Source organism: Coregonus clupeaformis, chromosome 2 (assembly GCF_020615455.1).
Source record: "Coregonus clupeaformis isolate EN_2021a chromosome 2, ASM2061545v1, whole genome shotgun sequence".
NCBI lineage: Eukaryota > Metazoa > Chordata > Actinopteri > Salmoniformes > Salmonidae > Coregonus > Coregonus clupeaformis.
In genome coordinates, this window is record NC_059193.1 from 24648625 (window position 1) to 24792803 (window position 144179).

Below are 144179 nucleotides of genomic sequence, written 5' to 3' on the forward strand. Positions count from 1 at the left end.
AGAAATGTGTGCAGTGGTTGAAAAACGAGTTTTAATGACTCCAACCTAACTTACGACTTCAACTGTATTTGGTTAACTATTTAGCAGTCTTATGGCTTGGGGGTAGAAGCTGTTCAGGGTCCTGTTGGTTCCAGACGTGCATCGGTACCGCTTGCCGTGTACTGTGTGTTCTGGTGTGGTTCATCATAGAGCTTTATAATAGCAACAAAACAGATGAATTCATTTGAGAAAAATAAGATTTACATTTAGTCATCATAACAACTTGCAGTCATGCAGTAACTTGTGCATAACAACTTGCATTCTTGCAGAAACTTGTGGAAATGTATAACACCTTAAAAAAGACAGAAAAATACACACAATTTCAAAAAATATATATCCTTTAGAGAGGTACCCTTACTTGGGTCAGTGTGAAACAGCAACACTTGGTCATTAAAGGTAGGCTCAGCGAAATGACGTTGCCACGAGCAGCCTCTCAGATATTGAGATGAGTGAGATGAAAGACTGCTCTCACACAGTCACACAGTAACTGTGCACGGGTCGCTTCATGCTGTTCACAAGCGCGGTAGCCAGAGCAACAAAACAGCGGAGAAGTTGAGCCTTGTGCTTCAACGCTCTTAGTTCTTGAGGGAATTGACCCACTATGCTGTTTACTTTCCGCGTCTACGTCATAACGCTGAGTCTATTTTTAACTTGTGTTAGTCATGCTACAATTGACCACATGGTGTCACTCTTACTCACCAAGGCTCATTAGCTTCAAGCAATGTGACGTGTCAACAAGAGGCTCCTCATTCCTCTGTTCAATTCAAGTGGTCTACAGTAATTCACAATTTAATACGTGCTGGATATTGCAATTGTACCCTATAACATCAATCTTTAGATCTCTTCCATTGGATCTGTTGCTGGGAAGAAACAAGAATTGGTCTACACTACAGTTAATAACAGTGTTCTAGATGTTTTTCTGAAGAGTGGGCTGTGATGTTATCACAAAACTGTTTAGAAATACATAATAATGATCATGACAGTTAATTGAGGTTTGAGAGAAGTAGGACACTACAATTATTTTGATAAAAGTGTTATTACACAAAACTACTTCATCCAGTGAACACAACATGTCAACAAATGTCAGTCTTTGGATGTAGCTTTAACAGGCCTTAACAGAGAGGTTTTATGATGCAGAGACTTCCCTTCCATCCTGCAGGGGGTATGAAGCTAACACTGTTCATGTGTCAAATGCCTTTTAACTGGCAGGGTCCCAAAGCAAGTATTATTACTTTATTGGGCACCATTCAGACGGCTCCTTTTCATTCAACGTGATTCTTCTTACCCATAAATCAGGGTTTGGGAGACACTGAAGGGAAAACATATCTTACAAACACTGTACTGTGTGTCACTTTTCTCACGCTCTAATGCAAGGAGAGTTGAGAGAAACTGGGAATGTTATTACAATTGAAATTATCACAGTTACAATTTGCTCTCATAAAACTGTTATGGTCACAAAACTTTGGAATCTCAATTGATCCTCAATTTATCATTCATCCTCAATTGGTCATTACATTGTAGGCTACTAGCAGAAAATGTGTCTTCAGCAGTAGAAACAATAAAAAAGGGTTCTCCCTGCCCCTGTTTTGGTAAAAAGCTGAGGGATGGGGCTGGGAAAATGTAACCACTCATAGACAGAGCTATTGATGCAAGGACTTACCCTCCATGATATCAAAATGATGTAAATGATAATAACCATGTTTTGAGGCTATAAAGCGTTTGTTTACATTCAATTTGTTTATGAACATTGGAGTAAAATAAGCTTATATTTGGGTTCTGATGGGGTACGACAGTTGAACTAAGCTCATGAGACATTTCTAAATGATATTCCTCAAGAATCAATGGGTAGGAACTGCTGAATTACCTTTAGCATAAATGGTCTTCAAAAATGGTCTTCAACATAAAGTGTTTATTTAGCTAATTCAAATCTACATTTTCCCTAAATCTGTTTTATCAATTCCTAGGCTACAGTATAGGCTGCTACTATGTCTAAACTGAATCTGAACAAGGGACTGCCCATTGTAAAATGCAGATGATAACACATACAGGCCAGGTGCCGGCGCCGACGGAGAAGGGCGAATTCTACGAGTTCACTTCCAACCCAACTTTGCTATATATTGACTTTAATCATCTGCATCGTTAGGAAGGGCTCGTAAGCAAGCATTTCACGGTAAAGTCTACACCAGTTGTAGTCGGCGCATGTGACAAATACAATGTCATTTGGTGTTCAATAATTAATGCTAAAAGCATACGTATGCAGTGAATGGTTTATGGCAATGGTTTATCACGCAATCCACGTGATACTTAGAAAGATCCATTAGAAAGTAACCTAACGTAGCAGGCCTAAGATAAACAATTTAAAAGTAACCTGCCTAATTTGAATATCACTTTCTACGTCAGATCCTACTTGTTTGTTGTTCGAAACTAGAAATATTGCCTGTACCAAAGATGGTGGATAAATAAAGATAGTTCACTCAGTCCGATTACCATTGAATACAATTGTCAGTTCCTGTCTACTTAAGAGGGTGTCTCTCCCATAGACACGAATGCGATAGCAGCTACGTCTGGTCTACTTGGTTCATTGACTGCCATTGAAACATATAAAATGAGGGAGTGGGATGTCTCGCTGACTTTTCCATCTCTGGTCTGTACAACCTATTACACCTGAGGCGGCGCCCTGTGAAGAATGAGCTGTATTATTCACTCAGAAATGTAACGTGTAGGATTATATTAATCGTTTCTCGCTTTATTATCGGAGTTTCTCGAGGCTATAGGCTACTTTAGTCATAGCACGATTTCACGACTGTCTTTGTTTTATTACTTCCGGGAATAAAAGCCCTTCACACAGGTAAGAAGACGAGTTTCGGTCTAGGCCATCTTTATGGTCTCGGCTCCCGCAAATTCTATTCTCTCATCAAACATGATTGTTTTACATTTTTCAAATGTATTCTCACACATTCCATACAGCCTACCTATAACATAAGTGTATGAGAATATAGCCTAGCCTAACACATTCCAACTAATTAAAGGTAGCCCATATCTCTGGTTGTGTTGTTGAAGGAGACAGAATTGTAATGTGGCCAGTAAGTTTCTGTTTTTAGAGTGCGTAATGTTCGGTATTCTTTTCCAGTGACTTGGGTAGACAAAGTAATAGCCTATGCCATAAAATGTATAGGAGGGTTAACACGTAATGGATTTGCCACACGTGTGCAATGCATAAATGAAGGAAGGGGAAAGTTTGCTCGGTTGTTAACCTCGTCATCAGCTGTCAGTGTCAGTGGGGACAGTGAATTATTTATGGTTTCTGACCAAGGAATAGACCAGCCCCAATGATGGCCTCTTTTCTACAGTAACACCATAGTGCTAAAGCCTGTGTCAGCATTAAAAGTGGGCACTTTCTGGTGAATTATGTAAAATTATAGAATATAACTAGGCTTTATCATATAATACCAAGGCTGTGTCATTTACAGTGAATATTGAAATAATACAGAATATTGAAATGGCACATCATTTGACTTAAGGCATTTAAATAGAGGTTACAGAAGATTTGCTCATACAACCAGGATATGCATAGCAATTTCAGACAGTCCTATTTGATCTTGAGGTGGTAGTGGCTACTGGTTAATTAATTTTTTTTCATTAATTGTGAGCTCCTCCCCATGGGAAACTGGTGTAATTTTCCCAAGAGCCTAAATCAAGAGGTTCTTTGTATCAATTGAACTATCAACTTCACATGATTATGGGCAATTCCACAGTAATGGAATTATGCTTTGACAGTTTTTTCACTTTAAAATGTATGCCAAACAAAAACCAAGTTTAACACACCATACAACTCTATGCACAAGGACTACGTTTAATTATTTAAACTGAAAAAATGTACAAAAGCTAATTTAGTGGAAGAACTGTGCAGATGCAAACTTTGATTTTTATGCGACCACGTTTACCAAACACTCTTGTTAAATATCTATAGTTGGTGACTACTATGATTTCCTATTGTAGCCAATTAATAATAATATGCCATTTAGCAGACGCTTTTATCCAAAGCGACTTACAGTCATGCGTGCATACATTTTTCGTGTATGGGTGGTCCCGGGGATCGAACCCACTACCTTGGCGTTACAAGCGCCGTGCTCTACCAGCTGAGCTACAGAGGACCACAATTAAATTGCAGTAATTCCGTTACAAATATTTTGGTAATTCCGTTAACGTTTTGGTTACTGAATTACGAGTTTTAATCACTTAATAATTCATAAACAAAATTGATATCATTAAAATAAATCAATATAACTAATTGGTAGGTCTACCGTTACTTGTTACTTCTGTGAACTTTCATTATCCTCCCTCCTCATAAGGGAGATAAATTATAAAATATCTTAAAGATATGTGGGTTTTTGGTAACAGAATTACAAGGCACAAGGCAATATTTCTTAAACTTACAGAAGGTTAACAATTTCTCCAAAACTAAATCTGAAGGTGTTGATATTAGTTGGCAGGGTTCTTTATGTCTGCATTATTGTGTTTTGATGTATTTCTGATATCGTTTAAGACTTTTTCTGGTAGATGTTTTCTAAGATCTCTTTTCCATCTGTTTGACCAGAAATCAAAGCCTTTACTTATGCCTAGTTTTTAAGATGGAAATGGTTGAAAAATGTATCTATGCCTTTATTTCCCCAAAATATAGCTTTCATTTGGAAGAGGTACTTTCCTTTGAATAATGGATAGAACCACATTGATTAATTAATGTTTTTGTTTTTCATTCTCTCTGTATTGAATAGCAGACCTAAGTATCTTTATGTGACCTATTCTCTAGTTATGGATGGATATTCATGGTCAGAAGTTGATGTCTTGTTTCTGGAGCCCAGTGTCGAGTGTGTTCTTCAGACAGTGGTCTACTGCTGAACAGTGGGATGATTAGATCCTGTGACTGTGCACTTTAGCCTGGATGGGTCTCTGTAGCAGAGACTGTGGTACCAATGGGCAATCATGCAACTGTCTGGTAGAAAGGGAGTGGGTAGATTATGAAGTAATGTGAATTTTAGGGGGTAAGGTTTTCTGTTTTGGCATTGCTTGTATTTTCACTTTCAGTCAATCAGAGTCAAATCCTTCAGGACACACCCCTTTTAGATGATTGAATACCGTCTCAGCCAAGGGAGTTGTTCTGTTTGCCTCATGGCTTCACCTGGGTTCACTTTATGAGGGTGTGGCGGAACATGTGACTCGCCTCTGCTGTTGTGGAGACACAATGGAAACATTGGTGAGGTGAGTTTTATTGTGAGCCAAGACATTTTTCCTAGAAAGCTTTGAATATCACATGATTATTCATTGTTCTTGAGGCATTATCCCCCATCAAGGTGACTTTGTCAGCTTCAGAACATACCTTTCAACAGGATTCAACTTCACATGAAAAGTTCAGTACTTAACAATGCAACATCACATTGCCAACGTGAGAATGTATAGCACTGCATACCACTGCTGTCAAAGCATGTTTAGCCCTAGATAACAATTAACAAAAATTATGAAAACATCAATACTACTGAAGATTTTACTCCTAGCAATTGCCTCCTAGCATTAGAAACCATTGATTAAAATATATGATTCATGTCTTTTTAATATGATATTAAACATTAAAGCTCAATGGAACTTTAGATCGGTTATACGTGACAACATGCCCTTTTAGGAGATGAGTAGTTGAACAGACTTAATAAAGTTATTACGTGAAAGAAGAATCAAAGAAAGGATGATGTACAACCAGGGGATGTGTATAAAGGCAGTAGTAATAACCAGGGGATGTGTAAAGCAGTAGTAATAACCAGGGGATGTGTAAAGGCAGTAGTATTAACCAGGGGACGTGTAAAGGCAGTAGTAATAACCAGGGGACGTATAAAGGCAGTAGTATTAACCAGGGGATGTGTAAAGGCAGTAGTATTAACCAGGGGACGTGTAAAGGCAGTAGTAATAACCAGGGGACGTATAAAGGCAGTAGTATTAACCAGGGGACATGTAAAGGCAGTAGTAATAACCAGGGGACGTATAAAGGCAGTAGTAATAACCAGGGGACGTGTAAAGGCAGTAGTAATAACCAGGGGACGTATAAAGGCAGTAGTAATAACCAGGGGACGTGTAAAGGCAGTAGTAATAACCAGGGGACGTATAAAGGCAGTAGTATTAACCAGGGGACATGTAAAGGCAGTAGTAATAACCAGGGGACGTATAAAGGCAGTAGTATTAACCAGGGGACGTGTAAAGGCAGTAGGAATAACCAGGGGACGTGTAAAGGCAGTAGTATTAACCAGGGGACGTGTAAAGGCAGTAGTAATAACCAGGGGACATATAAATGCAGTAGTATGAACCAGGGGATGTGTAAAGGCAGTAGTAATAACCAGGGGATGTGTAAAGGCAGTAGTATGAACCAGGGGATGTGTAAAGGCAGTAGTAATAACCAGGGGACATGTAAAGGCAGTAGACTAAAATGTAAATGTAGTAATAACCAAGGGACATGTAAAGGCAGTAGTAATAACCAGGAAATGTGTAAAGGCTGTAGTATTAACCAGGGGATGTAGTATTAACCAGGGGATGTGTAAAGGCAGTAGTAATAACCAGGGGATGTAGTATTAATCAGGGGATGTGTAAAAGCAGTAGTATTAACCAGGGGATTTAGTATTAACCAGGGGATGTGTAAAGGCAGTAGTAATAACCAGGGAATGTGTAAAGGCAGTAGTATGTACTCCTGAGTGGCGCAGTGGTCTAAGGCACTGCATCGCAGTGCTAACTGTGCCACTAGAGATCCTGGTTCGAATCCAGGCTCTGTCGCAGCCGGCCGCGACTGGGAGACTCATGGGCGGCACACAATTGGCCCAGCGTCGTCCAGGGTAGGGGAGGGAATGGCCGGCAGGGATGTAGCTCAGTTGATAGAGCATGGCGTTTGCAACGCCAGGGTTGTGGGTTCGATTCCCACGGGGGGCCAGTACAAAAAAAACATGTATTCACTAACTGTAAGTTGCTCTGGATAAGAGCGTCTGCTAAATGACTAAAATGTAAATGTAATAACCAGGGGATTCTGTATGGTAGCTAGGCTTGGGGCGATATACCGTATATACCGGGGTATACAGACATACCGACGGTATGATTTTCAATACCGTAAAAACAAAATGGGTGCCACACCACTGCTTATAAATACAAGTAAACTATCTAAGATGTGTCAAATAAATGATATCCAGCTCAGGGCTCCAGCTATGCATTTGGTTTGATATTTGCTAGCTAGGTGGCAAGATCAAGCTTCTTGGTTACAGCAGAGACATTCAATCCCTTCCTGGATCAAGATCCATGTTGCCTAAATTGTTTTGTGCGTCAAAAAATACAAATAATAATAGTACTTCTTGTGTGCACATTCGGTAATACCGTATACCCCGGTATGGTACAAAAACTGTACGACGGTATGAACATCTGGATACCGCCCCAACCCTAATGGTAGCTAGTCTCACCCCTGCCATGAGCAGTGTGCATCCTTGAGGAACAGCCACAACCTCGTAAACCACTGCAGTAGTGTGTGTGTGGGGGGGAAGTGGACGTTGACACATGGCTTCCCAGCCGTCCCTACTTGGTATATGAGAGGGCCTGCACCATCCAGAGAGAGATGGAGTGGAGGGGCTAAGGGGCTGAGCAGGCCATCCATCACATCCTGCCTGCCTGGCTCCTCAGCGGCATACTGCCTTTAATAACCACAAGTGCTGCCTCCTCAATGAAACTCAATGGATCCTTCCACTCCCTATCTCTAAGCCACATTCTCTGTCCAGCTCTCTCCTATTAAACATTTATAGATGATGTGCTTTTATGCTATGGCAAATATGCATATCTAAGATCATGAGGAATTTTATTTAGGCTAATCTCTGTCTCGGTCAGGCAAGTCTAAACATGCATGTGCTGAAAAGGAGGCATTCCACTCAAGTAGGTAGTGTTTGTTTTGTTTTGTAGAGAATTCCAATATAGGACACCCTTGACCTTCATCTGAAGTAATCTCAGGTCAGATTGAATATTTGTAGAACCATGGTGCCTGCTCATGTGAATTCCCCAAAACTGTAAGTGGGGCAGAACCCTGTGCCACAGGATCCATGCCCCTTATCCATTACAAGACGAGGGATCACTTGAGTAACGAGAAAGAAAGGCGGTGAGAGAGTAGGCCATCCTGTTTGACCTCAGGCTGTGTGTGTGTGTGTGTACACCAGCCTCGGTGTAATTGCTCAGCCCTCGGTTTGGCCTCTGAGTGTTTTGCCTGCGCTAGTGCGATATCAGCCGTCTGAGTCCCCCTCCCCTCCTCTAATCCTCCTCTCCCCCCTCTTCAGGAATCGACGGAGGCAGGCTGAACACTCCTCCTCTCCGCCGAGCTCCCCTGTGCCTAGTCACACCACTCCCCCTCAGTTTGTCACACACACACCGCAAGCACACACAGATCCACTGACTGTGTGCCGGGGATGTGGAGCTCTGGTTTCAGTCAGGCTGCAGGCAGCCAGCACAGCTATTGGGTTTGAGGTTCTCGTTTGCATGCAGTGGCTGCCGACTGGCCGGGGTTCTTAACAACGCTGATATCAGCTTCTCAGGTAGGTGGAACAAAGTTAATGAGGAAGAAGATAAAGAATCCGTCTGGTCTTTTACCTTGCTGACCTCTCAACGGGGCCAGAGAGGAGTGCTGGGATCGGTGAATGAAGGGAATCTGATCTTAACCATGTGACAAAGGGGAACGAGAAATGGTGGCATGTAAACACATCTCAGTATTTGCATAAGTGATGTTGGAGGGGCACTCCTACTCAGTGTACTTTGTAAGCACAGGAGGCTGATGAGGGGAGGACGGCTCATAATAATGGCCGGAACGGAGCAAATGGAATGGCATCAATGTGAAACCATGTGTTTGATTTATGTGATACCATTCCACAATTCCGCTCCAGCCGTTACCACGAGCCCGTCCTCCCCAATTAAGGTGCCACCAGCCTCCTGTAAGATATTCATATATGCTTTTTAGTTTTTGTTGCAGTTTGTGGGTTTTACGATTCATTTCACAAGAGTGTTGATTGGAGCTTACAAATCAGCTCCTTTTCTTTGCACATGTGTAGAGTAAGTTGCCAAAAGACTCAGCGAAGAATGAGAGAGGGAATTCATGGAGAGATTAGAAGCCTCACAGAGGGTTGGAGACCTCTGCTGATTGGGCACGAGGGGGTCATTAGTGATGTGGATTGCATTTTTGCCCAGTTCATTCAGAGTTCTCATTCTCTCCCAGTGCCATGCCTTTGTTCCTTTCCATTAGCACGGTTTTCACATTTAGTCCTTTTTCTCCCTTTCTCACCTCATTTCATGGAGGTTTACCCCTTTAATGAAGCGCACAGTGACATGTAGTCGAAAGGAGAATTCCTTTAGTTCCTCAGGAATCTGGCTGAGAGGAAACAGCTGCAGCTGGCCTCCATATTGTTGCCGCTCTGTGGATTTGTTATTTCCTGTTGAGCTGGTCAGTACGAGTAGAAAAAGTAACAACTCTAACGGCAGACCTCTTTGTGCTCCCCTCAACAGAAATCCAGGATGAAGACATGAGGAGGAGAGGACGCACAGTGGATCAGGGTTTCAACCTCACCCCTTTCAATGGATTCAGTCTGGGATGTTTGCCCCCTAATGAAATAAAATAAACTAAGCAGATCCTTTCTGGGATCAAGAGTGAGTGCAGGAACAGGCACAGAGAAAGTTGGATAGTGGAACAAAGGAAGTTGGACTTGCTAGATAGGTATCCCAGCCAGTGTGCCATGACGGAGCCCAACGTCCCCAGCTGTAGCAGCAGCATCAGCAGTGCTGGCCTGGCATGGGCAAAGATGTGTAAGGAGTGTGGCCAGCAGCACGAGGGGGGCCAGGAGAACCACCTGTACGAATACCAGGATGAGGTAGATGACGAGCTGGTGTGCCACATCTGTCTGCAGCCCCTGCTGCGGCCCATGGACACGCCGTGCGGACACACCTACTGCTTCCAGTGCCTCAGCAGCTTCCTGAAGGAGCAGGACTTCTGTCCTGTGGACCGCCAGCGGCTGCAGCTGCACCAGTGCCGGCCCTCCAGCCTGCTGGTCAGGAACCTGCTGGACAAGCTGACCGTGCTCTGCCCACACCAAGCTGAGTGCCAGCAGCAGATGCAGCGCTGCGAGCTGCAGCCCCACCTGCACAACAGGTAAATGGGGTTATGTCCGGGGCACAGGGAAGAGGGAGTTGGAGATGGGAAAGTTATTTAGTTTAGAGTTAAGCTTAAAATGTCTGCTTTGCAACAACAGTAAGTTAGCCAAAATAGGAACTGTCTTTTACTCTAGTTTAAATGTGGCAATTATGTCTATGTCTGAAATGTATTTTCCTACGCAATTCATTTGGAGTTAATGGGTACACAGGCCTGTCAAAGGTCAAAATCAAATCAAATCAAAATGTATTTGTCACATGCACTGAATACAACAGGAAATGCTTACTTAAAATAATAATAATAATATGCCATTTAGCAGACGCTTTTATCCAAAGCGACTTACAGTCATGTGTGCATACATTTTTACGTATGGGTGGTCCCGGGGATCGAACCCACTACCCTGGCATTACAAGCGCCATGCTCTACCAATTGAGCTAAATCCCTTAACCAACAATGCAGTTCAATTGAGTTAAAAAAATAAAATAAAAAGTTACACAATAACAATACCGAGGCTATATAGAGGGGTTACCGGTAACGAGTCAATGTGCGAGGGTACAGGTTAGCCGAGGTAATTTGTACAGGTAGGTAGGGGTAAAGTGACTATGCATAGATAATAAACAGCGAGTAGTAGCAGTGTAAAAACAATGGGGGTATTTAGCTTGTCTGGTAGGCTCGCGTCACTGGGCAGCTCGCGGCTGGGTTTCCCTTTGTAGTCCTTAATAGTTTGCAAGCCCTGCCACATCTGACGAGCGCCAGAGCCGGTATAGTAGGATTCAGTCTTAGTCCTGTATCAGTCTTAGTCCTGTATGGACGCTTTGCCTGTTTGATGGTTCGTCTGAGGGCATAGCAGGATTTCTTATAAGTGTCCGGATTAGTGTCCCGCTCCTTGAAAGTGGCAGCTCTAGCCTTTAGCTCGGTGTGGATGTTGCCTGTAATCCATGACTTCTGGTTGGGATATGTGCGTACGGTCACTGTGGGGAAGACGTCATCGATGCACTTATTGATGAAGCCGGTAACTGAGGTGGTATAATCCTCAATGCCGTTAGATGAATCCCGGAACATATTCCAGTCTGTGCTAGCAAAACAGTCCTGTAGCGTAGCATCTGCGTCATCTGACCACTTTTGCTTGTAAGCAGGAATCAGGGGGATAGAATTATGGTCAGATTTGCCACATGGAGGGCGAGGGAGAGCTTTGTATGCATCTCTATTTGTGGAGTAAAGGTGGTCTAGAGTTTTTTTTCCTCTGGTTGCACGTGATATGCTGGTAGAAATTAGGTTAAACTGATTTAAGTTTGCCTGCATTAAAGTTCCCGGCCACTAGCAGCGCCGCTTCTGGATGAGCATTTTCTTGTTTGCTTATGGCCGTATACAGCTCGTTGAGTGCGTTCTTAGTACCAGCATCGGTTTGTGGTGGTAAATAGACGGCTACAAAAATTTTGATGAAAACTCTCTTGGTAGATAGTGTGGTCTGCAGTTTATCATGAGGTACTCTACCTCAGGCGAGCAATACCTCAAGACATCTTTAATATTAGACATTGTGCACCAGCTGTTATTGACAAATAGACAACCACCACCACCCCTCGTCTTACCAGACGTAGCTGTTCTGTCCTGCCGATGCACGGAAAACCCAGCCAAATGTATATTATCTGTGACGTCGTTCAGCCCGACTCTGTGAAACATAAGATATTACAGTTTTTAATGTCCCTTTGGTAGGATAGTCTCGAGCGGAGATCATCCTGTTTATTTTCCAGTGATTGCACGTTGGCCAAAAGAATGGATGGTAGAGGCGGGTTACCCACTCCCGACAAATTCTCACAAGGCACCCCGATCTCCGCCCCCTGTATTTCCGTATTTTCTTCACGCGAATGACGGGGATTTGGGCCTGGTCTCGGAGAAGCAGTATATCCAAAATAAGTTATGAACAGTGGGGAAAAACACACAAAATACCACAGTTGGTTAGGAGCCCGTAAAACGGCAGCCATCCCTTCCGGCGCCCCGACCATAAGTCAGTCAGGTTTAAACTTCAATGAAATAGCTTTAATTACATAGTACCTGGACTCAAAGGAGAAGTTCAGTCTCAAGTATGAAAATGTATGCACTCACTAACTGTAAGTCGCTCTGGATAAGAGCGTCTGCTAAATGACGTAAATGTAAATGTAAATATCATACCCTCCAAGAGGAGTTTAATTTGTAGATTAGTTTTCCCATTCCTCACGTGGCCAGTGGGGTGCTTATCATCTTAGTGGTTAGCGAGCAACAATGACGCAGTCAGTAGTGGGTAAAGGTTGTATTGTGATAGCTGGTCATGCTGCAGCCATCCGCCCAGTGCAAACAGAGATGAGGCAAAGTTCAGACAGCGGGACCAGCAGCAGTAGCTCTCTCTCTGTCTTAATCACACTCGACCTGTCCCCCCCTCAGACTCCCTGCAATGCAGTAAAATAGGCTCCTCATCTGCATAGCTCCTCTCCTCTTCTCATAGTCTCTCTCTCTCTGACTCCCTCAACAGTCACACAATCTATTCATTTCCACACCTCTAGCTTGAGCCCCATTTAGCGTTTTAGAATTGTCCTCCTCACTGAAACAAATGAATAAACATCGATTGTACTCTCTTTTTTGCTGGTCACACAGAATCTAAAGGAAGTCTGGTCACTCAGGATATTTTAGGTTACCTTCATTGACAGTTTTGGACAAATGTAATGAGGGTTAATTAAAAGAAGGACTGTTGAATGTTGACCTCTCTTTTTCTCTACCTCTCTTTTTCTTTCCCTTTCTCCCACTCCTCCCTCAGATGTCCTGTTTTCAGAAGGCTGAAGGAGGAAGCAGCGAGGAGGAAGAGACCCCCCTGGAAAGAGCTTAAGGGGAACAGGGGCGAGGGGGAGTCAGGTGCTGATGCCAAACACACCCCTACGATGACCCGCACCCCCACCCGGGGTGTCCTGCCCGAGCCTGGCCTTATCAACCCCGCCTTCGAAGAGAGCGAGGAGGGTAAGATGTCACACGTAACTCACTTCCTACTCCGCCCACAACGCAAACAGTTAGACGTCACACTGACGTCACTATGTCTGAAGTCTGATTATAGGAGGATGATAATGATAGTCTGTCAGTCTAAGTGAATAGCAGTGAGCTCCCATTGAAAAAAATTATGCTTTTTAAGAATGGAAAAATCTATATCAGTGTTTAGGGCTGTGCCGGTCACGAAATTTCGTCAGCCGGTGATTGTCAAGCAAATAACTGCTGGTCTCACGGTAATTGACCGTTAATTAACATGAACACATTTAACATCTCCTGGCTTCCACACATAGCCTACAAGCCACTGATGCAGACCTTTGGAACATCTACATTAATCCATGTAATATAGCCTACACCTTCACAATAAACCCATTATTTATTTTAGACAGGTCTAAAGAAACATGATGTGAAGAAAATGTAGTCTATTTCAGAAGAACAGAATAGCATACTCTGAGTTGTCCTTATGTTAGGTCCTGATCTGGCTATGCCATATGGCTGTGGGCTACACTAGTTCATTTAGCAGGCAAGTATGAAGAATACAATTGAACAAAGCTGAATAAAATAGAAAGGATATTCCCCCTAAAAAAATCCATGCCTTTTGCGGCCAGTGGCCGTTGTGCCCTTGGGCTAAATATAACAATTATAATTCCCTTCTCCCTGAGAGCTACGTTCTCTGAAGCACCTCTCACTCACATGGCTCTCCATCATGTGATCGGGTCTTTCTCACAGGCTGTAAGTAAAGACAGACACAACTGCGCGCGACCTTATCCAATTCCGAGGTGCATATTGAAGATATTGGAAGAACTGTCCACATTTACTTTTCACCAGCCAACAAGATAAGTAGGCCTAATGAACAGCAAAAGCACTAGCCTATGTCAAGCTACTATCCCCCATAGTACAAAAACTGACCTATTCTATGCGATAAATAAATATTCCAAACATAGTATGGGGCAGTTGTGGGATGGACTAGATCCCAAATTAGTACAACCACTAGCATCAAAAAAACTTTTTTACGCAATGTTGATAAACTATTAGGCTATTTCTTCACATTATAAGCGCAGCAATGCTAGGCTATAAGCGCGAATGTTCCATTATTGGGAAAACACCATTATCAAAAGTGACCTCAAATGCGATTATGCATGTAATGCTTTTATTATGAAGGTGCATTTCTATGGTGAAAGTATCTTCCCCAAGCTTGAAACTCAGGTGCTGCTTATGTATGCCAGTTAGGCTCTATACCCCTTGTAAAGCGGCTTCATCTGCTCAATTTTAAGAAGTTATATGATCACTTTAGTTGTGATATAAACCTTATCAAAACATGTAGGCCTATGAGCTAGGCTACATGAGGTGTGCGACTATGATTTCAAAAAGTAGCAAAAAAAATAGGTATTGTTTCTTGCCTTACGCTGGGCATCATTCACAAGTGATACGCTAATATTGTCACCCATCAGACTATTCTTGATTGAATCTTGTCTTTGCATATATTATTTAGTAGATGTGTGAAATTTGTTTTGATTTAGAATGGACCATTATCATGCACCTGTCTCGGAACAAGGGCAGGGGAAAAAATACATATCATCTATGCACTTAAAAAGCGAATGGAGGACGCTTTTCCCGTGGGTCATTTTCATGCCAGCCAGGTAGGCTATACTCCTGTTGTAAAGAAAAGCAATGTACTTAATATTAGGAAAGTTGAGAAATAAATATAGTATTCCTAGCCAATAGAAAGCTGATGGGATCCACCTCTTTTTAATAGAGGCCAGCACTCTGTTTTTTTCACGCAATTGCATAGCCTATAGAAATGTTGTGCAACATGAGCTCATGGGCTCTCGTTAAGTGTTTGATTAGATTTTAGATTACGTTTGCATTGATGTCAGAGTGGTTAGAGGGAAAATAGAGTGCTGAGGACCAGGTAGTTAGCAAGTTTGGTAGGCTACTAATGACCATCAGCAGCATCAGTGTATGGAGAAGCCTAGCTACCGTGACTAAACGGTCACGTGGAATTTGACTGCCTTCATGACTCGTGACCGTCGGTGTGGCGGTAATACAGTCACCGTAACAGCCCTATCAGTGTTAATTGGGTCAACGAAGGTGTAAGGAGTTTATGAAAGCACCCAGGGAAAGGAAGTGAGCGGAAACAGTTTAGCAGCTGTGTTGACTTTAGGGAAAACCCAAAACCCCTTTGATGTGGCCATTCTTGGCAAGAGAGCTGTCAAAGATGGAGAGGAGGAGTATTGCTGACATCGTTAATTTTGCCCCTGGATTTCAGACACTCGGGCCAAATCATCGTCTGAACCTTCAGAACGTGTATCAACCAGTCCTCCTATAGCTCCTCCCACTAGCCTCCTCTGGTATCAATCTAACCTCTGTCTGGTAGAACCCCTTGAGGCATTTTGTAATCCAGTACCGTGGAACGAAGTCCATCAAACAAAGTTACCTGGCAACTGCCGATTGATATCACAGAAATGATTACCTCATTGTGAGTGTTTCTTGGGGAATAAGTTGCCACTCGCCCTACTTGATTGAAAACTAGGGTTGTGTGTTGGAATCGGACACACAATGAAAGTGTCACGAGTTGCTAAGCCAGAACCCAGAAGCAGACCAGGACAAGGTAAGTTGAAACGAAGGTGAGTGTTTATTTACAAGTTCAAGAGTGATGCTGAATAATCCAGGGAACAGAGCGGGCGGCGTTGATTAGTTGTTGGGGGTGCAGTGGTTGATCCCATCCTGGGTCGGCAGCCGCCACCACCAGGCAGAGGTTGGATGAAGGTTCGGACGGGTGACTGCAGATGGAACAAAACGGGGGTAAGTAAGCAACAAACCAACAAGGTGCAAAAACAACAAAACTAACGCTAGGCTCTAAGACTGATACTCTGGTAAACCTACTGTTCATGGCTAACGATCCGGCAGGGAATGGATGTTAGGCCAGAGCCTAAGAAGGGTGATGATCAGGACCAGGTGCGCAGATTGCTGATGGGATGCAGGTGCGGAAATCAAGAGAGCTCCCCGGAGCGTTCCAGAACCCTCGGGAAACTGGAGATCACGAACATAACAACTAGTCCACAGACAGGACCCGACTCAGACTGCCGGGATCGTTACAGTACCCCCTCCGACCGAACGCCACCGGGCGGACTCCCCCGGAGCGCCAGGATGGAGGCGGTAGAAGTCACTGATGAGGTCAGCATCTAGGACCTGTCGCCGCGGAATCCAACTCCTCTCTTCAGGACCATACCCCTCCCAGTCCACGAGATACTGGAAACCCCGGCCCCGCCGTCTGGAATCCATGATGCGACGCACCGTGTAGGCAGGACCACCTCCGATCATCCGAGGAGGAGGAGGAGGAGGCGGAGGAGGCAACAGAGGACTGAGGAAAACAGGCTTGAGGCAGGAGACATGAAAGGTGGGATGGACTCTGAGCGTCCTCGGGAGTTTGAGTCGAACTGCCACCGGATTGATCACCTTCTCCACCACAAACGGACCAATGAACTTCGGTAACAACTTCCTAGACTCAGTCCGTAAAGGAAGATCCCGTGTGGCCAACCAGACCCCTATCTCCGATGGTGTAGGTGGGAGCGGGGATCCGGCGACGATTCGCCTGGAGCTGATACGGTCCGAAACTCTAAGGAGTGCTTTTCTGGCCCGATGCCAGGTCCGGTGGCAACGACGAATATGGACCTGAACAGAAGGCACTGAGAGCTCCTTCTCCTGAGAAGGGAACAAGGGAGGTTGGTAGCCATACAGGCACTGGAAGGGGAGACATCCCAGTGGCAGATGTAGGGAGAGTATTGTGGGCATACTCAACCCAAGGCAACTGAGAGACCCAGGAGGTGGGGTTGGAAGAGGCCAGACAGCGTAGCGTGGATTCCATCTTCTGGTTGGCTCTCTCCGCCTGACCATTAGATTGGGGGTGAAAACCAGATGTGAGACTGACTGTAGCTCCAATGGCCAAACAGAAGGACTTCCAGACAGCAGAGGTAAACTGAGGGCCACGGTCGGAAACGATATCACTGGGCAACCCGTGGACCCTGAAAACCTCCCCTAACCAGGATCTCGGACGTCTCCGAGGCAGAGGGAAGCTTGGCAATAGGCACAAAGTGGGCGAACTTGCTGAATCTGTCCACGATAGTCAGAACGACCGTGTTCCCCTCAGAAGCGGGCAACCCAGTGACAAAGTCCAGGGCCAGATGCGACCATGGTCGCCGGGGAATAGGAAGGGGGTGAAGTAGTCCAGAGCTGGGCCGATTGGTACTCTTATTCTGCGCACACACTGGACAGGCAGCAACATAACCCCGAGTATCCTCGGCCATGGCAGGCCACCAAAACGTCTGCGAAGAAACGCCATTGTCCGAGCCACGCCAGGGTGACAAGCCATCTTGCTGGCGTGGGACCATTTGAGGACAGCAGGACGAATCCGACTCAGGCACAAACAACCGACCGGGTGGACCGTTACCGGGACCGGGCTGAGTCCGAAGGGCCGCCAGCACCTCCTCCTCAATCTTCCACATAACTGCTCCCACGACGCAGTTCCGGGGGAGAATTGTCTCGGTCTTGGACCCACTCTCCTCCGTCTTGGAGAACATCCGGGACAAGGCGTCCGCCTTGCCGTTCTTAGATCCAGGTCGGAACGTCAGGGAAAACTTGAATCGTCCGAAAAACAACGCCCACCTGGCCTGACGGGAGTTGAGACGTTTAGCCGATTGTACGTAAGCAAGATTCTTGTGGTCAGTCCAGACAATAAACGGTTGCTCCGCCCCCCTCCAACCAGTGGCGCCACTCCTCCAAGGCAAGTTTCACCGCGAGAAGCTCCCGGTTACCCACATCGTAATTCCTCTCCGCAGGCGAAAGGCGACGAGAGTAGTAGGCGCAGGGATGGAGTTTACTGTCCGTGGAGCATCGCTGCGACAGGATGGCGCCAACTCCCCACATCAGACGCGTCCACTTCAACGACGAACTGACGGGCCGTGTCCGGTTGAGAGAGAATCGGTGCGTTGGTGAATCGCCTCTTCAAATCCAGAAACGCTCGATCCGCCTCCGGATTCCACTTGAAGGTCCTGATACTGGAAGTCAAGGCAGTTAACGGAGCGGCCACACGGCTGTAATCCCGGATGAATCTGCGGTAGAAATTCGCAAACCCCAAAAAATCTCTGGAGCTGCAATCTCGTACCGGGCTGGGCCCATTCCAGAACCGCTCTAACCTTCTCCTGGTCCATCCTAATCTCTCCCCTGGAGATGATGTACCCGAGAAAGGATGTCGTGTGGGCGTGAAACTCGCACTTCTCGGCCTTCACGAACAGGCGATTCTCCAACAATCGCTGCAGAACCTGCCGGACATGCTGGACGTGGTCGGAAGGTTCCTTCGAGAAGATCAGAATGTCATCCAGGTAAACAAACACAAAGAGACCGATCATATCTCTCAGGGACGTCGTTCACCATACTCTGGAATACCGCTGGAGCATTGGTCAGTCCAAACGGCATCACCTGATACTCGAAGTGACCCATCGGTGTATTGAAACCCGTCAACCACTCGTCCCCCTCTCTGATCCGGACCATGTGATACGCATTGCGTAGGTCTAGCTTGGTGAACACCGTAGCACCCTGTAAGGAGTCGAAGGCAGAACTCATCAAGGGCAGGGGATACTTGTTCTTGACCGTGATGTCATTCAACCCCCGATAATCAATACACGGTCGAAGAGAGCCATCCTTCTTACCCACAAAGAAGAATCCTGCCCCCAGGGGTGATGACGAGGGGACGAACGAGACCAGCAGCTAGGGACTCCTTGATGTAGGTCTCCAAAGCCTCACGTTCAGGTCGGGAGATACTGTATAACCTTCCCTTGGGGTAGACAGCTCCAGGGAACAGGTTGATGGCACAATCATATGGTCGGTGGGGAGGGAGTGACAGAGCCTTCTGCTTACTGAAAACTTCCCCCAAATCGTGATATGTCTCGGGAACCAGGGACAAATCTGGGGGTTTAGCCTCAATCACCTGACTGGGAACCGAATGGGGGCAGGCAGTCTTGAGACAGTTAGCATGACAATCAAGGCTCCAACTCGTTACCTTGCCCGTCACCCAATCGAACGTGGGATTGTGTTCCTTCAGCCAGGGGTATCCAAGGACCAGAGGAACCTGGGAAGACGGCAGAATGAAGAATGAAATCATCTCAGAATGATTCCCCGACAACCGCATCTTAACCGGTTCAGTCCTCATCGTGATACGTGCCAGACTACTGCCGTCCAGAGTGGTAGCTTCAATGGCTTCCGGCAATTGCTCCTTGGAAAGCCCCAGCTGTTCCACCAACTCGGCATCTAGAAAGCTTCCATCGGCACCTGAATCGATAAAAGCGTTAATCGCTAAGCTCTGATTCCTGTTCATAAGGGTAGCCGGGAAACGGGGTCTGACAGAGGTATTGAGAGGTCGAAACTGGCTCGCTAAAAGTCCTCCCAACTTTAGCGAGCCGCGCAGTTTGACGACCCGACTGGAACCTGAGAAGCTGATCGGTTGGGACGGAGCCCATTGCTTCTCCCTCCTTCGCTCTCGGACTCGATTATCCACCCGAATAGACAAGGCTACCAAGCTGTCCAGGTCACTAGACTCCGGATAGGAGATCAACTCATCCTTGAGCTGCTCCGACAGACCCTGGTAAAAGGCCGCTTGCAGAGCCTCCTCATTCCACCCACTCTCCACAGCCAACGTCTTGAACTCGATCACGAAGTCGGCCACGCTAGCAGTTCCTTGGCGAAGCGAAAACAGGCGCCTAGCTGCGTCCCTCCCTCGGACGGAATGGTCGAAGAGCTTCCTCATCTCGGCCGTGAACCCCTGGTATGAAGCCATGCAGGGATCCTGTCGTTCCCAAACGGCTGAAGCCCACTCCAGCGCTCGACCACGCAGCAACTCAATCACAAAGGCTATCCCTAGCCTTGTCTGTGGCATAAGAGTAGGGCTGTAGATCGAACACTAATCCACACTGCATAAGGAAGGAACGGCATCTTCCCAGCTCCCCCTCATATTTATCCGGTGTCGGAACCTTGGGCTCACGGGAAGGACACAGCTTCAGAAGCGGCAGGCGAGATGGGTGAAACCGGTAGTGGATCTTCCACCGGACACTTGCGTTGGTTCTGGACCTCCGTCAGACCGGTAGAAAGGTTCCGAACTGACAACGCGATCTCCTGTAGTACCGTGCTATGATGGCCCAACATCTTCTCCTGCTGGGTAATGGCATGGCGAACAGAGTCCAGGTCCGCTGGGTTCATTACTGGCCGGATCGTTCTGTCACGAGTTGCTAAGCCAGAACCCAGAAGCAGACCAGGACAAGGTAAGTTGAAACGAAGGTGAGTGTTTATTTACAAGTTCAAGAGTGATGCTGAATAATCCAGGGAACAGAGCGGGCGGCGTTGATTAGTTGTTGGGGGTGCAGTGGTTGATCCCATCCTGGGTCGGCAGCCGCCGACCACCAGGCAGAGGTTGGATGAAGGTTCCGGACGGGTGACTGCAGATGGAACAAAACGGGGGTAAGTAAGCAACAAACCAACAAGGTGCAAAAACAACAAAACTAACGCTAGGCTCTAAGACTGATACTCTGGTAAACCTACTGTTCATGGCTAACGATCCGGCAGGAATGGATGTTAGGCCAGAGCCTAAGAAGGGTGATGATCAGGACCAGGTGCGCAGATTGCTGATGGGATGCAGGTGCGGAAATCAAGAGAGCTCCCCGGAGCGTTCCAGAACCCTCGGGAAACTGGAGATCACGAACATAACAACTAGTCCACAGACAGGACCCGACTCAGACTGCCGGGATCGTTACAGAAAGGCAACCATGGACCATTGATGATGTGTTTGAGCATATATGAATCTGTGTGTGTGTGTCAGGTTGTATGTCTCAGGTTGTTTGTAAACATGTGTACCTCCACGACCATGTCCATCCCCTCCTCTCTCCACAGAGACCCCCCTGCGGTCCAGCCTGGTGGCCGAAACCAACGTGGTGGAGATGTTTCGGGAGGAGCAGGAAGAGGAGTTGGGCCTGCGTATCGTGGGAGGAAAGGACACGCCCCTGGGGAACATAGTGATCCAGGAGATCATCCGTGACTCACTGGCAGCCCGCGACGGCAGACTGGCCCCAGGGGACCACATTCTGGAGGTGAGCCAGGTTCCTCACTGTAAATAAGAGGGATAATAGGTCCCCTGGAAAATATGTTCAGTCCTCTCCCCTCCATCCCATCCTGTTATGTAGCTTTAGTGCTGTAGCCGTATACTTTGAAATGATCACCTTAACGATGGTAATGGCTGTACTTTGTGTAGATTGTGCTTGTTGGGAAGCTTTGACCTATACAGTCAGGATATTCCACAAAAAAAAAACTATTCCCTTGGGTTTCCATGATCCTCAGTCAATAGAGGCATTTGTTGGTGGGAAGGCAGATATTCAGGAGGAACGGCCCTGGTCTCTGGCTCCATGGAAACAGGTGTGGCAGAGATGTGTTGTCCAAGTATGCCCCATGAAACGGTCATTGGTGAACTGTCACCGTTTCAGGCAGAGTCCCTTCTTCTGGAAGGCCAAAGTGCACATGATTGCAGACAGGCTCTGTCTGTTTTTTTTTAATGTTTTCTTTTCTTGGACAGAAAGGGCTGATTATGACACGTAGTCTAGTGACCTTTTCTCTACGGTACTGGTTGTAAATGGGCCAAAAGGCTATTGAAGATTACATGCTAGTGGTGATGGTGTCTGATGGTGGTGGTGTCTGGAGATGGTGGTGTCTGGTGGGGGTGGTGGTGGTGGTGGTGTCTGGTGGTGATGGTGTCTGTTAGTGATGGTGTCTGGTGGTGATGGTGTCTGGTGGTGGTGGTGATGGTGTCTGGTGGTGATGGTGTCTGGTGGTGATGATGTATGGTGGTGATGGTGTATGGTGGTGATGGTGTCTGGTGGTGATGGTGTCTGGTGGTGGTCTCTACTTACAGTTGAAGTTGGAAGTTTACATACACTTAGGTTGGAGTCATTAAAACTTGTTTTTCAACCACTCCACACATTTCTTGTTAACAAACTATAGTTTTGGCAAGTCGGTTAGGATATCTACATTGTGCATGACACAAGTAATTTTTCCAACAATTGTTTACAGACAGATTATTTCACTTATAATTCACTGTATCACAATTCCAGTGGATCAGAAGTTTACATACACTAAGTTGACTGTGCCTTTAAACAGCTTGGAAAATTCCAGAAAATGATGTCATGGCTTTAGAAGCTTCTGATAGGCTAATTGACATCATTTGAGTCAATTGGAGGTGTACCTGTGGATGTATTTCAAGGCCTACCTTCAAACTCAGTGCCTCTTTGCTTGACATCATGGGAAAATCAAAATAAATCAGACAAATTGTAGACCACAAGTCAGGTTCATCCTTGGGAGCAATTTCCAAACGCTTGAAGGTACCACGTTCATCTGTACAAACAATAGTATGCAAGTATAAACACCATGGGACCACGCAGCCGTCATACCGCTCAGGAAGGAGACGCGTTCTGTCTCCTAGAGATGAACGTACTTTGGTGCGAAAAGTGCAAATCAATCCCAGAACAACAGCAAAGGACCTTGTGAAGATGCTGGAGGAAACAGGTACAAAAGTATCTATATCCACAGTAAAACGAGTCCTATATCGACATAACCTGAAAGGCCGCTCAGCAAGGAAGAAGCCACTGCTCCAAAACCGCCATAAAAAAAACTGACTACGGTTTGCAACTGCACATGGGGACAAAGATTGTACTTTTTGGAGAAATGTCCTCTGGTCTGATGAAACAAAAATAGAACTGTTTGGCCATAATGACCATTGTTATGTTTGGAAGAAAAAGGGGGTGGCTTGCAAGCCGAAGAACACCATCCCAACTGTGAAGCACGGGGGTGGCAGCATCATGCTGTGGGGGTGCTTTGCTGCAGGAGGGACTGGTGCACTTCACAAAATAGATGGCATCATGAGGAAGGAAAATTATGTGGATATATTGAAGCAACATCTCAAGACATCAGTCAGGAAGTTAAAGCTTGGTCGCAAATGGGTCTTCCAAATGGACAATGACCCCAAGCATACTTCTAAAGTTGTGGCAAAATGGCTTAAGGACAATAAAGTCAAGGTATTGGAGTGGCCATCACAAAGCCCTGACCTCCAACCTATAGAAAATGTGTGGGCAGAATTGAAAAAGCGTGTGCGAGCAAGGAGGACAACAAACCTGACTCAGTTACACCAGCTCTGTCAGGAGGAATGGGCCAAAATTCACCCACTTATTGTGGGAAGCTTGTGGAAGGCTTCCCAAAACGTTTGACCTAAGTTAAACAATTTAAAGACAATGCTACCAAATACTAATTGAGTGTATGTAAACTTCTGACCCACTGGAAATGTGATGAAATAAATAAAAGCTGAAATAAATAATTATCTCTACTATTATTCTGACATTTCACATTCTTAAAATAAAATGGGGGTCCTAACTGACCTAAAACTGACTTTTTACTAGGATTAAATGTCAGGAATTGTGAAAAACTGAGTTTAAATGTATTTGGCTAAGGTGTATGTAAACGTCCGACTTCAACTGTACAGTCTTCAAACCCCTTGAATTATTTCACATTTTGTAGTGGTACAGCCTGAATTCTCACCAATCTACACAAAATACCCCATAATGACAAAGTGAAAACATTTGTTTTATTTAATTTGGGCAAATTTATTGAAAAGGAAATTCAGAAATATCTAATTTACATACAGTACCAGTCAAACGTTTGGACACACCTACTCATTCAAGGTTCTTTCTTTCTTTTTACTATTTTTTACATTGTAGAATAATAGTGAAGACATCAAAACTATGAAATAACACATATGGAATCATGTAGTAACCAAAGAAGTGTTAAACAAATCAAAATATATTTTATATTTGAGATTCTTAAAATAGCCACCCTTTGTCTTGATGACAGCTTTGCACACTCTTGGCATTCTCTCAACCAGCTTCACCTGGAATGCTTTTCCAACAGTCTTGAAGGAGTTCCCACATATGCTGAGCACTTGTTGGCTGCTTTTCCTTCACTCTGCCGTCCGACTCATCCCAAACCATCTCAATTGGGTTGAGGTCGGGGGATTGTGTAGGCCAGGTCATCTGATGCAGCACTCCATCAAATCAATTTAATTTGCCACATGCACCAAATACAGTGAAATGCTTACTTACAATCCCTTAAACAACAATGCAGTTTTAAGTAAAAAATAGGTAAGTTAAAAATAAAAAATAATTAAAGAGCAGCGGTAAAATAAAATAACAGTAGGGAGACTATATACAGGGGGTACCGGTACAGAGTCAATGTGCGGGGGCACCGGTTAGTCAAGGTAATTGAGGTAATATGTACATAGAGTAGAGTTAAAGTGACTATGCATAGATAATAAACAGAGCAGCAGCAGCGTAAAAGAGGGGGTGGGGTGGGGGGGACAATGCAAATAGTCCGGGTAGCCATGATTAGCTGTTCAGGAGTCTTATGGCTTGGGGGTAAAAGCTGTTAAGAGGCTATCTTCTGTATACCCCCCCCCCGCACACCTTGTCACAACACAACTGATTGGCTCAAACGCATTAAGAAGGAAAGAAATTCCACAAATTAACTTCTAAGAAGGCATGCCTGTTAATTGAAATGCATTCCAGGTGACTACTTCATGAAGCTGGTTGAGAGAATGCCAAGAGTGTGCAAAGCTGTCATCAAGGCAAAGGGTGGCTATTTGAAGAATCTCAAATATAAAATATATTTTGATTTATTTAGCACTTGTTTGGTTACTACATGATTCCATATGTGTTATTTCATAGTTTTGATGTTTTCTGTATTATTCTGTAAGAAAAACCCTTGAATGAGTAGGTGTGTCCAAACCTTTGACTGGTAGTGTAAGTATTCACAACCCTGGGTCAATACTTTTTAAAAGCACCTTTGGCAGTGATTACAGCTGTGAGTCTTTCTGGGTAAGTCTCTAAGAGCTTTACACCCCTGGATTGTACAACATTTGCCCATTATTCTTTTCGAAATTCTTCAAGATCTGTTGCTAGACAACCATTTTTAGGTATTGCCATAGATTTTCAAGTAGATTTAGGTCAGCCACTCAGGAACATTCACTGTCTTCTTGGTATGCAACTCCAGTGTAGATTTGGCCTTGTGTTTTAGGTTATTGTCCTGCTGAAAGGTGAATTCATTTCCCAGTGTCTGGTGGAAAGCAGACTGAACCAGATTTGTCCTCTAGGATTTCCGTTAGGTTTCTTTCTTATCCTGAAAAACTCCCCAGTCCTTAACGATTAATAGCTTTATACAGTATTACTTTAGTGCCTCGTTGCAAACAGGATGCTTGTTTTAGAATATTTATTCTGTGCAGGCTTCCTTCTTTTCACTGTCAATTAGGTTAGTACTGTGGAGTAACTACATACAATGTTGTTGATCCATCCTCAGTTTTTCATTAAACTCTGTAACTGTTTTAAAGTCACCATTGGCCTTGTGGTTAAAGGATGCCTGTATCTTTGTAGTGACTGGGTATATTGATACACCATCTAAAGTGTAATTATTAACTTCACCATGCTCAAAGGGATATTCAGTGTCTGCTTTTAAAATGTTTACCCATCTACCAATAGGTGCCCTTCTTTGCGAGGCATTGGAAAACCTCCCTGGTCTTTGTGGTTGAATCTGTGTTTGAAATTCTTTGCTCGACTGTGGGACCTTACAGATAATTGTATGTGTGGGGTACAGAGATGAGATAATCATTCAGAAATCTTGTTAAACACTATTATTGCACACAGAGTGAGTCCATGTAACCTAATATGTGACTTGTTAAGAACATTTTTACTCCTGAACTTATTTAGCCCTGCCATAATAAAGGGGTTGAATAATTATTGACTCAAGACATTTCAGCTTTTCATTGTTTATTAACTTGTAGAAATTTCGAAAAATGTAATTCCACGTTGACATTACGGCGTATTGTGTGTAGGCCAGTGACAAAACATCTCAATTTAATCCATTTTAAATTCAGGTTGTAACACAACAAAATGTGGAAAAAGTAAAGGGGTGTGAATACTTTCTGATGACACTGTAACTCCACTCTCTTGATAGTATGGTTCTCGTTTGGTTCCATTTTGCCTTTTGTTTGTGTCAACAAATGACGGTGGACACTAGTTGGTAGAGTAATGTGACCTATCAAAATGTTAAGGGTTTATTCAAAGTGATACATTGTGGAGAGTAGATCCTGAACTATTTCAAAACAGATGTAAACAATATACAATGCATTCACCTGGTTTCCATCCAGAGGGTAGATCTAGGGAACAGAGATAGTATGTCTAAGGGGGTTTCACAAAGATGCAGCTTCCTTTCTTCCCACGATCTTGCTCCCTCTCTCCTCCTTGGATTTCTCCTCCCACGGCTGTCCTGGAATGTGACGGTGCCACAGTAAACTGAGCTGACGGACCAGTTCACTCTCTACTCTGGCAGGGGTGCAGGACAATGCCTGAGCCCATCTCTTCCTCGGGGCTGACCAATCAAAAATGTGGAATTTGGAATGAAAACACCTCTCATCTAACCTCACTGGCTGCCTCGGGAGCAGTAATATAACCCCCCACTTTTTGGCTCTTTTGTGGACGGCTAGTGGCTATAAAGAGATACTGTATGTGTGAAGGAGCAGAGATTGCGTTCCTAATTTGTTGCAATTGAATCTCTCGCTTCCCCTTGAGTTGATCCATTGATTTTAAGAAGGGCTCAGTTGGTAGACCATGGCGCTTGCAACGCCAGGGTTGTGGGTTCGATTCCCACGGGGGGCCAGTATGAAAATGTATGCACTCACTAACTGTAAGTTGCTCTGGATAAGAGCGTCTGCTAAATGACTAAAATGTTTGTAAAGCTGGAATTGCTCTAAAATTATTTTGTACGTCTATTCTACCGGAGGTCGGTACAATGCCTCAATACAATGCATCAACCAACATGAATCGAGGTACCTGCGGTTTTTGACTAGACATGCCAAAGATAAGTGTTTCCCCTATATGCATTTAGCAGCGGCGCACATCCACTGCTAAATCATGGCCGCCACTGCAAAACATTTTTACAAACTAAAATACATGTTTTTTTAGTTTAATTTTAATAATAATTTTCGGGATGGTAAAACGTTTTCAGTGTAAACTTAAATGACTAAAACCAGATATAAAGTATGTAGAAAATATAATAGAGCAATATAGTTTTTACAAGAACATATTGGAGACCTTACAATCGCCTAAATAAAAACTAGACAGGGATAATCTAAAGTTCTAAAAATGGCATGGCATGGGGTCCCCATTGATTTTGTTATAATGTTTGAGTGTCTCAGATAGCATAAGCCATGGCAAAATGTGGAAAATTGCTGAAAATTAGCTTTGAAACAGACATTTTTATCTCAGCCCCAAGTGTAGAATTGCAAGAAACTAGCATTAAAACTGTTAAATGTTCTCTCTGCCCCATGGCAAAATGTGTAGAATTGCAGATAATTAGCTTTAAAACAGCAAAAATTGTCTCTGTGGCCAAGAGGAAGTCCTCTAAAAGAATGCTGTTCATTGACTACAGCTCAGCATTCAACACCATAGTGCCCTCCAAGCTCATCACTAAGCTATGGACCCTGGGATTAAACACCTCCCTCTGCAACTGGATCCTGGACGTCCTGACAGGCCGCCCCCAGATGGTGAGGGTAGGCAACAACACATCTGCCACGCTGATCCTTAACATGGGGCCCCTCAGGGGTGCGTGCTGTGTCCCCTCCTGTATGGCAACTGCTTGGTATCCGACCATAAGGCGCTACAGAGGGTAGTGTGTATGGCCCAGTACATCACTGGGGCCGAGCTCCCTGCCATCCAGGACCTCTATACCAGGCGGTGTAAGAGGAAGGCCCTAAAAATGGTCAAAGACTCCAGCCACCGAAGTCATAGATTGTTCTCTCTGCTACTGCACAGCAAGCAGTAACGATGCACCAAGTCTGGAACCAACAGGACCCTGAACAGCTTCTACCCCCAAACCATAAGACTGCTAAATAGTTAACCAAATAGCTACCCGGACTATCTGCATTGACCCTTTTTGCACTAACGCTTTTGACTCATCACATACGCTGCTGCTACTGTTTATTATCTATCCTGTTGCCTAGTCACTTTATCCCTACTTATATGTACATATCTACCTCAATTACCTCGTACCCCTGCACATCGACGCGGTACTGGTACCCCGTGTATATAGCCAAGTCATCATTACTCATTGTGTATTTTTTCCTTGTGTTATTATTTGTATACATTTTTTTTCTCTCTCTCTGCATTGTTGGGAAGGGCCCGTAAGTAAGCATTTCACTCATAGTATACACCTGTTGTTTTTACAAAGCATGTGACAAATAACATTTGATTGGATTTGAATTATATCTTGAAGAGGAAAAAAGTATTTTATTTCCACTATACATCAGCGCAGGGACCAGTCACTTCCCACAGCTGTTGATACTTTGTATATTTAGTCCACCTGCAGTGTTTCAGAGGGCTGCTGTATCAGTGACAGTGTTACTGACCATGTGGTGTTGTGTTTTCTAGGTGAATGGCATCAGCCTAGCCTCTATCCCACACGGCTGGGCCATCTCCATGCTGCGGCGGCCATGTCCCTTGCTCAGACTCATCGTCACGCAGGAGAAGGGCTTCAACCCCCGTCACCCACAACGCCCTGGTCTCGAGCACCACCCGCCCCCCTCCCCCATCACACCCACCACCTCCCCTCCCTCTCACAGTCCCCACAGCACTGCCCACAGCCAGGGCACGGTGATCCAGGTGACGCTGGTGAAGAGGGACCGCTCGGACCCGCTAGGTATCAAACTGATCCGCAAGTCGGACGAGACAGGGATCTTCATTCTGGACCTGCTGGCGGGGGGGCTGGCGGCCAAGGACGGGAAACTATGCAACAATGACAAGGTGCTGGCCATCAACGGGCAAGACCTGAGACACGGCACCCCAGAGAGCGCTGCACAGATCATACAGGTATGTCTTATGTTGACAAGTTACAGCACGGCTATTTGATGGAGACCAAAGAATGGAAATAGGATTCATTATAATCCCTTAAGGAAACATTGACTTTCATGTTAGCAGAGGTTCCCAGGATTGATTTGCTGGCTGTGTAATGAATGTGAGGCCTGATCTATATGTGTATATAATGTGTGTGTCTGCAGGCCAGTGAGGTGCGGGTGAACTTTGTGGTGATGAGGCAGCCGCAGCCCCAGGAGGAGGGGGGCAGCGGGGGAGAGGGGCAGGGCCGAGTGGCCAGGAGGGCTCCAGAACCCCAGTACTTCAGACGCCCCTCCACCTACATGAAGGTAAACAGTCTCCTCCCCCGATGTTTAGAACTTACAAATCACTGTACTACAAACTGCTGTATATCTCGGTTAGTATTGTGTATGCTAGTGTCAGTTAGTGTGTACACACATGATCCTAAGAGCCTGTCATGTTTACATAATGTAAAGGTAATCATGGCACCACAGTCCCATCCCAGCCCTCTGTCACCAGTCCAGACTACCTAGCACTTCCACAGAAGCCCTCCTCACTCAGACAGAGGTGAAAGGGGCCTTGGGAGCAGACAGACGCCTGTGTCCCTGGTCCAGAGATGAAAGCCCTTCTCTGGGGCCTGCTCACTCCTGATCAAAAGGCCCAGGGTGCTGCCTCACTCTGCCGCTGTGGGGCCACTACCACGTTTTGTTTGTTTGTTGCTTTGGGTGGCAGAGGATCAAAGCTGTTGACAGTTAGCTTTCACCTGCAGAGCCCAGGCTTTGAGTGTTGTTGGGGGGGACGGTTCCCTGCTGGGGGGAGGAAGAGGGAGGGCTCTCCTCCTCCCCTCCCCTCCTCCCCTCCCCCAGTCCCCTCTGAAGGTTTACAGACTCCAGAGAGAGAGAGAGAGAGAGAGAACAAGGAAGCTGGCAGGAGCCGTGGATTTTGACACGTGTGCTCCGCAACGAGAGCCAATTGTCGATCCTTGCACATTACCTCTGGGTTTGAGTCCGCAGCTGCATCTGAAATGCTGCCTCACATTGGTTTGGACAAGCGGTTTCACAAGGTCAATTAAGTCAAAAGACCCATCTCACTTGTAGGAAATGGAGAGGGGAAGATGATGGGCGGCACAGCCCAGAAGGGATGCAGAGTCAGGAAAATTGTGCATGTTTTCTTTGACGCCAGTCTTCTCTGTTGGCCAGAAATAATTATTATGAAGTAGTATTGATCTTAAGAACAGGAAGTCAATCTGAATGGACTACTGTATGCACCTCATGAATGTAAAGCAAATGAAGGGTTCTTCCTGTTGTTTCCCAGGATCCTCCAGGGGGCTTCTCCAGCCAGGAGAAGACGGTGAGTCTGAAGAAGGAACCGAGGCTCTCCCTGGGTATCACCATCGCTGGTGGGAGGGACTGCCGCAGCCGCCTGCCCATCTACATCACCAGTGTCCAGCCTGTCGGCTGCCTGCACCGAGACGGCACTATCAAAACGGGTACACCTGTGATCTATGCTTTCCTACAACCACATGACAGTTTTCATTCCATACCTTGACCCCATGTAGCATGGCTCATGTTCAGATTTAAATGCCTACGGGGATAATTCTGTTAGTGATGAGGTAGACAATATGCATACCTCTTGCACATTTAATCGGAAGACCTTTTGATGTAAGGTCAGCTTTGCATGCAGAGGCTACATCTCTTGACATGGTTCTGGTTTCGGTTGCCTAGGGGATGTCCTGATGAGCATCAACGGCGTGGATCTGACCCAGCTGACCTACAATGAGGCGGTGTCGGTGCTGAAGGCCCAGACGGCCCACGCCCAGGTAGTCCTCAGGGTCATCCAGACCATCTCAGAGGAGCCCGAGGGGGAGGGGGAGGCCGCCAAAGAGGAAATGGAGTCTGTGGAGAACCAAAGGGAGGATGATGTCAACTGGGCCCCGCTGTGGACCCACTGGCTGGGTCTGCCAAGGTAAACACATTCTAATCATTGGTTTGGAAAATAACTCACCTCAACTTTGCATGATCTCAACTTTGCATGCCTTCAGTTCACATCCATCTGTGTCATAATGAGTGATAATGTTCTGTACAGAGTGAAGAAAAGTACCTTATCAATTGTTTCAGGTGGCCATTTAAAACATGGAAGTCTTAATTTCGTGCTTATGAAATAAAAGTACCTTATCAATTGTTTCAGGTGGCCATTTAAAACATGGAAGTCTTAATTTCGTGCTTATGAAATAAAAGTACCTATCAATTGTTTCAGGTGGCCATTTAAAACATGGAAGTCTTAATTTCGTGCTTATGAAATAAAAGTACCCTATCAATTGTTTCAGGTGGCCATTTAAAACATGGAAGTCTTAATTTCGTGCTTATGAAATAAAAGTACCCTATCAATTGTTTCAGGTGGCCATTTAAAACATGGAAGTCTTAATTTCGTGCTTATGAAATAAAAGTACCCTATCAATTGTTTCAGGTGGCCATTTAAAACATGGAAGTCTTAATTTTGTGCTTATGAAATCACGCTGACACTTTTGAGGATCTAATTTGTCCATTTCCTCTCCTCCTCCTCCTCCTTACAGTCACATGCACTGGTGCCGTAACATCGTGTTGCTGAAGACCAATCAGGAGAGCTGGGGCTTCAGCATTGTGGGTGGCTATGAAGAAAGCCACGGACAGCAGCCCTTCTTCATCAAGACCATCGTGCCTGGTACACCCGCCCACTTCGACGGACGCCTCAAGTGAGTTGCTTCACATGGACGATGCTAGTTTCTAATAATAAACCTGAGTGAAAAAATAAGAGTCGTTACTATCTGTGTGGGTGAAATGGAAGAGAGGTGAAGGGTAGTGTAGGAGTAGTAAGGAGGGGGGTTATGTTTCTGTAAGCCTGCAATGTTATTTGATAAGGTATGGTATGTACTCCCTTTCAGGTTGAGGTCAATTCCAATTCAATTCCAGTCAATTCAGAAAGTAAACAAAATTTTCCTCATTTAAAGCTGCAATATGTAACGTTTTGGGCGATCCAACCAAATCAACATAGAAATGTAGTTATAGATCTGTTATTCGCATTGAAAGCAAGTCTAAGACACTGTAGCTCTGTTCTATATGCTTCCCGTTCTTAAGTTGCGTTTTTGCTTCTTTTACCTTCGGTTATGTACACCAGCTTCAAACAGCTGAAAATACCATCTTTTTTTATTGAAAATATATTGCACAGCAGTTTAGATGGTACAATGATTGCTTGTTTTGTCACATAAACTGAAATTAGGCGAACTATTACAATTTTTGCAACCAGGAAATGGCAGAGCGATTCTGCATATTGCACATTTAAAAGCACACGTCAATCTAAGTAACATAATACAAAAATCCCCACCACAATCCCTCTGTTTAAGCTAGAGATATGTGTTTTTGAATGGGCTGCGTCTCAATCCACCGTATCCGCCTGTCTGCATTGTGCACCTGTACAGCGGTGTTTGTCAGACCATGAGATATCCAAAAAATCGGTCTTCTCACGAAAACGTCTGTAGCGTCCGAACGGAATGGCCTAGAGGTTAAAAGCATTGAAGGGAGTTGGAATTTCAGTATACTTCCTGAATTGAAATGGAATTGACCCCAACCCTTCTCCTTTTTGTGCAGGCCTGCCTCTCCAAGGACAGGATTTAACAGAAATACCTGCTTTCACCATTAATTAAACTGCAGAGATGGAGCCAGCCTGGTATCCAGTGCACATAAGATGTGTGATTCTCCTGTAGAAGTCCATTGTACTGTATTTAGACCTTACTGCACAGCTGTTAGGAGACTGATTAGGGTGACGGGTAGGTCATTGTGTTACATGTATTGTGCCCATCTCTGCCCCATGTTTACTGACTGTCCCGTCCTCTGTGTTGTCTCCAGGTGTGGTGATGAGATTGTAGCTGTGAACGGAGCCACCACGGTGGGCATGAACAACTCATCCCTCATACCCATGCTCAAGCTGCAGAAGAATAAAGTTACACTGACTGTGGTGTCCTGGCCGGGGAGCCTGGTGTAGATACACACACACACACACACACACACCCTGCCCTGCTCAGCTCATGTCTCCACTGAGTCTCTTGTCATCTCTGCACACAACACCCTAGAATCTCATTGGTGACATTCTTGGAAGGTTTGTTGTATTGTTATTTTAACTAGATCTCTTCTGATGTGGATTGTAATATAGATTGTCAATTTGCACATTGCCCTAGCTGACTAGTGTGACTGAATGACACATTTCAGTTGGTTCACTGCTTTGATTATTGTTGTTGTTACTCAAAAGGGCAGGTGATTGTGAACAAATCGGGCTAATCAGGGTGGAAGATGAATTGACAATCAGTTAACTATATTTCAAGGTAAACTGGAAGCATCTTTACCGTTTTGGAATTATTGTTTTTACCCATTTGTTAATGATGATTTGGAAAAATGCTACTGGCCTATTTGCATTTTCCATAACTGGGATATATTTGTAGATCTCAAATTTCATGTGAAAAGGGCCTATTTTAGGCTATGAAATATATCCTTATAATTTCACAGTTAATGAAGAAAATGGATTTACTATACCAAATTGATTAGGAAAGGGTGACCGTTGACTATGTAGAAAGATGCCAGTCACATGTACCCATCCTCTCCAACACCTTTACCTTTTATTTTTGTACTATTTAGATTTTAACAGATACTGTTGTTTTATCCATATATAAGGACATTCTAGTGGCTTCTGGGTTTTATGAATGATTTAGTTCCTAACTGTACTGTAGTCATCTCTTCAATTTCTGTGCAATGCCTCATACCAAATGTCTTTGATTAATGTGGGTGCCTTGTACATGTTAAAGGACAGATCAAAGTTCAAACACTTGCCTTAATTACCACAACCAAAAATTGTTCTTTGTTCTTTAAGCTCCCACCTCTAGTTGTCTTACCAATGAGAAAGTGGAGGGGGGATCTGTTCAATGTTATCCAGCACATTGTAGTTCTAATGTTCACAGGAAGAGCCAGGAGGAGACCAGAGCTGCTGGCCTTAGTTGGAGCTTTAGATTAACTTCTACTGTTCTTTTCGGGGTGTCATAAAAACACTAGAGGCCTCTCTCATTGAATCCTGAGAATGTGATATGAAACTATACAGAGGGCTCCTATTTCAGTTAAGGGAAATATAGGCATTATATATTGTGTAATGGACCATCCCCAGTTTCGTAATGTTCTAAAACCTCAATAATATATTTGTGTTCTGTGTCTTTTTGTATTTTATGCATCATATTTACAAAGCACTTACAGCATCCCAGAAGAGCTTAACAATAACAGTATGGGATTGAATATGTTTTCAAGTCCAGCACTTAGAAAAACAAGTATATTCCTGCATGGCCATTCCTCCACAGGCCTGTGTTGTGCTATCCTCTCAATGGGACTTGCTTTACTATTGGTACCCTGGCCTCTGGCTGTACTGTGGCTGGGGGGGATATCAGTCATCTGGAGTGGCATGATGGGTAAGTGGGCCAGGCGTGTTGCCACAGGAGAACTTTAGGAAGAATGTAAATCAGGACGATGGAGTCGCAGAGCAAGCAGCACTGGACAGAGGACATTGGCTTTAAATCATCCCTGGCTCTCCAGCAAGGGTCAAGGCCTCAATTTCAGCTCAGTGAAAAATATAAGGAATGAAATGGTTGGTTGGAAACGGTTATATTAGTATCGTTATTGATCAATGAAAAATGTCTACTTGTTGCCTCTTGTTTTGTATCATTACTGCAACGTGGTAATGAAAACATTAGGAGTTATGGGTGTTTGCTGCAGAGGATGTTGAGAAAAAGCTGTTGTGCTAGAATAGAGACACCGGCAGAAACAGTTATTCCCTTAGTTCTTGAATTGCGATTGCATTTGCGTCCCTAGCCCTTGATCATGACTTATTTCCATTACATGACACATAAAAGTCATTGGACGAAGGTGTATTCTGTAGGAGGGAGTTGTTAAAAAGCCCCGACACTCATTCTGAACATTAACACGCATCGCTTGTGGTACGGTTTTGAAAGCATAAGAACAATTTTATATCAGCATTAAATAAGTAAATTAAACAAAAGGTTCAATTGATACACACCTTTTATAGGGTTAGTGTTAAAACACGGCCATATCTCCATGTTACAGTGTTTGTTTACCGAAGACAGAGGGACCACGTGCTAATTAGCTATCTAGCGTGCTCTGAACACCTGTGTGTAATCGAGTCACATTTAGATTTAGTTTTGGCTGCCAAAGCCCGTCTACCTCTGAAAATAACCAATAAGGTCTTTGGACCTTGAGGAGTAACGCTAGGCTCCTTAAGAGTACATCTTGGGCTATTGCGTCCTTTGTCTTTTCAACCATGAAAAACACTTTAAAATGACAAAAACGTATATTTATATAAGTTTGATTATATTGAACTGTTTTTCAATGATAAAACATAATGCAAGTATTTAATATATTCTATAGATCAATAAAAACAGAAGGCTATTAATTCTAATATGTATGTCCTTCAGTGTTATGTCATTGGTGTTAGCGCCTTGAAAGTCACTCATTACAAGGACCTTGAGCATTCCCTCCAGTGGCAAACTGTAATCGGGGGAGGGGTCTATAAAAACAATTATTAGCTAATCACACCCTTTCAGTATGTCATACATTTGAGGACTCTAAATCCAGTGTCACTTGGTGTTAGTCAATTTAAATGAAGGGAAATGACATTGTGTGCTAAATTATTAATCATATCACTTTAGTAAATTATTTTTAAAGGGTTAATTACCTTAGATTTGAGCATCTGTTGCCTCCATTTAAGAACATCCTTAATCACCTAAAATGTATAATTGGTGTTACTACTCCTACTGGTGGTACAATGTTATTATAATGGTAAAAATTAATTAAAGTCATTAAGCTGGCCTATTAGTTGATTTAGAATGGTTAGATTTCCCAAATACATTTAAATAAAAAAAAGCATTTCCAAATGCCAACGCAACTCAAGAACGACCCAAAACCTAAAACGCAATCGTTTGAGTTTAGGCCATCATGCTTGGTTAGATGATGTCGCTGGACCATAGCAGAATACATCTATTTGCCCACAAGTAATGTGATACATTTGTTACATAATGATGTGATTGCAAGTACACTCAATTAACTTCAACACTCAATATGTGATACTTTCAAAGCATTGAAATGATGTTTGCGGGGGAATATTGGCCCTTGCTTCTTCTTCTCATACTGCGATCAGGAAATTTGGAAATGTAGCTTTAAGGGTCAGATTTTATTCAAAAAGACAATTTAGCAGAGACATGGCATGAATACAAAATGGTTAGACCTGCTGTACACTACTACACACTCATAGCTCATCTCCTCTCTTGGTGTGTCAGTCTGCCCTCTGGAGGACGGAGGAAGAGACCCAGCCACCCATCTCCACCTCTCTGCATTGTCACAAAATGTCTAAACTAAATCCCCCCAATTGATTGTATATGATCTCTGATGGTAATATTAGGCTTTTGGAAAGGGCACTACAAGTCACACAACCCAAAGTGTGGTACTCCATTAGATTGGAGGGGTGCTTGACACATTAGGTGTAGTGAAGTGAAGAAAGGCAACCTCTCTTGATCCACTACCCCTCAAACTCAACTCGGACCTCGAAGCCAGTTCCACTGCATTTTTTCATTGTTCTCCTGTAATTAGGGACTGATTTAGACCTGGGACACCAGGTGTGTGCAATTAATTGTCAGGTAGAACAGAAAACCAGCAGGCTCCGGACCTCGTAGTGTAAGAGTTTAGTACCCCTACTCTAGACCTTCTTTCCTCATCCCAACTCCAACGGGACAATGTGAGCAATAAATCCAAGAACAAAGGGGTCTATAAAACAACCCTCTACTCATTACAATGAAGCCCACCACTCCAGTGTATGTATGGGGGTTGTGATATAGTAACCTATTTGATTTTGGCCACAAACTCAGGGGCCACAGTTCCATGTCGTGAAAGTGCTAGCTATTTATGGTAATAGTATTCCAGAGTTTTACAAATGTGTCAAGTAATTACAGGCCATCTTGTTAAGTTAACGATTCAACACCTTGTTAAACATGACAAATAGCCAGGTATCAGTAGCAGGCTCTGGCCAAAGACATTACCACGTCAATTAAAATGACCTGTATAACTTAGATGATACTGAGTAATTTACCATATGGCAGTAAGGTAAGCATGTCAACAGTTAATGTCAGCTTGTGGTTTTCAGTTGCACAGATGGACAAACTTAAAGACTCAAAGATTCTAAATCAACCATTTATTTGAGCTTTCCATAGGGATTGAGTTGTCATGACAAACATTTACAAGTACTCTGTAACAGGGCCAATACTGGGAGGAGGGTCAGGGCTCTCCACAATTCGAGTGAGCAGATGTCAGTCTTCACAACCACACCCCTTCTCTGACTGCAGTTCATCTACCATTCCAGAGGCACTATAATGCAGCAAAACTCTCAGCTACAAGTGAAGGAGACAACTAACTCTGGACAAAATGAATAACAAAGGAAACATTTATCTCAATATGTCATGTACTGTAGGCTGTACGTGGTTTTTAACAACTAACACAAAGACAAAACATCGTATAGGAAAATACAAAACTAGAAAATGAACACAAAGACAAAGTTGCAATAAAAAGTTTGACAAAAAACAAGAGACATGGAGGTGCCAAGTTGGAGTCTGTTTCCAACAGTACATCATAAAGACAAGTAGCCATCTCACGTTGAAATGGATGACACTTTTGTTTTTGTTTTTTACTTCTCCTTCTTAGTTGGCAAAATCACACAAATAACATGCATCACTAGTGTCATTGTAAAATTATTAAAAACCTCAGTTTGACCATCCTCTGAAATCCTGACATTGATGAGCTCAAGTGCAATTTTCAATCCTAACTCTGGCATCACATACATTGTAAATTATATGGCTTACTAGGTAAACAGGTCCATATAAACTGGAAAGAGACATCTTTCATAAACAAAACTATGGTGCAGCATTATCTTGGCAAAACAAATCAAAGATCTAATCAACAATGTAAACAACAGCATACCACTGTAGGCCTACAGTTTATTATAACATATTTACAGGTTCGGTTTTTTAAGTTCCCCTGTACAGAGGGTCATTTCCGAAATGAATAAAAAAAACATGATGCTGACTTAGATCGTATGTTTGGCAAATTCAAGCATCCCATCTACTTTTTGTTACAAAGACAAATTGATTTGAGGAAAGTAACTCCAATAACCAGCATTTGAACTTCCTGAGCTACAAAATGCTTGTCTCCTCCTGTCTTATATATAAAATGGTTTGCGGGCCGCATTCGCTCTTCACCGAGGTCGGGATGGTCGCACTTAAAATGTATTATATTTTCTTGCCGTCAAAATCTGCAAAAAATAGTTTCAATGCTCTCTGACTGTCTAGCTTTCGTTTCGATGACTGTTAGAAAGCTGGACAGAGTGAAGAGACTATAAATGTAGGTCCATTATCATTTCTACAGTTTCGATTTGTTTTTCCTCATTTCAAATGTCCCAAAAATGATAATTCCAACAATGTATTTTTTTTTACCACCCGCGGGCCGGATTGAATGGGCTCCGGCCCGCGGGTCGTATGTTTGACACCCCTGCTCTAGGAGCTGTCACATTTTTTTCCAAAGCTATAATGGGCTCAATTGATGATGGCTCTTAGGGCTAAATGCACTTTTCAACAGTGTTATTTTTTCAATCACTAGTTGTCATATACGTAACAAAAACAAAGTATTAGTGTGCAACAAAGGGAGCATTTTTTTTACTTCGTCAGGAAATGTGCAAAATCTGCTCTAAAGCAAAGTGACAGTGTTGCAATTTCTAATGTACAAGGTAGTGGGAGATGTAAGGGACATCTCGAGACACCGGTGCAGACCCTCATTCCAACATTTATACAAGGCACTAAGGATAGGAGTCAAGGGCCACACTGCAGGTCTCCCAACAGCCTCCTCAGCTCAGTCCGGTCGGAATATAGGATATTTGGGTAAGAATTCTATAAGAATTACCTGTGGAGAGAGAAGTTATTTTATTTCATTTTACACTTTTCTTTCAGCATTGAATATTTCCAGTAGGCACTGTTCTATGGCTTCATGCCCATATATTTAGGCTCTGTTGTGATTTGAGTTTGTAACACTCAATAAATTGGCAAGAATCATATTCTGTTTTAGGGGAGCATGAATGCGTTATACTTACGTATTCCATCATATTGCTACTTTCACATTTCCTTTTGCTGAGTTTCCAGTGCAGGCCCAGCTAAAGAGAAGAGGTGAAAGTGAGGACAGACATAGCACCGCACACACACGCACAGACACCCACATCCCGTCTGGTTAGCAAATCTGAGTGTGAGGGGAATTTAGGAACGCTTCAAACCATGTCTGGTTGGGGTCAGGTAGTGGCCAGACACCCTGAAGAGCTTCCATTATTATTCTCAGTTACTAGCTGTCACTCATTGTTCCCAGACAAAACTAAATTAACATGGCTTTTACTGCTGACCTTTAGGTCTGGTCAGCCCCTGTCCACTAGATCACAGATCAGACAAAAATAGCTTTGAGGTAAATTCGTTTTTAAGGGTTAAAGTTTACATAATGAGTTAAAGACCATTATCCATCAGAAACCTGCTACTTTAACATCGCTCAACCCTTCACAACTGACATAACTTGGTCTTTCAGACAGGTGCTAATATGCAATTTGTTCTTACCTTGTGATATAATTGGTTGTTTTCCCATTCTAACAACTTCTGAATAGATATTCTCGCCTGTTGGGAAAAGAGCACATATGCACATGCAATATTCAAATATTTTCTAGTAATGACCTCGACTTCACACTCTTTTACAAATGACAACCGCAACCTCAGTATTATGACAAAGATCCATTCGTGGACTGAACTCCTACTTTTACCAGCTTGTAATTTCCACTTTGTTGTCAATAACACTGGGTTGGGACACCACCTTTCAGTGTTGTACCCTTCAGCTGGACTGGCCTCCAGTGGTGCAATGTATCATTTTTATACACAGACCCTAATTGCACACAGGTTCCCCGCTTAAGACCAATACGGTTGATTGCTAAACTAGTCCATGAGTAATGAGTGGACGTGCTGATTTAGGTAGAGTGGGACTGTGCAGCACACATCACGCGAGAGCTGACTGAGACTTACTCTCTTGTTGAGGCATATAACGGGCCACAGACTGAAGCCCACCGTACAGCAACAGCACAGGCAGCCGCAAAGAAGCCACTTCACATTGACAGGCAACGTCTTCTTCAAGCAAGCGTTCACTCTGCTGATGCTGGTTTTAAACTCCTCTGGAGCCACCTGGAAAAGAAGGGGGAGAAGGGAGGAAGAAATGGACAGGAAGTCAGAGAGAGGAAAGAATGTGGTTGTAATTTATGTAGCTTTTACTTTATTATTGGTAATTCTCTCTCTGTGACAAATCAGATTCTTAATTATTATCAAACATTTTGCGCTTAAAATAGTTTTTCATCTGCAGCAGTAAGCAAAAACAAACATCTGAAAGGGAAAGTATGGGAACTGCAACCATTCCCTTCCTCTAGTCTAGTGTACTGACTGAAGTGAAAAATGGCACCAATTGTTTAAAGAAAAACCTGTACTGTAGTCAGTAGAATCAAAGAGGCTTAGAAAACAAACAGGTGGCCTAGATATTTGGAGATGCTTTCCAGAGATCAGATGAGATCTCTCACTAGTACGGCTGTAACTTGCTAACCAAGCTCTTGTCTATTCACGGCAGAGAGGGACTAAAGGGAGAGATAAGCTCAGTGCCTGTGGCAGTGGCCGTCCAAACAACATGAATGGATGCTCATTCCTCTCTGGGTCTGTACGCCATAAAACCGGGGTCGTAATATTTTATGACAGGATGCAAAGGTCTCTTTGCAAACAGCAAAAGACCTTAGAATAAGGGCCTGCTGATCTGCACCCTTCAATCATCATAATTGTGACCTCTTCCATCACATCACAATACTGGAGGGACTTTTTATTGCCCTGCACTTCCCTCGGCCTGCTCTTACCCCTTCAGCCTTTTTGTGTTGCAGCGTCCGACCCAGGAAGCTGCCCTTTCTTGTGTATGGCACAGTCTTTATTCCATTATTTTATCACCTGGAGCTGTGTCCTCCCAAACACTGGGCCCCTGACCAACTGGGCTCCAAAGACAGCTTACTCATTGACAGAGCTTCACTTCAGCTTTGGACGCACTGTGGTGTGTTGCTTGAAATGCATCAGCATCAGATAGAAGCCACTCAAGAGACTTGAAAGAGGTAATTCAGGGATGGTCTGATTTGTCAAAGGGCAAATAGAACAATAGAGCCACCATAATAGCTTAAATTGCTTGATTCACACACCAGTTTAAATCAGTTGGAAAGCCTAGCACAAGACATTGCTTTGGTAAAGTGCATAAGAAGATACTAATGAATTGGGCTACTGTACCTTTCCCGTGAGAACTGAGGGAAACTCGGTGTCAAATTTGTTGCTCAATCCAAACCTGTCAAAAAGAAAAATACAAATGGTAAATTAATGAAAAACGTTCCATTGAACATGTATAAAGTACTTCCCCATGACTGTGGGCTGTCATAAGGGAAACCTAGCAATGTTTTTTTATGGGGATGGAATTAGACACTTTGTACCCTCAACAAATAAATACCTATAAAAATGTAGACCTTATGCCTAACACTTTACAATGTCTACAGACAGCAGAAATAAACAAATGAATGTCCTGAATAACCTGTCATTTGTTTCATTATGTGAATAGCTTCCCCTGTCGAGACAATTCAATTGGATGACAAGGATACATCATATGAATAATGCAGTTGTGGACACTAGAGGAAGTATATGTAACTATTATTATGTCATCATTTGGAAAGGTAATAGGTGTTGTGTCCATTGCTGGTAAGCAGAGAACTATAAACCAGTAAACAGACTGTTAGGCTACGGATGGTAGCTAGCAAACTTGCTTGAAGTAATATGCTTGATTCATCACCACCATTTGAATAAGTCAGCTGCTGTCAAAATATTCACTACAGTAGCTAGCTATAGCTACTTATTGAATGTCATGCAATTAATGTTAGTTTGCTGGCTTGTCATTTTTGTTATAGCAGATGCCTTCTCATGTCAGGCTAGTTAGCAGGAAACCAGTGTTGCTAACGTTAGCTAGCTAGTAAACTATAAAGCAGGAATAGCAGGTACGCAATAGATAACCCTAGCCTCGTCAATGAAGGCAAAGGTAACAGTTTTGTCCTACGATAGGACCAGACAGCTAGCTGACCGTTATTGCCACTGCCTAGCTAGTTAGTTGTACTTCATATTTCATTGTTGTTAGCAGGCTAGCTAGCTAGCAAGCTAGTTTATGAGGCAGGACAACATAACGGATTATGATGACAGCGCTAACAGTAGCATTGAATTGCTTACACAGTGATGTGCCCGGCCCCTCGCATAATCACAGGTTCTGGGCAATATCTTACAAGGTGTTCTTCACTCACTACACGTTCATCTTCCTCGTCTAACTCATAGATCGTATCAAAGTCCGCCATGTTCGGTTGTAAGAGGCTCATGACATCAACAAGCTATGTTCATGGTGCTTTCAAGACAACTGGGAACTCGGGAAAAAAATCTAGGTAAAACATGAACCCAGAGATCTTCAGGTTGGAAAGTCAGAGCTCTATAAAGATGCCCGAGTTTCCGACTTGGAATTCAAAATTGATTGACCGTTCAAAACGATTTTTTCCAGTCAAAGCTAGTTTTTTTCCCCTAGTTTTTTTCCCCGAGTTCCCAGTTGTCATGAAGGCACTGAAGTCAGAGATTTCTGACTTCCCAGTTCCTCGTTGTTTTGAACGCAGCATGCGCACAAACAGCCTCGGAAGCTCTCAGTTGGAGTGCTGTAAATCTGTGTGCAAAAGTGAGAGATATAATGTAATATCAGATAAAGTTATTATTTGGAAGAATACGATAAAATAGGCTTCCCTAGCTAATACATTACACAGCTATAACTGTAGGCTACACACTCAATTGTTTATAGTATTTCATGGAAATTGATTATTGCCCCTGTAACGTATAGGTTTATTCTCTGATTGAGGGTTCATTTACCCATATTCGATGAAGGATTAGGGCCTACAAGTCATCATCCAAGTGTCATACAACAATAATCCACAATTAGTTTATGAAAATTCACATTTTGCCTTTTGGCCTAGGCTACAATGTCTCCAACACCTTCTTACCAATTTATAAAGGTTTTTGTGTTTTCTGAAGAAAAACCATAATGCCTAGAGAGTAGCCTGTAAAATACTGGATTTGTCTTTGTGGACGACTACATTTACCTCTGTCCAACAGGTTTGTTGAGGTTGTGCAGCACTTCTATACAGATCTCTTGCAAGTTTTTGGAATAGGCCTAGGCTATGCTATGAGGATGTTAATGTTTAATGACAGTCTTGGGTGACCTTTTTACAGGTTCATGATTGTAATCTATCCAATCTATGCAGCCCATTCCGGCCCGTAGACCAGCCCATCCCGGCCCGATTACGTTGAACCGACATGGAATAGACGTAGAATTGACGTCTGTGCCCAGTGGGTAGTCTATATTCCATCATAATGGCTCAAAGGTCAACATGAATTGAGAAGACAGTTTGACACACATCAACACATCAACAATCAAATATTGCGTTTGACACGTGCTGGGCTGACAGAATCCCATCCTAATAGTTTGAAAACGAAATAGAAGGTTGATAAACTGATCTAATTTTGTTTGTGGTTCTAGGTATCAAATAATAAGAGCAATGAAGTGTGTTTGAAAACAGTATGCACACACAGTCTAGTTATTTTGCAAAAGTGAGCTATCCTTTTCCAGTCAATGAAATAAGGAGAAAAAGGTAACGTTAAAACACATTTTATTTACATTTTGAACATTGCCATCAAACAAACGTTCTACCCGTATCACTCTTAAAACCTGATTCACTTGTCCCTGTAGAAAAAAGTTACGGAAGTGTGCTTTGCGATCAAATTGGAGCAGAAAATGCATAGATTTTGTCAAGCCATTATAGAAGCTCCAAATGAATAATATCCCTTTTCCGTCCAGATAAACTTCAAATAAAATGTACCTGATTTTTTTTATTTATTTACAAACACTTATACACTTCATTACATATTCTACAGAAAATTATATTTATATCTCAATAACTCAGACACAAATAAACAATTTAAGCATTACATGTCTGAAACATATGTTGATTTTTGTACGTTTTTTTATTTTTATTATTAGAACTATTCTATAAAAACAATATTTCAAGAGCCTCCAGCATTTCGTTGCAATTATAAATCATCTTGTTTCTCGAAATATCCTAATCCACAACATGTGCTTCAGGACGTTTGAATAATCCATTGGGATCCAAGTCTTGAGGAACTGTCCTTTCAGCGTGTTGGAGTGCTCAGTTATGTTGGATGGTCTAAATTCGATTCTACTGAGTGACAGTAGCTTGCTGTATGTTCCTAATAGATGGCATGGTGTTCCTTCCGGGGGGTGGGTAGAGAGAGCCGTGAATATCCGACGGACTGAGTGAAGCTGGTATCCGCAGAGGACTCACTGAACCGGGGTCACTGTGCACTGATCCTCCGCTGCAATCAGATCCCATTTTCTTTTTGATTAATTTCCTCTCCTTGGCTCTGCGATTTTGAAACCAGATCTTCACCTGTAAATGTAAAATAAAAACTTGTCAAAATGGCTATTCGTTATCATTTGATTTGTCAAGTCTAGGGCCCTAATGCTCTATCAATTAATTGGTTTACCTGTCGTTCTGAAAGGCCAAGGTTCCCCGCAAGTTCTGACTTTCTTCTGATAGTGATGTAACGATTAAAATGGAATTCCTTCTCCAGTTCCAGTCTCTGGTGATCGGTGTAAACCACTCTGTATTTCTCCTTCGTTCTTGTTTTGCCTGAAATTGTGAGAAATTCAGAGAATTCAATAGGCTATGCTAATTTTAAAATATCCGTCACAATGAACAACGAATATGATGCAAAGCAACGATGCAATTTCATGGTATTCGAATGATTGATAAATACAGGGGGCAATAGGCTATTTAAACTCTAAAGTGAAATCTTTCGAGTTTTAAATTCCCCTTTAAATTAGTAATTTTGAGTATTTATAGCAAGTAATACTAGAGAGGTAGGATAATCAACAGGCTACTTATCAAAACGCATATTAAACTTGATGCTTCACTTATCTAATAACTCTCTAAATGTGTATGAAACGTCTTTAGGCTCTATCAACTGAAGTGGTGACTATCGTGTTAATCTAGATTGTGTTGCTTTGTTGGTAGCTATGCTAATCGAGCCACTGGTCTTCTTTTGATGTCACTTTTTGAACAAACTGCAGAACAAAGAGTCTCAGAGATATTAGCTAAACTCCATTGATGTGTTAAGAGGCAACACACGACACATAAAGGACTTACAAGGCAGACATTTCTCTAGCTCGGATCGGGTTGCTCTTGTTGATAAACCATAAACACGTCGGCACCTTTTATTAGGTAGAAAATAATATTAGTCGTTTTGAACAACATTGAAACATTTTGATATCCATAGTTATAGCCTAGGTCATGCTTGATAAGTTTTACAGGGCCAGAGAGAGCCTCCTAGAATTAATTTTTTTAAACACATGATAACACATTTGATTTGCCTAATAAGAAAAATGGGGGGCTATAAACGAAATGTACGGGTTAATTGAGGCTTATAAATTACTGTGGCTTAATTGATAACTATTGTCCACAGTGAACGAATTCTATTTTTTTTTTTACACATTTCTAGACAATTAAGAAATGTTGTGGTTTATTGCCCAGTTATAAAGCTTTGTATATATTCGTCAAAGACCTTTATTTGCTGTGAAAAACGTCACCTTTTCCGGCAATATAACTGGAAGAATGGGAGCGGAGGAAGACACTTTGGTGCATATCAAAGTAAAACGAGGTGTTGAAAGGGGCCGCCACCTGAATATGACGGATAACCCTCAAAACCTGAGACAATGTAGCAGGAAAAGTAGACCTCGCATCTAGTCGACGGGAGTAGAGAAATTAGCATTACAAGTAGCGTCTGGCGCTCTTTCTTGACACGTTCATCGTTTCCTCCACAAGGCTATAGGCCTGTATCAGAAAATAACTAAGATGTTTTAATTAATATCATACTTTATCAGACCATTATCGCGATGGTAGACCTACAGTTGCATTGTCAATAATGAATTTGATACGTTCGATCTAGTTCCTATCCTTTTCCTATTTTCTCTTCTGTTTTGAGTCTGGTGCAATTTACAATTTAGTGCCTTGAAGTTGCATCTTACATGTTTCAAAATTAGCCTAACACCAAACTGAATTAACAATTTCCAAACATTTCACATGCTACTGTGTAATTTTGGTGACATCTAATTTAAAACATGATTAGATGATTCGTTTGAGACCACGAACAGTTACAGATAAAAGGAATGTCATGTCAGTGCTTCCTATTCGTTACGAATATCACCTCAAATTTACCCAAATGTACTCATTACGTATTATGCATAAAGTTATTCGCTTTTACAGTGAGATGTATCATTAAATTATGCAATTATTGTTTATATTGTATCAATTCTCTATATACTACCTGTTGCACAAGTTTATGAGCCAACACCAGCAGTTTTCACAGCACAATTACGCAAGAGAAAATACAACAATTCCGGCTCTTCTTAGGACAATATGAATATGTAGTTTGGCATGAGTTGAGGCTGTGCTCATTGCACGAATGATTTTAACAGTGGCATGCATGTCGAGGCACAATATAGTTGCTTGTGACCTTTCTCACCGGTAGAAGATGATTGTACCGTTTTGCTCATCCACTGGTAAGAAGAATTGTGCCTTTCTCTATCCGGGGAAACTTGAGCAACAGAAATATTATCTGGAGGTGGTTGCAATACTGCTGACCCTGGCGCGTGCATGGGATTGTATTCAGGTGAGCAATAGGAAACTTGTCCCGGCGAGGAGGTGTTCATGGGCGTAGGAATAGTGTTAGGAGGCCCCAGACTATAGGCGCCCCAGTCCTCCCTCGGTGCGACATAAGGAGCTCCCCAAGCCCCCGAAGACTGTGCGTGAGTATCCATGTTTGGCACATGATGGTATCCAGTAAAGTCGGAATATTGTGGCGTGGAAACAAAGTTCTGTGGTGGGATGTTGATGCCCGATCGTCTTACAGGTCCTTGGTGATACATGCTGCCTTCTTTATCCAAGAGGTATCCCACATACATGATTTGAAAAAAAAGTGAAAAAAGTGACTTTCAAGTCGACATAGTTGCCCTGCAACGTCTGTATATCTAAAAAAAACAATCCTTATGCTGTGGTTCTGTTGTGTGTAGTCCAATGGTGATCCCCAAAATGAAATGCGAACTAGTTCCTGACGTGATACTGTCTCACATGATGTGGCGCTGTTGACAAGGTGGTGGTGCTAAAGGTATATTATGGTCTTCCTTCCTGACGTCAGACGAGTCTTCAAACCCCAACGATTTGCATTCAAATGAAGAGTCAATAATGCTGCCAAACCCACTGTCCCCTAGCACATTTTTTTACGCATCACCCCAAAGAGCAAACCCTGCACTTCAACTCTGAAATATTGGCGGCATGCATCAAAATATAATTGCAAAATTGAACTGCAACTTCACCAACAAACAATATGCTTAAATTAATATGCTCCTGATCACGTTTGGCCTTACACCTATCTCTTAGGCCTATGCGTAATTGAAGTGTGCTTGCAACATATTTTATATTTTCAGCATTAGTATTTATTTAAGCCTACTGAAGCTGCATACATTATTCCTTAGAAAGTAAGATGTGATAGCCTGGGCTTAATTTTAATACAGGGCTATTACTGTGCTATAATAAGCTATAATTGTAGGCTATTAATGATATAAAGTGCAATTGTGGATGTCAACTTCTTGATTGTGTTATTGTCATTTTGTTATGTGTCAGCGAATAATAAAAGACAGCATTAAACAGTTACAGCGCTGTCAGCGCATGCACGAGATGGTCACACTCTTCTCCTTTCGTTGAATAATGTCTTTGGTAACTCAACGTCTATCACGCAACGTCTCCCATGTCCCCAGCCTCGTTTCACACCTTCAGAAGCCGATCATATTTGATAAAGCTATTAACTTACAAAGGAGGTGAAGCTAAGTATGATGAGACTTTCTCCTGTAGCAAGGCGAACTATTCACATTCCTTCTAGTTCGCACTTCAACACTTCAAGGTCGCACTTCACAGCTAATTCCGGTTTAAAGGAACATGAAGTATCACCTGACACCCGCTCAACGACAATGTGGTCTCGCGCCTGTGCGTGCCTCAGTATTTGGCATGATCTTGGTTGTTATCCATCCCTCTTTTGCATAAGAGATTCCATCATACATCTCAAATTAATTGCAATATCTACCATAAAACAAATCAACACAAATCGAATTACAATTGTCAAACGTAGGCCTAGTCCCAGGCCTACTAATAACACACGTACCTTGGCCTACTAGGCATGCAAATATGTATATATTTTAAATAATGTATTGTTTTTATATTTGGTGGCTGATAAGTGTTTTCACAAGAGACAGTTGGAATCGGCTAGCATCAAATAACCCTGATGGAGATAAAGGTTTAATTGAATTGCATTTATTTGGGTAACAGACATATACAACAAAATATACAATGTGGACCCAGAGGATAGCACTTCAAAGTATTCATTAAAACACGTCTTGTTTCCAAAGTGGTCCTCGATGGTACAAAACAACAACACATATAATGATTAAAAGGCAAGACAAAATTACAAACAGCCACATTACATTCATTTATATTGACATCCTAAAAAGTGGCACATTTCCCTAACCTTATAAAAACAAGCTATTTATTGCATCATCCCTGCTGCCCTATCTTTGTCCTCAAGTGTGCTTTTTTCTGTTCAAAGTATGCAAAGTGTGGAAACAAATAGAGATCTGTCCATTTATGTGTACTGCATTTAACAGGCACATTATTTCATATTTTAAAGTGAAGTATGGCATCTGAATCTCATTGACCATACACTAAACAGGCAAAAAATAACAATAAAAACAAAGTTAAGCTCTGACCATACATTAATACAGGTCAGGTGAATTGACAGACTGTAAGCAAGAAATTGCTTATTTCCTCAGGCCTGGGTGGAAGGATATTTTTGCTGAGATAATTGATGACCACTGCTCTCTTGTGGATGGATACAGAACTCCCATCAGTGGCCAACCAGAGGTGAAATCCATCCCTAACAACTGTCATGTAGTCCCCTCAAGAGGGCACCATCTACCAGAGAAAGAGAAACTGTGCACCATGGAGTATGTTTGTGCTCAAGACACTGATGCCTTCAGCAAAGGCACTTATCGAGAGCCATTTACAGTTCTGAAGTGCTGAGTGTATATTACAAAGCAACGTTAATTGCTTTACAGTAGGCCTATATGGTCTACAAGTTCTCCCAGAGCAGAATGGCAAAAATCATATTAATTACATTAAATAATATAACATATTTTTTTCCTTACTGATACCAACTCATCAGCTGATATCCCTCTGTATGGACCTTGATAAGTGCATTCCATAGGTTTGTACAATGCGTAATGTGTTAGAGTTACGTCTACATTTTTGGGGCACTTTTATGTATGTTTTTATGTATGGAGTTTAGTTATAAATACATGTAAATAGAATCTTCATACAATGGTGATAATTACTGAACAGATAGATGTACAGTGTAGTTTGTGCTGCTCACTGTGACAACTGCTTGTCAGTGATTGCCCTCTGCTGGTGACAGAGTGAACCCCTCTTTATACATTAATTCCTCTCTCTCAGTAAACCCAAAATCATTATGGCTATTTAACATATATGGTAATGTCGTCTCAAAAGCCAACAATTCCATAGGTCCAATGAATCCATATCTCTCTCTCAATTCAACTCAATTTAAATTTAAATTCAATTTCAATTTAAGGGCTTTATTGGCATGGGAAACATATGTTTACATTGCCAAAGCAAGTGAAATAGATAATAATCAAAAGTGAAATGAACAATAAAAGATTAACAGTAAACATTACACTCACAAAAGTTCCAAAATAATATTATGTCTATATACAGTGTTATAATGATGTGCAAATAGTTAAAGTACAAAAATGAAAATAAATACACATAAATATAGGTTGTATTTACAATGGTGTTTGTTCTTCACTGGTTGCCCTTTTCTCGTGGCAACAGGTCACAAATCTTGCTGCTGTGATTGCACACTGTGGTATTTCACCCAATAGATATGGGAGTTTATCCAAATTGGATTTGTTTTCGAATTCTTTGTGGGTCTGTGTAATCTGAGGGAAGTATGTGTCTCTAATATGGTCATACATTTGGCAGGAAGTTAAGAAGTGCAGCTCAGTTTCCACCTCATTTTGTGGGCAGTGTGCACATAGCCTGTCTTCTCTTGAGAGCCAGGTCTGCCTTCGGTGGCCTTTCTCAATAGCAAGGCTATGCTCACTGAGTCTTTGCATAGTCAAAGATTTCCTTAATTTTGGGTCAGTCACAGTGGTCAGGTATTCTGCCACTGTGTACTCTCTGTTTAGGGCCAAATATAATTCTAGTTTGCTCAGTTTTTTTGTAAATTCTTTCCAATGTGTCAAGTAATTATCTTTTTGTTTTCTCATGATTTGGTTGGGTCTAATTGTGTTGCTGTCCTGGTGCTCTGTGGGGTCTGTTTGTGTTTGTGAACAGAGCCACAGGACTAGCTTGCTTAGGGGTCTCTTCTCCAGGTTCATCTCTCTGAAGGTGATGGCTTTGTTATGGAAGGTTTGGGAATCGCTTCCTTTTAGGTGGTTGTAGAATTTAACGGCTCTTTTCTGGATTTTGATAATTAGCGGGTATTGGCCTAATTCTGCTCTGCATGCATTATTTGATGTTTTACGTTGGACACGGAGGATATTTTTGCCTAATTCTGCATGCTGAGTCTCAATATGGTGTTTGTCCCATTTTGTGAATTCTTGGTTGGTGAGCGGACCCCAGACCTCACAACCATGAAGGGCAATGGGTTATATAACTGATTCAAGTATTTTTAGCCAGATCCTAATTGGTATGTAGAATTTTATGTTCATTTTGATGGCATAGAAGGCCCTTCTTGCCTTGTCTCTCAGATCGTTCACAGCTTTGTGGAAGTTACCTGTGGCACTGGTGTTTAGACCGAGCTATGTATAGTTTTTTGTGTGCTCTAGGGCAACAGTGTCTAGATGGAATTTGTATTTGTGGTCCTGGCAACTGGACCTTTTTTGGAACACCATTATTTTGGTCTTACTGAGATTTACTGTCAGGGCCCAGGTCTGACAGAATCTGTGCAGAAGATCTAGGTGCTGCTGTAGGCCCTCCTTGGTTGGGGACAGAAGCACCATATCATCAGCAAACAGTAGACATTTGACTTCAGATTCTAGTAGGGTGAGGCCAGGTGCTGCAGACTGTTCTAGTGCCCTCTCCAATTCGTTGATATATACAGTTGAAGTCGGAAGTTTACATACACCTTAGCCAAATACAAACTCAGTTTTTGACAAATCTTGACATTTAATCCTAGTAAAAATTCCCTGTTTTAGGTCAGTTAGGATCACCACTTTATTTTAAGAATGTGAAATGTCAGAATAATAGTAGAGAGAATGATTTATTTCAGCTTTTATTTATTTCATCACATTCCCAGTAGGTCAGAAATTTACATAAAATGAATTAGTCTTTGGTAGCATTGCCTTTAAATTGATTAACTTGGGTCAAACGTTTCGGGTAGCCTTCCACAAGCTTCCCACAATAAGTTGGGTGAATTTTGGCCCATTCCTCCTGACAGAGCTGGTGTAACTGAGTCAGGTTTGTAGGCCTCCTTGCTCGCACACGCTTTTTCAGTTCTGCCCACACATTTTCTATAGGATTAAGGTCAGGGCTTTGTGATGGCCACTCCAATACCTTGACTTTGTTGTCCTTAAGCCATTTTGCCACAACTTTGGAAGTATGCTTGGGGTCATTGTCCATTTGGAAGACCCATTTGCGACCCAGCTTTAACTTCCTGACTGATGTCTTGAGATGTCATTATGGCCAAACAGTTCTATTTTTGTTTCATCAGACCAGTGGACATTTCTCCAGAAAGTATGATCTTTGTCCCCATGTGCAGTTGCAAACCGTAGTCTGTCTTTTTTATGGCGGTTTTGGAGCAGTGGCTTCTTCCTTACTGAGCGGCCTTTCAGGTTATGTCGATATAGGACTCGTTTTACTGTGGATATAGATACTTTTGTACCTGTTTCCTCCAGCATCTTCACAAGGTCCTGATGGAGTGCTGCATCAGATGACCTGGTCTCCACAATCCCTCGACCTCAACCCAATTGAGATGGTTTGGGATGAGTCGGACGGCAGATTTAAGGAAAAGCAGCCAACAAGTGCTAAGCATATGTGGGAACTCCTTCAAGACTGTTGGAAAAGCATTCCAGGTGAAGCTGGTTGAGAGAATGTCAAGAGTGTGCAAAGCTGTCATCAAGGCAAAGGGTGGCTATTTGAAGAATCTCAAATATAAAATATATTTTGATTTGTTTAACACTTTTTTGGTTACTACATGATTCCATATGTGTTATTTCATAGTTTTGATGTTTTCCCTAGTATTCTACAATGTAGAAAATAGTAAAAATAAAGAAAAACCCTTGAATGAGTAGGTGTGTCCAAACTTTTGACTGGTACTGAATATAAATATATATATATACACTACCGTTCAAAAGTTTGGGGTCACTTAGACATTTCCTTATTTTTTAAAGCAATTTTTCTGTCCATTAAAAGAACATCAAATTGATCGGAAATACAGTGTAGACATTGTTAATGTTGTAAATTGCTATTGTAGCTCGAAACGGCTGATTTTTAATGGAATATCTACATAGGCGTACAGAGGCCCATTATCAGCAACCATCAGTCCTGTGTTCCAATGGCACGTTATGTTTGCTAATCCAAGTTTATCATTTTAAAAGGCTAATTGATCATTAGAAAACCCATTTGCAATTATGTTAGCACAGCTGAAAACTGTTGTGTTGATTAAAGAAGCAATAAAACTGGCTTTCTTGAGACTAGTTGAGTATCTGGAGCATCAGCAATTGTGGGTTCGATTACAGGCTCAAAATGGCCAGAATCAAATAGCTTTCTTCTGAAACTCGTCAGTCTATTCGTGTTCTGAGAAATGAAAGCTATTCCATGCGAGAAATTGCCAAGTAACTGAAGATCTCGTACAACGCTGTGTACTACTCCCTTCACAGAACTGCGCAAACTGGCTCTAACCAGAATAGAAAGAGGAGTGGGAGGCCCTGGTGCACAAATGAGCAAGAGGACAAATACATTAGAGTGTCTAGTTTGAGAAACAGACGCCTCACAGATCCTCAACTGGCAGCTTCATTAAATAGTACCCGCAAAACACCAGTCTCAACGTCAACAGTGAAGAGGCGACTCCAGGATGCTGACCTTCTAGGCAGAGTTGCAAAGAAAATTACATTAGACTGACCAAATAAAAGAAAATATTAAGATGGGCAAAAGAACACAGACGCTGGACAGAGGAAGATTGGAAAAAAGTGTTATGGACAGACAAATCAAAGTTTGAGGTGTTCGGATCACAAAGAATAACATTTGTGAGACACAGACCAAATGAAAAGATGCTGGAGGAGTGCTTGAAGCCATCTGTCAAGCATGGTGGAGGCAATGTGATGGTGCTTTGGTGGTGGTAAAGTGGGATATTTGTACAGGGTAAAAGGGATCTTGAAGAAGGAAGGGTATCACTCCATTTTGCAACGCCATGCCATACCCTGTGGACGGCGCTTGATTGGAACCAATTTCCTCCTACAACAGGACAATGACCCGAAGCACAGCTCCAAACAATGCAATAACTATTTAGGGAAGAAGCAGTCAGCTGGTATTCTGTCTATAATGGAGTAGCCAGCACAGTCACCGGATCTCAACCCTATTGAGCTGTTGTGGGAGCAGCTTGACCATATGGTACTTAAGAAGTGCCCATCAAGCCAATCCAACTTGTGGGAGGTGCTTCAGGAACCATGGGGTGAAATCTCTTCAGATTACCTCAACAAATTGACAACTAGAATGCCAAAGTTCTGCAAGGCTGTAATTGCTGCAAATTTAGGATTCTTTGACGAAAGCAAAGTTTGAAGGACAAAATTATTATTTCTATTAAAAATCATTATTTCTAACCTTGTCAATGACTACATTTCCTATGCATTTTGCTATATATCCTATTCAAACTAATTTGATGTATATTTTCATGGAAAACAAGGACATTTCTAAGTGACCTCAAACTTTTGAACGGTAGTGTATATATACAGTGGGGAAAAAAAGTATTTAGTCAGCCACCAATTGTGCAAGTTCTCCCACTTAAAAAGATGAGAGAGGCCTGTAATTTTCATCATAGGTACACGTCAACTATGACAGACAAATTGAGAAAAAGAAATCCAGAAAATCACATTGTAGGATTTTTAATGAATTTATTTGCAAATTATGGTGGAAAATAAGTATTTGGTCACCTACAAACAAGCAAGATTTCTGGCTCTCACAGACCTGTAACTTCTTCTTTAAGAGGCTCCTCTGTCCTCCACTCGTTACCTGTATTAATGGCACCTGTTTGAACTTGTTATCAGTATAAAAGACACCTGTCCACAACCTCAAACAGTCACACTCCAAACTCCACTATGGCCAAGACCAAAGAGCTGTCAAAGGACACCAGAAACAAAATTGTAGACCTGCACCAGGCTGGGAAGACTGAATCTGCAATAGGTAAGCAGCTTGGTTTGAAGAAATCAACTGTGGGAGCAATTATTAGGAAATGGAAGACATACAAGACCACTGATAATCTCCCTCGATCTGGGGCTCCACGCAAGATCTCACCCCGTGGGGTCAAAATGATCACAAGAACGGTGAGCAAAAATCCCAGAACCACACGGGGGGACCTAGTGAATGACCTGCAGAGAGCTGGGACCAAAGTAACAAAGCCTACCATCAGTAACACACTACGCCGCCAGGGACTCAAATCCTGCAGTGCCAGACGTGTCCCCCTGCTTAAGCCAGTACATGTCCAGGCCCATCTGAAGTTTGCTAGAGTGCATTTGGATGATCCAGAAGAGGATTGGGAGAATGTCATATGGTCAGATGAAACCAAAATAGAACTTTTTGGTAAAAACTCAACTCAGTCGTGTTTGGAGGACAAAGAATGCTGAGTTGCATCCAAAGAACACCATACCTACTGTGAAGCATGGGGGTGGAAACATCATGCTTTGGGGCTGTTTTTCTGCAAAGGGACCAGGACGACTGATCCGTGTAAAGGAAAGAATGAATGGGGCCATGTATCGTGAGATTTTGAGTGAAAACCTCCTTCCATCAGCAAGGGCATTCAAGATTAAACGTGGCTGGGTCTTTCAGCATGACAATGATCCCAAACACACCGCCCGGGCAACGAAGGAGTGGCTTCATAAGAAGCATTTCAAGGTCCTGGAGTGGCCTAGCCAGTCTCCAGATCTCAACCCCATAGAAAATCTTTGGAGGGAGTTGAAAGTCTGTGTTGCCCAGCGACAGCCCCAAAACATCACTGCTCTAGAGGAGATCTGCATGGAGGAATGGGCCAAAATACCAGCAACAGTGTGTGAAAACCTTGTGAAGACTTACAGAAAACGTTTGACCTGTGTTATTGCCAACAAAGGTTATATAACAAAGTATTGAGAAACATTTGTTATTGACCAAATACTTATTTTCCACCATAATTTGCAAATAAATTCATTAAAAATCCTACAATGTGATTTTCTGGAGAAAAAAAATCTCATTTTGTCTGTCATAGTTGACGTGTACCTATGATGAAAATTACAGGCCTCTCTCATCTTTTTAAGTGGGAGAACTTGCACAATTGGTGGCTGACTAAATACTTTTTTCCCCCACTGTATATACACAGTGCCTTCAGATAGTGACTTACTCCACATTTTGTTGTGTTACAGCCTGAATTCAAAATAGATTAAATATTTTTTCTCTCACTCATCTACACACAGTACCCCATAATGACAAAGTGAAAACATGTTTTTTGAAATTGTAGCAAATTTATTGAAAATGAAATATATAAATATCTCATTTACATAAGTATTCACACCCGTTTGCTATGACACTCCAAATTGAGCTCAGGTGCATCCAATTTCCTTTGATCATCCTTGATTGGAGTCCACCTGAGGCCAATTCAATTGTTCGGACATGATTTAGAAAGAAACACACCTGTCTATATAAGGTCCCACAGTTGACAGTGCATGTCAGAGCAGAAAATATACCATGAAGTCCAAGATCTCTGAGATAGAATGGTGATCAGGCATGTATCTGGGGAAGGGTATAAAACAATTTCTAGAGTGTTGAACATTTCCAAGAGCACAGTGGTCTCCATCATTGGGAAATTGAAAAAAAATGGAACTACATAGACTCTGTCTAGAGCTGGCCGTCTGACCAACCTGAGCAACCGGGCAAGAAGGTCCTTGGTCAGGGAGGTGACGAAGAACCAAATGACCACTCGGACAGAACTACTGAATTCCTTGGCTGAGATGGCAGAACATGCCAGAAGGACAACAGACTCTACAGCATTTCACCAATCTGGGCTTTATGGGAGAGTGGCCAGACGGAAGCCACTCCTGAGAAAAAGGCTAATGACAGCACTCCTGGAGTTTGCAAAAAGGCACGTGAAAGTCTCTGACATCATAAGGCATACGATTCTGTTGTCTGATGAGACAAAAATGTAACTTTTTGGCCTGAATGCAAAGTGCTATGTCTGGAGAAAACCAGTTAATCACCAGTCTAACACCATCCCTACCGTTAAGCATGGTGGTGGCAGCATCATGCTATGGGGATGCTTTAAGGCGTCAGGGACTGGGAGACTGGTAAGGATAGAGGGAACAATGAATGGAGCCAAATACAGGCAAATCCTTGATGAGAACCCGCTTCAGAGTGCAAACAACTTTAGACTGGGGAGAAAATTTACATTTCAACAGGACATGACCTCAAGCATACAGCCAAAGCAACACTGGAATGGCTTCAGAACAAGAATGTGAAAGTCCTTGAGTGGCCCAGCCAAAGCCCAGACTTGAAAATCTATGGAAAGACTTGAAGATTACTGTTCACCGCCACTCCCTATCTAACTTAACAGAGCTTGAGAAAATCTGTAAAGAAGAATGGGAGAAAGTCCCCAAATCCAGATGTGGAAAGCTGATACAGACATACCCAAGACGACTCAAATCTGTAATCACCGCCAAAGGTGCTTCTACAAATTATTGACTTGGGGGTGTGAATACTTATGTAAATTAGATATTTCTGTATTTCATTTTAATTAAATTAGCAAACATTTCTAAAAACATGTTTACACTTGTCATTATCAATTTAATCCATTTTCAATTCAGGCTGTAACACAACAAAATGTAGAATAAGTCAAGGGGTATGAATACTTTTTGAAGGTACTGTGTATACACAGAGTGTACAAAACATTAAGAACATCTTTCTAATATTGAGTTGCACCCACTTTTGCCTCAGAACAGCCTCAATTCGTTGGGGCATAGACTCTACAACGTGTCGAAAGCGTTCCACAGGGATGTTGGCCCGTGTTGACTCCAATGCTTCCCACAGTTGTGTCAAGTTGGCTGGATGTCTTTTGGGTGTTCTTAATGTTTTGTCTACTCAGTGCACATATTGTATGTCAGCGTGGTTTTGTTGGAGAAACGTGATTATGTTGCAGGTGTTTTTAATGTTGTGTATCTTGTTTCTGCTACCATCCCAATATTGAACAGAAATTAGTCTCCAGATGAGGTTGGAGAAGCACATGGTTTTAGTTGGTAGGTTGCATAAGTCCAGAGATGTTGTTGAGACGGACCCCAGGACTTCACTGCAGGAGAAGTGCTCAAACATGACCTTGTGCTAGTATTTCTAGAGACGCTGCTCTGACTGACCCATATAAGGCTGATAGAGCAACAGACACTGTTTCTCAGTTTGTTGATGGGATGTAACGTCTTCACATGCACTCTCAAGTTCAAACAGGATGCTTGTTGAAGCCAAACTTAGGTTAAAGTATTTCAATCATTTTCTTCATGGGATAACAGGAAAGGGGTGTTTTGCTAGCTTGTTGAAACAGCCTTTTCCCTCCCTGTGTTTTATCATAAGATTTACAGTGAACATTCTGTGCGTCTACAGGACAGGAGATGACGAGAAGTGAAGGATTTTCAAAGAGGAAACGTGTACAGGAAACTTCAAGTTGAAGACATCCCTCTCAGAGCACAATGTACTGTATGTGTATCAACAGCTGCACTTCTACTAGGTCCTGTCCTAGTCACCTATAGATTGATGAAACTTACTGTACACTGTTTAATTCCATCAAATACAGTGCATTCGGAAAGTATTCAGACCCCTTCACTTTTTCCACATTTTGTTACGTTACAGCCTTATTCTAAAATTGATTTTAAAAAATCCCCATCAATCTACACACAGTACCCCATTATGACAAAACGAAAACAGGTTTTTCGAAATGTTTGCAAATGTATAAAAAATAAAAAAACAAATACCTTATTTACATAAGTATTCAGACCCTTTGCTATGAGACTTGAAATTGTGCTCAGGTGCATCCTGTTACTATTGATCATCCTTGAGATGTTTCTACAACAGGTCCCACAGTTGACAGTGAATGACAGAGCAAAAACCAAGCCATGAGGTCGAAGGAATTGTCCGTAGAGCTCTGAGACAGGATTGTGTCGAGGAACAGATCTGGGTAAGTGTACCAAAACATTCCTGCAGCATTGAAGGTCCCCAAGAGCACAGTGGCCTCCATCGTTCTTAAATGGGAGAAGTTTGGAACCACCAAGACTCTTCCTAGAGCTGGCCGCCCGGCCAAACTGAGCAATCAGGTGGAAAGGTCCTTGGTCAGGGAGGTGACCAAGAACCCGATGGTCACTCTGACAGAGCTCCAGAGTTCCTTTGTGGGGATGGGAGAACCTTCTAGAAGGACAACCATCTCTGCAGCACTCCACCAATCAGGCCTTTATGGTAGACGGAAGCCACTCCTCAGTAAAAGGCACATGACAGCCCGCTTGAAGTTTGCCAAAAGGCACCTAAAGGACTCTCAGACCATGAGAAACAAGATTCTCAGGTTTGATGAAACCAAGATTGAACTCTTTGGCCTGAATGCCAAGCATCACGTCTGGAGGAAACCAGGCACAGCTCATCACCTGGCCAATACCATCCCTACGGTGAAGCATGGTGGTGGCAGCATCATGTTGTGGGGATGTTTTTCAGCGGCAGGGACTGGGAGACTAGTCAGGATAGAGGGAAAGATGAATGGAGCAAAGTACAGAGAGATCCTTGATGAAAACCGCCTCCAGAGCGCTCAGGACCTCAGACTGGGGTGAAGGTTCACCTTCCAACAGGACAACGACCCTAATCACACAGCCAAGACAATGCAGGAGTGGCTTCGGGACAAGTCTCTGAATGTCCTTGAGTGGCCCAGCCAGAGCCCGGACTTGAACCCGATCTAACATCTCTGGAGAGACCTGAAAATAGCTGTGCAATGACGCTCCCCATCCAACCTGACAGAGCTTGGGAGGATCTGCAGAGAAGAATGGGAGAAACTCCCCAAATACAGGTGTGCCAAGCTTGTAGCGTCATACCCAAGAAGACTCAAGGCTGTAATCGCTGCCACAGGTGCTTCAACAAAGTACTGAGTAAAGCGTCTGAATACTTATGTAAATGTGATATTTCAGTTTTTTATTTTTTATACATTTGCAAAAAATTCTAAAAACCAATTTTTCTTTGTCATTATGGGGTATTGTGTGTAGATTGATGAGGGGGAAAAACTATTTAATTCATTTTAGAATAAGGCTGTAACGTAACAAAATGTGGAAAAAATCAAGGAGTCTGAATACTTTCCGAATGCACTGTAGCTTTGTCTAAATACTAGGCCATTGTTGCTTTGGATAGAATGTGCTGGAAATGACTAATGACAACATGCTAAAAGGAATGCAGAAAAACAGAGTATGATATAATAATAAATATGCATGTGTTCGACAAACGCACCTTAGAGCATGCTCATTTCAAGACTAAATGCTCTTAAAAATAAACTAAAGCAAAGATCTCATTCTATTTATGGTTAATTTCTATTTATGTGTTGTGCATTAGGGAGATGAGATGGACATAGTTCAATTAGGATTTTAAAGAAAGATTTTGAAAAACTGACTAGTGGAACAATGGAATGCCTGTGTGGCAGTCTTTATTTGTATCAGAAAGGCATGCCATTGGGGGAAACACTAATCAACTCAAAGAGATATTGCACAATGTTTACTCTATTCATGGCATGTTTCCATCCTGTCGTTCTCTATTTGTGTATCTGCGGGTAAACTGAAAACACACTACATGCTTATCAGACAAACTGACTTAATCTGAAGATCTGCTTCCAGTTTTCACAAATATTACAGACTGCAGACTCAACTGGACTTGTAAGCCTACATGATGGATTTGTTTTTTGTCCAAGATCTGTCAAAAACATCCTAGTCCTCACCGAAAATGTAATTGACGAAGTATGCCAACCATTAGGCAGAGAGAGAATGCCTGCATATTTATTCCTGCCAATCAAATGAAAAACTCAGTGAAACCAGCTCACCCGTGTTGCCACTGCATCGGAGGGGAGCGGAGAATACAGAGAGAACGCAGTGCTGAAACCATCAGAGGGGCATGGGAAAAATGCAGAGACCACTTTGCCATAATCAATTCCGAGGAACGCCGCGGCTATTTATGAACAAAAACACAAGTTTGTGGCAGGCTGCGGCTCTAATCCTGGTTGCCCAGACCCCTCTGGCTGGGTCTGGTGGTGTTGAGGCTTCCATTCGGAAGGCAACACATCCAGGCCGCCAACCCACCAACGTCTACTCCCCGTCAACTGGTCCCCATGTCGGACATCACATCACTACTTCCTGTTGTCTGTCAGCACCAACCAGCCGTCCTCAGATCTTTGGTGGTGAACTTGCAGAGTTTGGTTTAGTCTCAACTCTGGGTCTAATGCTACAGTGCCAACTTTTTTAGCAGTTTTGTGTGGCTTAAATTATCATACATCATTCATGAATAAATGAATGAATGTGTAATTCCATCTCTTGTTATCCCTTATATTGATTTGCAGGCCATTTTCTTCAATGTCAGGCAACAGGGCAGGTCTGTTTAAGACAATGCAATTACATTAGTAAAGCTTTTGGGGGATTCTGTGGTCCAAATCAAATGACAAATAGGAGGGCTTTTATTTCTAGACCTCATTCTGCTTTGCCTTGAAACACTCTCGAAGATGCAGTGCATTTTCTTTGCAGTCTAAATGGATTTTAGGAGTTTAAGTATAAAAAAGTGAATTAGGTTCTCTTTAAGCCCTAAACCTCCGTCACAGTTGGTAGAGGAACCTGCTAATGTTTGCTGGAACTCTGATGGTTTACACACACTGTGCTTCTTTCTCACCCCAGTACACCTTCTTCTGCTGCACCCCTGGAGTTTCCAAGTCCATTTTCGGGAGGAATCTTTATTTAGTTGCACTTGTTATTGCTTGTGATACTTCCTTGCTGCTTAAAGGTGGGGTGAAGCTCCAACTAGTCTGTCTGTGGAGACAGCATCCGGCCCATTGTTCTGCTTCTAGGTGAGAGGAGGTGCAGACGTGACCTACAGTCCACCTTCTTGGGGCAAGGGGTCTGGGAATAGTTATTGGGCATTATTGTGTGGTGGATGGCTTCAAATCGGCACATGATAGGATTTCAAGCTGCTTTATTTTTCCCCTGATGAAGGGAATGTGTTTTGGCATGGTTTCAGAAGGCCTTCAATGTGTCGCCTCTGTTATAGCGGGAGGGGGGCGTTGTGTTTGCCTTGGGAAGGAGCTGTGGAAGTGGGATTGCTGTGAAGGGGGGAAATTTCATGAATACAATTGTTAAAGGAAAGAAACGAAAACAGAGCTCAATAGGTGAGGCCCTTTAATTAGATGCAAACGGGATACAGGTCCATTTTTTGTTGTTGTTGCAGAGACCATCGGGTTACCTGGGGCAACACACAAACTGTGACTAACAGCTTGTTTTGTGTTGGCTTACAGTCAAAGCATTGTATTAAGGATGTTTCATCACAAATCCTGCCAGATGGCAGATGTATGTGTCTGTGTAGGTGGTTTTTTAGTCATGTTTCTGATATCCAGGCAAAAAATATACTATGGTGATGGTGGCCTATGCTCACGACCTTGAGTAAAGCTGATCAAGATGGGTGTTTTCATTTGAGAGGTTCTGTTTTGAAAGACCAGCGCCACTCCATTTCTTTGGTTTCTGCTTTAACAATGTTTTAAGTCTTGACTGATATTACATATTTCTCCTAGATCTATCCATTCATTGCATTATACAGTGCCTTCGGAAAGTATTCAGACCCCTTGACTTTTTCCACATTTTGTTACGTTACAGCCTTATTCTAAAATTGATTACATTGTTTTTCCCCCTCACCAATCTACACACAATACCCCATAATGACAAAGCAAAAACAATAATTTTTTTGGTGCTAACTTTATAAACTGAAATATCACATTTAAATAAGTATTCAGACCCTTTACTCAGTACTTTCTTGAAGCACCTTTGGCAGCGATTACAGCCTTGAGTCTTCTTGGGTATGACGCCACAAGCTTGGCACACCTGTATTTGGGGAGTTTCTCCTATTCTTCTCTGCAGATCCTCTCAAGTTCTGTCAGGTTGGATGTGGAGCGTTGATTCACAGCTATTTTCAGGTCTCTCCAGAGTTGTTAGATTGGGTTCAAGTCCGGGCTCTGGCTGGGCCATTCAAGGACATTCAGAGACTTGTCCCGAAGCCACTCCTGCATTGTCTTGGCTGTGTGTTTAGGGTCGTTGTCCTGTTGGAAGGGAAACCTTCGCCCCAGTCTGAGGTCCTGAGCGCTCTGGAGCAGGTTTTCATCCTGTACTCCATATTCACTCATGACTGCATGGCCAGGCACGACTCCAACACCATCATTAAGTTTGCAGATGACACAACAGTGGTAGGCCTGATCACTGACAACGACGAGACAGCCTATAGGGAGGAGGTCAGAGACCTGGAACATCTAATCAAATGGCTACCCAGACTATTTGCATTGCCACCCCACCCCTCTTTTACGCTGCTGCTACTCTCTGTTTATTATCTATGCATAGTCACTTTAATAACTCTACCTACAGTTGAAGTCAAATCAAATCAAATCAAATCAAATTTTATTGGCCACATGCGCCGAATACAACAGGTGCAGACATTACAGTGAAATGCTTACTTACAGCCCTTAACCAACAGTGCATTTATTTTTAATAAAAAAGTAAAATAAAACAACAACAAAAAAGTTTTTAGAAAAAAAGAGCAGAAGTAAAATAAAATAACAGTAGGGAGGCTATATATACAGGGGGTTACCGGTGCAGAGTCAATGTGCGGGGGCACCGGCTAGTTGAGGTAGTTGAAGTAATATGTACATGTGGGTAGAGTTAAAGTGACTATGCATAAATAATTAACAGAGTAGCAGCAGCGTAAAAAGATGGGGTGGGAGGGCAGTGCAAATAGTCCGGGTAGCCATGATTAGCTGTTCAGGAGTCTTATGGCTTGGGGGTAGAAGCTGTTGAGAAGTCTTTTGGACCTAGACTTTACATACACTTAGGTTGGAGTCATTAAAACTCGTTTTTCAACCAATCCACACATTTCTGTTAACAAACTATAGTTTTGGCAAGTCGTTTAGGACATCTACTTTGTGAATGACACAATATATTTTTCCAACAAATGTTTACAGACAGATTATTTCACTTATAATTCACTGTATCACAATTCCAGTGGGTCAGAAGTTTACCTACACTAAGTTGACAGTGCCTTTAAACAGCTTGGAAAATTCCAGAAAATGATGTCATGGCTTTAGAAGGTTCTGATAGGCTGATCATTTGAGTCAATTGGAGGTGGTGTGAAAAAGTGTTTACCCCTTCCTGATTTGTTATTTGTTTGCATGTTTGTCACACTTAAATGTTTCAGATCATCAAACTAATTTTAATATTAGTAAAAGATAACACAAGTAAACACAAAATGCAGTTTTGAAATGAAGGTTGTTATTATTAAGGGAAAACAAAATCCAAACCTACATGGCCCTGTGTGAAAAAGTGTTTGCCCCCCCGTTATAACACAACTCATCTGTGGTTTATCACACCTGAGTTCAATTCCTCTAGCCACACCCAGGCCTGATTACTGCCACACCTGTTCTCAATCAAGGAATCACTTAAATAGGACCTGCCTGACAAAGTGAAGTAGACCAAAAGATCCTCAAAAGCTAGACATCATGCCGAGATCCAAAGAAATTCAGGAACAAATGAGAAAGAAAGTAATTGAGATCCATCAGTCTGGAAAAGGTTATAAAGCCATTTCTAAAGCTTTGGGACTCCAGCGAACCACAGTGAGAGCCATTATCCACAAATGGCGAAAACATGGAACAGTGGTGAACCTTCCCAAGAGCGCAGCGATGACTCATCCAAGAGGTCACAAAAGACCCCACAACAACATCCAAAGACCTGCAGGCCTCACTTGCCTCAGTTAAGGTCAGTGTTCATGACTCCACCATAAGAAATAGACTGGGCAAAAATGGCCTGCATGGCAGAGTTCCAAGACGAAAACCATTGCTGAGCAAAAAGAACATTAGTCTCATTTTTGCCAGAAAACATCTTGATGATCCCCAAGACCTTTGGGAAAATACTCTGTGGACTGACGAGACAAAAGTTGAACTTTTTGGAAGGTGTGTGTCCCTTTACATCTGGCGTAAAAGTAACACCGCATTTCAGAAAAAGAACATCATACCAACAGTAAAATATGGTGGTGGTAGTGTGATGATCTGGGCCTGTTTTGCTGCTTCAGGACCTGGAAGACTTGCTGTGATAAATGGAACCATGAATTCTGCTGTCTACCAAAAAATCCTGAAGGAGAATGTCTGGCCATCTGTTCGTGACTTCAAGCTGAAGCGAACTTGGGTTCTGCAGCAGGACAATGATCCAAAACACACCAGCAAGTCCACCTCTGAATGGCTGAAGAAAAAAAAAAAAGAAGACTTTGGAGTGGCCTAGTCAAAGTCCTGACCTGAATCCTATTGAGATGCTGTGGCATGACCTTCAAAAGGCAGTTCATGCTCGAAAAACCTCCAATGTGGCTGAATTACAACAATTCTGCAAAGATGAGTGGGCCAAAATTCCTCCACAGCTCTGTAAAAGACTAATTACAAGTTATCGCAAACGCTTGATTGCAGTTGTTGCTGCTAAGGGTGGCCCAACCAGTTATTAGGTTGTAGGGGGCAATCACTTTTTCATACAGGGCCATGTGGGTTTGGTTTTTGTTTTCCCTTAATATTAACAACCTTCATTTCAAAACTGCATTTTGTGTTTACTTGTGTTATCTTTGACTAATATTTAAATTTGTTTGATGCAAACAAATAAGAAATCAGGAAGGGGGCAAACACTTTTTCACACTACTGTATTTCAAGGCCTACCTTCAAACTCAGTCCCTCTTTGCTTGACATCATGGGAAATCAAAAGAAATCAGCCAAGACCTCAGAAAAAAATGTGTAGACCTCCACAAGGCTGGTTCATCCTTGGGAGCAATTTCCAAATGCCTGAAGGTACCATGTTCATCTGTACAAACAATAGTATGCAAGTATAAACACCATGGGAACACGCAGCCATCATACCGCTCAGGAAGGAGACACGTTCTGTCTCCTAGAGATGAATGTACTTTGGTGCAAAAAGTGCAAATCAATCCCAGAACAACAGCAAAGGACCTTGTGAAGATGCTGGAGGAAACAGGTACAAAAGTATCAATATCCACAGTAAAACGAGTCCTATATCGACATAACCTGAAAGGCCGCTCAGCAAGGAAGAAACCACTGCTCCAAAACCGCCATAAAAAAGCCAGACTACGGTTTGCAACTGCACATGGGGACAAAGATCGTACTTTTTGGAGAAATGTCCTCTGGTCTGATGAAACAAAAATAGAACTGTTTGGCCATAATGACCATTGTTATGTTTGGAGGAAAAAGGGGGTAGCTTGCAAGCCGAAGAACACCATCCCAACCGTGAAGCACGGGGGTGGCAGCATCATGCTGTGGGGGTGCTTTGCTGCAGGAGGGACTGGTGCACTTCACAAAATAGATGGCATCATGAGGAAGGAAAATTATGTGGAAGTCAAGGGGTCTGAACTTTCCGAAGGCACTGTAGTTCATTTATTGGAGCAATGGTGTCACATTGAATTCTGCCTGTATTATAGTGTCATCCAAGATTTATGTACAGTTGAAGTCTGAAGTTTACATACACCTTAGCCAAATACATTTAAACTCAGTTTTTTACAATTCCTGACATTTAATCCTAGAAAAAATTCCCAGTTTTAGGTCAGTTAGGATCACCACTTTATTTTAAGAATGTGAAATGTCAGAATAATAGTAGAGAGAATGATTTATTTCAGCTTTTATTTCTTTCATCACATTCCCAGTGGGTCAGAAGTTTACATACACTCAAGTAGTATTTGGTAGCATTGCTTTTAAATTGTTTAACTTGGGTCAAACGTTTCGGGTAGCCTTCCACAAGCTTCCCACAATAAGTTGGGTGAATTTTGGCCCATTCCTCCTGACAGAGCTGGTGTAACTGAGTCAGGTTTGTAGGCCTCCTTGCTCGCACACGCTTTTTCAGTTCTGCCCACAAACTTTCTATAGGATTGAGGTCAGGTATTTGTGATGGCCACTCCAATACCTTGACTTTGTTGTCCTTAAGCCATTTTGCCACAACTTTGGAAGTATGCTTGGGGTCATTGTCCATTTGGAAGACCCATTTGCGACCAAGCTTTAACTTCCTGACTGATGTCTTGAGATGTTGTTTCAATATATCCACATAATTTTCCTTCCTCATGATGTCATCTGTTTTGTGAAGTGTACCAGTCCCTCCCGCAGCAAAGCACCCCCACAGTATGATGCTGCCACCCCCGTGCTTCACGGTTGGGATGGTGTTCTTCGGCTTGCAAGCCACCCCTTTTTTCCTCCAAACATAACGATGGTCATTATGGCCAAACAGTTCTATTTTTGTTTCATCAGACAAGAGGACATTTCTCCAAAAAGTACGATCTTTGTCCCCATGTGCAGTTGCAAACCGTAGTCTGGCTTTTTTATGGCGGTTTTGAAGCAGTGGCTTCTTCCTTGCTGAGCGACCTTTCAGGTTATGTCGATATACAGTGGGGAAAAAAAGTATTTAGTCAGCCACCAATTGTGCAAGTTGTCCCACTTAAAAAGATGAGAGAGGCCTGTAATTTTCATCATAGGTACACGTCAACTATGACAGACAAAATGAGAAAAAAAAATCCAGAAAATCACGTAGGATTTTTAATGAATTTATTTGCAAATTATGGTGGAAAATAAGTATTTGGTCAATAACAAAAGTTTCTCAATACTTTGTTATATACCCTTTGTTGGCAATGACACAGGTCAAACGTTTTCTGTAAGTCTTCACAAGGTTTTCACACACTGTTGCTGGTATTTTGGCCCATTCCTCCATGCAGATCTCCTCTAGAGAAGTGATGTTTTGGGGCTGTCGCTGGGCAACACGGACTTTCAACTCCCTCCAAAGATGTTCTATGGGGTTGAGATCTGGAGACTGGCTAGGCCATTACAGGACCTTGAAAAGCTTCTTACGAAGCCACTCCTTCGTTGCCCGGGCGGTGTGTTTGGGATCATTGTCATGCTGAATGACCCAGCCACGTTTCATCTTCAATGCCCTTGCTGATGGGAGGTTTTCACTCAAAATCTCACGATACATGGCCCCATTCTTTCCTTTACACGGATCAGTCGTCCTGGTCCCATTGCAGAAAAACAGCCCCAAAGCATGATGTTTCCACCCCCATGCTTCACAGTAGGTATGGTGTTCTTTGGATGCAACTCAGCATTCTTTGTCCTCCAAACACGACGAGTTGAGTTTTTACCAAAAAGTTCTATTTTGGTTTCATCTGACCATATGACATTCTCCCAATCCTCTTCTGGATCATCCAAATGCACTCTAGCAAACTTCAGACGGGCCTGGACATGTACTGGCTTAAGCAGGGGGACACATCTGGCACTGCAGGATTTGAGTCCCTGGCGGCGTAGTGTGTTACTGATGGTAGGCTTTGTTACTTTGGTCCCAGCTCTCTGCAGGTCATTCACTAGGTCCCCCCGTGTGGTTCTGTGATTTTTGCTCACCGTTCTTGTGATCATTTTGACCCCATGGGGTGTGATCTTGCGTGGAGCCCCAGATTGAGGGAGATTATCAGTGGTCTTGTATGTCTTCCATTTCCTAATAATTGCTCCCACAGTTGATTTCTTCAAACCAAGCTGCTTACCTATTGCAGATTCAGTTTTCCCAGCCTGGTGCAGGTCTACAATTTTGTTTCTGGTGTCCTTTGACAGCTCTTTGGTCTTGGCCATAGTGGAGTTTGGAGTGTGACTGTTTGAGGTTGTGGACAGGTGTCTTTTATACTGATAACAAGTTCAAACAGGTGCCATTAATACAGGTAACGAGTGGAGGACAGAGGAGCCTCTTAAAGAAGAAGTTATAGGTCTGTGAGAGCCAGAAATCTTGCTTGTTTGTAGGTGACCAAATACTTATTTTCCACCATAATTTGCAAATAAATTCATAAAAAATCCTACAAGATGATTTTCTGGATTTTTTTCTTCTCAATTTGTCTGTCATAGTTGACGTGTACCTGTGATGAAAATTACAGGCCTCTCTCACCTTTTTAAGTGGGAGAACTTGCACAATTGGTGGCTGACTAAATACTTTTTTTCCCCACTCTAGGACTCGTTTTACTGTGGATATAGATACTTTTGTACCCGTTTCCTCCAGCATCTTCACAAGGTCCTTTGCTGTTGTTCTGGGATTGATTTGCACTTTTCGCACCAAAGTACGTTCATCTCTAGGAGACAGAACGCGTCTCCTTCCTGAGCAGTATGACGGCTGCGTGGTCCCATGGTGTTTATACTTGCGTACTATTGTTTGTACAGATGAACGTGGTACTTTCAGGCATTTGGAAATTGCTCCCAAGGATGAACCAGCCTTGTGGAGGTCTACAATTCTTTTTCTGAGGTCTTGGCTGATTTCTTTTGATTTTCCCATGATGTCAAGCACAGAGGCACTGAGTTTGAAGGTAGGCCTTGAAATACATCCACAGGTACACCTCCAATTGACTCAAATTATGTCAATTAGCCTATCAGAAGCTTTTAAAGCCATGACATCATTTTCTGGAATTTTCCAAGATGTTTAAAGGCACAGTAAACTTCTGACCCACTGGAATTGTGATACAGTGAATTATAAGTGAAATAATCTGTCTGTAAACAATTGTTGGAAAAATTACTTGTGTCATGCACAAAGTAGATGTCCTAACCGACTTGCCAAAACTATAGTTTGTTAACAAGAAATTTGTGGAGTGGTTGAAAAACTAGTTTTAATGACTCCAACCTAAGTGTATGTAAACTTCCGACTTCAACTGTATATACGTTAAGGGAATTGGATTGTCGTATATTTTGAATTAACGCAATACAGCTTCTATATCCATACTGTACAGTACACATTATGATAATATTTGATCAATATTCTGCACATTATTAGCTTCCAATGCAGTTTTTGTACTGTCATTTGTCTTAGAAGATTCCTATTTGACCTTATTCAGAAGTTATGACTGCTTAGTACTCACAAAAGAGGCATTGTCTGTCCGGTGACCAGCCCTGAAGAAAGGGCCAGGGAGGTTTTCCTGCTTGTGTCTGTCCGTGGAAAACTACAGATGTAGGATCTTAATTTGAGCCAGTTTGCTACAGCAGAAAATAATCACGCAGTAACAGGACATTTGAACTATTATGTAAATTATAATTAATGGACATTTTTGTTGGGGTTGATACAGTCTCAAAATTCAAAGTGGAAATTACTAACTTTAGAAGCCTTTTTAACACTCAAATACACTACAAGTTTGCATTTCCAACTGTGCAGGAAAATCATCAGCAACAAAAGAGTGATCAAATTAAGATTCTACATCTCTACTAGAAGTGTGCGTAAATACGCAAGCCCTGTTGTGCTATGGTCCCTAACCCCTGACATGCTTCTCATGTTTGTTTACACTCCATATTCCGGAATCAGTTTACATCGGAGCTGACCTGCCTGGCTTGAAATTTCAATAATTCACTGCGTTGCTCTTGTATATCAGGAGTGTTTTTGTTAAGCATTCTCGTTCACCTATCTGTAAACACAGTGAATGAGCGGAGACAGTGGAGAGCCCAACCTGTTCTGTGTGGCGTTCCCAGTGGGCACACCCTGTGCCAGTAACAGGTGTCGGGGGGGAGCCCTCTGCGTGGTGGTGTCCCATGGTCATGACCAGAATGATTAAGGGCCCCTTCCTTTCCCGCTCGGAGGAGCATTGTCCCGGTGACAGGCAGATTTAGCCCTGCTCAGGAAGTGTGTCTCGCTGGCCAAGGAGCAGGACGAGGGGAGAGTAGCCTAGTGACGACACACACCAACGGTGGACACACGCCTCACCCATCCCCACATTCCCAGCCAGAGACAAGTTGTGCTACACACATTTTTAGAGTCTAACTTTGTGATAGGTGCTCAAATGGTATTGATGACCTGGTGCCAGGACTTCAAATGATAAACAAGAGTAGAATGTCCTAAAGAAAGCTGAGGGTTGATATATTAAAACAATGTTAGCAACTTCAGCAACTAGCAAAACAGATCTCTGGACTGGAAGTAATGCATAAATATATCGATCTTTATTCACTTCTTATGGTTGGTTAATAATAAAAATACATTTAGAGTACAAAAACTATATTTGATAGAAAACAAAATCAGTGCATACACTTTTTTCCTCCACAATGGACACAAGACCCAATCAGTCCACATTAACAATACAAACATCATTTGGCAGTATTTAAGGGTTTAGAGACAGCATTCATAATAAACCTTAATGAATAACCTATTGTATGGGCACATATTATCTAGTGGTTTACACACTCAAGCTATTCACTCTCTCCTATGTGTAAGGAAACACTAGCTGGTGTGACTGGAATTTTAATTTAACCAAACATTTGGAATTATCTAAACATTTAGACTATTCATCCTGATAATTTTTCAGCCTTGTTTTTAAAGATAATTATCTAGGCTAAACGTGCTAAAGTAGTCACCAGTGTAGTGACCAGCCTGGTGATAACATGTAGGATTCCTGTAGCCTGCCCTGCAAGCTTTAGTAACACTTTTAGCACAACATAATGGATCAGTAACAGAAGATTTCCATTACAAACATTCCTGCTTACAAACAGTAAATTCCTTCATCTTTGCTAATGTAATGATAGTGTATTCAGCAGTGCAAATGGAATATAAATCTAGAATTAAATACCGGAATGTTACATATCTTGTCAAGGTGGCAGCGGGTACTATTCCTTTGGTTAAATCTTCAGTGTGAAATTAATAAGTGACATTGTAGAATATAAACCTAAATAAATATGCATTGTTTATTTCACTAGAGCTTTCCTAGACACTCTTCAGATGAAATTGTAATCCAAGCTCATGTTTTTAACTAACTTTGTACACATACAAATAAACCAGTCTCTCTCATATCATCCAATTTCCCTTTTTCCACTCGGCCATAACAATAATACACAGAGTTAGTCCCATATCGGGATAGGGGAAGGAATCCAAACATAACTTTTCATTTTAAATGGCTTCACGGTAGAGATGTAGTGTTACATCCAAAGCAGTGTGGTCTTACGCTGTGTTCTGCCCTGCCCTGTACCCTCCATGCCTTAACCCCATTCAGAGACGTTGGGAGCTGGGATTCTATGGGCTGTTTAAACTATTACTACTCAGACTGAGCCTAAGGGACAATGACCCATATCCATCTACTGTAGACAACAGTCTCAACCCATTTGTCTCTCCATCTGAGTTGAAGGGAAAAAATATTCCAAATACAAAAACATGTTCACTGGGAATACTGGGGATTGGAGTCCTCAAGTGAGAAATCTTTTCAGACGGGCACATTCAATTATTCACGAACCGTTCCTATAATCTGTCTGACACGCGCTTAAAAAAAAAAGGGTGCTTTAGCTAAAGTCAAGCTGAGGAATATACTTGAAAATATCAACTTTGTGACACAAATATTTCGTCAACCTTATATCAATAATCATTACATAATACAATAAAATAGCACATTACTTTCCAGTTTTCAATTCTATAAAATATTTGTACAGAAATAAAATACTATCAATAAAAACCCCAATTCTCTCATCTGCTTTCTCCTCTACATTTTGTATCCCCATGGTAACACATTCTTCATTTATCCTACAGTATAAACTGCCAATAATAGATTTCATAGGACTGTCATTCGTTACAAGTCTGGAATCGGTTGTGCTTCTTGGTGTTGTTCACAGTAGATTATAGGAATACCTGAGGCTGTATATAAGTCTACATAAGTCTATAGGTATCTATCTATAGCTAGCTGTATGTGTGGATATCTGAGTGGGCTATGGAGAAGACCAGCAGTACATAGGCTGACCTCTGGGTCAAGCTGAGACCATTACAGAAGAGGGCAGCCTCTTCTTCCTGCAGAGTGGGCTGATGGGAAGCAGGCAGGCTAAGTGCAGACGTTCAGTAAGGTGTCTCACAATCTCCCACGTTGTAACAAAGCGTCTCAAACTTGTCTCTCTCTTAAGCCTCGGGGAGGAGGAGAAATGGAAGAAGGTAAAAGGAGGGAGGCAGCAGGCGTTTTACGGTGCACTGTGAAGTCCAGAGACAGAGTCAGAACAGAGGTGAACAAAGGAGAGGCCTCGAGGCATTCAGTCAGATAGATTCTCCCTGGGGCGGAGGGTAGGAGATTGGGTAGCAGGCTTTGGCGCGTCTCCCACGGCGATGGGGTGGGGCTACACAGGTGGGGTGGAGTAGCGCACCACATAGTTGTAGTCAGGGGGCGGGCTGTGGCACTCCAGACCGGGCTCCAGGGACGAGTCGTCCAGGGTGAAGTCCAGAGAGGGGACAGGCTGAGGGTACTTGTCCTTCTCTCCTTCAGTCAGCACCGACTCCTTACTCATACTCACCGCCTTCATCCTGGAGAGAGAGAGAGAGAGAGAGAGAGAGAGAGAGAGAGAGAGAGAGAGAGAGAGAGAGAGAGAGAGAGAGAGAGAGAGAGAGAGAGAGAGAGAGAGAGAGAGAGAGAGAGAGAGAGAGAGAGAGAGAGAGAGAGAGAGAGAGAGAGAGAGAGAGAGAGAGAGAGAGAGAGAGAGAGAGAGAGAGAGAGAGAGAGAGAGAGAGAGAGAGAGAGAGAGAGAGAGAGAGAGCATACATGTTAATAACATAGCTGCTGCCTTGGCAGGAACTAATGGGGATCCGTAATAAAATACAAAAACATAACAACAATAAATGTCCATGATAATTGTTCATAAAGGATATCATCAATCATGTTCTCTGGCCTCTCTCACAGATGTTGACTTCTTCTTCTCCCGCTCCAAATATGAGTAATTGACTACTATTGTCTTCTGGTTGCTAGGAGTTTCCAGAACTTCTCTCACAGGGGCCAAGGTCGGCTCTCAGTGGGGTAAATCGCATGACTGACTGGCTGCATTGACTATGAGACTGGGGAAATGACAGGGTGGTGTATTACAATGATTATATTCTATAATGGATCAGTGCATTTTAGATTGGTGAGTCAAGTACTGACAACGATAATATCCCAAGCATTTCCACACATCTACAAAGAGAGAGAGAGCTAGAGAGAGAGATAGAGCTATAGCGAGAGAGAGAGCTATAGAGAGAGAGAGAGAGAGATAGAGAGAGAGAGAGCTATAGTGAGAGCTATAGAGAGAGAGAGCTATAGAGAGAGAGCGAGAGAGCTTCAGAGAGAGCGAGAGAGAAAGCTATAGAGAGCTATAGAGAGAGAGCCAGAGAGAGATAGAAAGAGCGAGAGAGAGAGCTATAGTGAGAGCTATAGAGAGAGCGAGAGAGAGAGCTAGAGGACTACTACAGCCCTCCCTTGTAAACCTCCAGAAGGTCAAAGGTGAGAGTGATCGAGCGGCGACCCAGTGAGGGTTCTCTCCCCTCAATAAATAGATCATTCTCTGCATACCTCTGGTGACTGATTCTCCCATGGTAGAACAAAAATAAATAAAAATAATGTATGCACTCACTAACTGTAAGTCGCTCTGGATAAGAGCGTCTGCTAAATGATTAAAATGTAAAAATGTAAATGTAGTGGTCTAGTCTCTCTCTGCCTAGCGTTGTACCTCACATAGGGGCACAGAGATGAGGGAAGCACTGTACATGGGTTGATGGGGGTGTGGGGGTGGATTGGGGCAGGGAGGGTACAATGGTTGCTGAGGGAGAGGATCCAGAATGTTTTTAATCAAACCAACACCTTGCGGTCTGTTCATTGGGGGTTTGGAAGAGTGTCATTAATCATGGTGAAAGACACTGGCCGGCCCCATAAAAATGATATCAAACTCCCCTCGCCTTTTTTATTTCATGTTCCCTTTCTGTCAGTTTATGATTTTTGCATTTTTTAAAACATTCCTTTGTTAGCTGTTCTTGCTTATTTGAATATGTATTAGTCCTAATCTTTTTTGTCCAGTGAAGAGTTGTTTGTGAGCTGGGCATTTAAAAGACAGAATCCATCTATATATCTATTTTTCATCCAATTCTGCTCTTTGAAGTACACAATGGATAATGTGTCATTTATAGCTGGGAGAGGTTTTGAAGCCTAACCTTCTAAACCCTGTCCTCAGCCCTGGTTTCTATCTATTCTACAGGTACGACAGGTTATGACAAGGAGTGGTAGTAACTCTAAAAGTAGGTGGTTGCTAGCTGTATCATGAGAGTAAACTCTCTATAACCCGAATGCATCCCCTTGTTTACTCAGCTTGAACGTTGCTAGTTTTCTGAGCATGTTGAGGTCCAGAGTGTAAGGAGAGAGCCCAGGGGTGTGACCTGCTAGATTAACCCTGCTATTGGCCGACGTTCAAAATCATAAACAATCTCTCAGACCTAAATCATCCACACAATGTACAGGCTTATCTGGGATAGTGGGTGGACTGTACATATATAATTGAATGTTTTCTCTATCTGAACATCAGCTCTCAGGTCATTGCATATTGGAGCCTTCGTTCTCAAATACGCAGGGCAATGTTAGACATTTCCTCAGACACCACAGTCTGGTTATACTAGACCAGATAACATCCAGGGCGATAAGACATCTGTGTCCACAACTGTTCCTCAGCAATGACAGTGTTGTTCTGATAACATCTGTTAGATTGACTCTGGAGTCTGTATCACAAACCTCTTATGTCATCTCAAACTATGGCAGTTGATTGATGTATGAAACACTGCCTCTACATTGAACCTTGATAAGTAAGCTGTCAGAGGACGTCTCAATCAGGCCAAGCAGCCTTTTGGCGAACGCCAAAGCAAGTTTTAGTGCGTGCTCTTAAACCACCCAGGCCCCGAGTCACACTTCCACTGTGCTTTTGTTCCCTGTCGTTTGGGTTGTCACCTTGGGGCAATATCCCTCCCCCCCGAGTCCTTTGTCTCGCTGGGGCTATAGCATGGTCTCTTTTGACAAAAGGGAAAACCAGTCATTGAGGTTAAGGGGGTGAGAGGGGCCATGTGTGTGTGTGTATGAGTGTGTGTGACAATCCCAACGTCTACATTCCAGGCCAGCAGGTGGGTTTCCAGGGCAGGGCCAGCGGCCTTCCTCTCCTTTTCCCCCTGGCTCTTTCTGCCTCCCCTAACTCTCTATCCTGCCTCTCTACCCCTCCCTGCCTCCAGTGCCTCTGCATGTGGCCCCCCTGCCTCTTCTGCCTCAGCCTGTGTCTCTGGATGCTGTCAGTGACAGGGATTATGTGGATTAGGTGTACTCACGCCAGGGCCATGATGCTGAGAGGTCGGGCCAAGGACTCCAGGCGCTTCAGCGTGTTCATATCATCAGACGACAGGCCCATTCCACTGTCCGACTGGCCCCTCTGCACGTGCAGAGTGAGGGAGAGAAATGGGAAAGAGAGGGATTGAGAGAGAGTGAGAGAGAGATAGAGAGAGAAACAAGGATGAGAGAGAGAAAGAGTAAGTGTCAGCGTCCACCAAAATGGTCTCACATATGTCTATTCTTATAGGCCAGATGTTTTACACCCTATTAACGGGGCTGCTCTGTAGGTGTGGTTTAGAGAAATCATCATGTTAGCCCAGCAAACCAAAATTGGTTCTTAGAAAATTCCCAGAACATTCATTAGGTCGCAGCAAATGTTCTCATAAGGCAAAAACTGTCCAGTCATGCTGATGATTATAAAATGTTTGTATAAAACATCGCCTGATGTTGCAAGAACGTTCGTAGAAAAACATTTGTTCTTTAAAGGTTCCCATAATGTTTCATTAGGTTGTGGGAACAGTCTGGTGGGAACATCACAAAATATACACTACCGGTCAAAAGTTTTAGAACACCTACTCATTTAAGGGTTTTTCTTTATTATTTTACTATTTTCTACATTGTAGAATAATAGTGAAGACATCAAAACTATGAAATAACATATATGGAATCATGTAGTAACCAAAAAAGTGTTAAACAAATCAAAATATATTTTATATTTGAGAATCTTCAAATAACCACCCTTTGCCTTGATGACAGCTTTGCACACTCGTGTCATTCTCTCAACCAGGTTCATGAGGTAGTCACCTGGAATGCATTTCAATTAACAGGTGTGCCTTGTTAAAAGTTAATTTGTGGAATTTCTTTCCTTCTTAATGCGTTTGAGCCAATCAGTTGTGTTGTGAAAAGGTAAAAGGTATACAGAAGATAGTCTTATTTGGTAAAATACCAAGTCCATTTTATGGCAAGAACAGCTCAAATAAGCAAAGAGAAACGACAGTCCGTCATTACTTTAAGACATGAAGGTCAGTCAATACGGAAAATGTCAAGAACTTTGAAAGTTTCTTCAAGTGCAGTCGCAAAAACCATCAAGCGCTATGATGAAACTGGCTCTCATGAGGACCGTCACAGGAATGGAAGACCCAGAGTTACCTCTGCTACAGAGGATAAGTTAATTTGAGTTATCAGCCTCAGAAATTGCAGCCCAAATAAATGCTTCACAGAGTTCAAGTAACAGACACATCTCAACATCAACTGTTCAGAGGAGACTGTGTGAATCAGGCCTTCATGTTAAAATTGCTGCAAAGAAACCACTACTAAAGGACACCAATAATAAGAAGAGACTTGCTTTGGCCAAGAAACACGAGCAATGGACATTAGACCGGTGCAAAGTTGTCCTTTGGTCTGGAGTCCAAATTTAACCAGCATGGCTACCACAGCATTCTGCAGCGATACGCCATCCCATCTGGTTTGGGCTTAGTGGGACTATCCTTTGTTTTTCAACAGGACAATGACCCAACACACCTCCAGGCTGTGTAAGGGCTATTTTACCAAGAAGGAGAGTGATGGAGTGCTGCGTCAGATGACCTGGCCTCCCCCGACCTCAACCAAATTGAGATGGTTTGGGATGAGTCAGACCGCAGAGTGAAGGAATAGCAGCCAACAAGTGCTCAGCATATGTGGTAACTCCTTCAAGGCTGTTGGAAAAGCATTCCAGGTGAAGCTGGTTGAGAGAATGCCAAGAGTGTGCAAAGCTGTCTATTTGCAAAGGGTGGCTATTTGAAGAATCTCAAATATAAAATATATTTTGATTTGTTTAACACTTTCTTGGTTACTACATGATTCCATATGTGTTATTTCATAGTTTTGATGTCTTCACTATTATTCTACAATGTAGAAAATAGTAAAAATAAAGAAAAACCCTTGAATGAGTAGGTGTGTCCAAACTTTTAACTGGTACCGTACCTATGAGTTTATTACAAGGCCCAAATCCCCGTCATTCACATGAGAAAGAGACAGAGATATCGTGGACATAGGTCGGGATGCCTTGTAAGGATCCGACGGCGAGCAAACTGCCTCTTCCATCAATCATATTAGCCGATGTTCAATCATTTGAAAATAAATTGGACGACCTAAGATTAAGGTTATCCTACCAACGGGACATTAAAAACTGTAATATCTTATGTTTCACCGAGTCGTGGCTGAACGATGACATGGATAACATTCAGCTGGCCGGATATACTCTACATAGGCAGGATAGAAGGGCTGACTCCGGTAAGACAAGGGGTGGCGTTCTGTGTATATTTGTAAACAACAGCTGGTGCATAAAATCTAATACTAAGGAGGTCTTGAGGTTTTGCTCGCCTGAGGTAGAGTATCTCATGATAAGCTGTAGACCACACTATTTACCAAGAGAGTTTTCATCTATATTTTTCGTAGCTGTCTATTTACCACCACAAACCGATGCTGGCACTAAGATTGCACTCAATGAGCTGTATAAGGCCATAAGTAAACAGGAAAACGCTCATCCAGAGGCAGCGCTCCTAGTGGCCGGGGACTTTAATGCAGGGAAACTTAAATCCGTTCTACCTAATTTCTACCAGCATGTCACATGTGCAACCAGAGGAAAACAAACTCTAGACCACCTTTACTCCACACACAGAAACGCATACAAAGCTCTCCCTCACCCCCCATTTGGCAAATCTGACCACAACTCTATCCTCCTGTTTCCTGCTTATAAGCAAAAACGAAAGCAGGAAGCACCAGTGACTCGGTTAATAAGGAAGTGGTCAGATGACGCAGATGCTAAGCTACAGGACTGTTTTGCTAGCACAGACTGGAATATGTTCCGGGATTCTTCCGATAGCATTGAGGAGTACACCACATCAGTCACTGGCTTCATCAATAAGTGCATCGATGACGTCATCCCCACAGTGACCGTACGTACATACCCCAACCAGAAGCCATGGATTACAGGCAACATCCGCACTGAGCTAAACGGTAGTGCTGCTTTCAAGGAGCGGGACTCTAATCTGGACGCTTATAAGAAATCCCGCTATGCCCTCCGACGAACCATCAAACAGGCAAAGAGTCAAAACAGGACTAAGATTGAATCGTACTACACCGCCTCTGACGCTCGTCGGATGTGGAAGGGCTTGAAAACTATTACAGACTACAAAGGGAAGCACAGCCGCAAGCTGCACAGTGACACAAGCCTACAAGACGAGTTAAATCACTTCTATGCTCGCTTCGAGGCAAGCAACACTGAAGCATGCATGAGAGCATCAGCTGTTCCGGATGACTATGTGATCACGCTCTCCATAGCCGATGTGAGTAAGACTTTTAAGCAGGTCAACATTCACAAGACCGCAGGGCCAGACGGATTACCAGGACGTGTACTCCAAGCATGCGCTGACCAACTGGCAAGTGTCTTCACTGACATTTTCAACATGTCCCTAATAATACCAACTGTCTGTAATACCAACATGTTTCAAGCAGACCACCATAGTCTCTGGAACATTGTGCAACATTGTGGGAATGTTCTATGCAACCTTCGTGAATATCACAAGTATATTCTTGCAACATCCCAGACAACTCCCATAATTTGGGAACCTTAATTCTTACAACATTAAGGGAATGTCCTGTGCAACCTAACTTAAACATTGTATGAATGTCATACGTAAAAATTTATGCACACATGACTGTAAGTCGCTTTGGATAAAAGCGTCTGCTAAATGGCATATTATTATTATTATTATTATTATTATTATCACAACAGAGCATATTTTATGATTTGGAAACATATCTGTTGTAATGTACCCACACTGTTCCCACAACCTAATTAAACATTCTGGAAACCTTGAAAGAACAGATAAAATGTGTTCTGGGAACGTTCTTGCAACATCAGGCAAATGTTTTATACAAACATTGTATAATAATCAACACAACATGACAGTTTTTGTGTTACGAGAACATTTACCGCAACCTAACGAATGTTCTGGGAACTTTCACAGAACCAATTTTGGTTTGCTGGGAAAGCATTACTGGTACATTGTGTTATTACATTACCTGGAAACCTAATGAGAACTTTTGGGGAATGTTCTGTGGTAATTGTTACAGATGTTGTGCACAACATTTTAGTGAAGGATATTAATTTAAAACATAACAAAAAAGTACATTTTATTAATGAAAAACATTATTTGAATGTTTTGGGGTTGTTATCATGCTAATTTGAGATAAAACCCTAAGTAGAACTTAATGGGAATCTTAGCTAATGTTCTGGGAATGTTCCCGGTTTGCTGGGAGGTTTGAGTCACTTGGTGTTCAGTGTGTGAGAGAGGGATAGGAGTGGTGGGTTAATTCACCTCATGGTTGTCGTTAGAGCCGTTCTCCATGGTAACCTCATCAAAGGTCTTCACACTTGCTGGACGGATCTTAATGTTCCTGAAGGGATAAGATTTCCAAAGTCAGATCCCAACATAGGAAAAATGTCCCAGTCAGGGAATTCCAAGATTACACAGGCGCCAAAAAGCGTCTAAAAAACACAATAAGCATGAACATAATCAATTTAGTCAACAATTACATAATGTCGGTGGAATTGATCTTTAAAAATCAACCCTATTTTTTGGGCTTTCCAACACAGAGAGAGAATCAAATGACTGCTTAATTCAGTTCAGCTTAAGGGATAACTGTCATTAAAGCATTTCAATACATTCTCAATAAACCCACTGGTAGGACCTGTGAAAATATGAGGGCTTGAAAAATATTATTTTAAGTGGACATAAATCCTGGAGCAGGGTCTGTGGTTTGGGAGGAAAATCTTTGAAGGGAACACAATGCTTTGGGCTCCCTCACCATCAGACTGCCAGTGTATATAGTTCTCATCACAACCTTTATCAGGTCTTTCACTGTCCTCAAGCAGATCTACATGCACTTCTTTAAGAATAAGTACCCGACCCACCAAGCAAAGCATATGTAAAGAAAATGGAGTGTGCTTTGGACAATGTACTGAATAAAGAGTGGGGAAATGATTGGTTGTTATCTTAACACTCAGTTCAATTAAAATAACACAGATTTAAAGAGATTTTAACGTTACCATTAAGCCAAGACGCCCATGGAGACATTACATTTCAATGTTGAAATGTCTCTATTAAATGTTATATAATGTACATAGACTTATGGCAGAATTCTTTAACTAAGCGCTCTTCAATGTGTATATCGCTGAAGCATTACAGATTGCGTGATAGAAATGTAAAGATAATTTCCCATTGAGCTGACCTATGCAGGGTTTACCATGAATGCAGTTTCCGCTAATGAGGGAACATTGCCATTACATTTCAATCACGCTGTAATGCTGAACTTCTGCAATACAGATTGAATAGAGCCCTAAACTGCAATACAATAAAATGTGAGAACCTTGATGTGAGCCACAGGTGTGAGTGTGATCTCGGTGTTAGGTTGAGGGTAATATCTCTGTGTTAGGGTGAGGGTAATATCTCTGTGTTAGGTTCAGGGTAATACTATCTCTGTGTTAGGTTGAGGGTAATATCTCAGTGTTAGGTTGAGGGTAATATTTCTCTGTTAGGTTGAGGGTAATATCTCTGTGTTAGGTTGAGGGTAATATTTATCTGTTAGGTTGAGGGTAATATCTCTGTGTTAGGTTGAGGGTAATATCTCTGTGTTAGGTTGAGGGTAACATTTCTGTGTTAGGTTGAGGGTAATATTTCTCCCTGTTAGGTTGAGGGTAATATCTCTCTGTTAGGTTGCGGGTAATATCTCTCTGTTAGGTTGAGGGTAATCAGGGTAATATCTCCCTGTGAGGTTGAGGGTAATATAGCTGGGTAATGTAGTGTAGCGACTGGCCAGCTCACAGACTCCTCCTTCTTACCAGGTGCTCCCTGAGTCGCGGTAAGAGAGTGGCCTGGTGTTGGTCTCTTCTGACAGGGCCGTGTTGGAGGGGTCACCCTCCTTGGACAGCAGGGCTGCTATAGGGATGTAATGCTTGCCCTCCTGAATGGACAGAAAGAGGAGAGAACACAACATGTCAGACCAGAGGCCTAGTTAGCAGCTATCATAGACCAGAGGCCTAGCTAGCAGCTATCATAGACCAGAGGCCTAGCTAACTGCTATCATAGCATGACGGAAAGCACATGTGTGTGATAAGCGTGTGAAGCTTAGGGAGATTTGAGCGTGATACTGTCCGTTTGCTTCACAAACATCCATCCAGGACTAGCAGGGAATGTTGCCAAAGAAACCAAGGTCATGCCTAATAAATCCAATGTGGAATGTCTGAGGGGGTGATGATGCTGGTGGAGACAACATCGCTGACTGGCCTGTAAAAGAATGAGTCTCTCTGTATGTAACAGACCTATATTAATGGAAGGGTTGAAATCCTCCCTGTTCAGCTCTTTTCTGTCCTGTCAGAATGGGTTCTCTTGCGGTTGGTTTTCAGCGAGAGTGATCTGTTATGTTATAAAGTGTTTTTATACTGTGGTTTCATGTGATGTGATGTCTGGCCTGCTATCATCTCGTTTCTCTTTACTATCCCCACCACTGTCTGGTCTCATTTTAGTCCTAGGAGCTGTCTGTGTGTGTCTGGGTCTGTCTGCAGTTAATGAACTATCTGGACCTGGGCCCGGTTACATAAAACATCTTAAGTATTACCTAAGGGAATTGTTTAATGACGTTGCATAGAGCCCCTCAAATATTTCCTTAGGTAAGGGCATACTTAAGGGGTTTTACGGTAGTTTCAAGGCATGTAAGGCAGAAAGAGTATCCGGTTACCATGGAGACGGCCTGAGATCGCATGTATTTTGTGAGATGGCAAAATAGAACTTCTACAATCAAGACAGGATAACCAAATTGATTCAGAAGATAATAAACGATGTTTCTTGTAGGGAATTTTTTCTCAACTTGTTTATATTACTTTCTAGCACGTCAAGCTAATTTACAGAGTAGCTAGCTAATCTACCCAGCTAGTTTTGTAGCCATGGATTGTGCACCTTCCATTGTTTAGCTAAGTAGCTAACTGTTAGCTACCTAACTAGCTGGTTGATGTTTTCCTTTTGAAACCAGGGCAGAGGAAAGCAACATTCACCTCCACAAATGCTGTTTACATTGATATCCATACTGAATGAAGCACCCTTAACTTTTTAACTTAATTTAAGGGGGAAATTCACCTTAAAATATTTTGTGCAACTGACTTAAAGTTAAGGAAACTTTAAGTTAAAATTAAAGCTAACTTAGGGTGTTTTATACAACCGGGTCCTGGTCAGGGAGAGAGGTGAAACTGGGAGCATGGCTGTAGATATCTGAGGAAGTCTCTTCCATTCTCTCAGTGACTGTGCTTTAGACTGTCTTTTAAACTCTTGAGTTTTGGGCATTATAAGGACTTGATGGGAACCTATTGTTTTGTCCTCGCTGGGGAAACAGCCAATTTTCCATCAGCAGTCACAATCGCTGCTTTCTTTCTCCCTCTCTTGATTCCATTCCTCTTTATCAATATCTCCCTGTCATTCCATTACCACAAAAGCAGCCCTCTCTTTATTGACAATGTAGGAAAGTATAGTCCAGGAGTATGTTTATGTGTCATGGTTTCATGGCCTAAATCATTTAGATGTGTTCAATCTGGTCGTCTTTCAGCTGGTGGTTGGGGCTGGTGATGAGGAGTGATTGTAATGTGAAAGGGGATTTAGTGAGTGTCAGACGCTGCTGATTGATCACATCTGTAATCATCCAGACCTTTGAGGATGATCTGTCAGTGTTTATGATAAGAAGTGAACCTCCTCATTCCCTGCTGGGTTTGGGATGTTTCCATTGTCATAAATGGCCGTTGTGTTCAAGTTCTCCATTATTAAATCCTTCCAAAATGTACAGCCTCCCTCCCACATATACTACTGCAGCACTAAATTGACCACATTGTGAATACCTTAATACAGAGCTTATGATGTTGCGTCATATTAGTATTACTGTTGTTTTTATTACAGTTTTGAAGTGCGGTTCCTCTTACGCGCTAGCTACTTTTTCAAAGGGAGCCAAGCGGGGCTGTTGAGTGTGACTTCCCCTCCAAGTTCCGGGCACCCCCCTGGGCCAGACCCCTTCGCATCATCTCCAGTCTGTAGTGCTTTACTCAGAGGAGCCGCTTCCTGAATAGTTGCAATGTGTAAGTCACCATCCAGAAACAGGGACTAATTCCATTGTTAAAAGTAGTTTCGTAATAAATATGTGGCTCAAGTCGTTCAATGTGTTTTAGCTTCCCTCACATAGAAGTGGTTTTGAGCTATTTGCCTAAACTTGACTTACTTAAACCCTTTTACTCCATGAGGAGCATACGTCATCCACAAATGTTCTCCTCCACACTGTTTTGGCTCTTGCCTCAGCTACAGATAATTACTGGTCAGAAGCAAAACAGTACGTCTCACAAGCCTGAGACAAGGCCCTATCCACAACTCTGCTGACCTCTGATCTCCAGGTCACCTTGAACCTGGTCTTCATCATGTGACACACTGTAACCCTTCATGGGTTCAACCACATTCACCTATTCACTCATTTTAGATTAGTGATAACCTCACGGGAGCAAGGAATGATAGAACAAAGCCATGGGGATCTTACCTGCTGTACGCTGGCCTGTAGCAGGTCTCCTAGTCTCTCCACCAGCTCAGTGAAGGTTGGCCTGTCTCCTGGCTCGGCCTGCCAGCAGTCCAACATGGTCTGGTATCTGAGGAGAAATACACATCATGTCATCATGCTGGCTCGCAAACGCACATTAATAACACAGACACACTGTATAGCTATACTGTTGAGCTATATGCAAATAAATTGTAATAATTGGTAATAATATGATAATCGCAAGTATTCACATCCATATGGGTTGGTAATGACCCCTGCCTGATGGTGATGAATTTAGCACCATGCATATGGCCACGCATTGCTAGGCATGCTTCGCTCTGCTGTGCATTGAGAAATTCAACCATAAGGCAAACGATACTCAATCTTTTACAACCAGGATGGTTTTGACATTCAGAGGGACCCAATGCTCTCCTCCTCCACCAGACAGGCCCTGTGTGTGTGGAGGCTGACTGACACGAGAGATGACCTGTAGCTGCCATTCACCCAAATCAACTGTCATGTACAATACTCAAATACCAAATATTTCATTTTCCAACGATCATCTGGTCTCTGGGGCTGTATCTCGTTCCCTCTAGGTCTCGGTGTGAACATTAGGAACCCCCCCCCCCAGATTTTTGACGAGCTGTCTCTGCCCATGTGGGAAGACTCAGGGCCGTTATGTGTTTCCAGCAGTGGCCTGTAATAATGGCCGGACTCGGCCGTGGAGGAATTCAGAGACGGAGCACCGGCCGCCGCTGCTGTTTAAATCAAACCCCATAGTCAGCCTGGTGAACGAGCCCGGCCGGGGTGATGATGGATCCCTAGCTCGCTTCATACTACGGAGCGCGGCCCCCAAACACAGAGGCCCTTACGTAAACACAGCCAGGTGCCCATTAGCTCTATTATGTTCCCCTGATTGGCACCAGATTGAGTCAATTTGGAGTTTGGAGAAAATTACAGTAAAAAGCAGATGGTCCATTACGCCCTCCGTCCTCCGTCCTCCCCCACCCTTTGCCCTCTCCATCTGTGTTTGTATTCAGGACACCTAGACCTTGGCTTGGCAAGACGTCTCCTCTCCCCTCGGTGCGGTGGAGATTGGCTGGAGGAAGCGGCTGGGCTGTGATTCCCATGTTCATCAGTGTCCTTGGCCAGGTGGAGGGACTCCTAACATCCTCACAGTGACAGGATGGAAGCCCAGAGTAGACCACCATGGCCCACATGGCCCACAAATCAAGAGGAGGGGATGTAGACAACATTGTATGGCCGCACAATTTCAAGCCTGCTTCCTGTCTGCTTCGTAATGGGAAAAAAATGGTTCCCCCTCTTCTGTCTCTTTAGGGAATACGCTGCCGTGGGGGGCCATTGTGGTGGTACGAATTCTTAAGTCCACTTCTCTCTTCCCGGCAAGACAGCTGTGGGATGTTGGGAGGTGGACATCCGTTTTTCTCTATTCCTGCGTCTTGAGAAGCGTCTTCCACATTCTGATAAGGATGCACCAGAATGGAGTGCCGTTAGGCTGATGGAGGAAGTGGAACTTCCAATCTTCTAAACGGAGGGTCACATACCTGGTGAGCCAGTGCAGCAGCAGCAGGGTAGATTTACCGCCCCATATCGCCCGGCCCACCGGCCCACCGGCCCACCGGCCCCTTTCATCATCCATATAACGGGGGTTGGAGTCAAGGTCAGGGGCTGGATCCCAGGCTCCCACACACATGATCAACATCAGGCATGGGAGGCTCTGAGGAGAAGTGTGGGAGCCAGGGGGTATTACCCCTGTAGACTAGAGTGCGTACCGCTCCTCTGCTTCCCATTTAAACTGATATCAGCAGGTTTTGTTTTTATCTCAGACAAGAGACAGGTTGTACTTCATGGTTCCTTGGCATGAGCTTAGCAGAGTGTTATCTGCTCTCTATATCTTCATTCGGTCAATGGAGCGCTTTGCTTTGAACCAGAATGGAACGTTTCTTAGAGAGGGATCTTAGAGAGGGGAACTTGGCACCAGTGGGTCTGACTCTGGATCTACAGAGCTGCTATTTAGTTATATTCCCAGTCCCTGCGCTCTAAGACTCCAGTCTGGATCATATTTTCGCAGGTCAACTCCAATCACCATCTCCCATGTCTCCGTGATACATCCATTCAATTGGCTCCAGTTGGCACAAGATGTTTTAAACATTCTGGACATCTTGGTGGTAAAGAGTTATAAAATATAAGTACAGGATTGATCACTTCCAAATGAATAAGACAGAGGGAGTTTGACTCCACCATGCTCTGTCACAAATGAAAACCAAACGCTACGCACACACAAACCCACACACATAGCTGAATATGAGATAGATTGAGAGCAGGATGTGTGAGCGAAGGGTCCGTTGGGAGTAGGTTGTAAACTCGCAGGGTTGGGTAGGTTACTTTCTAAATCTGTTACAGTTGCTAGTTACCTATTCAAAATTGTCATCAGTAACATAATTTGTGGATGACCAAAACTCCGTAACGTAATCTGATTACTTTCAGTTACTTTTAGATTACTTTCCCCTTAAGAGGCTTTAGAAGAAGACAAAAATGAATATTACTAATTGAACGACATCTATTGCAGGATAAATCAATGTTAAGAGTTCACATAGCTGGCCTTAAATGGATGTTGCATTTTACTTTATGGGTTGGTTCTGTAGGCTTCTTCTAACCCATTGCTTTCTACTACAGATAATAATACAATTAGGCTATATCTTTACATTAAAAACCAAAGTCTGTCAGATTTCCAGTCATTCCAATTAATTTAACACACCTTGATCTTCAAGAATACGAATTGGAAATAAAATAATAAATAAAATAATTTGGTGGGTGCTTATATTTCTCCTATTTCACACACGTACGAGTGTGTATTAATGAACGTGTGAATTGGAAATGTATTTTTTGCATATCCCACTCTCCCTGAGACACCCTCAGAGAGTGGGGTCACAACCAGGGTCTGCCATTATCAACGGCAACCCTGGAGCAAGTAAGGTTAAGTGCCTTGCTCAAAGGCACATAGACCTATTTTCACCTTGTCGGCTTGGGGATTCGAACTAGCGGTCCGACCAGTTACTAGCCCAACGTTCTAACCGCTAGGCTAACTGCCACTACCTGGAAATATAGATTAGCCTAATTGTTTTACCGGAGCATAACCCAAAAACTAAGGATTAATTATACTACTCCGTTGTTTATTATTTTGTTGTCATGGAGGAATGATTGGGCTCATTGCTTCAAGTTGAAAAATAAATGCTGCTCTCATGGAGTGGCATGCTTTGAGCAGTACCGAAAAATGCTATTTGCATGTGAAAAATGAATACCATATTCTGCATTTGCATCCTACTATTGTTTCCGTTTTTGTTGGTGACACTTTGATATCTCAATAATTTGCAGCTGTTTAAGACTATCAAAAGTGTGTGAGTTTGAGCATTTATCCATTAGGCCTCTGGATATAAAAAAATTGATCATCAAGAATTAGATTGAGCAATAAAAGCCCCACTCGTGGTTTTCTTAAATTAAACTTGTTGTTGACAGTGTGGAGCACAATACCACAGAGGAGTTTAGAAGGGAGGAACTCCCTCAAACTTTTATTCCATAGGCTGGGATTTGCACTATGCAGCTGTTGCAAAAGCGCATTTTTAACTGTCTGTCAGTGCACTGGTTGCAAAAACAATGATTGATAGGCAGCTTAAACTTCTTCAATTCAACCATTATTGGGTTAAAATACACATATACATTTGTGAACAGCCATCCACAACAACCACAATTCGCAAGGCGCAAATAATAGCTAAATGAGAGAGCAGCAGAGTGATCCACATCTTTGCGCTATGTAGATACTGTATCAATAATAAGTGATATCTGTATCGGCTACACTCTTAGAAAAAAGGGTTCCAAAAGGGTTCTGCGGCTCTCCCCATAGGAGAACCCTTTTTGGTTCCAGGTAGAACTCTTTTGGGTCTCATGTAGAACATTCTGTGGAAAGGGTTCTACATGGAACCCAAAAGGGTTCTACCTAGAACCAAAAGGGGTTCTTCAAAGGGTTCTCCTGTGGGGACAGCCGAAGAACCCTTTTTGGTTCTAGTTAGCACGTTTTTTTCCTAAGAGTGTACACCACTGCTGCCGTCCTTACCTCCAAGCGTTGTATAAAGTGGATGTATAATCTTTGGATGCCGACAGCAGTCGCACCATTGGAAGACATTAGCCTATTCCTGCTCTTTTCTCGCAATGCATCAAACGCATTTTGTGTGTCATCATAGTGGTCTCTGACTTGTGGTCACACTCGCTCAGGTGGAACAAACTATTATTTTTTGTAAAAAAAAAAAAAAAGAATATCCCCTTTTTCTATTACGATCTTGTCTCATCGCTGCAACTCCCCAACGGGCTCGGGAGAGGCGAAGGTCGAGTCATGCGTCCTCCCAAACATGACCCGCCAAACCGCGCTCCTTAACACCCACCCACCCACTTAACCCGGAAGCCAGCTGCACCTATGTGCCCCCCCCGGCCAAACCCTCCCCTCACCCGGACGATGCTGGGCCAATTGTGCACCGCCCTACGGGACCCCCGGTCACGGCCGGTTGTGACACAGCCTGGGATCGACCCCGGGTCTGTGGTGATGCCTCAAGCACTGCGATGCAGTGCCTTAGACCGCTGCGCCACTCGGGAGGCCAATTTTTGCCTTTTTTCAATGTTGATTTGAATGTCATTGAGAAAACAGAAAGGCGTCATAGGTTCCTTTCTGAATTTAAAAGTAATTCTAGAAGTAATCATCTAGTTTTTCAAAAGTATCTGTAATCTGATTACAATATTTGTGCTGGTAACGTAACAGATTACAGCTACAGTTTTTAAATAACCAGTTACATGTAATCCATTACTCCCCAACCCTGTAAACTCAGACGTGTGCCATAGCCTGGCACAGTGAGTGAGAGAGAGCCCCAGCACTTAGTCCTCCCTGCTGAGAAGCCACCCAGTCACCTCATAAAGGCAACAACCCCAGCTCCTCCTGTTCAGTCCACCTCACTGCTAGACTAACAGCACTGACACCACAGGGCCAGGAGAAACCCCCATAGACTCCCCCAAAGATATTCTGTTTCAGCAGCACTGTCCACATCTGCCCTGCTTCAGATCACCCTTGTGTGGACAAGTGAGGGGAGTCTCCCGCCCCTTGCTCTCATTACCCTGTGTCCGGCTGCCCCCTGGCCGCTCCCCACTCCCCCAGCCTTTAATGTGGGGCTCAATTACGGCCGCATCGATGTCAGTCCGAAAACAGATCCGCACCTCGCCGCCCGCCGCACCCCTCGGTTAACTGCCAATCAGCAGCTCCCGTCTCCCCTCCACATTCAGAGCTGGATTACCCATGATGCCTATCAAGCCCTGTCGCTCATTCAGACAAATGAAGGAGCAGATACAAGGCCTCTTTTCAACTGCTGTACATCGATATGTGAGGCTTTCCTTTACTGCCCTCTAATGTGTTGCACTGAGTAAGAGTTCCTGGTGGCTAATTACCCTCATGGGGGATACGTTGAGAGGACTAGAGGCATGCTTCGTGGTCTTTACAAGTTTCATGAGCCAAGGGAGCTTGATGCATTATGCACTGCCAAGAGGTGAGAGAGCTTTCTGACATGGGCCACTCTTCAAACTGCAAGTGCATTCCTTTTTTGGCCTGAGTTAGATGATGAGATTGGGGTTTGTATGTTATGTAATGGATCGCTTGATCCTTACATTTCAGAGGAGGAGTATTCTGGAGCTCTCATCCTGGTCCCTTCCTTCAGTCGGCAGCAGAAGTCCTCGTCGATGTGTAAGCCGGGATATGGAGAGGCACCTGGGGGGTGGGGGGAGAGGTGGGGGGTTATCAGACACTTCAATCTCCCACACAGAGAGGGTTGGATACTTTACACAGATTAGAGAAGAAAGCTTCATAAACAGTCAGTTAAGACTGTTTAAACATCAACTGATTGACCTTGCACATGGACAATGATCTTATACATTGAATAACATCTAGAGATAGTGCTAGAAAGATGATTAAATTTGACTATTGGGGCTGAGGTAAGACTCTTTCTAGAATAATTTGAATTTATGCTTGGCTCAGCCGAAATAAAAACAATAATACACGACTAAGCCAACTTATATCAAATATCCAATCCAGTTGGGGTTTTGGAAAATATTGCCCATGCCATGTAATCCATAAAAATGTCCAGACTCATGAACCAATATTTTCATGTACCCGACCAATATCCCTGACACAATATCAGATAGCATCGAAGGCTCCAGGGCACTACAGCGCCTTCGGAAAGTATTCAGACCCCTTGACTTTTTCCACATTTTGTTACGTTACAGCCTTCTCCAAAAATGGATTAATTAAAACAATTTCCTAATCAATCTACACACAATACCCCATAATGACAAAGCGAAAACAGGTTTTTAGATTTTTTTGTAAAGTTATTAAAAACAAAAAACAGAAATACCTTATTTACATAAGTATTCAGACCCTTTACTATGAGAAATTGAGCTCAGGTGCATCCTGTTTCCACTGATCATCCTTGAGATGTTTCTACAACTTGATTGGAGTCCACCTGTGGTAAATTAAATTGATTGGACATGATTTGGAAAGGCACACATCTGTCTATCTAAGGTCCCATGGTTGACAGTGCATGTCAGAGCAAAAACCAAGCCATGAGTTCGAAGGAATTGTCCGTAGAGCTCAGAGACAGGATTGTGTCGAGGCACAGATCTGGGGAAGAGTACCAAAAATGTTCTGCAGCATTGAAGGTCCCCAAGAACACAGTGGCCTCCATCATTCTTAAATGGAATAAGTTTGGATCCACCAAGGCTCTTCCTAGAGCTGGCCGCCCGGCCAAACTGAGCAATCGGGGGAGAAGGTCCTTGATCAGGGAGGTGACCAAGAACCCGATGGTCACTCTGACAGAGCTCCAGAGTTCCTCTGTGGAGATGGGAGAACCTTCCAGAAGGACAACCATCTCTGCAGCACTCCACCAGTTAGGCCTTTATGGTAGAGTGGCCAGACCGAAGCCACTCCTCAGTAAAAGGCACATGACAGTCCGCTTGGAGTTTGCCAAAAGGCACCTAAAGACTCTCAGACCATGAGAAACAAGATTCTCTGGTCTGATGAAACCAAGATTGAACTCTTTGGCCTGAATGCCAAGCGTCCCGTCTGGAGGAAACCTGGCACCATTCCTAAGGTGAAGCATGGTGGTGGCAGCATCATGCTGTGATGATGTTTTTCAGCGGCAGGGACTGGGGCGAAGGTTCCCCTTCCAACAGGACAACGACCCTAAGCACACAGCCAAGACAACGCAGGAGTGGCTTCAGGACAAGTCTCTGAATGTCCTTGAGTGGCCCAGCCAGAGCCCGGACTTGAACCCGATCGAACATCTCTGGAAAGACCTGAAAATAGCTGTGCAGCAACACTCCCCATCCAACCTGACAGAGCTTGAGAGGATCTGCAGAGAAGAATGGGATAAACTCCCCAAATACAGGTGTGCCAAGCTTGTAGCGTCATACCCAAGAAAACTCGAGGCTGTAATCGTTGCCAAAGGTGCTTCAACAAAGTACTGAGTAAAGGGTCTGAATACTTATATAAATGTGATATTTATTAGCAGAAATGTATACAAATCAGTTTTTGCTTTGTCATTATGGGTTATTGTGTGTAGATTGATGAGGAAAAAAACTATTTAATCAATTTTAGAATAAGTCTGTAACCTAACAAAATGTGAAAAAAGTCAAGGGGTCTGAATACTTTCCGAAGGCACTGTATATCTCCTAGAACGCCATTTTATATTTTCTCTCCATCACATCAACCGATCATGGTAAGCAAATAGGCTGATTACCGCGTAACTCATGTCTAACACAGAAACCGGGGTGTAGTAGAAGGTTTGGCACCTAAACTAACAAGACGGTGAAATCCAAAAACACAAGACAAAACTCAAGCTGCTAGACTGCGGGTCACGTTGCGATATGCATATTCCAGCACCTTGGGACTGGAGCAAACTTTTGACCTCTAAACTCCTATCAGATTGCCAGACTTGAGTGTTTGTCATTTTTCTGCAGTCATTTCCGTGTCCTAATTGATCTTTCTGAGACCATGTTAACACCCCCCAGATGTGTGAGTGAGTGATTCTTTGAAGGTATACAGTGGGGAGAACAAGTATTTGATACACTGCCGATTTTGCAGGTTTTCCTACTTACAAAGCATGTAGAGGTCTGTAATTTTTATCATAGGTACACTTCAACTGTGAGAGACGGAATCTAAAACAAAAATCCAGAAAATCACATTGTATGATTTTTAAGTAATTCATTTGCATTTTATTGCATGACATAAGTATTTGATCACCTACCAACCAGTAAGAATTCCGTCTCTCACAGACCTGTTAGTTTTTCTTTAAGAAGCCCTCCTGTTCTCCACTCATTACCTGTATTAACTGCACCTGTTTGAACTCGTTACCTGTATAAAAGACACCTGTCCACACACTCAATCAAACAGACTCCAACCTCTCCACAATGGCCAAGACCAGAGAGCTGTGTAAGGACATCAGGGATAAAATTGTAGACCTGCACAAGGCTGGGATGGGCTACAGGACAATAGGCAAGCAGCTTGGTGAGAAGGCAACAACTGTTGGCGCAATTATTAGAAAATTGAAGAAGTTCAAGATGACGGTCAATCACCCTCGGTCTGGGGCTCCATGCAAGATCGCACCTCGTGGGGCATCAATGATCATGAGGAAGGTGAGGGATCAGCCTAGAACTACACGGCAGGACCTGGTCAATGACCTGAAGAGAGCTGGGACCACAGTCTCAAAGAAAACCATTAGTAACACACTACGCCGTCATGGATTAAAATCCTGCAGCGCACGCAAGGTCCCCCTGCTCAAGCCAGCACATGTCCATGCCCGTCTGAAGTTTGCCAATGACCATCTGGATGATCCAGAGGAGGAATGGGAGAAGGTCTTGTGGTCTGATGAGACAAAAATATAGCTTTTTGGTCTAAACTCCACTCGCCGTGTTTGGAGGAAGAAGAAGGATGAGTACAACCCCAAGAACACCATCCCAACCGTGAAGCATGGAGGTGGAAACATCATTCTTTGGGGATGCTTTTCTGCAAAGGGGACAGGACGACTGCACCGTATTGAGGGGAGGATGGATGGGGCCATGTATCGCGAGATCTTGGCCAACAACCTCCTTCCCTCAGTAAGAGCATTGAAGATGGGTCGTGGCTGGGTCTTCCAGCATGACAACGACCCGAAACACACAGCCAGGGCAACTAAGGAGTGGCTCCGTAAGAAGCATCTCAAGGTCCTGGAGTGGCCTAGCCAGTCTCCAGACCTGAACCCAATAGAAAATCTTTGGAGGGAGCTGAAAGTCCGTATTGCCCAGCGACAGCCCCGAAACCTGAAGGATCTGGAGAAGGTCTGTATGGAGGAGTGGGCCAAAATCCCTGCTGCAGTGTGTGCAAACCTGGTCAAGATCTACAGGAAACGTATGATCTCTGTAATTGCAAACAAAGGTTTCTGTACAAAATATTAAGTTCTGCTTTTCTGATGTATCAAATACTTATGTCATGCAATAAAATGCAAATGAATTACATAAAAATCATACAATGTGATTTTCTGGATTTTTGTTTTAGATTCCGTCTCTCACAGTTGAAGTGTACCTATGATAAAAATTACAGACCTCTACATGCTTTGTAAGTAGGAAAACCTGCAAAATCGGCAGTGTATCAAATACTTGTTCTCCAAACTGTATGTATCAGTGTCTGTGGTTCTGTGTGTGTGGTTCTGAAAGAGAAAGATTATGGGAGAGAGATATATGAAAATTCACACACTTTTTTTGTAGTCCTCCTGGATGATTGGCTTCATGGCAGAGGTTGAAGTGTAGATGCCCAATGAAACCTAAAGCCATGAATCGATGTACTGTTCTTTCCTTACACTTTCGTAACATTTACTCTGAATGTTGTCCTTGTTACCTATGGTGACATTTGACCATACAATATGTCATGTGGAGTCTTGCTATAGAACAGTCGGATGTGGTGCACGGTGCATAGACAGTCATGTACGTACAATGGTGTCTTAAAGGTTGCAGTGGTTTCACAGCAGGGGCAAACATTTACATTGATCGGCTGCTTGGTTACACAGCGTTTGCATTGCCAGCTGGGAAGGCAACGGCCGGTTTAAATGGGAGGTATTCTTTCTTTTTAATGGCCCTTGCCTGTGATAAAATTCACAGTCGAAGTTCACAAATGTTTTTGCAGGAGCAGCATGAAAATAGTTTTCTCAAGCTGACAATGCAGCCCCGTTTTGTCCCAGAGGCACAATTACACAGTAGCAGAAGACAGTTATGACCCAGTGCATCTGGAGGAGCTGCATGGCTGGGGGCACCTTGCCTCGCCTGGCTAGCTGACAGGAGACTAGTCTCCTCACTGAACATCGCTGGCTGATGACAGAAAGAAACCTCTCCCTCATTTGGAAGGAATACTGCACGCTGTGTGCAAAATTGTACGATTATGTGTGCAAATAATTATACAGACAATCGTTTTTTCAAACTATTTTGTTACTATTTGATCAAAACTATTTATAAGCAGTACAATGTTTACTGAGATATAACTAAAACATAATTAGCATAATAAGAATTCTCTGATAGAAATCCATTACAGGGCAGTCCATGTTTGTACTTTCATTAACAATCCTAAAACAATAGTCCTTGTAGATGAGATCGCTCTGGATAAGAGCGTCTGCTAAATGACTAAAATGTAAAATGTAATGAGATTCAGGACCTACACAACAGAAGAAATCCGCATTGAATAAGTCTGTATTGTTCCAAATGGCTGCGTTCTGAAATGTGCACAGATGTTTGTTAATTTCTGCTAATTCATTCTGCTAATGGGAAGGTCAGGTTAGGTATTTGTATTTATTATGGATCACCATTAGTTCCTGCCTAGGCAGCAGCTACTCTTCCTGGGATCCAGCATAATTAACGCAGTTATACAATTTAAAAAAACATTACAATACATTCACAACAGATTTCACAACACATTAAGTGTGTTCCCTCAGGCCCCTACTCTACTACCACATATCTACAACACAAAATCTATGTGTACGTGTGTGTATAGTGCGTATGTTATTGTGTGTTTGTATGCATGTGTCTGAGGGACTACAAGGCACTTCCTGGTTAGGACTAAAGGTATGTATATTTACCCAGAGAGAAGATCTCCCACATCAGGACTCCAAAGGACCACACATCGCTCTGAGTGGTGTAGACCTTGTCAAAAATGGCCTCTGGCGCCATCCACTTGAGGGGCAGTCTGGCCTGTGAGGGGGAGAGATGGAGATAAGAGACGAAAGCTCTTTTAAATCGGTATCTCATCTCACCTGTGTGACTGGCTGTCTCATCAATACCATTAATAACCAACCTGTCCCATCTGAGGAGAAGCAGAAGGGCTTGTTGAGTAAAGTAATACATGCCCTCGTGGCGTAGCTCTACCAAACATCCTCAACAACCAAACATCCTCTAGTCTATGCAGACAGACACGTTTATTCAATATTCAGACAAACACTGAAATCTGCCCACAATATCTGGCATTTCCCAGAACTACTGCATTTATTCAATCTCTCTTCTGTTTTTGCCAAGTCGGTAGTAACAGAACACTGTTATGGTCCTTTTCCATCAAGCTGAGTGTTTTTGAATGTCTCTCTCACACAACAGGTGGTAATCTACATAAATAAATAAAATAAATAAATAGTCATTGGTGCGTTTCATCACATATCATGTACTTATTATGTCAGATTAATAGTAGTACAGTATAGCATTGTAAACAATATCAGATTGCTGTTTATACTTACATCTCCTTTGCGAACGTAGTCTGGGTCTTTGTAGATGTCTCTGGCCAGTCCAAAATCGCATATCTTCACAACATTATTCTCAGAAAGTAGGATGTTTCTTGCAGCCAGATCACGATGAATACACTAATGAAAAGAAGAAAAAACATACAATATGATTAGGCTTGACATCTATGCATGACTTTACATGAAAGCTTGAGTTATGTGGACATATCTCAAGTTACGATTCAGCCTAATGTGATAAAGCATGGCTAGGACTATTTCCTGACCATGTGACCTTTAAGGAAACTCTCATGGCCCCGTGCATGTCAGCTAAGACAACCATATGGAACAGTCATCAATGGTATTCTGATGCGAAGTGTTTCATATCCAGGTTAAGGCCTTCTCTCTAATATTTACAACAATGGGTTCACTAATTAGTACCATCCACTCTCTCAGAGCTTGTGACGGACCTTTAAATCTGAATGAGTTTTAGACTGATTATAGCCAATAGACTCGCAAGGAACATTGTGTTCTATGAATAAAAAATGTGAACAAAACAACTTCCCCAGCTGTCAAAAAACGACAGCCTTTTATTAAATCTAAAGTCAACTGGACTGAATAAAGTTTTATAAACTGGTATTAGTTTAAGACCCAAGATGTGTGTCACCAGACTACCTTTGCAAACAAATTGATTTTGAAACAGTCATTTGCCTGGAGGAGGTGCATACCTTGCGTGAAGCCAGGAACTCCATGCCTTTTGCAACTTGGAAACTGTAGCAAATCAAATCTTCCATTGTCAGCACTCTCTTGTACAGATCCTCTGGCTCTGAGGGTAAAACGGAACATAAAGTGGTAATGAATATTAACTATTTTCATAAACATGATTCAGTACGGTGTAACACGTACAGTGAGCTCCAAATGTGAGGTTGAAGTGCAGACTGTCAGCTTTTATTTGATGGTATTTTTTATCCATATTGGGTGAACCGTTTAGAAATTACAGCACTTTTTGTACATAGTCCTCCCATTTTAAGGGATCAAAGGTATTGGGACAAATCCACCTATATGTGTATTAAAGTAAAGTTAAACATTTGGTTCCATATTCCTAGCACGCAATTATTACATCAAGCTTGTGACTTTACAATTTTTTATGCATTTGCAGTTTGTTTTGGTTGTGTTTCAGATTATTTTGTGCCCAATTGAAATTCATGGTAAATAATGTATGGTGTCATTTTGGAGTCACTTTTGTTGTAAATAAGAATATACTATGTTTCTAAACACTTCTACATTAATGTGGATACTACCATTATTACGGATAATCCTGAATGAATCGTGAATAATGGTGAGTGAGAAAATTACAGAGGCATAAATATCATACCCCCCCAAAAATGCTAACCTCCCCTGTTATTGTAATGGTGAGAGGTTAGCATGTCTTGGGGGTATGATATTTGTGCGTCTGTAACTTTCTCACTCACCATTATTCACGATTCATTCAGGACTATCCGTAATCATGGTCGCATTTACATTAATGTAGAAGTGTTTAGAAACATATTCTATTCTTATTTACAACAAAAGTGACTCCAAAATGACACAATACATTATTTACCATTAATTTATATGGTTATATATAGATTATATTTAAAATGGCCGACGGGCCAGCAGCAGGCAAACAGTCAGGACAGAGGAGGATGTCAACAGAGGCCTCCTCCTCCACTCCTCCTTCTCCTTCAGGCCCAGTGGGTGTCAGCCTGGGGTTCCTGTCCTATCGATTGAATTAATGAACAGGAGGAGGAAATGTCCCATCAGGCCCAGGGAAGAAAACAATCAGGGGGGAGGGGAGAGTGGGTCGAGGTGGGAGGGAAGAGGGGAGAGGGAGTGGTGGGTGGAGGTGGGAGGGGAAGTAAGACGCTGTTGGCTCCTTTAGTTTACCTTCCTCCTCTTCCTCTGAGTCGCAGTAGCTCTTATCTTCCACGAAGCCGGAGCTGGCCGAGCTTCCGGTGCTGGCCACGCTCTCCAGGCGCCGCTTGATGAGCTCGCTCAGGTCACAGCCTGACCCCGACGTCACCACCTTACCGTCCTGGCTCTGACATACGAGACACACATCAGATCAAAAATACAGATGCAAACCTTGAGTCAAGTTAGAAAACGGTTCTTCTGACAATCTGGGGTTTTCCTATTAGGTTGAGAAATGTACTGAATCATGAAGGTTTGATGGCTAAGTAGACTAAATAATGAAGTCTTTTGATTTGATGCAGGATTTCTGAAAGCTGCTGATTTACCTTATAAACGATGAAATCAGCCCTCTTGCTTCTCAAGTAGTTTGACAAGTTTCCATATTTGCAGTACTCCACTATCATCATCAATGGACCTGAGAAGAAAGAAAATTCCAAACAAGTAATGACTCAAACAGTAAAAACAGGATTTTCTCTGAGATTCCATCAATTTATAAATTTACTTCACAAATTGTATGCAAGTCATACAGTGAGACTAGGTTTAACCATAGAGTTAACAATGTCCTCCCTCTCTCACCTCCAGGCTTGGTGCAGGCTCCCAGCAGGTTGACCACGTTCAGATGATGACCAATGTGGATCAGGATCTTCAGCTCCGACATCAGAGCCTTGCGCTCATTTGTCGTAGCTCCTCCTGTTTCAACACAAACACACAGACTATTAAATATACATGTCCTATTGCGGGGATCCTGTTTCATACAACTCCACAAAAGCGTGGATGTATTTTTGACTTTAAATTAAAATGTCATATAAGTTCTTTATCTTTGTTTACGATTACTCCAACTGATGTATGTTCATGGACATCTGGAAACCAAACAGTATAGATGTAAAATAAAGAACAGATATTTACGCATGTGGAGGAGATTTTAGATGGGCAAGAATAAGATAATCTACATGAGAACATTCAATGTGCAAGGTTAAGATGGTATGCAAAGATGGACAGCGGGAAATAAATTAAGTCAACATGGGAATATATATAACTTAAAACATAAACAACAGCCTTCTCTCACATTAAATTAGATTCTCGCATACACGAGGGCACAACCCAAAGCACAGCCATACATTACATCACAATAAACACTGCAGCACACATGGAGAGTAAATATGACAGTAACATTATTATTTCCCAGAATAGAAAATGCTGTTTTGTTTCTCAGTTGTATAGCTAATCTACACATCATATAAGAGGCAGATAGATATCTGGGTCAGGAACACTATGAGGTCAGAGGGAGGGTTTTTCTTAACCACGTAAACTAAACACCATCAAAGTGACTCATCCATTTGGGGGGTGGGGGGGGGGGGGGCATCGACGCAAAGATTAACGGTCCCATAACTAAACCTACATTGATCTCAAAGACTGTGGAATATCAACTAGTCAATGTTGGGTGGCAGCCTAATGCGTCCAATGTGCCTGGGTAATGTCTCTCTCTTTCATTATCTGAAAAGCTTATCTGGACACAGGTGGTTGGAGTTAGCAATGGTAACAATAATGTCCCTAACTGATAAACAGAATGAAAACATTGACTGAACAAAATAATCTTGCTCTTAGCCATCACTGACTCCCTGGATGTGCTTTACTCTAACAAGGATTTTGGTCGATTTAAATAATGAATCAATGACTTGAATTAAAAAATGAATGGAGAACTTCCGATAACCAAATGGCAACAAAAAAAAAGACCAACTCGCCCTCTAGTGGCCTCATGGGTGGAATGTTATTAATATTTTTCATAATTTCATAATTAATAAACATTACTTAACAAAAAACGCAGAAAATCCGGTGTTTCTATGTCAAACGGTTTTGTTATATTTCAGTCTTTTGTGATGTATATAAAGTGTAATATTGGAATGCAAACTCAAAATTGAATACATTTCAACGCTATATCTGACATGGTACAAGTGTTTTCTTTTTTTAAGCCCATAACCATGTGTGTGAGGTGTTTACTTTATTTGTTTAAGACTACCAAGAAACCCTCTGTGTGACCCTGATTTAGCCCACTGCAGTAAAAGGTTTTAAACAATGAATCAATTACTTGCATTTAAATAATGAATGGAGAACTTGGGAGCTGAATTGTGGGACTGTACTTCTGCTCTGTCTTATGTTGGCTCATCACAGTGGTCCCAGCCTGCTCTGGAAGCTGGAGCTGACTGACAGTGAGTCTCAAACCACACTGCACAGAGGGTCAGTTTAGGGAAGTCAGCTGCTTTTCATTATGTTTGACCTGGGGGGCCTGGAGTAGAGCAGTAGAGCAGCGGAGCAGCAGCCAACCTGGTGAGCTTGGTTCCTCTATGATTAATGGAAAGGGATGATTAATGCGGTGACACTGACGGAAATATCTAACAAATGGCCTGATTTATCATCCCCATGTAGCTAGATCTATCTATTCTGCGTTATGAAAGGAACTAGACACGGACATTAATTATCTGTTTAGTGTGTTAACACACTATTGGTAGTTTGTTGCAACAAAGTATTGGTGCTAAACCGTGTGTTATTGGATGCTAGCATGCTAGTTAGCTATGGCGTCATAGGATACGGTGCCCTGGGCGGTTTTCACAGAAAAATACTGTACCAAGTTAGCTAGCTGACTAAACTAAGTTAGAGTCTATTCCTAGGAAACACTGAACCACTGTAGTTTACAACAATTATAATTTCTAAAGTGGAAGTTGGGAGAGTTATATTTGAGTGTTTCAGTGAAAGGTAAGTGAGGGAGGCCCCGCTCTCTCGCTTCCCCAGATGTTTAGTTAATTTTATTCAGATCTCTTTTGCATTATTGTAGCCTTTTCTGTAGCCTGTCAACTATGTGTCTGTCTATCCCTGTTCTCTCCTCTCTGCACAGGCCATACAAACGCTTCACACCGCGTGGCTGCTGCCACTCTAATCTGGTGGTCCCTGCGCGCACGACCCACGTGGAGTTCCAGGTCTCTGGCAGCCTCTGGAACTGCCGTTCTGCGGCCAATAAGGCAGAGTTCATCTCAGCCTATGCTACCCTCCAGTCCCTCGATTTCTTGGCGCTGACGGAAACATGGATTACCACAGAAAACATTGCTACTCCTACTGCTCTTTCCTCGTCTGATCATGTGTTCTCGCATACCCCGAGAGCATCTGGTCAGCGTGGCGGTGGCACAGGAATCCTCATCTCTCCCAAGTGGACATTCTCTCTTTTCCCCCTGACCCATCTGTCTATCTCCTCATTTGAATTCCATGCTGTCACAGTCACTAGCCCATTCAAGCTTAACATCCTTATCATTTATCGCCCTCCAGGTTCCCTTGGAGAGTTCATCAATGAGCATGACGCCTTGATAAGTTCCTTTTCTGAGGATGGCTCACCCCTCACAGTTCTGGGTGACTTTAACCTCCCTACGTCTGCCTTTGACTCATTTCTCTCTGCCTCCTTCTTTCCACTCCTTTCCTCTTTTGACCTCATCCTCTCACCGTCCTCCCCTACTCACAAGGCAGGCAATACGCTTGACCTCATCTTTACTAGATGCTGTTCTTCTACTAATCTCACTGCAACTCCCCTCCAAGTCTCCGACCACTACTTTGTATCCTTTACTCTCTCGCTCTCCTCCAACACCATTCAATCTGCCCCTACTCAGATGGTAACGTGCCGTCGCAACCTTGGCTCTCTCTCCTCTTCCATCTTATCATCTCTTCCCTCTGCTAAATCCTTCTCCCTCCGATCTCCTGATTCTGCCTCCTCAACCCTCCTCTCCTCCCTTTCTGCATCTTTTGACTCTCTATGTCCCCTATCCTCCCGGCCGGCTCGGTCCTCCCCTCCTGTTCCGTGGCTTGACGACTCATTGCGAGCTGACAGTACAGGGCTCCGGGCAGCCGAGCGGAAATGGAGGAAAACTAGACTCCCTGCAGACCTGTCATCTTTTCACTCCCTCCTCTCTACATTTTCTTCCTCTGTTTCTGCTGCTAAAGCCAATTTCTACCACTCTAATTTTCAAGCCTCTGCCTCTAACCCTAGGAAGCTCTTTGTCACCTTCTCCTCCCTGCTGAAACCTCCTCCTCCTCCCCCTACCTCCTCCCTCTCTGTGGATGACTTCGTCAGCCATTTTGAAAAGAAGGTTGATGACATCCGATCCTCATTTATTAAGTCAAATGACACCGCTGGTCCTGCTCACACTGCCCTACCCTATGCTTTGACTTCTTTCTCCCCTCTCTCTCCAGATGAAATCTTGCACCTTGTGACGGCCGGGCGCCCAACAACCTGCCCGCTTGACCCTATCCCCTCCTCTCTTCTCCAGACCATTTCCGGAGACCTTCTCCCTTACCTCACCTCGCTCATCCTTGACCGCTGGCTATGTCCCTTCCGTCTTCAAGAGAGCGAGAGTTGCACCTCTCCTCAAAAAACCTACACTCGATCCCTCCGATGTCAACAACTACAGACCAGTATCCCTTCTTTCTTTTCTCTCCAAAACTCTTGAGCGTGCCGTCTCTAGCCAACTCTCCTGCTATCTCTCTCAGAATTACCTTCTTGATCCAAACCAGTCAGGTTTCAAGACTGGTCATTCAACTGAGACTGCTCTTTTCTGTGTCACGGAGGCTCTCCGCACTGCTAAAGCTAACTCTCTCTCCTCTGCTCTTATCCTTCTAGACCTATCTGCTGCCATTGATACTGTGAACCATCAGATCCTCCTCTCCACCCTCTCCGAGTTGGGCATCTCCGGCGCTGCTCACTCTTGGATTGCGTCCTACCTGACAGGTCGCTCCTACCAGGTGGCATGGCGAGAATCTGTCTTCGCACCACTGGTGTCCCCCAGGGCTCAGTTCTAGGCCCTCTCCTATTCTCTCTATACACCAAGTCACTTGGCTCTGTCATATCCCCACATGGTCTCTCCTATCATTGCTACACAGACGACACACAATTCATTTTCTCCTTTCCCCCTTCTGATAACCAGGTTGCGAATCGCATCTCTGCATGTCTGACAGACATATTAGTGTGGATGTCGGATCACCACCTCAAGCTGAACCTCGGCAAGATGGAGCTGCTCTTCCTCCCGGGGAAGGACTGCCCGCTCCATGATCTCGCCATCACGGTTGACAACTCCATTGTGTCCTCCTGCCAGAGTGCAAAAAACCTTGGCGTGACCCTGGACAACACCCTGTCGTTCTCCGCTAACATCAAAGCGGTGACCCGATCCTGCAGGTTCATGCTCTACAACATTTGCAGAGTACGACCCTACCTTACACAGAAGGCGGCACAGGTCCTAATCCAGGCACTTGTCATCTCCCATCTGGATTACTGCAACTCGCTGTTGGCTGGGCTCTCTGCCTGTGCCATTAAACCCCTACAACGTATCCAGAACGCTGCAGCGCGTCTGGTGTTCAACCTTCCCAAGTTCTCTCATGTCACCCCGCTCCTCAGCCCACTCCACTGGCTTCCAGTTTAGGCTCGCATCTACTACAAGACCATGGTGCTTGCCTACGCAGCTGTGAGGGGAACAGCACCTCCTTACCTTCAGGCTCTGATCAGACCCTACACCCAAACAAGGGCACTACGTTCATCCACCTCTGGCCTGCTAGTTCCCCTACCTCTACGGAAGCACAGTTCCCGCTCAGTCCAGTCAAAGCTATTCGCTGCTCTGGCACCCAAATGGTGGAACAAGCTCCCCCACGATGACCACCTTCCGGAGACACTTGAAACCCTACCTCTTTAAGGAATACCTGGAATAGTATAAAGTAATCCTTCTTCCCCCACCCCCCATAAAAAATAAATAAAAAAAGGTGGTTGCCCCAATGGCTATCCTAAGTTGAATGCACCAATTTGTAAGTCGCTCTGGATAGGAGGATCTGCTAAATGACTTAAATGTAAATGTAAACACCATCAGCATCCATCCATGGAGTTAGAGTTGAATATCACAACAGAACCAGGAGGAAAGTTAGTTTGACCACGTCATTGTTTCCAATTGTTTGTGTCTCTCAAAAGCATCTGGGTTACAATTATTAAGAAGCCTTTTTATTTTTCTAACCTTTATTTTACAACTTTTTTCTTAGTCTTTTATTTTTTGTACACTTTTAAACTTTTCAATCTCTAACACCAGGTGGAATGCTATCCTGATTCCTGTCATATCTGCAGACTGTCATCCTCATCAGGGACACCAAGGTTTTAGTCTCGCTCAAGCCAAACAGTCTGTGTGAGAAGCAGCCATCGCATGTCTACTTTGAACCAATACCCTGTGCGCAACTGTTAATTACATGCACATGTGCTAGCACGGCTTTTGAATTCATATCATGCACGAGAAACCAAATCATCTGCTGAAATGACAGATGGCTGTTTTACATCTGTTACACCCAGAACAACGGATATTGTGTTTATATCTGTATTTGGCGAGGAGCACCTTTATCAGTACCATTTCCACTAGGTGTGAGCGAAAGGAAGCTATGGGGAAAACAACCTGTATGACTTTTCAACATGGTTTTTTAACAGAAGTGCACATGAGAGTACTGCAAATTAGCATATATAAAATGCTCATATTAAAGTCTTGATAATAATGTTTCTTCCATACCTTTCAGCATTTTGACGGCCACAGTCTTGCAGGTCGAGAGCTTGTCAATCCCAAAAGCAGAGGCCTCTACCACTTTCCCGAAGGCTCCATGGCCCAGAGTTTTGCCTGGAACAGAGAGCGAGAGCGAGAGCGAGAGCGAGAGAGAGAGAGAGAGAGAGAGAGAGAGAGAGAGAGAGAGCGGGGCCAGTGGGTTTCAATAGGTCTACATGAGAGTGGCTGGCCAATGGGGAGTAGTAAATCCGGTTGGGTTCTCTATCAGGGGAATTATGGGTAATTAAAACAACCTGCTGAGGTTCTGAACACTGGGCCCTTGAAGCGCTCCTCCAGGGGATTTATAGTGTCGTTAAGACCAGGCGACAGCGGAGGGTCGCTGATGAGTAACGACGCTACACCCTCTTTACAGGGAGGCGATACCTCTGCCACATACCATCCTCTCTGGGCAAACAGGGTCACACAGTCATCAAAATGACATTAACCTGTGGATGTGAAGTGTAGGGTGGACAAGTAAATGCACTTACAGTAGGTGCCCCTTCATGGTGCGTGTAGGCCATTGAGTCACAGCGTCGTCATGGTGAGTGACTTCTTAGACTGTACTAGTGTTGTATGGTGAAGTAAGGAACTCACCCAGTCTGAGGCGGTCTCGGGGAAACTCCCACTTGCTGCCGTCATACTGCAGGCGTTCACACTGCTCGTCCAGAGGACACTCGTCTGGGTCGATGATGATGGATGGACCCATCTTGTAGTCTGCAGGCTGGAAGGGGAGGGGGGGAGAATAGAATAGAATGTAATGTTATATAATATAATGGTGATGGAGCGCATGTGCAGTAAGTATGTTAACTAAAGGACAAGAGCACATGCTCTACTATCACTGTAACATCAATATACTATTACGGACACTATTCAAATCAAATCAACGTTTATTTGTCACATGCACAGAATGCAACATGTGTAAACCATTCAGCGAAATGCTTCCCCAAAATGTTTTATTCCAAAATAGGATCTTTTAAAAAAGCACGGAATCAGCATTAGGTAAGATAAAAAATAAAAAATAAAACACACAAGAATGTAAGCTTTATACAGTACAAGGCCAGTTCCATATCAATGTGCAGGGACATGGTGGTAGTTGAGGTATTATGTACATGTAAGTAGGGGTACATAGTTCCAGCAGGATAAATAATAATAAATAGTAGCACAAACATTATATGGTGAATATTTGTGTGCATGTGTGTCAAATCAAATTGCATTGGTCGCGTACACATATTTTGCAGGTGCAGCAAAATGCTTATGTTTCTAGCTCCAACAGGGCAGTAGATTTTAGTCATTTAGCAGACGCTCTTATCCAGAGTGACTTACAGTTAGTGAGTGCATACATTTTCATACTGGCCCCCCGTGGGAAACGAACCCACAACCCTGGCGTTGCAAGCGCCATGCTCTACCAACTGAGCTACAGGGACAGTTAGAGTTAACTGCACCTCAGATTGCAGCCCAAATAAATGCTTCAGAGTTCAAGTAACAGACACATCTCAACATCAACTGTTCAGAGGAGACTGCGTGAATCAGGCCTTCATGGTCGAATTGCTGCAAAGAAACCACTACTAAAAGGACACCAATAATAAGAAGAGACTTGCTTGGGCCAAGAAACACGAGCAATGGGCATTAGACCAGTGAAAATCTGTCCTTTGGTCTGATGAGTCCAAATTTGAGATTTTTGGTTCCAACTGCCATGTCTTTGTGAGACGCAGAGTAGGTGAACGGATGATCTCCGCATGTGTGGTTCCCACCGTGAAGCATGGAGGAGGAGGTGTGATGGTGTGGGGGTGCTTTGCTGGTGACACTGATGGTGATTTATTTAGAATTCAAGGCACACTTAACCAGCATGGCTACCACAGCATTCTGCAGCGATACGCCATCTCATCTGGTTTGAGCTTAGTGGGACTATCATTCATTTTTCAACAGGATAATGACCCAACACACCTCCAGGCTGTGTAAGGGCTATTTGACCAAGAAGGAGATTGATGGACTGCTGCATCAGATGACCTGGCCTCCACAATCACCCAACCTCAACCCAATTGAGATGGTTTTGGATGAGTTGGACTGCAGAGTGAAGGAAAAGCAGCCAACAAGTGCTCAGCATATGTGGGAACTCCTTCAAGACTGTTGGAAAAGCATTCCAGGTGAAGCTGGTTGAGAGAATGCCAAGAGTGTGCAAAGCTGTCATCAAGGCAAAGGGTGTCTACATTGAAGAATATACCATTTTGATTTGTTTAACACTTTTTTGGTTACTACATGATTCCATATGTGTTATTTCATAGTTTTTATGTCTTCACTATTATTCTACAATGTAGAAAATAGTAAAAATAAAGAAAAACCCTTGAATGAGTAGGTGTGTCCAAACTTTTGACTGGTACTGTATGTATAGGATGGTGTGTATAGACAGTATGGACAGTATATGAATAGAAAAGGTGGGTACAGCAGTAGTTATATAGTAGTTATATAGGATGAACCTTTACTAGAATACAGTATTTACATATAAAGTGGGTAAAACAGTATGTAAACATTATTAAATTGACCAGTGTTCAGTGACTATGTACATAGGGCAGCAGCCTCTAAGGTGCAGGGTAGAGTACCGGGTGGTAGCCTGGCTAGTGAGTTCAGGGCAGGGTACTGGGCGGAAGCTGGCTAGTGGTGACTATTTAACAGTCTGATGGCCTGGAGATAAAAGCTGTTTTTCAGTCTCTCGGTCCCAGCTGTGATACACCTGTACTGTCTCCGCCTTCTAGATGGTAGCAGGTGAATAGGCCGTGGTTTGGGTGGCTGAGGTCCTTGATCTTTTTGGCCTTACTGTGAAAACGGGTGCTGTAGATGTCCTGGAGGGCAGGCAGTGTGCCCTGGTGATGAATTGGACAGACCGCACCACCCTCTGGAGAGCACTGCGGTTGCGGACAGTGCAGTTGCCATACCAGGCGGTGATACAGCCTGGCAGGATGCTCTCAATGGTGCATCTGTAGAAGTTTGTGAGGGTCTTAGGGGCCAAACCAAATGTATTCAGTTACCTGAGGTTGAAGAGGCGCTGTTGCGCCTTCTTCACCACACTGTCTGTGTGGGTGGACCATTTCAGGTTGTCCGTGATATGCATGCCGAGGAACTTTTCACACTTTCCACTGCGGCCCCGTCGATGTGGATGAGGGTGTGCTCCTTCTTCTTTCTCCTGAAGTCCACGATTAGCTCCTTCGTTTTGTTGACGTTGAAGGAGCGGTTATTTTCCTGGCACCACTCCGCCAGGGTCTCGTTGTTGTTGGTAATTAGGCCTACCACTGTTGTGTTGTCTGCAAACTTGATCATTGAGTTGGAGACGTGCGTGGCCACGCAATCATGAGTAAACAGGGAGTACAGGAGGGGGCTGAGCACGCACCCCTGTGGGGCCCCCCTGTTGAGGATCAGCGTAGCGGAGGTGGTGTTGCCTACCTTCACCGCCTGCAGTCGGCCAATCAGGAAATCCAGGACCCAGTTGCACAGGGAGGGGTTCAGACCCAGAGGTTAATGATGAGCTTGGAGGACACAATGGGGTTGAGGCTGAGCTGTAGTCGATGAACAGCATTCTTACATAGGTATTCCTGCAAATTGTAGTGGATCTAGGGTGTAGGTAAGGCAGAGGTGATATGATCCTTAACTAGCCTCTCAAAGCACTTCATGATGACAAAAGTGAGTGCTATGGGCAATAGTCATTTAGTCAAATCAAAATCAAATCAAGTGTTTTCCTCGAAGCGGGCGAAGAAGGTGTTTAGCTTGTCCGGGAGCGAGGCATCGGTGTCCGCGATGTGGCTAGCTTTCCCTTTATAATCCGTGATTGTCTGTAGACCCTGTAGCCACATACGTCTCATGTCTGAGCCGTTGAATTGCGACTCCACTTTGTCTCTGTACTGACGTTTTGCCTGTTTGATTGCCTTACTGAGGGCATAACTGGACTGTTTGTACTTGTGTGTGTGAAAGTGTGAGTGTCTGTGGCGTCAGTATGTGTGTGTGTGTATGTGTGTGTGTGTGTGTGTGTATGTGTTTGTGTGTGTGTGTGTGTGCGAGAGTGACAGTGTAAGTGTGTGTGAGTGTGTGGATAGAGTCAGTGCAGATAGTCCGTTGGTAGGTAGCCATTAATGAGCTATTCAGTAGTCTTCTTGCTTGGAAATAGAAGCTGTCTCTGAACCTATTCTTTCTCGACATACAGTACACACACAAGCATGAGCTCAGCACTTCTCCAATGTCAGGAAATGTGGAAAAAAATAATATAAAGTCAACTGCATTTCGCAAGAGACATGACTCAGTGATGGCAGTTCGTGGAATTTGTATAACGAGATTGCTTTTTACTCCTGAAACTCACATACAAAAACCTAAAAAAATGTAACATGGGTGTTTGAATAGGTCTTGAGAAGAGCATGCTGTCTGCACATTGTTACAAAAAATATATTTTTAAATGGCCTCCTCTCCTTGTTCGGGCAGGCTTCGGCGTTCATCGTCACCGGCCTTCTAGTCACTACCGCTCCTCATCTCATCATTCCATTGGTTTTGTCTTGTTTATTACACACACCTGGTTCACATCCCCTCATCAGTACCTGTATAAGTGTTCCCTCTGCCTCCTTGTCTTTGTGTGTGATTGTTTATTGTGAGGATAGTGAAGCTCGGTGGAGCTCCTTTATTTTGTATCGCCGGGTTATTTTCCCTGTGTGCTTTGTTGGTTCCAGTGCGCCTGGTCTGTTTTGACGCTTTACTGCGTAACTCTGTATTCCGGAATAAATCCTGTTTTTCTGATGATTTACCCTCCTGCGCCTGACTCCTTCAAATCATCCATCACACTGTGGTTCTATTGTACAATTAACTAAGTAACAAAAGAATAATGGTGAGCAAAGTGCTCAGTGCAGTATCCTAACAGTTTACACTCTCTAATGTCTTCACAGTCAAGAAGTGTGAGAGACACTAGAGAACTAGCTGTGATTGCAGGGAGATCTCGTTACCTTCCTCAGCTTGCGGATGAAGAGGATGAGCATGAGCCAGAGGAAGGTGGCAGCAGCTCCTGTACACACCAGGACGATCACCTCAATGTTGGCCTTCCCCTCATCACCTGGAAGGAGACCACAGGAACCGTTTGTTAACTGTTGTTGCCTTGGGTGTTTTATATGCTTCTTGACAAATGAATAAGAAATGATAACTGACAACAAATATAATGAGGGATATACACAACAGACAAATGGTAAACACTCCATTGTTTATTCCTAGTTTGTTCGGGCTATGCATCCCACGTTGTTGCACATTAAGCTCTTTTCTTAACTATCCATCTCAACATTCACTGTCCTAGCCAGCTCACGTTCATAAAGCTTTAGGAATTTGTCAAATAGTTTTGATAGAGTAATGCCTAATTTTGGACATTTTCTTCTAGTAATGTAATGGATTGTGCTGACACTGGGGTTGGACGTTGAGGGAAATTTGACATTTTTTAGGGGAACAGGAATTCATGTCTGGTGCCAGGGCTAGTTGTCAGAATACCGTCGCATGACCTTGTCCCCCCACCCCTCTCCTCCTCCCCCCTCCCTCCCAGTCTGTGTCATCATGTTTCCAGTCCCATGGTTCTTTAACGAGAGGACTTCTCTCCTGGCCGTGCCCACAGTCATTAGTGGGAACTCTTCACACACTCCTTGCAGGTCACGTCCCATGGGTGGGGACCTCAGAGCTCCATGAGCCCCCGTCATAAAAGCCAGCGGAGGAATTCGCTGGGTTTTCTTGGCAGCCTCTTGGCTTCTCTCTCCGTGGAGAGTTTTCATATTGAAGTCTGGCCAGAGCTATTTGTACTGGTGACAAGAAAACATAGCCCAGTTTGGCCAAGAGCTGTGATTGGTCATGCAGTAAAGAAGTGGTCCGGCTGTGGCTGTGCTGGTTGAGTTCATGGTGTGTTTGGTCACTGTTGTGGTTAATGTACTGTAGTTAGATTCATTGTGTTTCGCTACCAGCATGACATGGATTATCATGAAGAGCATTATGACGGAAATAAAGAGGTAAGTGACTCACCCACGACAGTGACGACAGCGCTGGCTTTCACACTCCCCTCATTGTTGCTGGCCAGACACTCGTACAAGCCCTCATCATCTTTCTTCACTCTCTCGATCGTCAGCACCCCATCGTCCCCCAGAGTAATACCTGGAACATAGCATGAAGTCTACAGCTCAGATTCTATGGAGATCAGCTTTAATTTTGCAGATAGATTGTGGCTTCTATCAATGTAATTGTCTGCATCATTTCTAATCCCCCATATATATATATATAAATATATTATAAATATATATATTATTTAAAAAATATATTTTCCTTCTCTATTATATTTTCCTAACCCTACCACCCCTCCTCCCCTAACTGGAGTAAACTAATGGACAACCCCTCCCATCTATCTCTGAAGACCATCCAGTTTTGATTTATAATTGATTTATAACTGTGCTGGGATGTTTCACAAAAGTTCTGAACCTTTCTATTCTCATAGTTTCTTCAGATTGTACATTTGCTAAGAGTATTATTATATTGTTGATCGATTGACTATGATTTTTCAGATCACCCAGCAGTGCTATTTGCAGAGTTTTGGAGAAAATTACTAATATGTTTGAGCAATACAGTAGGGCCTGACCATGGAAACCTCAGGGCCCCTAATCACGAGTCATTTCCAGCAGTTCTCACCTGGACCCTCTTGTACTGGTAGGTTGTCTTTGTACCAGGTGATGTAGGGTGGCGGCACTCCCAGGGCGTAGCAGGCCATAGTCAGAGTACTGCTGCTGTTTACATCCTGATTGGTCAGGTTCTGTCTCAGCCACGGCCTCTTCCTCTCTGCGTCAACCACAAAAACATGTCTGAATTAGATCACTCTGCTTTTCAAGACTTTCTCAGACAAACTCATCTCTCTACTGGGTTGCATAATCTTGAGTGTGATTATATCCAGGAACAGGCACCTTTTACCGAAATGCAATGTAATACAACCATATTACTCTTAGAAAGAGTTGGGCAACACCCGTATGACATGACAGTGGTGCAGCAATTACTGTTCTGATAGACCTCATTGATCACCCAGCAGGCAATGCTCCTCCTGTCTCCTACTCACCATCCACAGTCAGCACAGTCTGGACTATGACTGTCTTGCTGTGGAGGTTACGCGCCCAGCACTGGTAGCCTGCTGTGTGACTCCTGGATACGTTGTGCAGGGAGAGGGAGCGAGAGATAGAGTAGGGGCTGAGCTGCAGGGCCGTGACGTTGGCGGTGGTGACGGTGTAGTTTTGAGGGTTGTACCACTGCAGGTCTGTGTACAGGTACCGAGTGCCGCGGCAAGTCAGAGTGACGTCATCACCCTCGATGGCAGTCTGGGGCTCGATGGACAGGTGCTGAGGGTGATCTGGTGGGGGAGAGGGGAAAAACACATCAGGTCATCTTTTTGGGGGGAACACCCCATTTGGGTACCTAGTAAAAATATCATGCATAAGTATTGGTTAGAGTATACAATACATGAACACATCGTCCAGTATGTAGGTGGGTTACAAGAGCATCTATGTTACAGCAACCCTCTCCTCTCACTCAGGGAGATAAGACACGTAGCATGAGATAGCCAGCTGATTGAAGCTGTCCTATTCTGGGAAAGAACATCTCTAAAACATCAAGCTGCACATCACCATGCCAGGAATTTCAAATTTGCAGTTATTTACTGTTTCATCACTTTGTTAATTGGAAGCACGTTGGCAGTGTGCGGCGAGCAATGCTGATGGGCGGCCTACAGCTGTCCATTAGGAATCAGGCCGGGGGCCGGGCCTCAGGGGAGCCAGACGGCGCTGGAATGCATTCTGTGTTCCGTAAAAGAAGACAGCTGTTATTACAATTCCGCCGTCCTCTTTTTCAGCAGCAATCCAGCACTCTCAGTCACCTCCACCTCAGGAATGGTGGTGCATTGCAGCGCTTCTTCCTGGAAATGATCTTATTCTCATCCGGATCCTCAGAGTTTGGCATCATCAGCAGTGTCCCCAATCACAGCGTCACCACCATTCCCAATTCCAAACTATCATCAATCAGCTTTCAACTTCAAATCGTTTTTTATTTTTGAGGGAAAAAAGGTGATGACTGCTTGCATGGCCTGTCAGCTGATTTCTCTTGTCATGAGACAACTGGACTAGATGGAATTTTCATTTCATGAACATTTGGAACTGTTCAGATGCATATAAAAAGTGATTCACGCAGCAGCAGGCTCCTAGAAGAAGAAGAATGACCTGCCGGCGCTACAGTGTGCGCTGAGAGCTCTTTTTAAACTCGCGCTGTTAGATTGTACCATTTGGCTCAGGACATGTTTGCCTCTTCAGTTCGGTGCTGAAGCCTGCCTGCTCCAGAGGAAGATGGTTTCAATTAATGTCCACCAGAGCAGCTCTCTTTAATGCACAATACTATCGTATCTGAAGATTATGCCTTTGTTAAATGTTTTTCATGACGAAATGGAATGTTGGTTATGTTAGTATCAAAAGGCAATATTTAGTATAAGGTAACATATAATAGACAGGAAGTGTATTGTAAACTGGCCAGCAGAGGGAGCCCATCTTGTTGCATTGGTTATAAATAGGGGTACACGAAGAAGATAGGACAGAGCAGACATTAGAATTGGACGACACTGCTCTCCGGACCACGCGTGTCTGTAAACTCATGCTGAAGCTTGTGGTCTGAATAAACCTTATGATCAATGTTCAGTATGAGCCGACTCCTTTTGTTGACAGCAATGACGACCACCATTCATCATATACTACAATACAATCTGTGCATTCTAGCGATTGCCTCGCGATTCATTACAGAGCATATGTGTAAGTCATTGGAAACAAAATGTCATGTATGTTACAGTTATACTGTATGCCTGGCCTGTAAAAATAAAAACCACCTGAGCATTTCGCCTTATGCTGTATAAAAAATCTCCAATGTTGTTCTTTCAACCAACGTGGGGGACGTTGTGTAGTATTAGGTTGACCCACTTACCATCCACATAGAAAAGGGTTCTCAGTGTGCGGGTGCCAAGTTCGTTCTGGGCCGCGCAGGAGTAGATCCCCGAGACGTTAGCTGCCCCCACCACTAGCGTACTCACAGTCTATGGAGGAGTGAGAATAAGCCAATCATTAGATCTACAGTACTGCCAGCGAATGTTGTACCTATCTGGTGTACATGTATTTCCTGCTAAATAGATTTGATCTCAATGAGACTAACCTGTATAAATAAGGGTTAATGAAAAATGTTCTGGTTGGCTTCATTATACCTCAGAAGACTTTCCATCAACACCCGTGTGGTTATTTGCCCATTTCATTCTCTCGAGTGGTTCACATTAACGTAAGGATACATCTGGACTTTTTCAAAACCGCCGCGTCTCTCCTAGCAGCACCGGTCCACAGAAGGAGCGCCTGGCCCTCCATGTCATTTCCTGAAGAGCATTTACAATGCCACACTAGATTCTATCACCATTGGAGTGGAACCCATTTAACGGCTTAGTAGACATAATAGTGAGTAAGATTTGGGCAAGGGGCCAGATCGCATGGGGTTCTGTTTTATGTTCAGAACGACATCTGTTTTCAGAGCAGCTACATCAAAGGTGCTGAATGCTGTGGCTGTATTGTCTAGGTGGTGTCAACTTCCTGGGTTTCTAGCGGCATTGTCCTCTGACACTCAGAAACAGGGCTTTGGTCATGAGACTGGACTGTTTGTGACACATTTCAATACGTTTTTAATGTTCCAGCTCATATTGTGCACTGTGTAAACATGTTTGGATGGAAAAGCTAGCTAAAGTTGTTAAAAGTTGTGTTACGTTGTCTACCCTGAGTTGCTATGACATTAGTCAGGTGTTTTGATGGAGTTGTTGTGTGGTGTTGCGTTACGGCCATTACTAATGATGATGTAACTTGAGCTGGAAAACAGTTGTTTCAGCAAGTGCACTCTGTCCCTAAGTGGTGACTTGACCAGATGCACTGTGACCCTCTGAGGCCAGCCCTGCAGCCCTGCAGCCCTGACCAACACTTTCCTCTCGTTCACGGGGCACAGAGATTTATGCGGGGTGACAGAGAGGAATTCACTCCCAACAAATCCCTCTCTTTTAAACCGCCGCTTGTTATCACTGACCCTTAGTCCTCACCCCTATAAAGCACCAGTGTTTGGGCCGCAAGCGCTTGTAAATAAGGACTGCCTCCCTATTTATGTCAATCAGAGATTGGTAGTGTTGGAAGTGAATGAGGCCTAAGCTCTCTATTACTACGTGTGTATGTATACTATTAGTATGATTCTAAATGCCATCAACCATGCATCATCAGAGGGGGGAAACGCCTTCATAAATCTCCCTTTAGGGGAAAGCAGGAGAAATACCATTTAATAAAAGTTTACTACACCAGCATATGTGTTGGGGTAACGACTAATTACCAGTATTTTCTTCACTGGTTGGCTTGCTTGTGCTGTTGAAATATTTATATGCTGGCTGGATTTATGCCCCAATTTGACCCAGTGTGTTGGAACGGCTGTCTTTCAACTAATCCGATAGGCTTTTGGGGAAAGCAGTTGAGGCCTGCACCTAATTACGTTTGGGGTGAATGGTTTTGGTAACAAGCTCCCCTAGGACATGTGCTGCAATGTTCAGCTTTGGGAATGCATGCCAAGATGTGGGCCATTTTTTGTTATACCGTAATAATACAGATATATGACAAAAACAATGACAATAACATATTATTCAAATTTCCAAACTTCGTTTCAATATTTCCAGTATGTTACAGCTGATCTCTTCACAGGTCAGTGGGGAACCTATAAAAGGGAACCTATAAAAGGCCAATCTCCGCTGTCTGCACACGCATGGCTTGAGCCGTATGGCTGTATGGTGCTATCTACACGGAGCTCCACAGCCCTCAGTGATCCAACAGATAATGATCCAGTGATGTCAGAATAAACGCTTCTCTCTGGCAGAGCACGCAGAGCCTTGGCTGGAGCTTCATGCCTAGCTTCTTTAGATCCAAGGACCTGCGTTTCGTCTGAGGGTGTTTTTCACTCCAGCAGGGTGAAATGAACAGTGTCTGCAGATGAATGAACGATTCCCGAGAGCAGCCCTGAAGAAAGCCAAAATGCTTTTTCATCATGGCAGTTCTGGCGCTCGACTTGCTTTGACTGTAATTGAAGGCTAAGGGGCTTCTTTTAATCAAAAGCAAATCATGACAGATTTGACAGTCTGTTTGTTGCTGACTGTATATGAAAAGACTGGTGAGTTGCTTATAAATACCTGGCAGTTACGGCAGCATAAACAATAAAGTGGGATTCCTTGTCATAAATATGCCTACTGATATTGCTTTCCCCCTGTACATACTGTATTTATACAACAATGTATAAATTAACTGTATTTACGATGTACTGTACTGTACTATATGTCATTATTTCACTATTGACCCTTGTGACCTAAATAATTATCGCCCTATTTCTAAACTTTCTTGCCTAGCTAAAATATTAGAATCCTTGTTTAATTCTCAGCTAAGATCATCCTTATCTTTGAAATGTATTCTAAATGTACATGTCAGGTTTTAGACCAGATCATAGCACTATCTCTGCTGCATCCCTAGTTATAAATGATGTGGTTAACTGTATGGATGAAAGGCAACATTGTGCTGCCCTCTTCATTGACCTGTTGGAGCTAGGAACACAAGCATTTCGCTACACCCGCAATAAAATCTGCTAAATATGTGTATGTGACCAATAAAATCTGATTTTATTTGGATTTCATTTGAAAGGCTTTCGATACTATTGATCACTCACTGCTAATTCAGAGGCTTTCCTTAATTGGCCTAGACCAGGCTGCATGTACCGGTAACTGGTTTAAAAATTACTTGACAGAAATAATTAAATGTGTATCTAATGATGGTGTTAAATTAGGTTTCCTGGATATTGCGAAAGGTGTTCCCGCAGGGGTCGATTCTGGGTCCTGTACTTTTTACTGTTTACATTAACAATATCGACTTGTCAGTAAAAAATGGTAACCTGCACTTGTATGCCGATGATACTGTTGTGTATGCTATTGCCCCCACGGTTGACCAGGCTCTATCTGAACTACAGTCTGCCTCCATTGTATTACAGAAAAACATTATTGACCTGAAATTAGTATTGAACGCAGGTAAAACTAAGTATATGTTGTTCTCTAGAGCGCCTAAAATAACTGATGATTTAAGCATATGTACTTTGGATGGTGTCCATATTGATCGTGTCCGTGCTTACAAATATCTGGGCATCTAGATAAATAAAAAGCTGTCTTTTAAAAAGCAGACTGATGAGTTAGTTAAGAAGCTGAGAATAAAAATGGGCTTCTTCTATAGAAATAGGTCCTGCCTCTCGCTAAATAGTAGAAAGCAGATTATTCAGTCGACGTTCCTACCAGAAAGTTGGTTGGCCCTCTTTGATGTCACGTAGGTTGATACATTTCTATGTTTTCATTTATAAAGCCATTTTACAAAAACTCCCACTGTACCTAACATCATTACTAAACTTTAAACATACAAGTTACCACACCTGGTCTCAGCAATGGCTAACTCTGGAAATTCCTTTGGTCTCTACTGTGTTAAGTAAATCAGCTTTTAGTTTTCTTGCACATTATTTGTGGAACAATCTTTAAAACATTCTTAAATTTGATGTTTTGGTGCATCTAGGGCAATTCAGAAAGCTGATTGAGGACCTTACTACTGATGAATGTGTTTGTTTTTTATGACCGTGTTTTTCTTTCGGCTTGCATTTTGTATTTATATTGATTTGTCTATTTTCTGTCATTTACAGTGCATTCGGAAAGTATTCAGATATCTTGACTTTTTCCACATTTTGTTATGTTACAGCCTTAATCTAAAATGTATTAAATTGTCCCCCCCCCCCTCATCAATCTACACACAATACCCCATAATGACAAAGAAAAAAATGGTTTTTAGACATTTTTGCAAATGTATAAAAATATCTATATATATATATTTACAAAAATATTCAGACCCTTTACTCAGTACTTTGTTGAAGCACCTTTGGCAGCGATTACAGCCTCAAGTCTTCTTGGGTATGACGCTACAAGCTTGGCACACCTGTATTTAGGGAGTTTCTCCCATTCTTCTCTGCAGATCCTCTCAAGCTCTGTCAGGTTGGATAGGGAGTGTCACTGCACAGCTATTTTCAGGTCTCTCCAGAGATGTTTGATCAGGTTCAAGTCCGGGCTCTGGCTGGGCCACTCAAGGACATTCAGAGACTTGTCCCGAAGCCACTCCTGCATTGTCTTGGCTGTGTGCTTAGGGTCATTGTTCTGTTGGAAGGTGAACCTTTGCCCCATTCTGAGGTCCTGAGTGCTCTGGAGCAGGTTTTCATCAAGGATCTCTCTGTACTTTGCTCCGTTCATCTTTCCCTCGATCCTGACTAGTCTCCCAGTCCCTGCCGCTGAAAAACATCCCCACAGCATGATGCTGCCACCAACATGCTTCACCGTAGGGATGGTGAAGAGTTCAATCTTGGTTTCATCAGACCAGAGAATCTTGTTTCTCATGGTCTGAGAGTCCTTTAGGTGCCTTTTGTCAAACTCAAAGCGGGCTGTCATTTGCCTTTTACTGGGGAGTGGCTTCTGTCTGGCCACTCTACCGTAAAGGCCTGATTGGTGGAGTGCTGCAGAGATGGTTGTCCTTCTGGAAGGTTCTCCCATCTCCCCAGAGGAACTCTGGAGCTCTGTCAGAGTGACCATTGGGTTCTTGGTCACCTCCCTGACCAAGGCCCTTCTCCCCAATTACTCAGTTTGGCCAGGCGGCCAGCTCTAGGAAGAGTCTTGGTGATTCCAAACTTCTTCCATTTAAGAATGATGGAGGCCAGTGTGTTCTTGCGGACCTTCAATGCTGCATAAATGTTTTGGTACCCTTCCCCAGATCATGTGCCTCGACACAATCCTGTCTCGGAGCTCTACGGACAATTCCTTTGACCTCATGGCTTGGTTTTTGCTCTGACATGCACTGTCAACTGAGCGACCTTATATAGATAGGTGTCTGCCTTTCCAAATCATCTCCAATCAATTGAATTTACCATAGGTGGACTCCAATCAAGTTGTAGAAACAACTCAAGAATGATAAATGAAAACAGGATGCACCTGAGCTCAATTTCAAGACTCATAGCAAAGGGTCTGAATACGGTTTCTTTATTTTTAATACATTTGCAAACATTTCTAAGAACCAGTTTTCGCTTTGTCATTATGGGATATTGTGTGTAGATTGATGAGGAACATTTTTATTTAGTCCATTTTAGAATAAGGCTGTAACATAACAAAATGTGGAAAAAGGGAAGGGGTCTGAATACTTTCCGAATGCACTGTATGTAATTCAGGGCTCATCTGTAAAAAAAAAAACCTTGGTCTCAGTATGACTAAAAATAAAGGCTACAATAAAATAAAACAATTATAAATGCATATTGATGTTCCTTCATTAACTTTTGGCTACAGTTACATAAGTCTATATTGATGCAGATAGAATGAATCATTCTAAAACAGTGAAATAATAAGGCGGATTATGAAGATGTAGATTTATTGTTTTCAGATGTTGGCGTCTCAAAGAGAACGATCATAGGGAATCCCACTTCAGTGTTAATCTCTCAGAGTGCTCTCTCTCTCTATCCGGACATTTCATCTAGATCCCTTTTTCATATAAATCTTGAAGTAATTGTTGTATTGCCCAACACAAAGCACTCTTTTGTCATGGACATTTCTGCTCAGTATCAAACATGCATCATATATGACAAGAACACATGCATGAATCATTGTTCTATGTTGTGCAACGTTAAGAAGTGTCAGTTTCTCTGAGTCTATAACAAATCTAATGAGAACAAAACTATACTATAAGCATACCTTGTTCTTTCCTTTCACCAGTTCAGTTTTGTTGTCTATGCTCTCAATCCAGTTGTGTGAGTAGTTCCCCTTATCGTCCATTTGAACTGGGATTGGCTCAGTGTAAAGGGTACACCTATGGGAAAGAGGAAACCAGTGATTACTGAACTAGATGAAAAGGCTGCAGGTTACCTAACGTATAAAGTCAGTTTAGAAAATTAGTACAGAACAGTGGACAAAACAGGAGACTACTAGAGCAGAATGCCGTGTGGACATGTCATCCTTTCCTATATTTCATTAATTGGAACCAGAAATGACACTATGGACCAGCGAATGCGGTCCAAACAGTTTGACAATGTGTCGCTCTGAACGGGCAGGCATTTAGCCTTATGAGGCTCTGACTAACATCATAGCTTTTGTGTGGCCTTTTAGGGCGGGCTATATCCCAGGCTGCCTAGGCGTGTTAAACCAGACAAAAACCAGCCAGCCTCTCCTCCTCTCCTCGCTTTCCTCCTGCCTACTGAGGGGAACAATCAGGCTGATGAGGAGTGAGGCAGCCAGGCCAGGCAGGCTGGGAGGCAGGAGGAAACGGCAGCGTGACAGGAAGGGCCGTGCTATGCGTCACCTCACACAGGAAACCCCCTCACTCCCTGACTAGAGGAGATAAGGCTAATCCCCAGACCTTGGTTGGTCAAAAAAGGGACAGCTGATACCTTCTTACCCTGCTGCTGATAACGAAAGAACCCTTCCTGCCTCCTTCACCTCTCCCATCCCTTTTTCTTTTGCCCCCAACTGCTATCTGAGACGTTACGCTTCCCCAACCACAAGGGGACTGTGATTTATATGAGGTCTGATCCTGAAATGGTAAGTAGTCAATTTGCCGTGACAGGTCCTTGAAGGGGGTCTGAACTGTATAAAACAAACATTTGGCTCAATCTGCCTCCAACCAGGCTGTGGATGGCCTGAGCTGAAATCTCTGTTTGATGCACCTCCCTCATTAGCTGTTGAAAAAACAGGCCCTTTTCAGCTTCAAACGTTTATGAGCCACTTTTTCCAGTGCCAGAGCTGATTATCTTTAGGGCTTCAGAAATGGGGCACTTTGACACAGCTTGACCCTCCACCATAATTTCTGTCACAAATTTGGCAACCAGGAGTGTTTTTTTTTAACCAATAATGATGGATAATTAACAGAAACCTTTGTCAAGTTACAGCGCCTGCAGTGTAACATAATTTAGGCCCTCCAGTGTGAGGCTGTCCCGAGCCGTGTTTTTCTAGCGGTGTTGGGTCCTGATAACCCCGCGGTAATGGCCCATTGTTTGCCTGATCTTACGCCTCAGAAAGGACCCCTGCTGTCACTGACGGGGGTCTGGCAGCTCTGGCTCTCAGGGAATGTTCATGTTGTTTATGAAGGTTCACTAGCCGCCCACCACACGCTCTGTCCCGTTCAGCTCTATAAATATTTAGCATCTGCTTCATCTGACCACTTTTTTACTGACCGAGTCACTGGTGCTTCCTGCTTTAGTTTTTGCTTGTAAGCAGGAATCAGGAGGATAGAATTATGGTCAGATTTGCCAAATGGAGGGCGAGGGAGAGCTTTGTACGCGTCTCTGTGTGTTGAGTAAAGGTGGTCTAGAGTTTTTTTCCCTCTGGGTGCAAATTTAACATGCTGGTAGAAATGAGGTAAAACTGATTTAAGTTTCCCTGCATTAAAGTCCCCGGCCACTAGGAGCGCCGCCTCTGGATGAGCGTTTTCCTGTTTGCTTATGGCCGTATACAGCTCATTGAGTGTGGTCTTAGTGCCAGCATCGGTTTGTGGTGGTAAATAGACAGCTACGAAGAATATAGATGAAACCTCTCTTGGTAGATAGTGTGGTCTACAACTTATCATGAGATACTCTACCTCAGCAAAACCTTGAGACTTCCTTAGATATCGTGCACCAGCTGTTGTTTACAAATATACATAGACCGCCACCCCTTGTCTTACCAGAGGCTGCTGTTCTATCCTGCCGATACAGTGTATAACCCGCCAGCTGTATGTTATTCATGTCGTCGTTCAGCCACGACTCGGTGAAACATTACAGTTTTTAATGTCCCGTTGGTAGGATATACGTGCTTGTAGTTTGTCCACTTTATTAGCAAGCGATTGTACGTTGGCCAATAGTACTGATGGCAAAGGCAGATTAACCACTCGTCGCCGGCTCCTTACCAGGCACCCTATCTCCTTCCGCGATATCTCTGTCTCTTTCTACTGCGAATGACGGGGATGAGGGCCCTGTCGGGTGTCTGGAGAAAATCCCTCTTGTCTGACTCATTAAAGAAAAATTATTAGTCCAGTTCAAGGTATTCTGATGTCCAGAAGCTCTTTCGGTCATAAGAGACGGTAGCAGCAACATTATGTACAAAATAAGTTACAAACAATGCGAAAACAAAAACAAAATAGCACAGTTGGTTAAGAGCCCATAAAACGGCAGCCATCCCCTCCGGCGCCATTGTAATCCACTGTACAGCCTTACCAATGGATTGTGGATCAATGACATGGGGTACCATCAGTGATACCCACAGAACACAACTGCGAAGAGATTACACAAATATTAGCATTGTAGCTCTGATTGCAGGACTCTGAAACCCCTGTGAAATGACCAACATTTATTGTACCAGTCAACCTACTATGTGTATTGAACACTATTCCAGAGGAAAAACAATACAACGTGGATGTTTTGGAGTCTGAGAACTCTGAGGAGGAGCACTTGGGTACTGAGTAGACTGATACCCCATTTCACTGACAATACCCCATTTCATTGACCCCCAATCCTTATGTAAGACTGTACAGTGCAATATGAATGTCAATACTCACAGTAGGGTGACTGGAGAGGTGACTTCCCACAGTCAAAGTCCCGCAATAAGAGCTAAGACACTAATATTTGTGCAAACTCTTCACAGTTGTGTTCTGTGGATGTCACTGAGTAGACTGATAACCAATTCCATTGCTCCACATACCAACACTCCAACCTTGTTTAGCATTATCTAGTCTAAATATGGCATGATTCCACTATCTATATCCATTCGCTTCACTTTCAAAGAGGGACTTTTACTTTGAAGGCGAACCGCAAATGCCACTATTGTGGGTAATCCCTATTGTGGCTAGCTTCACATAGGTGGGGCCGACCATCATTAATCAAATACGAACTGTCTTATAAATTGTTCATGTTGTTTATGAAGGTTCCCTAGCAGGTCGACATTCACGCCCATACCACACATTCTGTCCCGTTCAGCTCTATAAAAGCTTGGGGAGTCTGAGACTAATATATTATCTCTCCCTGCCCAAAGAGCCACTGGCCACAAATGAGTGGGGAATTCTCCGGGGCTGCATTTCTTTGATAAATGTCTGTATTTTGGGACAGAGTCAATTAAATAGATGCAGGCCTGTTTTTGGAGAGGGAGCCTCGGGCTAGCCCGGTGGTTCTGGACTCCAGACTCACAGACTGCGTGTGTGTGTGTGTATGATTCAGTTCCAATACTATGACAGCTGAGCTCAGCATCAACAAACCCGAATGTAACATAGCAGGCGTAAAAGTCCTGACGAGAAAAAATAAACTGCCGGGGGAGGTTCTCTTCTGCACTGTTGAACCAATCCAGTAAATGTGGAGGAGGAGTTAAGATGGAGTGTCGCCTTGTTAACATCCATTAGCAGAAGTCGCGTAAAAGGCTCTCTTTCCATTTCACCTAAAAACTGGATGCATCCGCTTGGTACCGACCCCGCAGAGGGTTTACAAACCTAAACACGCATCCAAAACATAACCAGGATGTGCACTGGCAGGGACAATGCTGGTCTGCTTCACCAATCATGTCCATTCATACAGACCAGAGATAGGACAATAAATCTCAGGGTCTGTGTGGACATATGGAAGATACGTAGAAGTATGAATGTATTGCACTTCCAAGAACCAAACCAATAAACTCAGAACACCCACTCTATGTTACAGATATAACTAGAACTGCGCAATGACCTCAGGATGAGAGAACACATGACCCTCCCCGTGATCCGGTAGTTTCTGTCAGATGGTCCTGGTGACTCAGAACATTTTGATTCATAGACTGGGTGTTCGAGAAAAAATATACGACTTTATCACAGTTCTGAATTGAACGCTTTGTTTCCTGGAAGTGGTGCCTTATGGTTGTGCAGGATATTGATCCTACGCAGCTCTAACATATTCTTATGGTTTACAGTAAACAACAGAACAAATTGAAGTACATTACCAATGAAGGAACATTGTGAAAACTTAAAACAAGAAGTGCAGAACACAGAATTTCTGAAAGTTACTGGAAGGTTCAAAGGCACTGACACAGTAGGTGAACATAAACTAAATGGTCTTCACAGTTTAGTTAACGACTTAGTTAATATAACCACTTGGATTGCCCAGGATAAACAGGCTAGGATGGCACACTCTTTGTTAGTGACTCACTCTTTGTCGGTGGGGTCAGGATGGCATGGTTGCCAGAGCCACGTGATGACGGGCATGGGCACTCCAAAGGCGGTGCAGGTTAGCTGGTGCTGCTTGCCGAACATGTAGGGCTGCAGGTCCACCGAGGCCACCTCCTCTTCTGAGATCATAGGCCTCACTGTGGGAGAGACACACACACACACACACATACAGACAAAGAGATCAGACACTGTTGCATCAACTGTTACACCTGGCTATTGGCGGTAATAATGTCTTTATAATGAGAGAGAGGTTTGTCATCGTGATGAATAACCATGGAAAAGGTCCCATGGACACCAGTTGTCTTCTAACTTCTGAGAGTCGGCTGTGAAGTGCTTGAAAAGGGTTGAGTGATTGCATAGCCCTGATACCCTGGGGTTGTCCATCACATCAGGGTGTCAGTGTCTCAGAGCCTGGCCCGGTCTCTACCCAGCTGCCTTTGGGCCAGATGTGGCCCTATGCCCTGTCCCAGGTCAGTGGATCAGCAGTGTGGGAGAGCACAGCAGTAATCAACACCAGACTGACAGACTTTCTGACTGGATGCCACCTCAAGAGGAATGCTCTGCTCACATCAGTTAATCATTCTCCACCAGTCAGTCAGTGTGTGTGTGTGTGTGTGTGTGTGTGTGTGTGTGTGTGTGTGTGTGTGTGTGTGTGTGTGTGTGTGTGTGTGTGTGTGTGTGTGTGTGCGTGTGCAAAGTCGTGACATGGTTTCTCTCAGCAATGTCCTCAGTTCAAGCCCCGGCTGCTGAATCCATTTGAGATCTGGAACACTGGGGCTGGACTTCAAACGCTTGATGAACGATGACTAAAATAGTTCCATAACTGTTCCCAGGACTTTCCTTGATTTCTCCTTCCATTGTTTGTGTCTGTGAGAGTGTGTATTTTTTTTGTCATTCCAATAATAATGATGCGTGGAGCAAATGGGAAAGTGAGGGACCATAAATACAATTTATATGGGCGAGAAGGGGGCTGACCTTTACAATTTGGCACAGCAGGGGGATTCTTGGATAATGTGCAGGGAACGGAATGGAATGGAATACTTTGCGATGCATTCTTTTGGCCCCCATCGACAACTTGGGAGTAGTATCTGAGTGGCACATGTGTTGCTCAACAGAGTTCTTAACGGCAAGCAGATTGCACTCCCCGACTCTCCATCCAACACACTATCAAAGCCCCATAACATAACCGACCACGTTTATAACCGCTAGTGTTAATGACCATCATTATTTACATGGCAATCATTACATTAGATTTGTTTCAAATGCGTTGCTAAATCATATAGAGTACACATAAAGCCCTATATCATGTACAGAACACTGTTGTTTCCATGAGCGGTGCTGTAGGCTACATTCACATGATGTGAATAAAGGGTTAGGTCTAGAGGAGGATAGAGTGGAGAGACAGGGTCGTTTACACAACCCGCGAAGCCCCTTCAAAAAGAGCCTGGCTAATCAACACCAGCTGGCCCGGCAACGTCAAGCCACCGCTGGAAACAACAAACCCCACAAGCCCCCAGATTCCTGTCATACTGGAGGGCTGCTGCCTGCAGCCCTGCACCAACCAGGGGGTACAACCCAAAGTACTGAGGCTGTTCAAAATGCGGAGGCCCAAAGTCCAGGGCATTGCTTCATTTCCTCAGGATCGCCAGTCATTTGGAGGGATAAAGGACAGGATATAGGACGGGATATCATGGGGATATCAGCTTTACCTCGGACTACCAGAGTGTAGCTGAGATTCCTGTAGAGGCCTCTCTCCTTGTTGCCCAGGGCGATGGTGAAGACCCCGGCATCCTTCTGCTTCACGTCCTTGACGAGGAGGTTGTAGCCTGAAGACTCGTAACAGGTGGAGTTCTCGTTGATAGGGACGCCATCCTTATACCTGGGAACGGGATACATCCACATTTACTTTAGATGTTCAGCAAATCGTAACATACTGATATGAAAGTTGTGATGATAATAAATCAGCAACTCTACGTCCCAAATCAAACACTTGTAAGCTCCAGAGTAGTGCATTATATTCAGCAAGGGTTGACAATACATGCAGTGACTAGTCCCAGCAGCTGAACTCAGTCTTACCATGTCATAGTGTTGGGTGGTGGCAGTGCATTGACCTTGGGTTCAAACATCAGCTTGCTTCTACCTTCTGTGTAGACCACTCTCCTGGCCCGTTCATTCTTATAGGACACATTCAGGTATGGATGTTCTGAAATCACACAGAAGAAGACCAATGGCGAGAGCATGAAAACGACTGTTGAAAAACAACACTATAAATGTATTATAAATGAGATTATAAACTGGGTGGTTTGAGCACTGAATGCTGATTGACTGACAGCCGTGGTATATCAGACCGTAAACCACGGGTATGACACATTTTTTATTTTGAACGCTCTAATTACATTGATAACCAGTTTATAATAGCAATACGGCACCTCTGGGGTTTGTGATATATGGCCAATATACCACGGCTAAGGGCTGTATCCAGGCACTCCGCGTTGCGTTGTGCATATGAACAGCCCTTAGCCATGGTATATTGGCCATATACCACACCCTCTCTGGCCTTAATGCTTGATCACACAATGGTTGCCCAAGATTAAGTTTACGATGGAGTTATGTCTGCCTCTGCCTTAGCTCAGTGAGACCTTGCCTTCACGCAGTACCAGTTCCTAACACACTGACCCACCATAGATGGTGACCTTCGCTGAGGCATGCTTCTTGTTCCCCATCTCAGAGTTCCCTATCTCAGCCGTGCACCTGTACGTGCCCCTGTCGTCCATGGTGATGTTGGACAAGGTGATGGCTTTGTACATCCTGGTGACCGAAGCCGGATTCTCTCTGGTCTTGTTGACGGTGGGGTTCCGATTGACCTGGGGACGCAAAGGCACTCATCAACAACCCCGAAACAGCGGATTCATCGACCAGTAATCTTAAATGATGTTCAGTGACTTAGAACTTACCATCCTCTTTGGGTATTCCCAAGTCAAGTTGATCCTTCCATTGAAGGTGGTCTCTGCGGAGCAGTTGAGGACCAGGCTATCTCCCACTAACAGCTTGATACGTTCTGGGTTGATCTTTACGTTCCTCAGGTAGATAGCTATGCAAGCAGCGTTAGAAGGGAAGACTCAGTGAATCAACTTGTCTCTCTTAGAGCTCAATAAGAAAAGGAGAAGTGACTCACTTTTCCTCAGAGGGATGTAGTGGGACTGGACCCGTTGGCCGTTGACGCTGGTGACACAGGTCAGGAGACTATAGAATTCGTAGGGACCATATGGGATCTTGAAGCCCATTTTGGGGTCCCATTCCTTCCCTTGTTCAATCTTCTCTGATAAGGGTGGCTGCTGAAAGAAGAGACAGGTAGAAAGGTGTTTATGAAGGGGCTTATATGTTTAGTGGAGCTTCTAGTTCTGCAGTCTTTAAAAGCACTACGATGTGGGCAACTGGGTTTGGTATGAAACTCCACGCTCCAATGAGCTCAGCTGGCGATGCCTGCCCGTTAGAACTGACGTCTAATTCCCTTTTACAGTTTTATGGAGTGTAACCATCGCAATTATCCACGCAGCGATGCGCAGAGCACTGTTGACTTTGAACAAAGGATGAAATGGATGGATGTGGCCAAGGCCTACTCCTGCGGTTGTTTGTTCTCCAGCCAAGTGTTATGCTGCTAGGAGAGAGAGGGAAAGGAAGGAAGCAGGGAGGAAGGAGAAATGCCATATATCTTCCAGTAGCAAGGTCACACAACCCACTATCTTTGCCCTCTGAATAAGACTTGTTTGTCCATGTCCAAGGCATTGTAACACACAGCTATATATCAACCCTGTGAATACAAACACAGCCATCTATTGTTGAGGGTGGCGGCTCTGAGCTGTGGCATCATGTAGCAAAAGCGCCACTCTTTTGCTACATGATGCAAAAGAGTGGCTCTTTTGTTGCACATGATTTATAGGAAGTGCCGCCTCGTGTTAAAGGCTACTGCAATAAGACAAGGAGCTTGGTCACATAGAGAGATTTCCTCCTGCTATAATTGTATTAAAAACCACTTAACTATCCCCAGGAGCATCATCTGCCTATTGTTTCCTCTGATTGGATATGGATTGTTTTTTAGATCCGCATTTCCTGGACAAGATGTTTAAAACAGGAGGTCTTCTATATTTAGAGAGAGATTCTATTCTAAGGAAAAACAGTCTTGGAGGACCTTCCTGTTCTTAACAGGAAGCAGACAGGATGACTCCCTCTGCTGCCCCTGAGCCTCCCTTCTCCGTGGCCACTGTCTCCCGGCCGTTTCCGCATGCTTGAGTGGCTTACCGTTTGATGGGTGTGAGAACTCCTAAGACATCCATGGTGCACAGGGCCTGTTTACCATGTCTCTTTGTGATCTTCACTTTAGTGACGTCTTTCAGACAATGTCAAGGTACACTCTGGTAAAGTAATCAATCTCATGCCCATACTATCTCAAAGCGTGTACAACTGGTCAACATTGATAAGTCTCATAATAAATGCTAACATTTGCTCTCTTTTGAAAGACAATGTGAATGATATGCCCATTTCAAATGACGTTTTAAGATACAGAAATAAATTATCATGAAAAGTCTTACTGCTTCAAGAGTGACGATCTGGTCAGGAGAAGTTGTTCTACAGGGAATCACTAGGGTGGCCTCATGTCTGTAGGTAAACAGGGTGTATGGATTGCGGAAATGGTTCTCCACAAACTGATGTTTTTTATCTGTAGAACAAATCAGAAAATAACAATTATTATTTAAGGTCATAACTTTTTAATCTCTTTTAATTTAACAACATTATTGTTGTGGTCCTCAGCCTAAAGTGAAGCAGGGGAGAATATTTTCATAGTCAGGGTACTGTCAGGCCATCCATCTCACACAGAGATCAAATAGAATCTTCCAGACCAGTGAGATCCGCTCCTTCTCCAAACCCCCTCCTGCTCCTCCTGCTAGATGCAGCTCTGGATAAAGAAACAGCGTGGAGATGGAGCTATCATAGCTATCACAGCTCCAGTCTTTCTCACCAGGGTATGCATCCAATGACTCTCTGACTGGCTGTTCCTTCGCAGACCTGCTGTGGGAACTCCGTGGTTACACAAATACTTGAGTGATTTGTGCCAGGCTGAGCTGTTTAGGCATGATAAAGGGACAAGTACTTGAAAAACAAACAGGGAAAATGATCTAATAAACAGTTGAAGGGCTTTGAAAGAGTCCTGGTTAGACTAAACATTTAGCTACCAGGCTGTCAGATCGCCAGGGGAGGCAGAGAGAACAGCCAGGGAGTCAGGCTAGGACCTCAGTAGGAACACACTCAATCTAAGGAGTCCAGTGCTTTTCTGCGGCACAATTTTGCTTTGGCCATGAATATCAGCATCTGTTCTGAAGGCCAGACATGAAGAAAAAGTAGTGCACGCACATCACAGGAGCTGGACAGAAATATGCCCTGGAGAGAAATATGTCCTGGAGAGAAATATGTCCTGGAGAGAAATGTGTCCTGGACAGAAATATGTCCTGGAGAGAAATATGTCCTGGACAGAAATATGTCCTGGAGAGAAATATGTCCTGGACAGAAATATGTCCTAGACAGAAATATGTCCTGGTGAGAAATATGTCTTGGACAGAAATATGTCCTGGATAGAAATATGTCCTGGAGAGAAATGTGTCCTGGACAGAAATATGTCCTGGAGAGAAATATGTCCTGGAGAGAAATGTGTCCTGGACAGAAATATGTCCTGGAGAAAAATATGTCCTGGAGAGAAATGTGTCTTGGACAGAAATATGTCCTGGATAGAAATATGTCCTGGAGAGAAATGTGTCCTGGACAGAAATATGTCCTGGAGAGAAATATGTCCTGGAGAGAAATATGTCCTGGAGAGAAATATGTCCTGGAGAGAAATGTGTCCTGGACAGAAATATGTCCTGGAGAGAAATATGTCCTGGAGAGAAATGTGTCCTGGACAGAAATATGTCCTGGAGAAAAATATGTCCTGGAGAGAAATGTGTCTTGGACAGAAATATGTCCTGGATAGAAATATGTCCTGGAGAGATAGAAAGGACCTCACTGTTTGTTTCTTCCAGAAAAGGTTATTGATCAGGCTTGGCATTCTTATCTCTCTCTTCCCAGATATTCCATGAGACGTATCCCCACCACAGTCCCTCAGACTAAGACTAAGATTTTTAAAGGGACACTGATGTCAATCTCAACTATGACAATGTTTTAAGGTATTTAGTGTTGTCCTGCATTGCTCTCACTGAGTAGAGCCAATTATTCACGTTATTAAGGGAGGACTAGGCCTGTAACATGGGAGAGACCATAGCTGGTATCGTGAGAGGCTCCAGGAGAGACTGACTGGAAAAACAGAAGCCGGAGGGAGCAGGAAATAATAGTCAATGACCAGGGCTTCCGATGCAATCACACTCTCCTTCCCTGTTCCAGAAGGAGTCGGGCAGCGGAGGAAAGCCTTGCTCTCTCTGTTAGAAGCACAACTCCTTCTGCCTGGCTTGGACTAAACTCCCCCCCTCTCTACATATACTCATATATTGGCGTTAAAGTTAACAGAATCCAACAATTGATTTAATCACAAAGCGAGATCCTTTTCATTTCCATTTTCACACGCTGGATTTCAATGGACTTCATGGGATGCCATTATAGAACTCAACAATGATGATCTACTCTGTCAGCGTACACATGTAAAGCAATTTGGGCTGCAAATACGGTATTGTATGTATGAAAGATGCTATACCATCATTGTTACAATGTCTGAACAGTATAAAGCGGGTCTCACCTTTGACGTATACGTAGGTAGAGCTGATGTCGGCGGAGGGCTGGGCGTACCTGCAGCTGTAGAACCCCGTGTCGTTGGGGCTCAGGTTTCTCACCAGTAGCTTACTGCAGTGGCCGTTCACCTGGGGCTCACACTCCTCCACACGCACCCCCTCCGAGGTGACGTCCCGCCAGGGCAGCCTCCAGTGCAGCTGGGCCGCACCTCTGATAAAGACAGCAGAAGTTAGCCCTAAGAACTGATACAGGAGGAGATATTATTTCCTATCCCTAATGGTTAAGATTTAGATTGAAGATAGGGACATCTGATTGTAGCTCTGTGGTTAAGGGCAACCTCTAAGTCAAGCGACAAAGTTAAGAGGGTCCGTCTGAGAGGGTCAGCCAGACCACCTGCATCATCAATATCGTATTACCCTCCTGCAACCCCTAGAGCTCTGGGTCGTCACCTTCAGGTCAGCATGTCATCACCAGGTCAAACAACTTCATTCTCTCACCTGATTTATAGGGCACAGGCACCAGCTCCCAAGATTCTATCTCAGTATTATTTGGAAATAGAATTGACATTGAAATCAGTCTTAAATACTGGCTTTGACCTGACTTGACGTTGATAGTGGATATTCTCAGAAGAAGAAAGAGGTGAATAGTTTGCAGTAATTATTCTGTGGGATTTATTTTTCCAGTGTCACACCATTTTGTTCCGGTTGCCAGCCCCTCCCCTCAGGACCTCTCAAATTATGTTTATTTGGAAGTGTTTGAAGGCTGTTCCAATAATCTGGAGTCATCTTGATAACTGGGACTTTCACATGGGAACATGGCTGGGATCTGTGGGATGATGTGTTCAAATAACACATGATTTCCAAACAGTGTCAGTTTTTAAGGTCCCATTAAAAGCGATCCCGGTGGAACTTGAAACATGTCTCACTGCATACCACTGCCTCTGCCTACATTGCCTGGGGTCAAGCAACTTCAAACTCTCATCCAGAGGCCAGAAACCATAGACAGTTATCGTCCGGGGCCTCTTTAGCACATGACCTTGTAGGGAAGCGTTGCATTAGGGCCACAGGGGTTAGCATTCCTGGCATGCCTAGAAAATGATGCAAGGCTCTCTAAACGCTTAACAAATGTGTGCACTTCAGACAAACAGGGGTCCCACCGGCCCCCCGGAGGAAATTGGAACAGATTGATAAATGGGGACCACACTGGTTCCTGGCTGGGAGAGTCACTGCCTATCTGCCTCTGTGGTCTGATGCTCCTGCAGTCCTTTCCTTTTCATATACTCTCTCTTCTCTTTATCCTGGCCTAGCTGTCTAACGGGGCCAGATCAGAGCCTGGGCCTTTATTACTTCAGTGATAGTCCAGAGAACAGCCATCAACTGGAGCAGGACCAGGGCTCACCTCCTGACTGACCCTGATCTAATGAATAACAGGGGAGGGGGTTGGAATGAACCTGTTGCATTTTTTATGAAAGCCTTGCCAGGGAGTTCAGATTCTTTCCTCTACCTCTATCATCAAAATGAATGCCACATTTTAACAGGCATTCCCCCCTTTTTTCTGTCTATATGACCTGACCAAGAAAAACTTGTGTGGTCAGGAACAACTCTTGACCCTTGTGATGGGCACTATAGATTAAGTTTAAAAAAATTATGTTGGGGAACTTGACATTGAAATCTGTTGGTTCTGTGTGTGTATGTGTGTGTATGTGTGTATCATACCTGCAGGTGAGGTTGAGTGACTTGCCAGTGTGGAGAAGGTGTGTGTCCCCAGAGGGCAGCAGCAGAGGGGCAGGCAGGATGACCTGACCTGTACAACACAGAAACACACACAAACACACACACACACACACATTCAGACATTGGCTAACACTCGGGGGCATTGGATATAAGAACACACTCTGAACATTTCAAAGTGGCGCTTCATAGTACTCATACAACAAACTACACCATGCCTCCATTTACAGTCAACCAGTTCCTCTCTCTCTATGGAGCCTACAATCTGACTAACCAGTGGTGATAAATGAATTGGGAGTTTTCTCCTGAGTACAACCCATGTGTATTCACTTAGTGCTGGTCTACTCTGCTGTGAAGGGGTGGGAGGGCTTTACGGTGCAGTCCGTGCAGAGTAGGGTGCAGGAGGATACTGGTCTGGTCTGGTCTGATAGTGATGAGTTATGTGAGTGTGTTTGAGAGGAGTGGGTGTGAGGCAGATGAGAAGGGGAGGGGGGACATGGGGAGCAGCTGTGCCCCTCAGCCAGAGAGGTCACTCCAGTCAGAACCGGGGAGAACCGGGCAGACCCAGATGAACCCTGCAACATGGCCACAAGTACTTCCTCCAGCTCAATCAGTCAGTCTAGTTTGGTGGGGACTCTCTCTCTTCCTCTTTTTCTCCATTATATAACAATGCTGACACACACTTACAGTTTATGGGCAGATTGACTTTTTGATTGACCTCTGACCTTGCTGCATACTCTGTATTCTATTATTACATTTATAGGAAAGAGGGACAAAAGGGGAAGTTGAAACGGTGGATTAAAAATCTCAGTTGTTGGTGGGCCAGCTGAAGCTTGTCACGATCGTCGGATACAGAGGACCAAGGCGCAGCGTGGAAGGTGAACATATTTATTAAATAATGATTACACGAACAAAAACAACAAATCGATACGTGACGTCCAAAGGTGCAAAAACACAAACCTACACAGGAACAAGATCCCACAAACACTGTGGGAAAACTGGCTGCTTAAGTATGGTTCCCAATCAGAGACAACAAGCAACAGCTGATACACGTTGCCTCTGATTGAGAACCACACTGGCCAACATAGAACTACAAAACTAGAACGAAAACAAATGAAAACTCACACCCTGGCTCAACATACTAGAGTCCCCAGAGCCAGGGCGTGACAGTACCCCCAAAGGCGCGGACTCCGGCCGCGCAACCAAACACCACAGGGGAGGGACCGGGTGGGCACTCCGCCTTGGCGGCGGATCCGGCTCCGGGCATGATTCCCACTCCCTCTCCAACCCCCCAAAGTACCCCTGGTCCGGTCTGACCCTGCTGGCCGGAGCTGGACTGAACACCGGTGGAGCGGATTGCTCTAGCTCCGGCGTGGAGCAGCTGACCGGTGCCGGAACAGGCACCGGTGGAACAGGCACAGGCTGTGCCGGACTGACGACGCACACCACTGGCTTGGTGTGGGGAGTAGGAACAGGCCGAACCGGGCTGACGATGCGCACCATAGGCTTGGTGCGTGGAGCAGGAACAGGCCGGGCCGGGCTGACGATGCGCACCATAGGCTTGGTGCGTGGAGCAGGAACAGGCCGGGCCGGGCTGACGACGCGCACCACAGGCTTGGTGCGTGGAGCAGGAACAGGCCGGGCCGCCGGGCTGACGATGCGCACCACAGGCTTGGTGCGTGGAGCAGGAACAGGCCGGGCCGGGATGACGATGCGCACCATAGGCTTGGTGCGTGGAGCAGGAACAGGCCGGGCCGGGCTGACGACGCGCACCACAGGCTCGATGCGAGGAACAGGAACAGGCCGGACCGTACTAGGGACACACACCACTGGCCCTACGCAGGGATCAGGAACGGGCCGGACCGGACTGGTAACACACCCCAGTACCTCTCGCCGTGCCTCTACACTTTCCCTCTCCTCTGTGACCAGTGGCCCCCTTAACCTGGCGGCCTCCTCTGCAAACCCGCTGGACCGCTCTACTCCGGCCTCCTGCTGCCCGTGCGTCCCACGGCGTGAGCCCCCCCCTAAAAATGTTCTGGGGGTCTCTCCTCCCCGTGGGCCAGGCCCAGTCGAGGTTGATGTCCTTTAGCGATACCTCTGGCGCTGGATCCTGGACACGCTGCTTGGTCCAGTGTTGGTGGGATCTTCTGTCACGATCGTCGGATACAGAGGACCAAGGCGCAGCGTGGAAGGTGAACATATTTATTAAATAATGATTACACTAACAAAAACAACAAATCGATACGTGACGTCCAAAGGTGCAAAAACACAAACCTACACAGGAACAAGATCCCACAAACACTGTGGGAAAACTGGCTGCTTAAGTATGGTTCCCAATCAGAGACAACAAGCAACAGCTGATACACGTTGCCTCTGATTGAGAACCACACTGGCCAACATAGAACTACAAAACTAGAACGAAAAACAAATGAAAACTCACACCCTGGCTCAACATACTAGAGTCCCCAGAGCCAGGGCGTGACAAAGCTGTTGATAGGTGCTGCTCGTGGTGCTCAGCATAGGAAGCACAGTCATTCTCCCTGCTGTCCGTGAGGTGTGACGGTCTCATAAGTGATTTCCTTCTTTTGACTCTCTACTCCCCAAGCAGCTTGTGTACTGTCAACATGTGGTTTCCAGGCAAACACGTTTATAAAGTATTCTCTTTAAGCGCAAATGTCTGCAGGGAAGCTTTTATTTGTATCATAGTGTATCCAGAAAGACAATGGAATTACACAACAAGGCTAATTCCCTGGGAGGACTCCAGAAACCTTCACACACACAAATGCACGTGAACACACAAATCACACACACACGCATACACACTCAAAAGTACACAGAGTTGCAATTTGTTTCATTGTGGGGGTCTGAACAGCTGTTGTCTAAGAATGAACTGCCCATGCCAATGCTGGCACTCAATATCAACTTCCTTCCAAAATGTTGTAACATCATTGTTTCATAGTCCAAGGTTATTTGGAGGGGAAGGGATGTGGTAAAGGTTTTAAAAGTGTTCAAAACATTCCTCTCAGTATGACAGAGTACTACAGTATAGGGTCGAAGTATACTACACCACTGTCTTTAATACTTCTACTTATGCGAAACATAATCAGAGATCAGCATCTCCAGACAAACACATTATTATTACTCTGTAGATATTACTCAGTTGTTATTGCCCGTGTGTATTTATACATGGATAGATTGATGTACATAAACAAAGGCCTGAAGAATTTGGTGGTGCAAAATTTTTTATTTACACTGAGATTCCTAGAAAACTGTCCATTAATGTTTATATACAGTATTCAGATCCCTTGACTTTTTCCACATTTTGTTACATTACAGCCTTATTCTAAAATGGATTAAAAAATGTTTTCCCCTCATCAATCTACACACAATACCCCATAATGACAAAGCAAAAACCATTTTTTTAAATATTGTTTTTACAAATAAAAAAATAAATGAAATATCACATTTACATAAGTATTCAGACCCTTTACTCAGTTCTTTGTTGAAGCACCTTTGGCAGCGATTACAGCCTCAAGTCTTCTTGGGTATGATGCTACAAGATTGGCACACCTGTATTTGGGGAGTTTCTCACATTTTTCTCTGCAGATTCTCTCAAGATCTGTCAGGTTGGATGGAGAGCATCACTGCACAGCTATTTTCAGGTCTCTCCGGAGATGGTAGATCGGGTTCAAGTCCGGGCTCTGGCTGGGCCACTCAAGGACATTCAGAGACTTGTCCCGAAGCCACTCCTGCGTTGTTTTGGCTTTGTGCTTAGGGTCGTTGTCCTGTTGGAAGGTGAACCTTCGCCCCAGTCTGAGGTCCTGAGTGCTCTGGAGCAGGTTTTCATTAAGGATCTCTCTGTACTTTGCTCCGTTCATCTTTCCCTCGATCCTGACTAGTCTCCCAGTCCCTGCCGCTGAAAAACATCCCCACAGCATGATGCTGCCACCACCATTGTTAGCACAGCTGAAAATTGTTGTGCTGATTAAAGAAGCAATAAAACTGGCCTTCTTGAGACTAGTTGAGTATCTGGAGCATCAGCAATTGTGGGTTCGATTACAGGCTCAAAATGTCCAGAAACAAATAACTTTCTCCTGAAACTCGTCAGTCTATTCTTGTTCTGAGAAATGAAGGCTATTCCATGCGAGAAATTGCCAAGAAACTGAAGATCTCGTACAACGCTGTGTACTACTCCCTTCACAGAACAGCGCAAACAGATACATTAGAGTGTCTAGTTTGAGAAACAGACGCCTCACAGGTCCTCAACTGGCAGCTTCATTAAATAGTACCCGCAAAACACCAGTCTCAACGTCAACAGTGAAAAGGCGACTCCAGGATGCTGACCTTCTAGGCAGAGTTGCAAAGGAAAAGCCATATCTCAGACTGGCCAATAAAAAGAAAATATTAAGATGGGCAAAAGAACACAGACACTGGACTTTTTCTTTGCAACACTGCCTAGGTCAGCATCCCGGAGTCGCCTTCCAGCTACAATAGCCATTTACAACATTAACAATGTCTACACTGTATCTCTGATCAATTTGATGTTATTTTAATGGACAAAGAAAATGGCTTTTCTTTCGAAAACAAGTGAGCCCAAACTTTTGAACGGTGGTGTATATATATCACGACTTCGGCCGAGGCTGCCTCCCCGAGGCTGCCTTGTTCGGGCAGGCTTCGGCGTTCGTCGTCACCGGAGTACTAACCACTGCCGCCCCAATCATCATCACAATTGTCTTGTCTCGTTATCACACACACCTGGTTCTAATCCCATAATTAGTCCGTGTATAAGTGTTCCCTCTGCCCCCTTGTCCTTGTGGGTGATTGTTTATTGTGAAGGTTAGTGAAGCTCGGTGGAGCTCGTATATTTTGTTTGACGGGAGTATTTTCCTGTGGGCCTTGTATTTTCCAGTGCACCTGTTTTGTGCCCTGGAGTGTGTTTGACGCAGTTCTGCGTAAACCTGTATTTTGCGGATTAAAGCCTGTTTTTCTGTGATTTACCCTCCTGCGCCTGACTCCTTCAACACCACCACATCACAATATATATATATATACAGTACCAGTCAAAAGTTTGGACACACCAACTAATTCAACGGTTTTTCTTTATTTTTACAATTTTCTACATTGTAGAATAATAGTGAAGACATCAAAACTATGAAATAACACATATGGAATTATGTAGTAACCAAAAAAGTGTTAAACAAATCAAAATATATTTTAGATTTTAGATTCTTCAAAGTAGCCACCCTTTGCCTTGATGACAGCTTTGCACATTCTGGTATATATCCCTAAAAAGCCTTATTTACTGTCCACAAATTGCCTCCAGGATGTTTTGGGTTAGACATGCATGGGACACTACTGTTGATATTACATTACTGTATTACTGTTTGGTTGTAATTGAACTTGCCTCTTGAGATTACTGCCATTCAAAAACTCCACTCCTCCACTTTTGTTCCACACTATGTTCCACTTGCTTTTTGGCACAAAGTGTCTCTCTCACACACACAAACACAATACATACTACAACCTGACCTTCCACCTTACTGGAGGGCAACTCATCTCTTAAAGCTAGATTCCTTGATTGAAACAATAACAAAGCGGCCACCCCGCCTGTGTTTTGGTAAAAAGCTAAGGGATGGGCCTAGAGAAATGCAACCACTCTCAAATTCATAGACAGAGCTATGGATGCAAGAACTGGCCATCCATGATATCAACATTATAGTTTTAACCATGTTTTGAGGTTATACAGTGTTTGTTTACATTTACATTGTTTACAAACATTGGAGTAAAACAAGCTTATATTTGGGGTTCTGATCCGGTACAACAGTTGAACTAAGCTCATGAGGCATTTCTAAGTTATATTCTTCAAGAATCAATGGGTATATATCATGAATTCCAAAAATGAAGTCCAAAAATGAATATAGCAACTATGGAACCAAGAACAGTATCCCCCAGTCTGCACTGTAACAAACTACAGATGGATGGTTCAGCAGGGGCCCGGCAGGCTCATCAAGCCCCCCACTCCCTGCCCTTTCCCTGTCTCTATCCACCCACAGCCTCCCATCCCATCCTACCCCCACCTGCCTGCCCAGCGCTGACCTCAGCAGGCCCCTGCCGCAACCCCCCGCGAACAGCTGTGTGCTGCATTCCTCCAGTGGAACGCCTGAAAATGCCAGAATTTGTGCTTGTTGTGCTGGTTCAGTTCAGAGGGCCCCAGACCTGGTTCTCATTAGGAGACATTAAAGAAAAGGACAGACATGGAACCAGAGACAGAGAGAGCGACCACTATCTGATGCCTTTCTGTGTTGCCATATTTAGCTCACTCTGCTGGCTGGTGTTGGGCCAGTTATCAAACAACAGTTGACATTGGCGGTGTTACTCTGGGACCCCCATTCATAAGTCCTTAGCCTCCCTCTGTGCAGAGCTGGGGCACCCTGAGCAGGGTCGGTAGAAACTGGAAGCATCCGGTTTTCAGAGGAAAAGCAAAGAAGATGCTTCCGGTGTCATTTGACCCCGCTCAGGCGTTTCATTTACGCCTGCTATGTTACAGATGTAGAATCTTAATTTGATCACTCTTTTTTGTTGCTGAGAATTTGCAGGAAATGCAAACTTGTAGTGTAGGTTTAAAAGGGCTTCTAAAGTTTGCAATTCCTACTTTAAAATGTCAGACTTGATTCGCCCTAATGATACATTTATCAACCCCTACAAAAAAATGTCAATTTATTATAATCAACATAATAATTCACATTTCCTGTTGCTGCAGGATTATTTTCCTGCTGTAGCAAACTGGCTTAAATTAAGATCCTACACCTGTAGGTTAGAGCTGGGGAAACAGCACAGGACATTGTGTTGTGTAAACACTTGCGGTCGCTACATTTCCAGGAAGGACTTTTGCTCCCAAATGATGGGATTCCAAGTTCTATTCTGAAGTGTTTGTGGTCAAGCCAAACAGAAAGCAAATATTGAGTCTGACAGAACTAACAAGTCCTCCAAACAATGACCAATTCCAACATTGCTAATTTGACCGTTTTTAAACTAATCCAAACCCTGTCTTTGTGTCTAGTCCCCATGGAAAACAGTGTGCTCTTGAAAACCCCAAAAATAGTTTCAGCTGTGCTGCCAAGCACTTGTGTAATACAACAACTATCTCATGACGTTGAATCTTTGGGTAAAAAACAGCTGAACTCAATGTGATTCTGCTTAAAGAGGAAGAGAGAAAGAGACAGAGAGAGAACAAAAGCAAAAGCGAGTGAGAGAACAAGAGTGGGAGTCTGAATGTGGCTATTCCAGGCAGTCCAGGCTAGTGGCCAACAGCTCATGTGTGATACTATGTAATAAAACCCAATTATTACGGTATGAGATGACTGTACTGTCACTGTGTTCAGGAGGAAATCCCCAGTCATACCTTAAAGTGCAGGGTATAATGTACGGAATTCCCTCATCTGCGGCTGGTACACATCTCCCTGTGCTTCCCGTCCTACCATGTACCAGTAACGCCATCTCTGGAGTGAGGGGGAAAGGATATTTTTTGGGGTCTTCAGGGCAAAAACAACAATGCGGAATTATGACTCCTTCATTTAACCTTGCCACTCCATCTCTTTGTATGTCCAACATGGGGAACAAAGGGAGAGAGAGGATGGTGGGGGGCACTCCTTTATGAAAGAGAAAGGTCAGAGGCTTGTGAGTCATCTTTGCTGCAGTGTGTCCATGGATATAGCAGAGAAGCACAACAGTAGTCAGCGGTAGTCAGTCAGTGGCCACCGACATGATCACTGGCTTCCTGTATCGCACTGTGGCGCTCAGGGCCACCATCTTTACCTCAATGGCACATTACAATATTTCCACACATTTTTCACAATATATTTCAGTTAAGCAACTGGCTTTAATGCTGCTGTGAATTTCCCAGACAAGGAACTTAAAATTGTCCATTATTAATTTCCAGGCTTTACTGGCTCACAGTTGGTGGGCTATAATGGTTTTACATTTACATTTACATTTATGTGAGGTTACATTCGGGTTAACCTGTCCTGTACTGTTATATTCCTTAAGTTCATTGCCTCATGGTGTGATGATACAGCCAACACACTGCAATGTCGTTCTGAGACAGTGGTATTTCACGGTGAGTTGTCTTTAGTTTGAGTCTTTCAGAACAGACAAACATAAAGATAAACTCACAAGATGTTTTATGCTCTGGTGGCAGATTTACAACGGAGAGCTGAAAACCACGACAAGAGTGGGGACCACCTGCCAAAATAAGAAGTTGCTACTACTACTTACTATGCAGTTAGAGTTTCTAACAGTTTTTTATTTTTGTTAAAAAAAATGCACCTTTATTTAACCAGGTAAACCAGGTGAGAACAAGTTCTTATTTACAACTGCGACCTGGCCAAGATAAAGCAAAGCAGTGCGATAAAAACAACAACACAGAGTTACACATGGGATAAAACAAAACATACAGTCAATAACACAATAGAAAATATATATACAGTGTGTGCAAATGTAGTAAGTTATGGAGGTAAGGCAATAAATAGGCCATAGTGCAAAATAATTACAATTTAGTATTAACACTGGAGTGATAGATGTCCAGAAGAAGATGTGCAAATAGAGATACTGGGGTGCAAATGAACAAAATAAATAACAATATGGGGATGAGGTAGTTGGGTGGGCTAATTACAGATGGGCTGTGTACAGGTGCAGTGATCGGTAAGCTGCTCTGACAACTGATGCTTAAAGTTAGTGAGGGAGATAAGAGTCTCCAGTTTCAGAGATTTTTGCAGTTCGTTCCAGTCATTAGCAGCAGAGAACTGGAAGGAATGGCAGCCAAAGGAGGTGTTGGCTTTGGGGATGACCAGTGAGATATACCTGCTGGAGTGCATACTACGGGTGGGTGTTGCTATGGTGACCAATGAGCTAAGATAAGGCAGGGATTTGCCTAGCAGTGATTTATAGATGACCTGGAGCCAGTGGGTTTGGCGACAAATATGTAGTGAGGGCCAGCCAACGAGAGCGTACAGGTCACAATGGTGGGTAGTATATGGGGCTTTGGTGACAAAACGGATGGCACTGTGATAGACTACATCCAATTTGCTGAGTAGAGTGTTGGAGGCTATTTTGTAAATTACATCGCCGAAGTCAAGGATCGGTAGGATAGCCAGTTTTACGAGGGCATGTTTGGCAGCATGAGTGAAGGAGGATTTGTTGCGAAAAAGGAAGCTGATTCTAGATTTAACTTTGGATTGGAGATGCTTAATGTGAGTCTGGAAGGAGAGTTTACGGTCTAACCAGACACCTAGGTATTTGTAGTTGTCCACATATTCTAAGTCAGACCCGCCGAGTGTAGTGATTCTAGTTGGGCAGGCGGGTGCAAGCAGCGTTCGATTTAAGAGCATGCATTTAGTTTTACTAGCGTTTAAGAGCAGTTGGAGGCTATGGAAGGAGTGTTGTATGGCATTGAAGCTCGTTTGGAGGTTTGTTAACACAGTGTCCAATGAAGGGCCAGATGTATACAAAATTGTGTCATCTGGAGGCCGGGGTAGGGGTAGCCAGGTGGAAAGCATGGCCAGCCGTAGCAAAATGCTTATTGAAATTCTTGATTATCGTAGATTTATCGGTGGTGATAGTGTTTCCTAGCCTCAGTGCAGTGGGCAGCTGGGAGGAGGTGCTCTTATTCTCCATTAACTTTACAGTGTCCCAAAACTTTTTGGAGTTAGTGCCACAGGATGCAAATTTCTGTTTGAAAAAGCTAGCCTTTGCTTTCCTAACTGATTGTGTATATTGGTTCCTGACTTCCCTGAAAAGTTGCATATCGCGGGGCTGTTCGATGCTAATGCAGTACGCCACAGGATGTTTTTGTGCTGGTCAAGGGCAGTCAAGTCTGGGGTGAACCAGGGGCTATATCTGTTCTTAGTTCTGAATTTTTTGAATGGGGCATGCTTATTTAAGATGGAGAGGAAAGCACTTTTAAAGAACAACCAGGTATCCTCTACTGACGGAATGAGGTCAATATCCATCCAGGATACCCGGACCAGGTTAATTAGAAAGGCCTACTCGCTGAAGTGTTTTAGGGAGCGTTTGACAGTGATGAGGGGTGGTCGTTTGACCGCGGACCCATTACGGACGCAGGCAATGAGACAGTGATCGCTGAGATCCTGGTTGAAGACAGCGGAGGTGTATTTAGAGGGTAAATTAGTCAGGATGATATCTATGAGGGTGCCCATGTTTACGGATTTAGGGTTGTACATGGTAGGTTCCTTGATAATTTGTGTGAGATTGAGGTCATCTAGTTTAGATTGTAGGACGGCCGGGGTGTCAAGCATATCCCAGTTTAGGTCACCAAGCAGTATGAACTCTGAGGATAGATGGGGGGCAATTAATTCACATATGGTGTCCAGGGCACAGCTGGGGGCTGAGGGGGGGCTGTAGCAAGCGGCAACAGTGATAGACTTATTTCTGGAGAGGTGGATTTTTAGAAGTAGAAGCTCAAACTGTTTGGGCACAGACCTGGATAGTATGATAGAGCTCTGCAGGCTATCTCTACAGTAGATTGCAACTCCGCCCCCTTTGGCAGTTCTATCTAGACTGAAAATGTTGTAGTTGGGGATGGACATTTCAGAGCTTTTGGTGGTCTTCCTAAGCCAGGATTCAGACACTGCTAGAACATCAGGGTTGGCGGAGTGTGTTAACGCAGTGAGTAACTCAAACTTAGGGAGGAGGCTTCTGATGTTAACATGCAAAAAACCAAGGCTTTTACGGTTACAGATGTCAACAAATGATAGCGCCTGGGGAGTAGGAGTGATACTGGGGGCTACAGGGCCTGGGTTAACCTCTACATCACCAGAGGAACAGAGGAGGAGTAGAATAAGGATACAGCTAAAGGCTTTAAGAACTGGTCTTCTAGTGCGTTGGGTACAGAGAATAAAAGGGGCAGATTTCCGGGCATTGTAGAATAGATTCAGGGCATTATGTACAGACAAGGATATGGAAGGACATTGGAGGTAAACCTAACCATTGGGTAACGATGAAAGAGATAACATCACTGGAGGCACCGATTGAGCCGGTCTCCGCGTGTATGGGGGGTGGGACAAAGGAGCTCTCTGA

The 144179-nt window shown here is 43.5% G+C and overlaps 4 protein-coding genes across 5 annotated transcripts in view; 1 reads left to right on the forward strand and 3 right to left on the reverse strand.

The window, feature by feature from the left end:
• The first annotated feature begins 2684 nt into the window (after positions 1-2684).
• Positions 2685-34457, forward strand: LOC121532033 (ligand of Numb protein X 2-like). Of its 2 annotated transcripts, XM_045227068.1 has the most exons (11): positions 2685-2887; positions 8379-8633; positions 9595-10234; positions 13023-13219; positions 21182-21378; positions 28804-29241; positions 29430-29573; positions 30559-30733; positions 30969-31209; positions 31817-31975; positions 33126-34457. In XM_045227068.1, the coding sequence occupies exons 3-11, from the start codon at positions 9822-9824 to the stop codon at positions 33259-33261; spliced, it is 2100 nt and encodes a 699-aa protein (XP_045083003.1). In that variant the 5' UTR covers positions 2685-2887; positions 8379-8633; positions 9595-9821; the 3' UTR covers positions 33262-34457. The 2 variants fall into 2 exon arrangements, with proteins under 2 accessions (XP_045083003.1, XP_045083004.1); XM_045227069.1 differs by lacking the exon at positions 8379-8633.
• Positions 34458-37497: 3040 nt separating this feature from the next.
• LOC121532039 (cysteine-rich hydrophobic domain-containing protein 1) lies at positions 37498-42886 on the reverse strand. The gene is made up of 6 exons (XM_041837688.2): positions 42677-42886; positions 41699-41753; positions 40418-40573; positions 39962-40018; positions 39457-39516; positions 37498-39269 (listed from the first exon to the last, which is right to left on the reverse strand). Exons 1-6 carry the CDS (start codon positions 42817-42819, stop codon positions 39219-39221), a joined length of 522 nt encoding a protein of 173 aa, XP_041693622.1. The 5' UTR covers positions 42820-42886; the 3' UTR covers positions 37498-39218.
• A 1245-nt stretch (positions 42887-44131) lies between these two features.
• On the reverse strand, positions 44132-47673 carry LOC121536571 (homeobox protein CDX-1). Its single transcript, XM_041843956.1, has 3 exons — positions 47081-47673; positions 45044-45189; positions 44132-44946 (listed from the first exon to the last, which is right to left on the reverse strand). The coding sequence occupies exons 1-3, from the start codon at positions 47517-47519 to the stop codon at positions 44716-44718; spliced, it is 816 nt and encodes a 271-aa protein (XP_041699890.1). The 5' UTR covers positions 47520-47673; the 3' UTR covers positions 44132-44715.
• Positions 47674-71112: 23439 nt separating this feature from the next.
• LOC121532048 (vascular endothelial growth factor receptor kdr-like) overlaps positions 71113-144179 on the reverse strand; it is an 80581-nt gene continuing 7514 nt past the window's right edge. The window contains exons 2-30 of the mRNA XM_041837698.2: positions 133071-133158; positions 131363-131565; positions 129174-129301; positions 127760-127919; positions 127539-127675; positions 127265-127448; positions 126661-126787; positions 126294-126463; positions 124565-124721; positions 120123-120237; positions 114242-114350; positions 112344-112631; positions 111926-112072; positions 111269-111397; positions 110221-110327; positions 105842-105968; positions 105218-105322; positions 99225-99338; positions 98975-99063; positions 98625-98778; positions 97427-97524; positions 96720-96842; positions 96075-96186; positions 90589-90688; positions 84871-84976; positions 82148-82269; positions 80625-80703; positions 76263-76363; positions 71113-73460 (exon numbers count right to left, since the gene is read on the reverse strand). Coding sequence (XP_041693632.2) covers positions 73277-73460; positions 76263-76363; positions 80625-80703; positions 82148-82269; positions 84871-84976; positions 90589-90688; positions 96075-96186; positions 96720-96842; positions 97427-97524; positions 98625-98778; positions 98975-99063; positions 99225-99338; positions 105218-105322; positions 105842-105968; positions 110221-110327; positions 111269-111397; positions 111926-112072; positions 112344-112631; positions 114242-114350; positions 120123-120237; positions 124565-124721; positions 126294-126463; positions 126661-126787; positions 127265-127448; positions 127539-127675; positions 127760-127919; positions 129174-129301; positions 131363-131565; positions 133071-133158 — 3863 coding nt within the window. The 3' untranslated portion in view covers positions 71113-73276. The remainder of the gene's footprint in view (positions 73461-76262; positions 76364-80624; positions 80704-82147; positions 82270-84870; positions 84977-90588; positions 90689-96074; positions 96187-96719; positions 96843-97426; positions 97525-98624; positions 98779-98974; positions 99064-99224; positions 99339-105217; positions 105323-105841; positions 105969-110220; positions 110328-111268; positions 111398-111925; positions 112073-112343; positions 112632-114241; positions 114351-120122; positions 120238-124564; positions 124722-126293; positions 126464-126660; positions 126788-127264; positions 127449-127538; positions 127676-127759; positions 127920-129173; positions 129302-131362; positions 131566-133070; positions 133159-144179) is intronic.

Excerpts from the sequence above, each read along its gene's own strand:
- LOC121532033 (XM_045227068.1), top strand. The coding sequence starts at position 9,822 with ATGACGGAGCCCAACGTCCCCAGCTGTAGCAGCAGCATCAGCAGTGCT. Across the intron at positions 29,242-29,429 it reads GCGCTGCACAGATCATACAG|GCCAGTGAGGTGCGGGTGAA; the intron begins GTATGTCTTATG and ends GTGTGTCTGCAG. Across the intron at positions 31,210-31,816 it reads CACTGGCTGGGTCTGCCAAG|TCACATGCACTGGTGCCGTA; the intron begins GTAAACACATTC and ends TCCTCCTTACAG.
- LOC121532039 (XM_041837688.2), bottom strand. The coding sequence starts at position 42,819 with ATGAGCCTCTTACAACCGAACATGGCGGACTTTGATACGATCTATGAG. Across the intron at positions 40,019-40,417 it reads TTATATGCCTCAACAAGAGA|GCGAGAATATCTATTCAGAA; the intron begins GTAAGTCTCAGT and ends TTTTCCCAACAG. Across the intron at positions 39,270-39,456 it reads GTAGCAATATGATGGAATAC|GTAATTCTTATAGAATTCTT; the intron begins GTAAGTATAACG and ends CTCTCTCCACAG.
- LOC121536571 (XM_041843956.1), bottom strand. The coding sequence starts at position 47,519 with ATGTATGTGGGATACCTCTTGGATAAAGAAGGCAGCATGTATCACCAA. Across the intron at positions 45,190-47,080 it reads GGTACAATCATCTTCTACCG|GCAAAACAAGAACGAAGGAG; the intron begins GTGAGAAAGGTC and ends TCACAATTTCAG. Across the intron at positions 44,947-45,043 it reads TTGGCCTTTCAGAACGACAG|GTGAAGATCTGGTTTCAAAA; the intron begins GTAAACCAATTA and ends TTACATTTACAG.